The sequence below is a fragment of the Zingiber officinale genome, chromosome 2B (assembly GCF_018446385.1).
Source record: "Zingiber officinale cultivar Zhangliang chromosome 2B, Zo_v1.1, whole genome shotgun sequence".
NCBI lineage: Eukaryota > Viridiplantae > Streptophyta > Magnoliopsida > Zingiberales > Zingiberaceae > Zingiber > Zingiber officinale.
The window spans coordinates 29,728,968-29,873,146 of NC_055989.1; positions in this window are offsets into that span (position 1 = coordinate 29,728,968).

Consider the following 144,179-nt stretch of genomic DNA (forward strand, 5'->3'; position numbering starts at 1 on the left):
TCTGGTGGTGATAGGGCTCAGTTGCAAGAGAAGGTGGCCTTGCAAAATCAACAATTGGGAACCTTGAAGCAAGAATTAGAGGAATGTCAACAACTGTTGAAAGACAAAGAGCTTACTAGGAGGACATTAGAATTACAGGTGGAGAGGTTACACTCTGGTCTTCGACTAGAGATTGCTTTGAAAGAGAAAGCTCTTTCAGATGCTTCTCAAAAAAGCCTTATTTTAGAGAAATTAGAGAAGCTCCATAATGACTATCTTTATGACCAAGCTCAGGACTTAGCCTCTCATGATTTCACTCTCCTACAGGAACAAAAGCAAAGGAAAGCTCAAGAGGTTGAATTGCCATCGCTTCAAAAGGAATTGGAGCAGCTTAAATTAGAGAAGAACGCTTTGAAAGATCAGAACGCCAAGCTACAAGCTGATTTTCAAAATTACAAGGAGTAAGAGAAGAACCGGTGGGAGGAATGGAGTCAGGCTTATTTGAAGTCTTCAGCCTTTGCTCAGGAATTTGTTCGTAGAATAGTAGGTGCTCTAAACCTTTCTGTATCGGGAGTTCTTCAACAATTAAGAGAGGGTGATTATTTACCCCAAGAACCTCCCCTATCTTTCATAAATCGCCGCAGGCTTAATGAAGAGCTGCCCGCGGATTTAAAAGGCTCCTTTCCGAATGTTTAAAGAAATTGTTTATAAAAGACTTGTACTATAGGAGCTGCTAATGAAAAAACAGGTATAATTGAAGCTTGTGTAATTAAGTACTTGCAGTGTATAAGAAAATTTTGATACTTGTTTTTTCATCATGCTGATTTGAGAATATCCCTTCTGAAATATTTTTGGATTTGTTGAGTATAAGCTTTATGCAAGAATTCCTGGTTTGTCTTGTGAAGTTAAGCCCAATCCCGATGAATTCTCCTGCGAACCACATCTGGTATATTTCATAATTCCAAAAGAATGCATAATTTCAACTGATCTCTGGATAGAAAGTTGTGTAAGATTCTTGAGTTCCGAGCTGAATGTATTATTCCAGGCGAATTTTGAATAAAGATTTCTACATGGACAGGCCTCCAAATGAATAATGCCTCATATGTCTAGCATCCCTTTTGAATTCCAGCCTCATGTCCCCGTAATCTCGGTTGATTAGGTCTTGCTTACTTGTGATTTGTGATGGTTTAGAAGACCCGTTCGAGTTGCAGACAATTTTGTTAAGAGATAGCTTAGAGTCTCCGGTTCCTCTTATGAAGACCCGACCGAGTTACTTCATAGAATTTCCCGATCACCTTTTGCTCTGGAATAGTTTAGAGTCTCCGGTTCCTCCTATGAAGACCCGACCGAGTTACTTCATAGAATTTCCCGATCGACTTTTACTCTGGAATAGTTTAGAGTCTCCGGTTCCTCCTATGAAGACCCGACCGAGTTACTTCATAGAATTTCCCGATCGACTTTTGCTCTGGAATAGTTTAGAGTCTCCGGTTCCTCCTATGAAGACCCGACCGAGTTACTTCATAGAATTTCCCGATCGACTTTTTCTCTGGAACAGTTTAGAGTCTCCGGTGCCTCCTATGAAGACCCGACCGAGTTACTTCATAAAATTTCCCGATCGACCTTTTCTCTGGAACAGTTTAGAGTCTCCGGTTCCTCCTATGAAGACCCGACCGAGTTACTTCATAGAATTTCCCGATCGACTTTTGCTCTGGAATAGTTTAGAGTCTCCGGTTCCTCCTATGAAGACCCGACCGAGTTACTTCATAGAATTTCCCGATCGACTTTTGCTCTGGAATAGTTTAGAGTCTCCGGTTCCTCCTATGAAGACCCGACCGAGCTACTTCATAGAATTTCCCGATCGACTTTTGCTCTGGAATAGTTTAGAGTCTCCGGTTCCTCCTATGAAGACCCGACCGAGTTACTTCATAGAATTTCCCGATCGACTTTTGCTCTAGAATAGTTTAGAGTCTCCGGTTCCTCCTATGAAGACCCGACCGAGTTACTTCATAGAATTTCCCGATCGACTTTTGCTGGAATAGTTTAGAGTCTCCTTCCTCCTATGAAGACCCGACCGAGCTACTTCATAGAATTTCCGCTCGACTTTTGCTCTGGAATAGTTTAGAGTCTCCGGTTCCTCCTATGAAGACCCGACCGAGTTACTTCATAGAATTTCCCGATCGACTTTTGCTCTAGAATAGTTTAGAGTCTCCGGTTCCTCCTATGAAGACCCGACCGAGTTTTCATAAAATTTCCCGATCGACTTTTGCTTTGGAATAGTTTAGAGTCTCCGGTTCCTCCTATGAAGACCCAACTGGGTTACTTCATAGAATTTCCCGATCGACTTTTCCTCTGGAATAGTTTAGAGTCTCCGGTTCCTCCTATGAAGACCCGACCGAGTTACTTTATAGAATTTCTCGATCGACTTTTGCTCTGGAATAGTTTAGAGTCTCCGGTTCCTCCTATGAAGACCCGACCGAGTTACTTCATAGAATTTCCCGATCGACTTTTGCTCTGGAATAGTTTAGAGTCTCCGGTTCCTCCTATGAAGACCCGACCGAGCTACTTCATAGAATTTCCCGATCGACTTTTGCTCTGGAATAGTTTAGAGTCTCCGGTTCCTCCTATGAAGACCCGACCGAGTTACTTCATAGAATTTTCCGATCGACTTTTGCTCTGGAATAGTTTAGATTCTCTGGTTCCTCCTATGAAGACCCGACCGAGCTACTTCATAGAATTTCCCGATCGACTTTTACTCTATGTAGAAAATATGATTTTGATACTAACCTCATTACAGTTTTTCTTGACCTTGCGGGAAGCTATATAGGCCGGTTAGGATTTCCTCCTATGGATTGCCCAAAATAGAAAATGAAAATTCTCTTAATATTTGTCAATCTGTATGAACCATACTTATTTCCAATGATGATATCCGTCTTGCCTGGTTTTTATTAAAAGAAATAGGGTACATAAACTATAGGTATATTTGTCCTCGGTTTCCCAAGGACCTCAAATAATTGTGAACATTTTCTTAAATAGGGTGATCTGGTCAGGTTCGATAAGGCTGTAAATGATTAGCACTCCAAGGGCGTTCCAAAATTCTCCCTTCAACATCTTGAAGATAATATAAACCTGATGCGAGCTTTTCTACCACCTTGTAAGGTCCTCCCCATTGTGGTGCCAGCTTACTGACATCCCCCACAGGTTTAATTCGTTTCCATACCAAATCCCCTACTTGGAAAAATCTGGGTATCACTCTCTTGTTATAGTTTTGCCTCATCCGCTGTCAATATGACACAAGACGGGTAGCAGCTTTATCTCTTATTTCCTCTATCAAATCTAACTCCATAAGTCGTCGACCTTCGTTGTCCTCATCATATAATCACCGTCTATCAGACTCTACCCCCACTTCAATGGGAATTATTGCTTCTCCTCCATAAACTAATTGAAAAGGCGTGATTCCTGTAGCTTCCCGAGGTGTAGTGCGGTAAGCCTAAAGAACACTGGGTAATTCGTCTACCCAGCTACCTCCCACATGATCCAATTTGGTTTTTAGACCTCTAATAATCTCCCTATTAGTTACTTCTGCTTGGCCATTACTTTGTGGGTAAGCTATAGAGGTGAAGGCTTGAATAATGCCGTAACTGTTGCACCAGTCTAAAATCCTATCCCCTTGGAATTGTCTTCCATTATCAGAGACCAATTTATGAGGAATGACAAACCTGCAGATTATATTTTTCCATAAAAATTTAATAACTACATCTTCAGTAATTCGAGCAAGTGGTTCTGCCTCTACCCATTTAGAAAAATAATCCACTGCTACCAATAAGAATTTTCTCTGTGCGGCTGGCATAGGAAACGATCCTACTATGTCCATGCCCCACTGATCAAAGGGACATGCAACTATAGAAGTTCTCAATAACTGTGTAGGATGATGTGAGATATTTTGATGCTTTTGACAAGAAACACAAGTTCTCACCAGCTTGTTAGCATCTTCATGTAAAGTGGGCCAAAAATATCCACCATAATATTTTACGAGCCAAAGATCTTCCCCCTATATGACTACCACACGAACCTTGATGAACTTCTCGTAAAATAAACTGTATATCTTCTGTGCCAATACATTTGAGCAAAGGTCTGGAAAAAGCCCTTTTATATAATTGTTCTCCCACCATAGTATATTGAGCGACCCTCTTCTTAAATACTCTCGCCTGTTCTACGTCACTAGGAAGAATACCTTGCTGCAAATATAATATGATCTGAGCCCTCCAATCGCTTTGAATCTCTGCTTCAGCATGTCTTTCAATGCAGGATACTAACAAAGTTTGTTCCACGGGTCTGTCTAGACTCCATGGTACTACAGCAGAAGCCAATTTAGCCAATTCATCTGCTACTTGATTTTCAGATCTGGGAACCTTTTGTATATTGACTTCAACTTATCAAACGCTTCAGCATATAACTTAAGCCTATCATTATTGATTTCAAAATTACCTGATAGTTGTTGAGCTGCTAATTGAGAATCGGAGTAAATAAGGACTCGAGCTGCCCCTATATGCCGAGCAGCTTGCAAACCGGCTATTAAGGCTTCATATTCTGCCTCGTTGTTGGTAACTCTATAGTTCAACCTGATAGAGAGTTGCAATCTGTCTTCCCTTGGTGATATAAGAAGAACACCAATTCTGCTACCTTGTCTAGTTGAAGAACCATCTACATAAATCTTCCAGGTGTTTTCTTCCTCGGGGCCTTGCACTTCTATGATGAAGTCTGCCAGAGCTTGTGCCTTGATGGCCGAGCGAGGTTGATACTGGATGTCATATTCCCCAAGTTCAGTTGTCCACTTAATTAGCCGTCCCGATGCCTCTGGGTTGAGTAATACTCGCCCAAGAGTGCTGTTAGTTAATACAATAATCTCATGTGCTAAGAAATATGGGCGCAACCTCCGAGCAGTCAGTGCTAGGGCATAAGCCAATTTTTCTAGTGTAGTATATCTACACTCAGCTCCTTTTAATAAATGGCTAGAAAAATATACAGGTTGTTGCTCCTTTCCCTCTTGTCTAACTAGTACAGAGCCTACAGCGTTCTCATTAGCCGACAGGTATACCCACAGAGTTTCTCCTACTATAGGTTTAGCCAACACAGGGAGAGTAGCCAAATAATCTTTCAATTCTTGGAAAGCCTTATCACACTCCTCATTCCATTAAAACTTATTAGCCTTTCTGAGTATTTTAAAGAAGTGAAAACTATGATCAGCCGATCTAGAAATAAATCTAGACAAAGTTGTGATTCGGCCTGTCAATCTTTGAGCTTCCCTCATGTTGCGCGGTGGCTCCATGTTCTGCAATGCCTTGACCTTGCTTGGGTTGGCCTCTATCCCCCGTTCGGACACCATATATCCCAGGAATTTTCCTCCCTTCGCACCGAATAAACATTTGCTGGGATTCAACTTGAGCCCATATTGTCTTAGAGTCTTGCAAGTTTCCTCTATATCCCTGCATAGATCAGTAGCTTGAAGAGATTTAATTAAGATGTCATCAACATATACTTCCATATTTCTACCAATCTGCTTCTGGAAAACCTTATTCATAAGCCTTTGATAAGTTGCTCCTGCATTTTTTAGTCCAAAGGGCATAACATTATAGCAATAAGTACCTTCAGATGTTATAAAACTGACCTTTTCTTGATCATCTTTGGCCAAACGAACTTGATGATAACCTTGATAAACATCCAACATAGAGATATATTCGCATCCGGCGGTGGAGTCAACGAGCTGATCAATCCGGGGTAATGGATAATAATCCTTCGGGCAAGCTTTGTTGAGATCCCGGAAGTCAATGCAGACTCGCCATTTATTTCCTGGTTTAGAGACTAACACCACATTAGCTAACCAACTTGGGAACTGTACTTCTCTAATGTATCCTGCCTCCATAAGTTTGGTGATCTCTTCTTTGATGATTTGATTTTGTTCTGCACTAAAACTTCTTTTTCTTTGCATGACCGGGCGGGCATCTGGGAAGACATGCAAGGAATGTTCCATGACGGTAGGAGAAACGCCCGAGACTTCTTTAGGAGTCCATGCAAAGACATCATTATTTTCTTTCAAACATTGTACTAATACAGCCTTTAAAGTAGGCTCAAGATCGGTCGCGACATATGTAGTAGCTTCAGGTCGACCGGCCTGGATTTGAATTTCTTCCTTTTCTTCATAAACCAGGGCGGGCTGCTTTTCTCTAATGGCGTTAACTTCCATTCTTTGTATCTTTCGGGCGGTGTTAGCTTCAGCTCGAATTATCTCTACATAACATTTTCGGGCTGTCTTCTGGTCACCCCATACTTCTCCAACTTGATCATCCATCGGAAATTTGATCTTTTGACAAAAAGTAGAAGCGACTGCCCTAAACTCGTTTAGGGCAGGTCGACCCAATATCACATTGTAAGAGGATGGAGCGTCTACCACCATAAAATAAGCTCTTCTGGTTCTCATCAGAGGTTCTTCTCCCAGTGAAATGGCCAATTTTATTTGACCTAAAGGTTGTACCTCATTGCCTGTGAATCCATACAGAGGAGTAACAATTTGTTGAAGCTCACTTGGATCAATTTGTAGCTGATCAAAAGCCTTCTTGAATATAATATTGACGGAGCTACCCGTGTCTATGAAAGTACGAGCAATGGCGTAATTGGCTATCACAGCTTTGATGATCAGAGCATCATCATGAGGTATTTCTACCCCCTCAAGATCTCTGGGCCCGAAACTTATCTCCGGGCCAGCCGCTCGTTCCATGCTGCATCCTACTGCATGAATCTCCAATCTTCGGGCATGCGCTTTTCTGGCTCTATTAGAATCCCCATCAGTGGGTCCGCCCGCAATCATATTGATATTGCCTCGAGCAGCATTATTTATGTTTTCCTCCTGTCGAGTCATCACAATTTCAGAAGGCGCTTTTTCTGATACTTGACTAGTACCAGCCGGGACTGGTATTGCCTCCTACCAAGTCTCGACCGGACGATATTCCAATTTAGGTGGACTTTGCTGTCTGGGGTATTGTTGCCGATAGTAGTTCTGCCTCTGATATCGCTCTCTATTGACCCGTCTATTTCTTAAAACAAAACAGTCTTCGGCATGATGACTGCTAGTTTTATGATAAGTGCACCACCTCCTGGGTGCCTCTGGCTGTATCTCCACATGTTGTACAGCTTGTGGACGATACTCGGGTTGTCGATGGGGTGGATGAGTTATTCTAGGACCTCTTGGTGGAGGCACAGGAGCTGGAGCTTTCTCTTTAACTTGGGTAGGAGAAGAGGTGACACTCTCCTTTCTACGAGCAGCTTGAGCTTCTTCTACATTAATAAACTCGGTGGCCCGCTCAATCAAGGAATCAAAATTAACAGGGGGATTTCTTACCAAATCTTTAAAGAAATCATTATCATTCAGACCTTGAGAGAAAGCACTTACTAATATCTCAGTAGTAGCATTAGGCACATCAATAGCTACCTGATTGAACCTTTTGATGTATGCTCGGATAGATTCTTTAGACGACTGTTTGATTGAAAACAAGCTCCAAGGAGTCTTATGATACCTCTTGTTGCTAGAGAAATGGTGCAGAAAGACTTTCTTGAAGTCCTTGAATTTCCGAATAGATTTTTCTAGTAATCTCTTGAACCAACGCTGTGCTTCTCCTCCGAGGGTAGTAAGAAACATCCGACACTTCACTCCATCAGAGAATTTTTGTAATAATGCTACGTTTTCAAATTTCAGCAGATGATCTTCTGGATCTGTTGTTCCGATATATTCCCCGATTTGTAGATTTTGGTACCGCTTGGGAAGCGGATCATTTAATACACTTTGAGAAAATGGGGAGATGACCTTCTCAGGTGAGCTATCACTAGTTATCATTTTGATCTTACGCTTTTCTTTATCGGGTGCTTCGCCAGAGGATTCTTGGAACACAGGTCTTCTACCCCCCTGCTCCATAGGAGTACGAAGGAAGGCTCGGGGACACCTCGTTGGAGAAATAGCAATTGGAGGAAAATATGCATGTTCCTCTTCTTCTAGTTCCTTTCCTTTCCTCTGCTCAGTAGTTGATACTGCCGGATTATGAGCTGTCGGTAGAGTAGCTCCAGTATGAGCTTGAAGTTGTTGTTGTTGTTGCTGTAAGGCTTTCTGGACATGGGAGTTAATGAGAAAATCCAAATCCTCCCGACTGATAGTAAGTAGGTTTGATTTCCCGGTCTCTTCCATCATGTAGTCTCAGATCCAGTTGAGATTTCCCACTGACGGCGTCAAATTTGATCCTGTCTGAGAAGCTGAACACGACGGAGATCCGGAAGAAAGAAAACCCACCGCGATGATGAAGAATGATGCCAGCAGAATACCGATCCGAGAAATCCAAAGCGGATCGGGAAAGATGGAGTTACCGAGAGTCCTCCTCGCATGAAGACCCGATGACGAAGAAGAAATCCCAATCTGAAGAGGAAAAACCCAGATCCGAAGCTTCCAAGACTTCCTGCGCACAAGGGATCAACCAACACTATCGTCAGTGACCTAAGACCGGGGTGGGAATCCCTGGCTAGGACCTCCGACGCTCAAGTCAGTGATCTCCCTTGGTGTGGAAGAAAGAGGAAGATGATGAACAGTAGCCGGAAATCAAGATTATGAATGTGTGCAATGATGTGAGCTTGTGAACTTACCTCGGCCAACGGAGAGGATTCCCCCTTTTATACCACTTCATATAACCTCCGTAGTCATGAAGTGGACCCCGGTTTGTTAGAGTTCGTTATGAGATGACGTCAGCTGCGTACTTGTGGTAGATAATTTTTAAGGAATCTTTTTCGTACCCCAGATGTACCTTCTTTGTCATTTAGTACCTGCAACATAATATGAAAACATATTTCCCGCCAAAATAATATATATTTTCTGTCAGATAGTTACACACTGTGGGTATCTTACCCCTCTTGCTATAATTAATTCAATACACCAACATTCCTTATATCGATCGGAGTCATTATATTCTACCACTACAACAAAAACTGCAAACGACAACAGATATTATCCGTTGTCGTAGGGTTAAAAAATCGTTGTAACTGAGGGTGTTGTAGAATGTATTACCCTACGACAACGGTTTTGAATCCGTTGTCTTTGTAGACATTTGACAACGGTTTTTATCCGTTGTTGTTTATATGCCCAAAATTTGGCTACGAAGGATACGACAACGTTTTAAAACCGTTGTGGTAGATAATTTTAACAACAGAAATAAACCGTTGTGGTAGACATTTTTTACAACAGATATAAACTGTTGTGGTAGATAATATTTGACACATTTATTTTTTTTACAACAGTTTTAATATATTTTACAATGGATAAAACTGTTGTCTTTTATCACTTTTTACAAAAAAATTTTGTTGTGGTTTACCTAGTTTTTACAACATTTTAAACTGTTGTCTTTAATGTTCATTAATACCAAACAACCAATCTTATTTTACTATAAGCAAACCACCAATGCAAAACTAAATATTTACTGCATTAAATCCAAAATAAACATCCGTATATAATTCATCTTGTAGCCACATATACAAAAATATACAAAATGAGTTGTTACTCATCAAAATACACATGTTTTCCATTACTCTCCATATACATTAAATCACATGTTTTCCATTTGCTGTTCTCCATATGACTTTTAATTTACAAATTAGCAAGGCAAGCTACATCCTAACAAAGCTCACTTCTTGCATCAAAAAAACTCAAGCCTCACGAATTGCCCGACCTGCAAGAGAAAATTTAACAAAACTTATCAAATTCCATAATTCCAAAAGGAGAATGTAATTAACCAATCTGTAGTGCATAGAAGGCAAAAAAAAACCAAATGAAGGAAACAAAAAGAGGTGTTTATTAGAGAATAACAGTACATGGAATCTACTAGGAGCAGTGATACCAAGCTTAGCATAGTTTATTAAATAATTAGCACTACATGCAGCTAACATTATTTAAGTGAACTATCATCCAAGATCAATAGAATCCATGCAAAGCACATTACATCCATTAACATCTTGAAACAAAATATTCATACAATTTTCTGTGCCATTTTCCAGACTGCATTACCTTTGAGACCTGGTAGGCATAATATGCTTTTCCATTTTGCAAGTAACAAGTTGCCAGGAGCTACAAATTAACATAAGGAAAGTACAAACAAGAAAGAATAATAAATTATAGGAGGAAAAACAAGATTAAGTCATGACATATAGACGAAAATCATAAGGAGAGTACAAACAAGAAATTTGTAGAACAACTCATAAGATACAAAAAGGTCATCATCTAACAATTCACAAGGAGATAACTTCCACATTGTCAGTCCTTGCATAATTCGAAAAAACTAAATAAGCTACTCACACAACCCAGCCATTATTAATTTTGGACCACAAAGAGAGGCAATAAATAAGGGAAATGTTAGCTAATTCTGCTCATGGTAGAAATGCAAGAATGAAGTATTGAGCAAAGGAGATAGCTAGCTGTGAACAAACAAATTATTAGCACTAAGGAATCAAAATCAATAAGTCATGGAGTCACAAACAAAGTGTTCAACCATCTTTTGAAGTCTAGTAATTTATACCTAGTAATGAATATAGTCTAGTACGCAATCCGCCCATTCGGATCGCACTTTGTCAATTTCTTCGTTGGAATAAATTGTTTTCATGAACTGTTAACAAACCCAGATTATATTAGTAAAAAAAATCAGTAATGAAGAAGCAAAGTCAAATAAAAGAAATTATTTGAGAAAATTGAGAATATGTCAAATATTACCATTGACAACTACTCACATTAAAATCCAAATTCAAAAGAAAAAAAACTACATCAAAGAAAAAAGGGAGAAAAAAACAAACGAAATTGTCCCTTCTTATTCCCCTTCACTCCGAATCCGAGTTCATACTCTCCATTCCCTTCAACCCTCTTCGCCTCTTCTTCTTCTGTTCAAAACCAATAAATAGATACTAAATAAATGTTTCTCAATAGAAAATATAATACCGATGTAATTGCTAGAATAGATATAGATATTTCAAGGTGATCAAGAGGGGAAAAATGAACAATAATTAGAGAGCGAGCCACTGCACCAATGGAACATAACATACATGGACCCGCTCGAAAGGGCCAACAAAGACATGCTGCATTAAAGACATGCAACAATGAAGGAAAACCAAGGAATATTGTCAAAATTAATAATAGAAGAAAATGATCGAATACTATCATGCAGCACAGCAGCAGTGAAAGCAATCAAAAAAGGTAGAAAATGTTAAAAATTAAGATGAAACAAATATCAGAGCATGAGATTTAGAAGAATGGAAGCAAGTGGACGGAAATGGATACCTTCCTCGTGCATGTCTTCTCCCTCACTTCATACCTTGCCCTTGTCAAATATGTTAGCCACATACCTAGATAACAGTACTGGGATCCAAATTCACAAAAATTAGGAAAATAAAGTTTGAATTTTGAGAAGAAAATGAGCAACAAGTTGTGATTTTGCTGAATCCAAAGAATGGAAGAATGTGGAAGTAGTGTGACCAACACTTACCTGATAGTCCAAAGAAGAGGGCAACATCACCATCTTTGCCCATATTGTTGCTAGAGTGCAGGGAGAGAATGTTTCTTTTAGGCATTAGATAGTGCATCACACCAAACAAACCTTCTTCATCTCCCCGGCATACTGTGTGTCAAGGATGACCATTTCTTTCCTATCAAGATTAAGATCAATGCTGGTGGAGGTAGTCATGTAGTGTGTGTATCGATTACATGGAAACTAGCCAGCATTATAAATTGTGAAGCAAAAGAGATCCATTTCAGCCCAAGGCAATAGTGCATTACGTATTCTAGTTGTAAATCGGACCAGAATTTCAATAACAACAGTAACAACAACAATGGCAAGTCTTGTATAACCAGTAAACCTCTTTGGGTGGATCAAAACTTCATCAAGAAAAAAAAAAGAGGAAAGGAAAGATATTTAGAAATTTAGTAGAAGGAAAAAATGATTTCTTAGAGAAAAAACATTCCAATGTAATGACATCATTTGGCTCAAATATACCAACATGATCTGCATATAGAAAGTTTCCAAACTGATGTAGATCCAATTACTGATAATTTCAACAACTGATATATAAAAATTAGCATGGAAGAAAGAAATGCAATCATTAGCAAATCTTGCAGAAAAGCATAGAAACAGGGATGATGCTTATGCCACTATCTAGCAAGTAGCACCTAAATTCGGAAAAAAACGAATAATGGACAAGTTCAGTTGCATGTCGCATTCGGTCAAATGCGATGTTTCCACTTTATTGACAATTCTACGAAAACTAAAATAGAATGGAGCTCGATAACACTATACATATAAATATAAAGATCAAAGTTTCTGAATGGATAAGTGTGAGAGGGTGAAGTGTAACGAAATTTCAAGATTTTGCAGGCAAATCTTGCTGATATGCTAGAGAAATGAATTTACCTTGTTGGAAGATGAGCTTTACATGAAAATGTAGTTCTAGCATCTCTAAGCAATTTCCACCACCTTCGAAGAAGACAGTGGAATAAGGTAGTGTATCTCTGTTTTAAATCCCATGCTCAAAATGCATAGTTTGAAATGCTATAGATGCCTCAATGAAACACTCCATATGACTAGGAACTCGGTGATTGAAAGGTTTCAATTGGTAATCTTCACAAATAAAAATAATTTGGGTTTTTCTTCCAATTCTTCAGGCGTAGGACGGATGCACCTGCGATCCTTCCAATTATTTCTTGCAAAAGAGAGTTTTTCTTCTTCTAATTTACATGTTTTCCCTTGGCATTAAGGAGAGAAAGAGGAGCAAGTTATCTCACTAACACTAATATATGCATATGTATGATCCAGCCTGCTACTAACACAACTATGATTCACTACTAGAGATCAACAGAACCAACGCAAAGATGACTTATCTGGATAACTGTCGAACTGTAGAATTGAAGAGCATCTTTAGCATTCTTATTATTAGTATTTTTCACTTACATGTTGTGCATGAACAGGGAATGATAGGCCCTTGCAGAGATAATTTGAACTTTGATTCGATGCTCGGGATCCCAGTTGAGGAATTGGTCATTCACAAATACCTTGTATCATTCAGATGGCATATTAGGATCTATGAGGAATTACATCAAACACTTGATGTGCATATGTACCTTATTAGGATCTATGAGGAATTACATCAAACACTTGATGTGCATATGTACCTTATCCAAAGAGTTGAGGTAATCGACAGCCCTCTCCCTGTGCACTAGGAAGGTGTGCTCATCCATCTCTATGTTCGGTGAGCCTCTGCATGAATAGTGAACATACATTTTGAGAAGGAACCATCAATGGAAGGATCATGAATTAGTTGTGTGGACTTACTTTCCCCACCAAAGCTCATTGGCAGTGGTTTCATCCTTGACAACGCGCTTGTCCCTCGGCGAACGGCCAGTCTTCGCGCCGGACAAGGTAGCCAAGGCTCCGGTCGATGTTATGAATGATCCATATTCATGTTTTATGGCTTGCTCGTAGAGTTCTACAAGGAATTCGTGATTCTTTCAATGAGAATGAAATATGATGATTTGAGTGATGAAGAGGAGATGAGAGCAGATATCGACCGGGGAGAGGTTGTAGAGGACATGGGTAAACTTGAGGGCGCTGTCGCTGATGCTGATGGTCGGCGTCAAGTAGTGGTGGTGCTCGGCGCCGACCTCTTCTTCTGCAGGGAGTGCAGTTCGTCGATGGTCTTCGCCTTCACCGGTGGCGCGCTGTCGTCATGGCAGATCCCGTTCTCTGGTATCTCCCTCCCGTGCGTCTGGATCTTCGGCAGCCCATTGGAGAACACCTCCGCTCACCAGGAAACGAGAAGGAGCACAACGTCGTATGAGGAGAGGGAAAGATAAATGGCTTAGGTTTGGGAACGCGAAAACATGGCGCCGAAAAGAAAACAGCGAGGGAAAGGAAAAAATCGAAGGGGGGAAATGACCAAATTCAATTACAACGGTTTTTTCAAAACTGTTGTCGTAGCCGCTAAAATTGCGGATAAAGACAACGGTTTATAAAACCGTTGTAAAAAGTGTTGTCGTTTTAAAAAAAAATCGCTCAGTGACAACAGTTTTGCCAAAACCGTTGTCTTTTATATTTAATGGGGAGTTCAAAGACAACGGTTTTGGCAAAAACCGTTGTCTTTGAGCAAATACGCAACGCTTTCTCTTAAAACCGTTGTCGTAGGGGTGTTGTCGTTTGCAGTTTTTGTTGTAGTGTACCCAAGGTATTTCCCCATCATAGGTCAATCGACCGGTCTTGTCTCCTCTTAGGAGGCATGTCCCAGCAGATATTAGCTTGACTCTTCCTTAACAATATGCACCGGTCGATATTATACCTAACTTTGCCCGGGAGATATGTCCCGGTCGATATTAACCTTGCTTTGCTTAGGAGGTATGTTTCGGCCGATATTAGATTATTTCCTTCCTGAAGGTATGTCCCGGCCGATATTACCCTACCTTCATCATGGAGGCACGTCCCGACCGATATTAGCCTAGCTTTGCTTAGGAGGTATGTTTCGGCCGATATTAGATTATTTCCTTCCTGAAGGTATGTCCCGACCGATATTACCCTACCTTCATCATGGAGGCACGTCCCGACCGATATTAGCCTAGCTTTGCTTAGGAGGTATGTTTCGGCCGATATTAGATTATTTCCTTCCTGAAGGTATGTCCCGACCGATATTACCCTACCTTCATCATGGAGGCACGTCCCGACCGATATTAGCCTAGCTTTGCTTAGGAGGTATGTTTCGGTCGATATTAGATTATTTCCTTCCTGAAGGTATGTCTCGGCCGATATTACCCTACCTTCATCATGGAGGCACGTCCCGATCGATATTAGCCTAGCTTTGCTTAGGAGGTATGTTTCGGCCGATATTAGATTCTTTTCTTCCTGAAGGTATGTCCCGGCCGATATTACCCTACCTTCATCATGGAGGCACGTCCCGACCGATATTAACCTAGCTTTTTTATTCGTTTTGTTTCCTCGTCGGGAGACTCATAAAACCTAACCCATATCAGTATACATATGAACTCTTTTCTTGATCAACCTGGCCTCTTCTAGATCAGCAGGTAAGACGTCCTGTTGAAGATAAATGATCATCGGGGCCCTCCAGTCGATCGGTTCCTCAATATTGTTCTGTAGGTCTATCTGAGCTATTAGGAAGGTTTGGGCTATCGACTTGTCCAACACCCAAGTGGTCAAAGAGCTGGCCATTTTAGCTAATTCATCAGCTCTCTGAATATCTACTCGGGAATTTTAGCACTGTGACCTCTTTGAAACCTTCTTTCATCCTCTCATATGCCTCCCGGTATACCTGCAGCTTATCACTATTAACTTCGAAGTTGTCTGTTACTTGCTGAGCTACAAGCTGAGAGTCTGAATAAACAACCACCTGGGCGGCTCCGACATGTCGAGTGGCTTGCAACCCTACCCATAGTACTTCATATTCTGTCTCATTATTCGTGGTTCTGAAATTTAACCTGACAACCAATTGCAAGACGTCTTCCTGAGGGGATATCAGGAGGATCCCAACTCTGCTTCCTTGCTAAGTAGATGATCTATCTATATAGATCTTCCAAGTTTCTTCGAAGTCAGGTTGATGTACCTCCGTCAGGAAATATGCCAGAGCCTGTGCTTTAATTGCGGTTCAGGGCTGGTACTATATGTCATATTCTCCCAACTCAGTAGCCCATTTGATGAGGCGTCCTGCTACTTCCACATTAGTGAGGGCCTTCCCCATGGTGCTGTTAGTCAAAATCGTGATGAGGTGTGCCAAGAAATAGGGTCTTAAGCGGCGGGCCATGAGTACGAATCCGTAAACCAATTTTTCTAGGGTCGTGTATCAGGACTCGACCCCTTTTAAAAAGAAGCTGAAGAAGTACACTAGCCGTTGTACATCATCCTGCTCTTTTACCAACACCGCCCCCACAACCTCAGGAGTGGATGATAGATATGCCCAGAGTGGCTTTCCAGCAATAGACTTGAATAGTGAGGGTAAGGTCTCCAGGTGCTTTTTTAATTCCTCGAAGGCCTGGCTGCACTCTTCATCCCATTGAAATTTGGCTGCTCTCCTGTGTACTTTGAAGAAGGGCTCGATCTGCAGATTGGATTATGAACCGGGACAATGTAGTTATTCCGCCCACCAACTTCTAAGCTTCCTTTAGATTCTGAGGTGCCTTCATATCTCGAAGTGCCCGAACCTTTTTTATATTAGCTTCAATCTCTTGCTTAGTAACGAGGTATCCCAAGAACTTTCCGCCTCGAGCTCTAAACAAGCATTTCAAGGGATTCAACTTCAACCCATACCGCCGTAGTGTTTCCCAGGTTTCTTCTATGTCGGCAATCAAATTTATGGCTAAAGTGGATTTGATGAGGATGTCATCCACATATACCTCCACATTCCGCCTTATTTTCTCCTGAAAGATCTTGTTCATCATCTTTTGGGAAGTAGTTTCGGTATTTCTCAATCCAAAAGGCATGACAGTATAACAGAAGGTACCATCTGCCGTGATGAAGCTAACCTTCTCCTGATCTTCCTGAACTAGAGGAATCTGGTGGTATCCTTGATAAGCATCCAACATGCAAATCCTTTCTCATCCTGAAGTCGAGTCCACCATCTGATCAATCCTGGGCAGCTGTTGACAATTCTTGGGGCTGACACAGTTGAGATCTTGGAAGTCGATGCAGACTCTCCACTTATTGTTGGGTTTAGCTACCAGGACCACATTAGAGAGCCAGGATGGGAATTGTACCTCTCTAATGTGACCTACCTTCCTGAGCTGATCCACCTCAGCTCGGATGATCTTATTTTGCTCGACCGAGAAGTTTCTCTTCTTTTGCTTGACTAGTCGGGAATCAGGTAGAAGGTGTAACCTGTGCTCAGCCACCTTGGGCTTAACCCCAGGTAGCTCTTCAGGGGACCAAGCAAAGACACCCCTATTGAAGGTCAAGCATTGGACTAGGTTCATCTTGACTTTGATTGAAAGATCGCTTGATATGCGGGTTAGGCTCTCTGGATGATCATGATAGAGTTGGACTTCCTCCCAAGGGATGGACTCCTCTACTATAGGCAAAGGCTCCTCTTGAATGACGTGGATCCCCCCATCCTGAGTTCGTTGAGCCTTGCGAGCCTCCACCTCCACCATGTCAATGTAAAACCTGTGGGAGACCAATTGCTCACCTCTAACTTCCCTGACCTGGTCTCCCACGGAGAATTTGATCTTCTAGTGAAAAGTGGAGACTACTGCCCGGAACTCGTGCAGTGTCGGTCTCCCTAAGATGACATTGTATGAGAACGGTGAATCCACCACTGTAAAGGTGCTCCCCCATGTCCTCACCAAGGGCTCGCTACCCAAAGATATGTCTAGCTTGATTTGGCCCATGGGTCGTACTTCATTTCCGGTAAAATCATACAATGAAGTAGCTACGGGTTGTACTTCACTGGCGTTAATTTGCATGCTCTCGAACGCACTCTTAAGAAACACGTTGACAGAGCTTTCGGTATCCATGAAAACTTTGGCCACGTGACTATTGGCGATGACAACCTTGATTATTAGGGCAACATTATGAGGGAGCTCCAGCCCTTCTAGGTCTTGTGGCCCAAAGCTGATGACGGGCCCTGCAGCTTGCTTCTTGCTGCACCCGACAGCGTGTATCTCCAAGCGTCGCTCATGAGACTTCCAAGCGCTAGCAGAGTCTCTATTTGTGGGCCCTCCCGATATCATACTGATCTAATGGAAGGTCGTGTTTCTCTATTCTCCTCTTCCTGAGCTTCCCCTGGCTCCTAGTTGCGACCAGGCTGCTGATTTCATTGTCCTGCATTATCGGGCAAGGTTCTACTAGACTGACCTACCCGGGTTATTGGTTGGCTAGCATCCTCTGCTGCGTCCTGGGCACGATCTCCGGTGGAGGCAGGCCTAGCTTAGCTATGCGTCGAGAATGTCAAGTGAACTGGAAGCAACCACTTGTGGCATGGGTGTGGGACCGGTGGTAAGTGCAGTAACGCGGTCCCCACAGTCCAGGCCTTGGGGCTTGAACTACTGCCACACGTTGGGTCGGTCTGGGATCTTGACCGGGAGGGAAGGGAAACCGAGCATCCCGGACGCATGGAAGAGGCTGAGCTGGTGGTTGGGGCGACCTCTTCTCTAGCTTGTTGGTGGGAATGGGCGCCTTATCTGCTTTGCGTCGAGCAGCCTGGGCCTCCTTCACATTGATATAGCTAGCTTCCTTCCCGAGCATCTCGTCGAAGTTCTTCATGGGCTCTCGGATGAGATATCGGAAGACCCCCCCCCCCCCTTTACTAGTCCATGAGAAAAGACGCTCATCAGTATTTCTGAGGTAGCGGATGAGACGTCCTGAGCCACCTGGTTGAAGCGCTTGATATAACTTCACAAGGGCTCGGCCGACCCTTGCTTAAGAGCAAAGAGACAGTGGTCTGTCTTCTAGTACGCCCTGCTGTTGACGAAGTGGCATAGGAAGACAGTTTTGAAATCGTGGAAGCAGGTGATGGATCCGTTTGACAATCCATAGAATCATTTTGGTGCCGAGCCAGATAGAGTAATCGAGAACACTCAACACTTAATAGTGTCTCTGTATTGATGCAACAACGCAGTGTTCTAGAACTTGCGAAGATGATCCTCCGAATCCTTGCTGCCATCGTACTCTCCAATGGTCGAGGGCTTGTACCCCTTCGGTAACTTCTCATCTAGTACCCTTAAAGAGAAAGGCACTTGCTCATCGAGTTCCCCTCGGGGCTCCTCCCTGAGGACTATAGCTTTCCCCTTCTTTGAGTTCTTGGACAGGGAGCTTTCCGCCATAGAGGCTTGCAGTTGGTCTTTCTTATTATAACAGTCTGGGCCCTTTTGATAGTAATTCGGGATTGGTTTCCGATAGAAGGTCAGGGGGAACTCCTCTAGCTGCTTCCTCTTAGACCCTCGATTCGAAACATGAGTCGGGTCCTTGGAAACAGTAGACATTTTGTATGGTCGCGAAGCAGTGGTCTATTTCTCGAAAGCCGCTCATCTCTTAGCTTCCTTGAACAGTTGGTACTCCCTTGCCATCATGGTCACATTGATTCGCCCGATGTCCTCCATCTTCACGCTCCAGAATAGGTGAAAAAATTTCCCACAGACGACACCAAATTGATCCTGTCCGGAATCTGAGTCAGATAAAGGCAGGGTGCGCTGTTGCTGACGTTGACGAAGGGGTGACTGCAACACCTTTCTCATATGCGCTTCCAAAAATGGACTCCCACGTGGTGTCGATGACTGACAATGACTGAGCCGGCAGTACCTGAGCTCTACACACACTCAGAAAAACACACGGGCATTAAAGGCCAGAAACCAGGGAAAAAGTCCCTAGAGCAGGCCCTCCGACGCTCAAGTCAGGTACTTTTCCTCTAGAAGAATAGTGTACGAAGGAGAAAGAAAGTAGAAGACAAGTGCGAATGTGCGAGAGAGCGCCCCTGCGAAAGGGAGAGGACCTCCCCTTTTATATAACAGTGTGTACCTTTTAGAGCCTAACTGATATCAGAAAATGTCGGATGTCAGGGCTTGTTGGGTGATGGAGGACACGTGGCATCCTCCTGTAGACTGAAGGAAGCTTCCATTCTAGGTGACTATCGATCGTTGGAATATTCCTTGATATTTCGTAGTTATTCCCAGACAGGAAATTACGATTCCCTGACCTTGTTATCACGTAGCGCCTTTTATCACGACCGAGTGTGAATAAGGTAGCTCGGGATGATCAGTCGGGTATACCACCTGGCCTAAATCGTGGGGGGCCGGGAACTGTAAAGAGATCGTCCAAGAGTCGATCGGGAGTTGGCCGCTTGGGAGTTTAGCTTACTGAGAGCACTAGGCCTAGGTACAAGCCCGGCCAGTTAGATCCAGGTCATGTATCACCCCGGCTGCCTATCAGGTCTTAAACCAAGGCGACTCAGATTTGGGTTTTTGGTCTGTGAGCACCCGACCGGGAATCCTGTTGCTGACGTTGTCATCCGGTTCTATCTCCTCTTTCTATATCTATTGACTGTCACATCCTATTAACTTCTGACTACTCAACTTTATCGGACCCTGTCATTATGTACTATATCATTCACTGTCCAGGAGGGGGCAGTAGGTCTGCGGGCATCCCATGCCACCAACAACACCTTTGACCAGAGGGGAGGATGCTAGCACAACCGGCAGTGCTCAAGGACAACAACTATTTTGTTGTCCGATGGCAAGGGTCTACATTCCAGTGGCTGCAAGGCCCATGACAGGATGCAAACAGCCAGAGAAGACCATCAGCAGGAGTTACTCGAGCTTGAAGGGGAGGTTGGCGCAAAGAGAATAGCAAGGTCCTTCCTTCCGACGGTTGGCCGAGTTGCTGGTCGGAAGCAGGTCCGGCCGGGCCTCACTTGGACGGTGGCAGCAAAAGAAGAAGCGGTGGCTCTAATGCTTGGGCGGCGGAAGAAAAAGGAGAAGGGCACCTTTCTCTTCATGGGCTTGCGGCGAAAAGAAAAAGTGAGAGGGGTTAATCAAAAACCTTTTTTTTCTTTTCATTCTTCTCTAGTTTTTTTTTTCCAAAACAGGGGAAGAGAATAAAAGGAGGAGATATATTAAGATCTTTAAATTTGATTCAAAACTAAATTGCTTAGTTCAAAACTAAACTTTTTTTAATTTAAAAATTAAATCAATTTAGTTTATTAATTAAACTAAAGAGTACCTAACACCTCTTTAAAAGACGTGATCTATTCGTGCTTTCATTACGCTAAACTTTTTCCGTATTAGCTCTTTGTCTGGTTCAACCAAACTTAATCTCTTTCGATATGAGAATCCAATTCTCAGATTCATTTTAAGTCTTTTAGACAAACTTATAGTATGTGTGACCTTACAAGTTCCGATTATGTTGACTGTTCATAATTAACTGTTAATTATGGATCGATTATGAGTGACACCTAGTAGTACATTATGATCTTCAATTAATCGAAAAATCAAATGGTTGATTTCAGAATCACTTCTGAACTTTTCAGAAACTATAGTTAGTCGTACCTCATTCCTTTCACTCATCTTATACTCACTTGGTTTAGGGTATGGTCTATGTGTTAGTCTCCACTAGGCTGACTGCGTCACACCTAGCCCAAGTAATACTTATTGAGAATCTTTGGATTGGTTAGAGTGGGGTTGAATAGTTAATCATTCCAAATTGTTCACTTCCTACATATTTGTTATACATCGGAATACTAACCAAATACAAATACGAAAGCTAAATTAAAAACCAAAGACAAGAAATGTAAACCACAATGACACGCCGATTTACGTGGTTCGAAGATAAAATTCCTACTCCACGGCTATCCATAACTTGGATGATCCCTATCCATTGGTGGATTATTCCCTGAAAACTCTGGCTCACATAATCATCCTTGTTGATGGAGAAACCTCACCACAACTCAATCAAGACCTCAGATTACACTGAGAACTTGAAGACTCTAATTAGGGGTTAACCACATCTAATTTCATCACCAAAGTCAGTCACCCTAAGCTCCATTATATAGAGCTTGGGGAAATCAGCAAGTTGATTTTACCGTTATCAATCGACTAATCCTTGCACCAATTGACTGGTGTTGATCAACGACACTCCATAGAATCTGTAATTCTGTCAATGACTATTTACCAGTCGACTGGTGTCTTAACCGTCGAGCATAGAAACATTCTGTGTCCTACCCCATTCAACTATTCTAGTTGCAAGTCGACTGGTAAAACCCTAGACTTAGAATTTTCCTTCCCAAGTACATTTCTTTCACATTCGGACTCTAATGACTCACTTGAATCTTCCTCGCAGCTTAAAGCTTTTACCTTCAAGCTTCCTTCCTTTGACTCTCATCCCCCGGATGTATTTCAGCCTGCGACTTGTCCCAATGTCATCCTTTGCGTATTCCTCAAAGTGTGTTTCCATCAACTTGTCCTTGATGTCTTGTCCATGACCCCTCGGATGCTCCATTCTTCACTGGACCCAAAGCCATTAAGCTAAGTCATATGTGTATCCTACAAACCTGTACAACTCAAATACACATATCAAATACAAGGATAAACCTAACTTAAACCTTTGCTCAAACATCAAAAATCATGGTCACACTGGATCCTCAAGATTGCTTCCAACAATCTTCCTCTTTTTGATGTTTAACAATACGTTTAAGTTAGGGAAAACATAATAGTAATCAACCATGCTAATGAAATATGCAATATGTATTGAAACATGTTTACAAGGCCCCCCTATACCTAAACTCCCCATTGAGCTAGGCCACAAAGGTATTTAGGGTGCGTTTGGTTCAAGCTATCATGTATACTCTTAGTTATGTAATTACCTAGTAATCACATAATCAAGATTATAGGAAATAAAACATAACCAAATGTTATTTGGTTCAACCCAGGTAATGCAACAAAAACTTGTTTGTTTAAAGGTTTTAATAAATAACGTAGTTTAATATTTTACTGTATTACCCTAAGTTACAAAATCAACTATTATTATTATTATTTTATTATTATTATTATTACTATTATTATTATTATTAAACTCTACATTTTTTATGTTTTTTAATTTTTTTTCTTTTTCATGTTTTTCTTTATTTTATGTATTATTTTTATTTTTATTTTCTTATTATTTTATGTTTTTTATTATTTTTTTACATTTTTAAATTTTTTATGTTTTTTATTTTTTTAAATTTTTTTACGTTTTTAATTTTTTTTTATGTTTTTATTTTTAAATATTTTTATTTTTTATGTTTTTTTTATTTTTTAAATTTATTTATATTTATATTTTTTCCATTTTTAATTTTTTTACTCTTTTTTATTTTTTTTACATTTTTTATTTTTAAAAATTTTTATATTATTTTACTTTTTTTTCTATTTTTTAAAATTATTTTTATGTTTTTTACGTCTTTTTTCTTTTTTTATTTAATTTTATTTTATTATATTTTTCATTTTTTCTTTATATTTTTCTTTTTGTCATATTTTTCTCTTATCAAAGGGTATTTTTAGTAAAAAAAAAAATCGTTAACCTCAGAATCAAGAAAAATCTCAGTTTTCTCAGATTTTTCGATTGCAGGATGCATGCCCCTTTTGCTGACGTGTCTGCCATGGAACATTACTCGGAAATCATCGATTGTCTAAACTAAACAGGATTTTCATTGATAACCTTAGATGAATAACCAAAATTATCAAGGATAACCCCTAACTAAACGCATCCTTAAGGTTTCCCACTTAAACAGTACTTCTCCCCTTTTATCTAATATCAAAAAGCTTCCAATAATATCCCAATTGTCGAAACTTGATCATCATAACTGACCCTAAACTCATGTATTTATCCCCCAAGAAACTTATACACCTATATGAGTTGTCTTGGTCAAACCCAATGCTGAGAAACAGTTTCAGATTGTATCAGTCGACTGTCCTCATTGAATCAACTCCACAACAATATTCTGTGTTCAATGAGCACTGCCACTAGTCGACTGATATCTGAGCCAGTTGACTTGCATATATTTTCAGCCTAAACTATATTCTGAATTCAATTTTAGAAATATACCAGAAATTTTACAGACCTCAAAAAATTTCTAAATTTTATAGAGAGGTATGTTTTACCCATGTTTACTTGGAAAAAATATATTTAAAAATATATATATCTTGGATCCTAAGATTGATACAAAACTCAAAACTATCCAAATGGTTCAATTGAATCTTGACCTAAAGTCTTAGTTTTGACTTCCTCTTGATGTATTACCCATACTAAACCATAATGCATCCTTAGCATTAGTTTATATGACATATATACATTTAAAACTAATTATCATAGAATATGAATCCCAATTCATATTTTTATGCATGAAGAACATTTCCTATGTGCCAATTCCCTAGGTTAGAGACTCAAGTCTATCTCTAAACCCTTTGGCGTATTCTATGACTCATCTAGAATCCCAAGTAAGGTCCACTTGAGATTCATTGACTATGGATCCCAACTTGACTATTTGAACTCCCCTAGAGCTCTTAATCTTGGACATCTCATCCTTGCCATAATCATATGCAACCCTTGCATATTCCTTCTCATTGGCCTTGGATGACTCTCCCTTGCCAGTATCATGTGTCACCCTAGCATATATCTCTTTTTAGCCTTGGAGGGACTAGATCGATATTCCAAACCCGATCTATCTTTGTTGAATCTTTGACTATCCAACACCATATCTAATCCCTTATATTCAACATTGAATCTCTCTAGGATTTTCTTCAAACTATCAAGCTTTACCTTCAAAGCTTAATTTTCCTTTTTTAGTCTCCTAATTTTAGACTCTTGTTGTCCACCATGGACATTCCTAGACCTACTCATCTTTCTAGGCATGTGCCTCCCCTTGGGATTTTTGCCTAAGTTCTCAATTACCTTTTTCTCCTTAGATAACGAGAATCTAACTGTATAGGTTTATCATACATAAGTACTTGAGGGTTAATTCTAAAATTTACCCTACTTCTATCACGATACTTAAAGCCAAAATTCTTCATTGCTATATGATGATAATTATTATCAATCCTAGCATGCATGGGAAAATAATAATTTGAATAACAATTCAAATTAGGGTATACCTCCCTTACCCTTGAAGTTCCCCCTCGACTTGAAATTTTCTTCTTCTTCCATTTTTGCAAATGCGCTAGCTTCTTGATTTCCCTCTTCTTAGGGCACTTGGTGTGGTAGTGACCTTTCTCTGCACACGTGAAGCATACAATGCACATTCTCCTCCTTTCAGATTCTTCATTCCTACAACCGATATTAGTATATAAAATAACTTGAGTGGATTTAGGATCTACCTTCTTCTTACCCACTGGGCACCTACTAGTATAGTGCCCCTTCTAATTGCACCTGAAGAAAATGATATGGTCCTTTGACTTGACTTCGATGGAGATTCTTAAAAGGTTAACTTCTAAGATTTCCTCTTCACTTATCTTGGATTCTTCTTCAAACCCTTGAAGATGTGAACGACACTTCTTCTAGTTGCTCCTTCTTCACTTGAGCCACTATGCCCCTTTCCTTGGACTTTTCTTTTTCATGTATAGGCTTAGGTTCTTCACCTAAAACCATCTTTACCTAGGAACAACACACATAGAATATGGTATAAACATATCATAGTACAAGAAAATGTCCAAATACATAGTTCATATATCACCATTATATCACAACTACATCTTAGATCCTAGATCTGGAAATCTACTTCATTGCAAAGATTTACAAATAAGAGAGAAGAAATTAACCATCCTACAATCTAAAACATGAGATAGAGAAGAGAGGAATGCTTATCTATGTGTCGGCGGTCTTCTTGCTTGCAATCCTTACTCCGGATGTGGATAGATAGGCGAAGATGGAAGCTCTAAGCCTTCCCTAAGGGGTTTTCCAAGGAATGGATTGGAGTTCCAAGCTAAAGATGAGTGAAAGAATGAGTTTCTTGACCATTTTATACTTCCTCCAAACTGTCCAAATCTACTAGATTTATAAGGCTCCACCAAAATATGTTTTTCACCCCTTAAACCTAGTTTTCTCATATTTCACCCTGAACCAAAGTTGTATACCTTGAAATTATTTACATTTTTATATTTAGATTGAGTTGTATCTCCAATTGAGCTGAAAGTTATGGTGGTTCAAAGTTTAGTCTACAATCTGGGCGGAGGGTGTGACGTGACTACGGATAGGAGGCACAACCATGCCTTTTATCATGTCTGGACTATGTTTTCTCTCTATTGAACCTAAAGCAAATTATAGATATTGAAGTTAGCTATAATTTGGTATATGGAAAAGCTCGTAACTCCACCGAGCACAAAGTTATGATCATTTCAATATTAGTTTGTAATCTGCCCAGATTCAACACAACCCTATTGTCGCGTGACACATCCCCGATTCTACACCATAGGCTTGGAGAGGCATAGCCCCTCAGTTTGCTTCAAGAGAGGGAACACGATTGTGCCTCTTGGAATGACCCCTATTGATGATCTTCACAAGTTGATTCAATGTGTGCCTTTACTCCATTTCGCTCCAATTTGCATCCTGTCAATAAAAATAAGCAAAGAACAGATCTCCGAACAAATGGAATAAAAGTATGACATAATAATTGAATATGTTGTAATAAGCATAAATTATATTCATGAAATACAAGTAGATGTGTGTTAAATAATATCTAAAAATATATATAATCTACTCATATCACTTGGAAGCATTATAATTTGCAATGCACACTACAACAAATTTGACTGTCCGCGGTGCTCAATTATGCTATTCGTAGTGCACATCGTATGCTATACAATTGCAAGCTATTGAAAGATATAAGACATCAACAATGTGCACCATGCATAACAGTTAAGAGCATTCGTAGCATGCACTGTACATTGCTATTAAGAGCATTCACAGCGCGCACCACACACTACGATTAAGAACATTCGTAGCACACAACGTGCGCTGTGATTAATAGCATTCGCAGCGCATGATGCACACTGTAGTTAAAATATTATATAATTATCACCAATATTTATTTAAAATATATAATCCAAATTTAAAATTTAGACATTATCACAATTCATCCATCACTTAAAATAAAAAAATACAATCAAAATATGAATATATAATTTTTATTCATCTAATAATCATTTTACAAAGCTCACAAATTTTCCTATATCAACTACAAAAATCATGAATCACTAACAATCAAATATTTGATTATCAACGGTATTCTAATACTATTTTAATCTAATATGCATCCAACATTGTTCCACTGGTGGCCATGTCATTCTCAAGACTTTCATCTTTGCCTTCATCTCTAGCTTTATATTTATGATATGATATCGAGAAACTATGACCAACCTCAATGTCATCATCTTCACCTCCAGCTTTGCTACACCATCTCCATCATGAACCACACTATCCTTTTTCTCCCGAGTGTTATCTTTTGAACTATTTATATTTTCACGTTCCTCCATCCTTTCTAGTTATTCTATCCTTTCCATAATTTGAGCATATTCTTCATCTTCATCAAGATTTTGCAGATTTTTGGTCTTGTAGGAATTTGAAACAGCACTGTAGTAATGTTTATTTTTCTTAGTAATGTTTAAAAAAAGGATAACTGTGAAGCATTGTAGTAATAAGTGTAATTTTATGGTTATGTTTACAAAAATACATTGGTTTAGTTGATGGAACATATATTTTATTTTTGATATAACAATCATAGAAATAAACTAGCATGTTAAACATATGACCACGTGTATTAAAACATAAATAGAAAAAGGAGGTAGCACATATAACTTCATAGTGGATGACATTGTCCGGATGTCCCAAAGTTTTGTAGTCTAATCTTTACCTTTTAATATTAGGTAATGACCATTCCCACAGGCCACAGCTATCAATAAATGTAATGCCTTCTAGATGACCTTCAAGGACACTTGCTATTTTTTCTATTGCTGCAAAACATCTTCTGTCCCAAACCTGAAGGATGTTTAACACATTTGATTTAATTATCCATCAAGTAAAAGAAAAGCAAAACTATTCTAAATGATCATAGTAATACCACAAGGAAATATTTAATCTACTACAAGTACTTGACCAAGAAAGTGCACTAGTGGAAAATTAGTAAAATTATAAGTCTGATTTCAAATAATAGATGTGTAGCTTACATATTCATCATAGTGAGATGGAGCAATCTCACCAGAAAAACAAAGTGAAGTAACATTTTAGAGGTGGATAGAAAAATCAACAAAAGCATTTAATGTGGATGAGTGTCATTCTTGCAGGAAAGCATGCATAAAGCTCACCTTGGATAGATTATCATCACTACCAGAGAACATGATCTGGCCTATCTTATCAACAAATGAGACTATATTCGCATCATCCTAGAGAAGAACCAAAAAACATTTCATAAGAAACATAAATGAACAAATACTTCACAAGAAAACTAAACTTGAGAGGATAATTTGTTCCAACTGACGACATTATACCATCTATTAGGGAAGAGCATGATAAAAAATAAGAAAGAAATTATGGGGGCATAGACTCAATGATAATATTTATATAGTAAAAGCATTTTGTCCTATTGAATGAGCTCAAAGGTGCAATGCTAACTTATTTGCTTCCGGATCATATACATATATTGAGTTGGTGCCACTTATAGCAACAAGTTCTCGATCATCAGTTGAAAATTTTATTGAATATGTATTGAAGATTTCTCCATCACCACCAGAAAAGTCCAAAGCTTCATGAATCTCCTGTATTTAGAGAGTACTTTGATTATGAAATACTCTAGTTGAGAATACTGTAGCTATATAAAAAAGAGGAGCTATCACTACTGTAATAACAAGCAATCTAGCATAGGTTGGAAGCGCTTTACATACTATGAAATGTTTTAGAGGAAAGATTATAATCAGTGATAATAAAACAAGTTTACTTTTTCATCCAAATGCAACGGATCTTCCAAAAGAGGTTTTTTTTTTAAAGTAAAGAGATAAACCCTCACCCAAGTTGGGAAGGAAGACTACTAATCCAATACTTTGGCGGCAACTTCCGAGTCCCTTATCAATAGCCAGTAAGCATCCTCTTTCCTTGAGGATTTAGTGATTAACCTCTAAAAATACAATATGGATATGCAAAAAAGAAGAAGAAGGCTAGCAACCTTGCAATAACTGTGCATCATTTATAAACTCATTAATTAGTTCGTCTCAATCGAAGCAAGATCTAGATCTTAAAATAAAGTCCAGATGATCTAACAAAAATGAAGATACAATAGTAAAAATTACCAACTCCATCAAGTAATTCTAAGATAAAACAAAGAAGAAACTCAATTACCAACCATAAAGTTTTAAAGCAAAAGGATATGAGATCAGGAAAATCGTCGAGTACATGCTCCTTGATTTATCAAAAACATGCTCCTTGATTTATCAGAAGACATGAATAGAATCAACCTAAAGACAAAAAAAAAATTGCAAAACTTGATTATTTGTTTCCCAACAACATGGATGGTCTCGGAAAGAGAAAAATCTTACTTCTCTTGCTCGCTAATGGCGCCGCTAGGTGTGAGCATGCTGGAGATGTGGAGTGAATAGGGCACAGGGAATGGGGAGGGAGAATAGACCATGTATCATCCAGAATTCATCATCCAACGAGATCGGCTATAGTTTGGAGAGCTGATGTATATAATCCCCAAGTGCACGATTGTTGTCAAGTAATAAAAATATTGATAGCACTAATTCACTTGGCATGATGAGTTATCTAGACAATCAATGAATGGTTCACAAATGATTAAAAGAGGGAAATTGAGAGAAGAGAGAGAAAATCGAGAGGGAAAGAGTGTGAGTGCAAGTAAATAAAGAGAGAGAGTTGGTTGGGGGAAAGATTTTAGGAGTTCGATTTTACTATGATGCTAGTTAATATTTCTATGCATTGTTCATCTCCTTATCTCCATCATTATGCACATGAAGGAAGTCTAACTAAATACTGACACTACCACTACCCCACGACAGTCATGTCGGAGTACTATTTGTTGGTCCCTTTGGAGGCCGGCAAGAGGAGAGGGGTGAATTGCCCTACAAAATAAAACTCGAACATTTCTCGGATTTCAACTATATAATGAACACTTGTAATAAATAAATAAAAGAGACTAAGTAAAGAAAAACAGACACCAGAGTTTTACTTGGTTTGCAATCAGGGGATTGCTAATCCAAGGAATGTAAGCGCACTATCTGATTCTCCTTTGGGCGGAGTAGCCTCTTTACAACGTTGACAACACAAATGAAAAGAACAGAATTGAAAGCACAGAAGGAATTGATTACAAGTGAGTTAAATGATCTGTGCAAACCAGTGCTATATTTATAGCACTGGTCGGGGCGCCCCGAAGGGGTTCCCGGCGCCCTGGGGGGATAAAACTTTATCCCCCAACGTTCAGATCGAGTTTGACTCGATCTGGTCAAAAACTTCGGTCCGGGCACCTTGGAGGGTTCCGGGCGCCCTGGAGGGGTACGGGCGCCTCGGAGTGTTCCGGGCGCCCCGGACCCCAAAAGTCAACTCTGGTTGACTTTTTCCGTCCGGTCGCTCCGCTTCGGTTCAGCTTGTCTCGATCCGGGTCTTCTGTTCCGGCTCCATTAACTTGGGTGATCTCGGCCATCCGGAATAGGGCTCACCCGAACCCATGTTCCGGCCTTCTCCTCGAGCAGCCTTCCTTCCCGGTTTCTCATCCCTCGAGCACCGCGCACGCTCTTCTCGTCCACCGGTGTACTCTTCCGCGGACACCTCGTCCCTCAGACGCACCGAGCCCGTCGGCTGTCTCCTGTGCCATCCTTCTCGCTAGCCGCGTCTTCCGCTCGACTTCCTGTGTTCCTAAGCTCCTGCACGCTTAGACACAAGGGTTAAACAAACGCAGGACCTAACTTAGCTTGTTTGATCACATCAAAACACCTTGGGGTTCCAACAATCTCCCCCTTTTTGATGTGAACAACCCAAGTTAAGTTAGGGTAACCATATGCAATAAAAATAATTTATATTCAAATAAGTCCAAATATTTTTCAATTGAAAAATTATAGTACCTCCCCCTAGACTTAACATACTTCTCCCCCTTTGATCACATAAAAATTGGGGTTATAAACAAGTCTAAGGTAAATTCAAACAAGAACTGTAAGTGTAAAATATGTAATAATGTCTAAGTAAAGACACCCTTCAGAATTTTTTGTTCGGGAAAAAAAATAGTCATAAGTGTTAAACAAAACACCTTGGGGTTCCAACAATCTCCCCCTTTTTGATGTGAACAACCCAAGTTAAGTTAGGGTAACCATATGCAATAAAAATAATTTATATTCAAATAAGTCCAAATATTTTTCAATTGAAAAATTATAGTACCTCCCCCTAGACTTAACATACTTCTCCCCCTTTGATCACATAAAAATTGGGGTTATAAACAAGTCTAAGGTAAATTCAAACAAGAACTGTAAGTGTAAAATATGTAATAATGTCTAAGTAAAGACACCCTTCAGAATTTTTTGTTCGGGAAAAAAAATAGTCATAAGTGTTAAAAAAAATTTAAGTTTGAAACTTATCTCAGCATTCCAAAAAAAAATTTTCTAATTAAAAAAATTCTAAGTTAATATTCATAAGAAACAATTCTAAGTCAATTTTAAGAAAAATGATAAGGTAATATTAAAATAAATTCTAAGTTAATTTTCATAAAAATTTCAAAAAAAATTTCTAAGTCAAGTTAAAATTTTTAAATATTTTCTAACACAAATTGAATAACTCTTTTAAAGTATTAAATTAATACTTTTTCAATTAGTCAATTAAACTTTCATATCGATACTTGGCTTCCAGGTCGTGGCGAGGCACTAGGCCTTCTTGGTTATTGGAGCAACAACCACTTCCTTAGACAAAGCCTCATAAAGAAATTAGTTGTTTAATTTCCTTGCTGAAAATGCTAAGTCTGACATTAATTTTAAGTTAAACAGGTTTTTGGAACCCAGTAGAGGTTCCTACCTACAGGATTAACCAAGTATTTCCTAGGTATATAGATTTTTGATATATTTCTAATTTGACTTTGATGAAATCTATAATACCAATTTAAACCTCTATAATTTCTAAAAGTAGGAATATTTGAACCATTAGATTTTTTCAATCTTTCTATTTCTTCTTTTAGTTTTTCATTTTCAATTTTTAATTTTTAATTTTTCAAAATCCTCTATAAGACATGATTTTGCCAAAATTCTCTTTGTTTCTAAAATTTCATTTTCTAATTTGGCATTTTTATTTTCTAATTTATACATGGATTTAGTCATAGCTTTGATACCAAAGTAAAGTTCATCAGGGGGTAAGAGGCATACCTCACTTACCATATCAGACTTGAAGCCTGAATCTCCCCCTGCTTCGCTACTTCCATCTGAGGTCGCTCCCCCTTCATCAATGCTGGGTTCTAATGTACTTTGTCCTTCGTAGCTTGCCATCAGTGCTATCCCGACATATTCTTGAGCTTCTGATTCGGATGAAGAAGTGTCGTCCCAAGTTGCTTTTAGGTTGTGTTTCTTAGGTGCCTTCATTTTGACCTTCTTGAGTTCTGGGCAGTCTTCCCTTAGGTGTCCCTCCTTCTGACACTGGTAGCACCGTACCTTTATTCTACCTTTTTGATTCTTTTTATTCTGCATTTTAAATTTATTAGATCTAAAAAACTTTTTAAAGTTTCTTACCATGTACGTTTCTTGATCGTCTTCGGAGTCTGACTTGGGTTCATCCTTGTTGGTTGCGTTCAGCGCCATAGTCTGGGTTGTGTCGTTTGATGTCTCTGCATATCTAGTTTTGTGTAATTCAAGGGTAGAAAACAACTCTTCTAAAGTACTTACCTCCAGGTCTTTTGAGATGTAGTAAGCATCGACGATTGATGTCCACTCCGGAGTTCTTGGAAACGCGTTGAGCGCGTAGCGTATAGTGTCCCGGTTTGTTACCGTTTCACCAAGGTTTTCGAGACCAGTAACTAGTTCTTTTACCTTGGCATGTAGACCGACTACTTTCTCACCTTTCTCTAGATGGATGTTCATCAGTTTGTTGCGGAGGATGTCCCTTCTAGCGAGCTTCGCTTCGGACGTGCCTTCGTGGAGTTCCAAGAACTTCTCCCAAAGTTCTTTAGAAGATAAATAGTTTCCGATATGGTTGACCTCTTGAGGTGGTAACACGCTCAGCAGGTGATGTTCCGCACGACTGTTTGCTACCGACTCATTCTGCTCCTTCTTTGTCCAATCGCTCTCTTCTTTTTCTTTTCCATCTTTATCTATTGGAGCTACAAAATCATATTTCATAATAAACCGAATTTCAAAATCTGTTTTTAGGAATACCTCCATATGACGCTTCCAGTCTACGAAGTTCCCCTCGAATTTTGGCGGAACAATGCTTGGTCCGCCCATCTTTGTTGCTTCGATCGGCGGTTAGTCCTCCTGAAGCGCCTTGCTCTGATACCACTTGTTGGTCCCTTTGGAGGCCGGCAAGAGGGGAGGGGTGAATTGCCCTACAAAATAAAACTCGAACCTTTCTCGGATTTCAACTATATAATGAACACTTGTAATAAATAAATAAAAGAGACTGAGTAAAGAAAAGCAGACACCAGAGTTTTACTTGGTTTGCAATCAGGGGATTGCTAATCTAAGGAATGTAAGCACACTATCTAATTCTCCTTTGGGCGGAGTAGCCTCTTTACAACGTTGACAGCACAAATGAAAAGAACAGAATTGAAAGCACAGAAGGAATTGATTACAAGTGAGTTAAATGATCTGTGCAAACCAGTGCTATATTTATAGCACTGGTCGGGGCGCCCCGAAGGGGTTCCGGGCACCCTGGGTTGATAAAACTTTATCCCCCAACGTTCAGATCGAGTTTGACTCGATCTGGTCAAAAACTTCGGTCCGGGCGCCCCGGACCCCAAAAGTCAACTCTGGTTGACTTTTTCCGTCCGGTCGCTCCGCTTCGGTTCAGCTCGTCTCGGTCCGGGTCTTCTGTTCCGGCTCCACTAGCTTGGGTGATCTCGGCCATCCGGAATAGGGCTCACCCGAACCTATGTTCCGGCCTTTTCCTCGAGCAGCCTTCCTTCCCGGTTTCTCGTCCCTCGAGCGCCGCGCACGCTCTTCTCGTCCATCGGTGTACTCTTCCGCGGACACCTCGTCCCTCAGACGCACCGAGCCCGTCGGCTCTCTCCCGTGCCATCCTTCTCGCTAGCCGCGTCTTCCGCTCGACTTCCTGTGTTCCTAAGCTCCTGCACGCTTAAACACAAGGGTTAAACAAATGCAGGACCTAACTTAGCTTGTTTGATCACATCAAAACACCTTGGGGTTCCAACACTATCCTTATTGGTATCCGATGCCACTAAGTACAAGAGGTAACCAAGCAAGTCTGGTTAAAGGGATACCCTTGTCACTAGGACCACCCGATCATACAATCGCTAAATTACACAGGACACTTATTAACATAGGATTAGAGGTAACCCATTAAGCCTAATTAGATGTTTCCTTGAGGAGAATTGCCCTCCCTTTCAAGGTGATACTCTAGATGTATGGTTAAAGGGATACCCTTGTCACTAGGGCCCTCGGTCATACAATCTAGAGTATCCCCTCTACGAGGTGAACAATCAATACACATCTACATGTTTCACTATTCACACATTTCATTAAATACATAGAAGGCACAACACACATAGAACATGGCATAAATACTTCATTGAATAAGAAGATGTCCAAATATATAGTTCATACATCATATCATATTATAGTTACTTCCTATATCCTAGATCTAGAGATTTACTCTATTGCAAAGGATTTACAAATAAGAGATGAGATTTTAAGCATCCTACAATCCAAAACACAATATAGAGAAGAGAGGAATGCCTATCTATGCGTTATCGGTCTTTTTGCTTGCAATCCTTGTTCTGGAGGTGGATGGATCGGTGAAGATAGAAGATCTAAGGCTCCCCCCAAAACCTTCCCCAAAGAATAGGGGCGGAGCCCTAAGCCAAAGATTAGTGAAAAGGGGAGAAAATCTCCTTTTATAACACTAGGCATGGCCCTAGGCACGACCCGTGTCACGTAAATACCTTTTGGTATAGCCAAAGCATGAATGGGCTTTGTTGAAATGGCATGGTCATGCCAATTGGCACGACCTAAGTGTGAAGCCGCTTTGCTGAAATGACATAGTGGTGCCAATTGGCACGGCTATACCCTAGATTGCCTTTGAAAATTTGGCACGGTCGTGTGATTTCACACGACCTCCCTTTGAATAGGCTCTAGATGGGAGGTACGACAATGTCTCTTGGCTCTGTGAAAAAACTTTACCCTGACATAACCCTAGCATACCCCCTGACATGACTGTGTCTCATGGAAATATCTTTTTGACCATCTATACGTGGTTTTCTTATATTAAAGTAAGCAAAGTTGTAGATCTTGATGTTATCTATATTTTGGTATCTGAAACAGTCTGTAATTCTAACCGAGCAAAATGTTATGGCCTTTTTAACTTTTAGTCCATTGTATAGAAAAATCCACATGGCCTTGACTTTTTTCAAACACGGTCGTGCCAGATGCACGACCAGAGCTTGGGAAAAATTAGATTTTCACACGGTCATGCCTCATAGGCACAACCTAGACATTTTGGAGGCTTTAGACTCCGTTTTGGCTCCATTTTCCATCAAATTACTTCCGTAGGAACATGCACGTGTCAAGGAACATAGCTAGAGCATATTCCTTGATTAAATCTCCAATTTAAAAGTCTTTTGAAAGCTTTTTTCTTCATATATATTTTGTGTGAGCATGCTCCTTCCTTCGACTTCGTGTTTTAAGGTTTTTTACTCTATTTCTTCTCCGAAATGTGTCCTATCAATAAAAATATGCAAAGAGCAGATCTATAAATAAATAGAATGAAAGTATGACATAATAATAAAATAGGGTGCAATAAACATAGATTATATGCATAAAATATAAGTAGATGTACGTTAAACAATGCCTAAAAACATATATAATCTACACATATCATATCCCTACACTTAAACCTTTACTTGTTCTCAAGCAAAAACCGCATCTAAACTCATGTGGTTAAATAGTACATCATAATCTCTAGCTAGTCGACTAATCCTATCAAATAATTTCATTGATGAGTAAGATACAAAAGTTGTTTGAGTACGACCTAATAAATAGTTCTCTGTGCTTAGTATAATAAGTGAACTAAAATTTTCAAGTTTCAATCCCTAAGCCTAGTCAAGTCATCATAAGACCGTGTTCCTTATGCTTCTAGCGATATGTACTTACCTGCCACTCGCATGGTTCTTCCTTCTTAATCTACCCAGGGTCTCAAAGACATACTCAATATTAAGAGAAATATAGCAGTTATTTTCCTAGTAACCTAACTCAGTCTCAAAGGGGTAACTCGCTAGTTTCCACTCATGACAACTATTTTTTTTATATCCCTTATTCATTTTTTTCATTTTTTTTTTCTCTAAGTGATGGTAAGGTGCAATACTTGAATACAAATGTACATGAATGCAATTGTAGGGATATTTTGATTTTTCCAAGTAAACTTACATGATTCAAGCTTCACCGAGTAACCAAAATATAGTTTAAGAAATCACCATGGGAACACTAGTAGTAATCCAATTCTATAAATCATGATTATTTTCAGAGTTATCTACTATCAAAACTAGGCATAGTGCAAAGAGATTCTAAAACAAGGCAAACACTTAAACTTCTACGATAAAACCATTGGTCACTTCATAGAAACATAGATAGGAAAAGATAGATCACTAAACAAACTAGCACCATAAGTAACCAATAAACCACATAAAATCTAGAACAAGCATACTAGTATTTTGTATTAAGGAACAAACAATCATGATATGATGTTTGATGCAACTATGAAAATTTTATTATGTAAAAAGAAATATGACAAAAACTAAACTAATACATCCCCTCAGACTTAAACCTTTATTTGTCCCAATGAAAACTAGAAATATAATATGGAGGAGGTTTGAAGTAAGAGAAGTTACCAAATGATGCATGCAAATGCCCAAGTCATTAACTTCTCTATCAGGTAGCCACGCTCCTCCTAATATTTAAATCCTATACAAAAAAGATAGAAAAGAAAAATTAAATAGAGGATTTGGGTTATTAATAAGAAACTAAAAAAGAAACTAAAATCTAAAATAAAAAAATAAAAAAAAACTTGGATTGCCTCCGAAAAAGTGCTTGTTTAAGATCATTAGCTTGACCCCTTATTGGGATTTTTGAAATCATGCTCTGGCTGGAGTTAGAAACTTACAGACTTTTCATCCAATAGCCCATATTATTATGAAGAGAGCTATCATCATAAGACCAATGTAGTGTATCATCGCTCTCTTTATCTTTGTCTCCTTAAAAGTCCTTTCCAACTGTTGGAGACGATTTACTGTGAGCTTCCAATTCATGGCCTCATGAAAATCTATATACCCAAAAGAAAAGCACACCTCCCATAAGCATGTAATATAAGAAAGAACTAGAACCATATTAAATATGATAAAGCATGAATTAAAAATTGAATCACATCCAACAAAATCTATTAAGGTACCTCTATGAAATTTTCTAAAAGATCACTAGAAATACTAACCTTACATTGCTAAGAGGTACTTGAAAGTTCTAAACAAGTGGATGTGACTACTTCTGGAACTTGTAGTCGCTCTAGCTCTAGTTCAAGTGGTAGTGCAACTAAAAGTGGTGATTCTTGGGGCTTTATTATCTCTAAACAAGTCCCTACACTTATTTCCACAACTTGTTTAATTCTTTCAACTCTCATAGCAGCAAGTGGTTGTGGGATCAAAGGAAGTGATTCTTGAGATACTTCTTCCACAACACAGCTCTCTACACTTCCTTCCATAACATGAACATTATCATATACAGTGAAAAATATGTTGGAGCAATCAAGGTGCCCTAGGTTTGATGTTTGGTTAAAGGTTTAAGTTAAGTTTATTGTTGTATTTGATATGCATTATGGGTGTGCAGGATACAGATACAACAAGGAAAGTCCAAGTGTGATCTTGGCAAAGGAGGAAAGTCCAAGGATGAGTCTGTAGGGATCTAGTACACTAAACACGCTTAAGCGCAGCAGAAAATTAACTAGATCCTCTCCAGAAGATCCATGCAAAGGAGAAAACAATCATATACTAAGTTTTATATGAGAGGTATACCTTTGTTGTGTGCCCTTCGCAATCCCGACATCAAATTTTTCTTTGGATGCATATCTCAGCGTGATCAAGCGTTCGCGCCTCTATGGTATCCACATGAACACATCCTTCGTTCATCACATGAATGAAGCCTTCGGAGAAGAACCACCTTCATGGTGCTAGCCACTCATGGAGGTTCGACCAAGAGAAAAAATCGCCCAAGGAGGAAGAAGAGGGAAGATTAAGAGTCACACTTTTCATCTCACTTTCATCTATTGAAAAATTCATTCCAAAAACCTATTTATATTCATCCCATGAATACCAAGGGTTTTTGTCTCTTTGTATTCCTTTTAATGGGTTGGATTATTATATTGGATTAACCATTAATCCAATAACCCAATAAGTCTAACCTATTGAGTCTAACCCATTAATCCAATGTATCTAATTCGAATTGGACTCAATCCAATGAGTGGGTTCATTTGAGTCTAACTCAATGAGTAACCCAAAAAGCCTAATCATTTCATAATTAGCTCTTAGGGCTAATTAGTAACAATCTCCCTCTAGCACTAGTGTCAATCACCATTAAGATGACACCAACACTTTGGATTTACTTATTATTCTTAATATCCTTAGTATTTTAGTCAAACTAAAATACCCATCTCCAAACTAATATGTTCTTTGTGTGTGATCCAATAGGCTCTCGTAACGTTAGCAATGTATCCAAATCAACATTTGTGATACATAAGCAATGAGTGACATCTAACAATGCATCATTGCTACCCAAGTGATGAGAAAGTCGAGATCTGACCTATCCTTTCTATGGTTTTATCTTGTAAGACTCAATCCTTCTATCCTTGATATCTAGATTGATCAATGAGGCATAGACCGTGTCATCCTCTTATCAATCTTTGTGTTTCTTGATCTTTAAGTAGACACACTAAACAAATAAGCTCAATATCTCATATTGACTCATCTAAGTATGACCATACATTCTTGTGTCCTACTAATCAAGGGGCCCACAGATATCGTTTTCGTCATATAGAAGGTATAAATCCTATCTACATCACTCACATCCCTCCGCATAATTTATTGTATACCTAGTGATCGATTTTATACTGCATCCTATTACATGTGATGTTTGACAATACCAAAGTACACAACTCCTTATGTAGGGAACTGTAGTGACTTCAGGTCTAAGGACTATTCATACCAATAGTCATATGAGAATATTTGTGACACTCATATAATGATCCATGAAACATCTCATGGTGGGTCAATTCAGCACATATTCTCTAATATATACCCATGTATCATCTTGATATCTCATATCCATAACTTATGAGATTAAGTCATCCATTGACCTACATGCTAGTCTTAACACATTAATATTGTCCTTGTATATTAATGCTTGACTAGAAATAATTTAGAGTAGCGTTCTCTACAATATCTCACTATCAATTCAACCAATTGATATATTGTAAATTATAACCTTCTACTTTAGGACATTATTATACTTATTCATTCGACACTGAACTGAAGTAAATATAATAAACATAACCTTGGCCTTCTAATGAAATAATGAAATATGATACAAAATGTCCCAAGTCAATCAACTCTTGATTGCCTCTTAGGGCTTACACTAACAATCTCCTTATGTCACTAGTGTCAATCACTGAAATATCTAATATCCATTAACCTAGTGTGACCATCATGCTTCCTCAGTGCCAAAGCCTGGTCAAAGGATCCATAATGTTAGCATTGTTTGGTTCTCTGCATATCCTCATATCTCATATATCGATGATCCCTCGAATGAGATGGAATCGTTGTAGTATCCAATACCCAAGACCACCATTTATGTAAAATACATGCCCTAACTATGATCTAGAATTGTCCTTTCAATTTGGAAGCTTGCACAACTGTAACCCTTTACAGCAACAGCTGTAACCCTTTACAGCAAGCTCTCCATCACCTCCAAAGATCAAGAAATAATCTTGAGTTCTTCTCAAGTACTTAAGAATATTCTTGACTATTGTCCAATGACCTTCACCTGGATCTGACTGGTATCTTCTCGTCATACTTAACACATATGAGGTATCTGGATGAGTACAAAACATGGCGTACATGATAGACCCTATATTAGATGCATAAGAAATCTGATCCATATGGTTCCATTCTCCCTTAGAAGAAGGTCATTGAGTCTTCGAAAGACTCACACCATGTGACATCGGGAGGAATCCCTTCTCGGAATTCTGCATGGTAAAATGTTTAAGCACCTTGTCAATGTATGCACTCTGGCTTATGCCAAGCAATCTTTTAGATATATCTCTATAGATCTTAAGACCTAAAATATAGGCTACTTCACCTAAGTCTTTCATTGAAAAATAATTCCCAAGCCAAGTCTTCACTGACTGAAGAGTAGGGATATTATTTCCAATGAGAAATATGTCATCTACATGCAATATGAGGAAGATGATTGTGCTCCCACTAACCTTCTTGTAGACACAAGGTTCATCTTCATTCTTAATGAAACCAAACATTTTGATCGCATCATCGAATTGAAGATTCTAGCTTCTAGAAGCTTGCTTTAATCCATATATGGATCTTTGTAGCTTACAAACCTTTTCAGCATTCTTTGGATTTACAAAACCCTCAGGTTGTGTCATGTATACATCCTCGAGTAGATTTTTGTTAAGAAATGTGATTTTGACATCCATCTACCAGATCTCATAATCATAGTAAGAAGTAATAACAAGCATGATCTGAATGGATTTGAGCATCGCAACTAGTGAAAAGGTTTCATCATAGTCTATACTATGAATCTGCTTGAATCCTTTAGCCACCAATATATCTTTATAGGTATGCATATGACCATCCATGTCAGTCTTCACCTTGAAGACCCACTTACACCCAATGGGTTTGATCCCTTCAGGTGGATCAACTAAAATCCATACTTGTTTAGTGTACATGGATTCCATTTTGGATCTCATGGCCTCTAGCTATTTCTCAGAATTTGGGCCCTGTACAGCTTCCTGATAAGATGTAGGCTCGTTGAGACCAACTAGCACTACATCACCGTTGTTAGACAAGAGAAAAGAATATATCTCAGGTTGACGATGGGTCCTATCAGATATGCATAGAGCTTGTGCTACTTGAATAAGTTATTGTTCCACAACTTCTTGTGGTGTGACAAAATTCTGATCCACAACATCTTGTGGTACCTGTTCAATTTCCATCAAGGCGTCGGTGCTAGTTTATGTATCTTGAATTTCTTCAAAATTGACTTCACTCCCACTAATTTTTCTAGAAATAAATTCCCTTTCTAGAAATACATCAGTTATGGCAATAAACACCTTGCCTTGTGTGGGATTGTAGAAGTAATATCCCTTTGTTTCTTAGGATATTGATAACCATGATTTTACTACATTATTTTGATTCATAATGCATATCTTTAATGGTCTTTTCATAGCCTAATCTCACATTTTACATTATATTTCATAATTTCATGTGATCTTGGACTTAATTGCAAATTAGCCTATTTTCATGGTATTTGATACTAATATTTGTTTATTATTTTATAGGCATCAAAAGGGTCATGGACCCAATCAGATCAGGCCACATTTGGGCTCAAATCTATGGCTAAATGAGGCGATCAAGCTTTGGATCGATTTGGACCATCCATTGAAGATTGGAGAGATCTGAGCCATCTGTCAAGCATCTGGTCCATCCGACTTAATGAGGAGCAGATCTGGACCATAGATGAAGATCGGTACTATTGGATCAGATTTTAGGCTATTTTCCACCATTGATCAAGCTTCGAGAATTCTCAGTCGTCCGATTAGATTTGGGAGAGTTTAAATGCCTCGAGAAGCTACAGTGTACAGTGAGCTCGGTTCACGATTTTGTGCTACATTGCTTTCGTCTTCTCTGCGCAATGCCGATGCTCCCCTTCCACAATTCCAGATTTGTGAGCAGAGATTCTTCGTCGCCGGCGATCTCCTAGCTTCTGGCGTTCATCATCCGAGGTCAGATTGCGGGCGAGGGTGTTTCCCAGTCCATGAACTCGACTCTGGTTCACCGTTCGCGATCTAGGTAGAGGGTGGTTCCCATGTTCTGCGATCTTCCCCAGCCACCGGAGCTCGAAGGGCGGTTCCCAGAAGCATCCGAATTTCAATCCGACTTCACTTCATCTACTGAATTCGCACCGATCTGATCAATCAGCCGAGTGATGCAAATTTTGAGAGTTGAGTTACTGGTCTTCGTGTGATGTGAGTGCTAACCGATCTGTGAGCCCGAAGGGTGTTTCCCAGAGGCAGTGATAGGAAGGTTGCATTAGCTGAGAGCTTGGTTTGTCGCTTGTGGTCACCCGAAGGGTGTTTCCCAGAGGTTACTCTATTTCTGGCAGAATGAAGAAGTGTTGATCTGGGCTTGGGTTTGTGGAATGTTAGGGTTCAATTTTCTATTCATTTCCTTGCTCAGATCTAAAGATCTGATAGTTAGTTTTGCCCTTTCATTGTTGATTTCTATCTTTGCAATCCAATTTCTTAAAGTTCATGAAATCCAATTTCCATTTCTGAATTTCCTACTACAATTCTGATATCCTTTAGATTTCTTGCAATCTGAATCTTGTGATTAGTTTGTTAATTCAGTTAATGCAAATTTGTGTTTAGTCTTAAGTCTTTAATTCAGAAAACCTTTATTCTAGTCTTGGATTTGTTGTGACAGTGATTCGTTTATGTTTTTAAGTCATGTTCTATGCTAGTTAAATGTTGATTGGATTTGAATTTGAATGAATCCCTGGACCTTCACCTTGTTTACCTCTGTTAATATTTTTGTTTATGAATGAGAATTGAGGACTTTATATTTGAATGTAATTGTTACTGTGGTTGTGAATGGTGGAGATAGAAATTGATTCATATAATCAAATGTTGCATTAGATCTCGAATTTAATTGAGGCTCATTTGGTTAGAAGGGAGTGAATCATGTTTATATAAGAGATTCTTTCTTTGATGCTATTCCTGTCCTAGTTGAAATTAGTTTTTGATTGGAACCAATTCTAGAATTCACACACACTTACAAGTTAACCTTGGAAAAGTACGACTTGAGACTCGTTACTACAACACTTGTCTTAATTTTAATGAGTTTCAATATTTATTAATTTGGAGCACCTTGTGACATGCAAAAAGGCCAACACCAAATTTTGGTGCCGTTGCCGAGGAATAATTAGTAGTGTGTGTTTATTTTGGATTTAATTGATTTTATTTTGTTAGCATATTACTTGATTTGATTGCTTATTTCTTGTATTTTTATGTTGGCTTATTTCTGAATTTGTAAGTGTTTTACTGTTCATACTTTCATGTGTTTGAAACTTTATGCTCTTGAGTCTTCTAATTTTGATTGCTAGTGTTGTAGTGAAGAATAGGATATTTCTTTAGCATGGATCCATATTTTCTAAATTTTTGAGGTGGAATGGAAAATGAGTATTTTTAGCCTGAGTATCAATTTTACCCAAACATGGATCAACAAAATAGGTATGAGTCATTTTCAAATGGTTTTAACTCTAATTGGGTGGATAATTCATGTTTCAGGTATGAAAGTGCACAAGGACCATTTATTGAGCCATATCCAACCTACCAAAATTCATATGGGTTCCAAGAGGTTTCAACATCTTTTGTGCCAAATTCTTTTCAACAAAACGATCCTCAGATGGATGAGTCAACATGGAAGCTCAAAGAGATTATGCACCAAATGAGTGAGCATCAAGAGCAATAATTTTCAAGGATATAGAAGATGCAGATTCAGTTAGATCAAATTGCATCATCCATCAATCAGCTGCAAGCACAAAACTCCAGTGGAAAGATGGAAAGTAGTGATTCTGTCAGGCCTGACCCTACTCCCATTACTTCACATGATTTTTCTAGTATTTTTTGTGATAATGATGTAATTATACAAATTTCTGATCCTACTGATATTGTTGTTGAAGATGTTGATAGTGATTTAGGTTCTGAACATGTTTTTGAAGATGATTTAAGTGTAGGGGAATGCTTACTGGAAGCATTACCTCAAGAATCACCAAGAATTGAAGATGTAAGTGTAGGAACTTGTGCTATGGAGCCAAACACCCAAGAATCACTACATGAGGGTGAACATTCACCAGAACCAGAGCTTGAGCCATATCTTGATGAAGAGTAGGTAACAATCACCACTCCAGGTACCTATCAATATGATAAGGTGAGTATTTTTTGTGATTCATCAGAAAATTCAATAGAGGTACAATTTGTTGATTTTATTAGTTGTGATTCATTTCTTGACATACTTTCTATCAAAACTAATATTCTCCTATTTTCTTTTTACCCCACATGTGTGTGGGAGGTGTTTTCCTTTATTGATGTTGTAGGAGAATACAAGCTTCCGGAGTGGATGCTTGAACTGAACCGCCTCCGCCCTCCAGAAAGAATTTGCAATGGAAAAATGATGAATAAAAAGAAGTTAATCGCAACCAAGGATACTCCACTTCCGGCGTGGCTTCTTTTGCTTAATCTTCTTCAACTGCCAGGAGTTAAGGGGAGTTTGTTCCATGCTTTTGTTTCTTTTTGCTTTATACATTCCTTTAGTTTCATTTTCCTATATTTGCATTTTACTTCCACACTTTATTTCCATACTTTGCATTTTGTTTAGTATATAGCATGTTAGTTGAATAAAATTCTCCATGGGAATTTTCTAAGTAATATTTTTAAGATGGTAAAAGCTTCTTAAATTTGATCATCAATTTTAGGTCATGTGACATGTTTGGATCTTTTCTTACATGATATTGGTTAATTTGATGGTGGATTCCATTTTGATTAATTAAGCTAGATTGCATGAATATTACCTAGAGAGGACCACTTCAAGCCTATATTCTATTATTTTCTCTTGTGTGGCATGCACTTACAACAATTGAAACTCTAGAACTTGCTTTGCTTCTTTTCAAAGTCACAATAACATTTGTATGCATGGAAATGAAGGGTATTTGTCATTCTTGTTCCCTCATAATTTTCAAATTCTTTCCTCACAATTTTCTTTAAGAATTCTCATCTAGCATTCTAATTTTTTATCACCTTTGCTTGTCATTTTTATTTCATTGAGAGTTTTGGAAGAATACTTGATGAGTTAGATTGCCTTGGATGGATGAGAAGTTTTAAGTGTGGGGGAGGATTGTTTATCATTAAAGTCATGGAGGTTTCCTAATACAAGTTGACTGGAAATTTGGAATTGTCAAATCATTTATAGTATGATTTTATGAAACTGTCCAGTTTCATTGCAGTACAAGGAAGTAGTAAGATGAGTAAAGGAGCTATCAACTCTATTTTGGATTGAATTCCTGATAGTCTGACTTTGTGTTGTCAATTGGTATTTCTTCTTTTTGTAAGACTTGCTATTCAATTGCCTTAAATGTTGAAAATTCTGGAATTCTGCATTGCACAGATTTGGACAGTGTTATCATCTAAAAACATGGAAGCATAGAATCTAAGTTCTGGAATCAGAAGTTGCTGCTATAACTGTTGATTTGTGATAACAAGAAATTAGTAAATGGGCAGGAGCTGGAAAAAAATCAGAGTTTGAATCAGTATCTGAATAAATATATGAAAGTTGAAAGTTGAGCTTGTTAGGCTGATTTATTGAATTCTGTTGCTGAACTCCATACTTGACAGGACTTTAAATCATTCATATCTGAATTGAAATGTTGGAGAGGTAGCAGTTGGAAAACAAGATTCAACCTTAGGGATGTATCAAGTTGTATCAACCTTTTATGACCAGCTCTCAAAATACATGGTGAAATTATCAAATTGCTGAAAATGGGAATTAGAAAAAGCTTAAAAGGAAATGGTGATAACTAAATCTTTTTTATCCATGAGTCCACTGAAGAATTGGAGGCTAGCTGTTTGGTAACTGAATTGACACAAGCTGAAAACTTGAAGTTGAAAGCAGGATACTGAATCTGCCCATTCTGCAGATTGGTTAGATTTCTGAATATGTAAATGGTGTTATTATTATGTAGAAGTGATGAGTTTAATTGAATGATAACAAAGTGTAGAATTGCTTGAACTGTACAGAATGCAGAAATGGAAGGGAATGAGCAGAGTGCAGAAATTCTGAAAATGCAAAATTCTGAAAAATAAGAAATGTTGCATTGTTGTGCCAAGTTAGGAAATGAATTATAACTAGCTAGAGTTGTTTAAATCTGAAAGCCTTTGAGAATGCATTGATAAGGTTCTTAAGTAGCAAGATGAAGAAGTAGTGAGATCTTTGGTGGTTAAACAATGCAAAGTTGATACAAAGGCAGGATTCTGTATAAGAATCCAGATTTGAATTTAGCTGTGCTACATGGTTTTAGACTCATGCCATTGAATGGAAATGTGATTAAGCCTTGCTTTAGATCAAATATCAATTGAACTAATTTCCAAGGTTTACTTGCTGAAGAATTTTGCTGAAATATCATGGTGGAAAGATCTGGAAAATTAAAGGACGGATTCATGTTTTCACTTTACAGAATATGAAAAGTGGTCAGTGATGAGCTGTTATCTATCAAACTAAAACTTTAATAGTGAGTTAGATGTGAGAATTAGAAGAAAGGAAATAGGATTGGGATTGTAATTGAAGAAGTACAAGTGCATTCAAAGAGTATCAAAATGTATTCTAAGCTTTGGAAGACAGTGATGAAGATAAAGGTGATCATTTGTAGAAGTAGTATCAAAGAAAAGGAGAAGATATGATGTAGTGAGCTTTAAGAACTGGAATGGTAGCTGCATTTTAATGTCGAAATCTGAGAGTTTGGTTGATTTGTAAAGCTGGAAGCTGATCAAGAACCAGCCCATTAAATATGAAACCTGTAGATTTCTGATAAGATAAAATCAGAGGACATGAAGAGAGGAATTAGATTGTATCAAAGGCTTTGAAAATGAAGTGGCACGTTGCAACAATAAGCTGATATTTACTGAGCAGGGACTGATGTAGGAGACCAAATCTGGAACTAAGATGCTGATTATGCAATGCAAAGGAGGAAGAGAATATTTTTGATCTAAGTGGAACTAAAATTCTCCCAGCAACAGAGTATCAAGTTAATTCTGTTCAGTGCAAAAATTAATTGTAGATTCTAAGTAGAAGCAACTAATTTCTGGAATTGTTCAAGTGCACTACACTATTTAGTGCCAAGCTTATTTTGAAGAGCAGGAATTTTTGCATCTTAGAGGCTGAGGGGAGCAAGAAATTTTTTCTCCCTGTTGATGCAGTGTTGAATGATGTTGGTGTTTATGCTTAGTTTTTCATGATTCCGGGCTAGATTTTTCTTGAAAACCAGATTCTGAACTAAGGTTCAGTAATCCAGAATTCAAAAAGGACACCACAGAAAAAAATTTTCTGAGCTATGACAAGAGAAATTTTTTTTTGTGCCAACTGAAGTTCACCTTCTAAATGAAGTTGTAATGCATTAGACTGAAGTTACAGTAGAATTCCATTTCTGAAATTAAAAACTAGAGTTACAGATTTCAGAACTGGCTTCATTTGGTTTTAAACTTGTATTTGCAGAAATTTGTAGAAGTTGAGTTATGAGGTTCTGAGATGATGGTTGCTGGAAATTAATTTCAGAATCTACTTTAGAACTTAGTAGATGTTGCTACAATTCCATAAGTGGATTCTGAAACTTCCAGGTTCAATCTCTGCAACTTCCAGCATGACTAAGTTTGGACCTTCACTGATCAATAGCTTGATACAAACACTTTAGCATTCAGTTTTTGCAGCAACAACAATTTCAGAAACCATTTCTGTGCTGTTGTCACTGCCCCAGGATTCAGAAGTTAGTCAACCTTTCAACCATTTGTTGATCAGGACCAAGGAGAAATGAAAGAAGCAGAATGTTGCTGAACTGTACTCTACTTCTGGATTGTTGCAAACATGTGAGAGCTGGGATAAGATAGAAACTTTTCTTCTAATGAAGGATACTTTATAAGCAAAGTACAATCAGCTATATTTCTGAGTTGCTGATATTTGAGCTGAAATTCTGCTATTAACAGAACAGCAGTTTCTACTCTGCTATTACTAGTGTATAAAGTTTGAATTGGTACTTCATGGATTATGTGGCAATGTGTGTCTCAAAAGCTGCTTTGATACATTACCTTGACAGTAACAATACTGCACAGATTTGAGTTTCAGAAAAGCTGATAGATGTGCAAAATGGTTCTTTGGAAGTTTCAGCTGATAGCTGTAAAACATTGAGAAGGAATTGGATGATGGCTGTGGAATTCTAGATAGGATATTGATATAGAAATTGGCTGCTTTTGGAGTCAACAAACTTTGTTTTGAAGTTGCAGATTAAAGCATCAATTCATAGATACTAGCACCAATTCTAAGAAAATTTGAACTATTGTTGATGTTGCAGTAAAAAAAAATCTGTTGCAAAATTCAGTTGTTGTTTTTACCCAAAATTTTAAAAAAATTGCAACAAGTGTTTTGTGGGAAATTAGATAAAGAAAAAGGAAGTTTACGCAAGATTTGTGGCAAGCTCCAGTCATTGTTTTTCAGTATGTTAGTACTTGATTCTTTAGAGTCTTGCAATTACACTCCACCAAATGATCTCTATTTACAATGAATTTAAATCTGACAAATTATAGACAGAGAATGGAAGAAAAATAAATTCTGCAGAAAGGGAAACAGTGACTAGAAGAAAATAAAGCATTTTGATTCCATGAGGTGTTGCATTGTATGAGACGGCCAAGATTTTAAGTGTGGGGGAGGGAACTCTTCTCCATAAGGTAATTTAAGATTGTTTTAGCTTCCAAGTGATAGAATTTAAGTGGAAAAATAGTGAAACAGAAAAAAAAAATGGCACATCAAGAGAATATCAAGTGTGGAGATAGAGTATCAAAAATCTTGGATTTCCATCAAATTGAAGGAGAGGTTAGCTTGATATGTTGAATTGGTAATTACAAATGGTATTCATTTCTTTTTACATCTAAATGGTCAACTCATCAAGTATATTCCTCCAATACTCTCATCTTCTCATTTTCTTCATTAATGCTTTTTCTTTTGCTACTACATTCATTTCAATTGCTCTTCTTGCTTCCATTTCAATTCTTCATGATAAAATCCTTTTGATTCATGTATGCTATGTTTATAGTGGTGGAGAATTAGAAAATAAGCAAGCTTATGGTAGTGAAATGTTGTGAGTGACATTAAGTGAGCTCCACTAATATATGTTTTGAGTGTGAGAGCTAGAATAGGTAAACTCTTTGTGAGATTGCATCTTGCTTAATTTTTCATTTGGATTGAAACCACCATACCTACTGATTATTGTTTGAATTGTATTCATGATTGTTTGTGATCTTTAAGATGACCTTAGTTAATTACCTTTTACCATCTTCTAGGTATTGCTAGGGGATTATTGTGGAGATGATTTTTAGTTTTCTTAACTTGAACGGGACGCCCAAGGCTAAGTGTGGGGGATTTGATAACCATAATTTTTCTACATTATTTTGATTCATAATGCATATCTTTAATGGTCTTTTCATAGTCTAATCTCACATTTTACATTGTATTTCATAATTGCATGTGATCTTGGACATAATTACAAATTAACCTATTTTCATGGTATTTGATCTTAATATTTGTTTATTATTTTGTAGGCATCAAAAGGGTCATGGACCCGATTAGATCAGGCCACATTTGAGCTCAAATCTAGGGCTAAATGAGGCGATCAAGCTTTAGATCGATTTGGACCGTCCATTGAAGATTGGAGAGATTTGAGCCATCTGTCAAGCATCTAGTCCATCTGACTTAATGAGGAGTAGATCTGGACCGTAGATGAAGATCAGTACTGTTGGATCAGATTTTAGGCTATTTCCACCGTTGATCAAGCTTCAAGAATTCTCAACCGTCCGATCAGATTTGGGAGAGTTTAAATGCCTTGAAAAAGCTATAGTGTACAGTGAGCTCGGTTCGCAATTTTGTGCTATAGTGCCTTCGTCTTCTCCGCGCGACGTCGACGCTCCCCTTCCACAATTCCAGATCTGTGAGCAGAGATTCTTCGTTGCCGGCGATCTCCTAGCTTCTAGCATTCATCATCCGAGGTCAGATTACGGGTGAGGGTGTTTCCCAGTCCGTGAGCTTGACTTTGGTTCACCGTTCGCGATCCAGGCAGAGGGTGGTTCCCATGTTCTGCGATCTTCATCAGCCACCGGAGCTCGAAGGGTAGTTCCCAGAAGCATCCGAATTTCAATCCGACTTCACTTCATCTGCTGAATTCGCACCGATCTGATCAATCGGCCGAGTGATGAAAATTTCTAGAGTTGAGCTGCTGTTCTTCGTGTGATGTGAGTGCTAACCGATCTGTGAGCCCGAAGGGTGTTTCCCAAAGGCAGTGATAGGAAGGTTGCATTAGCTGAGAGCTTGGTTTGCCGCCGGTGGTCACCCGAAGGGTGTTTCCCAGAGGTTACTCTGTTTTTGGCAGAATGAAGAAGTGTTGATCCGGGATTGGGTTTGTGGAATGTTAGGGTTTAGTTTTCTATTCATTTCCTTGCTCAGATCTAAAGATCTGATAGTTAGTTTTGCCCTTTCATTGTTGATTTCTATCTTTGCAATCCAATTTCTTAGAGTTCATGTAATCCAATTTCCATTTCTGAATTTCCTATTGTAATTCTGATATCCTTTAGATTTCTTGCAATCTGAATCTTGTGATTAGTTTGTTAATTCAGTTAATGCAAATTTATGTTTAGTCTTAAGTCTTTAATTCAGAAAACCTTTATTCTAGTCTTAGATTTGTTGTGATGGTGATTCGTTTAAGTCTTTAAGTCATGTTCTATGCTAGTTAAATGTTTATTGGATTTGAATTTGAATGAATCTCTGGACCTTCACCTTGTTTACCTCTGTTAACATTGTTGTTTATGAATGAGAATTGAGGACTTTGTATTTGAATGTAATTGTTACTGTGGTTGTGAATGGTGGAGATAGAAATTGATTCATATAATCAAATGTTGCATTAGATCTTGAATTTAATTGATGCTCATTTGGTTAGAAGGGAGTGAATCATGTTTATATGAGAGATTCTTTCTTTGATGCTATTCTTGTCCTAGTTGAAATTAGATTTTGATTGGAACCAATTCTAGAATTCACACACACCTACAAGTTAACCTTGGAAAAATACGACTTGGGACTTGTTACTACAACACTTGTCTTAATTTTAATGAGTTTCAATCTTTATTAATTTGGAGCACCTCGTGACATGCAAAAAGGCCAACACTAGATATCCAACAAAATAACACTTGTTTGATTTGGGTCCTAGTTTATCTAAGACTTGTCGTCGAACGTAAGCCTCACAATCCCAAATCTTCATAAAAGACATCTTGAGACTCTTCCTTGTCCATATTGTCTATAGTGTCATTATGACGGTCTTGGATGGAACTCGGTTAAGTGTGAAAACGGTCGTCTCTAGAGCATGTCCCTAGATGGAAGTAGGAAGATCTGTATGACTCATCATCGATCGTACCATATCTAATAAAATATAATTTCTCCTTTCTGATACACCATTCCATTGTGGTGTTTCAGGTGGAGTGAGTTGAGATATGATCCCACACTCAACGAGATGGTCATGAAACTTTTGGCTAAGGTATTCCCCACCTCAATCTGATCGAAGCATCTTAATACTCTTACCAAGTTGGTTTTGTACTTCATTATTGAATTCTTTGAACTTTTCAAAGGATTTTGACTTGTATCTCATCAGATACACATAGCTGTATCTACTAAAATCATCAGTGAAGGTAATGAAGTAATAATAGCCTCCTCTAGTTACTATTATGAAAGGGACACATACATCAGTATATATGAGTCTTAATAGATCATTAGCCCTTTCGCCGTGTCCACTAAATAGAGTCTTTGTCATCTTGCCTTGAAGATAAGATTCGCATGCCTCATATGATTCAAAATCAAATGAGTCCAAAAGTCCATCCTTATGGAGTTGGGATATGCAACTCTCATTTATGTGACCCAAGTGACAATATTAGAGATATGTTTGGTTCAAATCATTAGATTTGAACCGTTTGATATTTATGTTATAGATTGAGTTTTCTAAGTCTAGAACATAGAAGCCTTTCATAAGCGGTGCACTACAATAGAACATATCATTGAAATAAATAGAACAACATTTGTCCTTTATTACAAATGAAAGCCCCTTCTTGTCTAAACAAGAAACAAAGATAATGTTCTTGGTCAAGGTAGGCACATAATAACACTCTTCAAGTTCTAAAACAAGCGTAGTGGGAAAAGACAAGGAATATGTTCCTACATCTATAGCAGCAACCCTTGCATCATTGCCTACTCGTAGGTCCACTTCTCCCTTTGTCAATATTCTACTATTTCTCTGCCACTACACATTTGCACAAATGTGAGATGGACACTCGGTATCTAATACCCGTGAAGAAGAAATAGATAAATTAACTTCTATAACATATATACTTGAGGCAGAAGTCTCACTTCTCTTCCTTTTCAGTTCCTCTAGGTATAACTTGCAGTTCCTCTTCCAGTGTTCGGTCTCACCACAATGGAAGTAGGTTCCTTCCTTAGCAACCCCACCTTTGGGTTTCAGTGCATGAGTCTTGCCCTTTTCCTTGGCTTGGGTCTTACCCTTACCTTTAGGCTTCCACTTGCCTTTGTCCTTATACACCATCAAAATGGTACTAAACTTTACCTTCTTAAGGTTGAGTTCAGCAGTTCTCAACATGCTCAACATCTCAGGCAGCGGTTTGTCAATTTCATTCATGTTATAGTTCATAACAAATTGACTATAGCTATTATGCAATGACTGCAAGATAAGATCAGTGTCCAATTCTTGGCCTAGTGGAAATCTCAATCGCTATAGGTTTTCTACATACCCAATCATTTTGAGTACATATGGCCCTACGATGCTTCCTTCTTGCATTCTGTATTGAAACAGTGCTTTAGAGATCTCAAATCTCTCATGCATTGCTTGTCCTTGATATAGTTGTCTAAGATGTTCAACCATATCATAAGCATTCATGTTCTCATGTTTCTTCTGAAGCTCAGAGTTCATGGTGGCAAGCATAAAGCATGATACATCTAATGCATCATCTTGATGCTTCTTGTAAGCATCCCTATTAGCTCTAGTGGTAGTAGCAGGGGGTACTTCAGGAATAGGCTGCACTAGGATGTACAGTTTTCTTTCTTTCTTTCTTGAGAACTATTCTCATGTTTCTATACCAATCTAGGAAATTAGCTCCATTGAGCTTGTCCTTATCAAGGACAGATCACAGAGATAGTGTCTTCTACGTACTAGACGACATGGTGATCTACAACAATAAAATGTAGAAATAGGTATCATATTAAGATCACTTAATTAGGCCTTTAATTAAATGATTCTCCCACTGAATTCTAAAACTTGGTAGGAGAAAGTCACTACTAGCTCTAAACCCAAAAGCAAAGACATTCAAGTGGAACAAGATCCACATTATACCTCATCTTGAGTTTGCTTTGGCTAATCACCCAAGACTTGTATACATTAGGTAGGCAATGTGTACCAATTCGACAAGATCCATATTATACCTTATCTCGAGTTAGCTTTGGCTAATCGCCCAAGACTTAGTATAACTTAGGTAGACAACGTTTACCAATTACATCCTTTGTAACTCTTGTATCTTTAGGTGAACAAGACTATTTGTTCGTTTGCCCATCTTATGAAATCTACATTATAACTCATCTTGAGGTAGCTTTGGCTAATCGCCCAAGACTAGTATAATTTGAATTTCATCATATGGGATATGCCTCTAAGTTCTCAACTTAGTTAAGTCACACCCAAAGTCCAATAGTTGGACATCACAATTGTCCTGTCGCACTCTACCAAGATAAAACGAGTCACTTTACTTTGGCAAACCTGACTACAAATGATCAAGGTAGTAGTGAGTATCAAACTTTGTTAGGCATATGAAAAAGGACCTAATTACGATAGCTACACATGCATCACATACATCCATGGCATATCATGGCATACATCAATATATATATGCTAATTTAAATGTGACATGGTTACGATCTTCTCAAGCCAATGAGAAGATCGAAAGGTCAACCTAGGTCCAAGCATCTTCTCCAAGTGCTTCCTTGGTCATCGTGTGTTGTTGTCCTTCTCCCTTTTTCACCGTCGTCTAGTTGACTAATTTCTCTCTAATTTGTACATTAAAAAATCTAAAGAAACCTTGAGTTACATTCGAGGGTAGTCTAAATTTACAACAAGAATGAAAAAGAAGAGGCACGACACGCAAACTGTATTATGAATTACAACATACACACACATCCAATCACATTGGGGTTAAAGGCCATAACCATGCACCATGTCATATAACATTCATAATATTTTATGACATAAAATTTACTATAATTTCAACAACTAATGATGAGCCGCAACGCCATGGCGGTCAACGGGGCAGCACCCCTTGTGGGGGTTTCAGTGGCAGCGCCCCCGAAGCAAAATTATTTTGCATACTCATTTTATGAGTTGCTGTCATACCTGCGACCCTACTACCCACAAAACCTTTCTGTTCACAATAGTATTTTGGCCAAGACCAGTTTGGCCAAAACCTAGTTTGGTCGAAACCTTGTATGGTCGAGACCTAGTTTGTTCACAACAACTTCGTTTTGATCCCAACAAAACAAAGGACTCATAATCTTGTAAACCATAGTAAATATCTCATGCAATTTTTATATCACATATAAAATCTAACAACTTAGTATATGCCTTCGCAAGTGGCTCTGATACCACTGTAGGGATCTAGCACGCTAAACACGCTTAAGCGCAACGGAAAATTAACTAGATCCTCTACAGAAGATCCATGCGAAAGAGAAAATAATCATATACTAAGTTTTACATAATAGGTATACCTTTGTTGCGTTCCCTTCGCAATCCCAACAACTTTTTCTTTGGATGCAGATCTCAACGAGATCAAGTGTCCGGGCCTCTACGGTATCCACACGAACACATCCTTCATTCGTCACATGAATGAAGCCTTCGGAGAATAACCACCTTCATGATGCTATCCATTCATGGAGGTTCGTCCAAGAGCAACAATCGCCCAAGGAGGAAGAAGGAGGAAGAAGAGGGAAGATTAAGAGTCACACTTTTCATCTCACTTTCATCTAATGAAAAATTCATTCCAAAAACCTATTTATATTCATCCTATGAATACCAAGGGGTTTTGTCTCTTTGTATTCCTCTTAATAGGTTAGATTATTATATTGGATTAACCATTAATCTAATAACCCAATAAGTCTAACCCATTGAGTTTAACCCATTAATCCAATGTATCTAATTCGGATTGGACTCAATCCAATGAGTGGGTTCATTTGAGTCTAACTCAATGAGTAACCCAAAAAACCTAATCATCTCATAATTGACTCTTAGGGCTAATTACTAACAGAGTCTTAGCAGTGTAAGTCCAAGCATATAGTCTTGGCAACGTAAGTCCAAGTGTGACTTGGTAATGGATGAAGTCCCGGAGGCACAACCTCTTGGCAAAGGAAGACTCGACAATAATGGCAAGGCCGATAAAAGCTCCAGAAGGTAAGACATGAAGGATAGGAAGGCATCCGAGGGACGCAAGGTTAATGGAGGAGTCTAGAAGATTAGGTCTAGGTTGGTCAGGCAAGGACGAGTGATGAGTGAATGTACTCGGGGGTTAAATCCTAGGATTAGGGGTTTACTGTAGCGTTACTATAGCAGTACTGTAGTGTTACTATAGCAGTCGACTGTTGTTTTCACTAGTCAACTAGTAACCAACCGTTATCTTATAATGGTCGAATTTAACTTAGGACCAGTCGACTGGTGGTTGTACCGATCGACTGGTGGTGGGGAAAACAATAGGCATTTTCCTCCCGAGCTCTATTTAATAGAGCTCAGGGTGCTTGGCCAAGGTTGACGAAATTAGTGGTAGCTAACCCTAATTAGAGTCTCCAAGTGCCCAAGTGATCTAGTGTGCTTGTACGAGGTTGTGGTTAGATTTCTCCACCCACAAGGAGCTACGTGAGCTAGCCGGAAGTTCTCCGATGAGTCATCCACCGATGGATTAGGATCGTCCACCTTACGGACAGCTGTGGAGTAGAAGCTTTATCTCCGAACCACGTTAAATCAACGTGTTAGGTTTACTTTCTATTGGTAGTATTTGTTTTTGTATTCTTCTATGCGTACTAACTATTGTAGGAAGTGACGTTTTGGGTGAGACACTATTCACCCCCCCTCTACTGGACATCAAGGTCCCAACAAGTGGTATCAGAGCGATGTTAGCTCTTGTTGGACTAATCGCCAAGAGAGCGACTAGAGGAAGAAGATGGAGTCAGAGGGACCTCTCGGATGGGACATCCGAATCTCACCTCCATACGAGCGCGAGGACTTCGACTATTGGAGGAAACGCATGGAGATGTGGTTCCAAATGAATTGAACCCAATGGATTGCGTTAGAGGAACCATTTAAAGCTCCAACCGATAAAAAGGGAAAGCATCTCCGACCTCGATATTGGACTGAGGAGCAAAGGGAGTAATCAGAGACAGACAAGGAGGTAACTATAATTTTAATTAATTTATCACCTCCTAATGCGGTATTGAATGTAGGTGAATACGAGAACGCAAGTGACCTTTGGAAAAAGGTAATTGTGCTTCATGAGAGTCCTACACAAATCCAAGAAGAGGAGGAGCTCAAAGAGAAAGGCTCATTGGTCCAAGAAGAGAAGAACCAATCGGATGTTGACACGGGTTCAACATTCGAGGAGGAGAAGGAGATGAGGAAGTATCATCAACATCTTCAAGGGAGGAAAAAGTGGAATCATCCACATCTTCAAGTGAAGAAGAAGAAGAGCAATCCAAGGAAGAGGAGATCTTGGAGGCTCAACCCTCCACCTCAAATACCATGAAGAGTGTAAAGGATCACATCAAATGCTTTGAGTGTGGTAAGATGGGTCACTGCAAGAGTAGGTGTCCTTCGCTCAAGAAGGTAAAGGAGGTAATCCCAAAATCTAGTAAAGTTGCTTTAAGAACTAATATGAGTTGTAGGGATGGAGTCAAGGAGAAGAAGTATATTCGATGCTTCACATGTAGTAAGTGGGGTCACTACCACACAAAGTTCCCAAGAAGAGGAGAGCTCAAGAAATTGGTGCACTTAAAGAAGTGGGAGAAGAAGATAGCTTCAAGGGTAAGGGAGGTAAACCCTAACTTGAATTCAAGTTCAAATTCAAATTCCTCCATGCATGTTAGAAATAATATGAATTATTCGTCCATGCATATTTATGGTTTTAGATATAATGATAGGAATAGGGTTAATGTAGGTGATAACCCTAGGAAATCATTTTCAAATGATAGACCTAAAAGGAAACAACATATCTTGCCTAAGGAGATGAAGGTGGTTGAAAACCTAGTCATTAATCCCAAGAAGGGGAGACACATGCCTAGGAAGGGTAGGTCTAGGAATGTCCATAATGGACATGTTGATTCTAGGGTTAGAACCCTATAATTGGAAAATCAAGCCTTGAAGGGAAAGCTTGAGGAAATGGAGAAAGTCCTAGAGAGTTTCATTATTGGACCTAAAGGATTTGACATGTATTTGGGTGGTCAAAGATCCAAAAATATCAAATTGGGTCCCTCCAAGACCAAAAGGAGGTCAAGTGCTAAGGTTGCACATGACATTGGTAAGGGAGGCGTGACCAAAGAAAAGGGAGAGTCATCCAAAGCCAATAAGAAGGAATATGTTAGGGTGACATATAATTATGGCAAGAATGAGGTGTCTAAGGTTAATAAAAAGAAGAAACTAACCAAATACAAGGTATCTAAGGTTAAGAAGGTGAGTTTTGTATGCCAAGTGTCACCCAAGGTGCACCAAAGTGGCCTAGCCATAGTAAATGAGTCACTTAGGGAGGTGGCTAAAACTAATAGCTCTAGGGGGAGCTCAAAGAGTCTTTGGGATATATGGTAAATTAATCTCAAGTGGGCCATGCTTGGGACTCAAAACGGGTCATCAAATGTGCCAAAGTGGTTTAGAGACAGACTTGAGTCTCAAATCTAAGAAATTGACACAATTGGGTTAAGTATCATGCATGAAAATATGAAAAAGGTTTCATATTACATGAAAATTAGTTTTGGATGTATATATGCCATATAAACCAATGCTAGGGATGTATTGTGGTTTAATATGGGCAAATATATCAAGAGGAAGCCAAAACTAGGACTTTAGGTCAAAGTTCAATTGAACCATTTAGATTATTTTGAAGTTTGTGTCAATCTTGGGATCTGTAATAAATATATTTTTATATATATTTTTCCCAAGTAGATATGGATAAAATATACATCTCCACAAAATTTAAGATTTTTTGAAGGTCTGTGAATTTTCTGGTGCATTTCTGAAGTTGGGTCAGAAAGGTTGATTTTTATAGAAATAGAGTACCAGTCGACTGGTACAATTACCAGTCAAATGGTAACAGTATTTTGGAGTACAGAATTTCTCTGTGAGCTTATTTTAACGAGGGTAGTCGACTGGTAATGATGTTCATGTACACAGAATGTCTCTATAAGCTTGTTTTGATGATGTCAGTCGACTAGGACTTATGTCAGTCGACTGATACAATCTGAAAATATTTTTCAACATTAGAAAATGACCAAAAGAGTAGTGAACATGTATGCAATCTTATGGGAGATTGATACATGATGTTTATGGTCATTAGAGGTTAAAGAATCCAATAATTGGGATATTGTTGGAGCTTTTTTTTATGTATAGAAAAGGGGGAGAAGTTTAGGTTTAAGTGGGAAAATTACACACCTTTGCAATAAATCTCAGCTCAAGAGGGAGATTAGGTGAAGGGGGAGTGATTTCTCATTTATTGGCAGTGGGGAGAAGTTTACTTTTGTAGGAAATCCTAGCTCATGGGAAGCTTAGGTGAAAGGGGAGCCTAGGGTTAGGTTCCATAACTTATGCATGTGTAGATTGTATGTTTATTTGCATATGTATTGCTATATTATTTCTCTAACTTAAACAGGTTGCCAAACATCAAAAAGGGGGAGATTGTTGGAGCAATCTAGGTGCCCTAAGTTTTGATGTTTGAGTAAAGGTTTAAGTTAGGTTTATTATTGTATTTTATATGCATTGTGAGTGTCCAAGATACAAGTACAACTAGAAAAGTCCAAGTTTGATCTTGGCAAAAGAGGAAAGTCCAAGGATGAGTCTTGGCGGTGTAAGTCCAAACATGTAATCTTGGCAACGTAAGTCTAAGTGTGACTTGGCAATGGATGAAGTCCCGGAGGTACAACCTCTTGGCAAAGGAAGACCTGACAATAATGACAAGGTCGATGAAAGCTCCAGAAGGCAAGACGTAAAGGATGGGAAGGTATCCGAGGGACATAAGGCTAATGGAGGAGGCTAGAATGCTAGGTCTAGGTTGGTCGGGTGAGGACGAGTGAATGTACTTGGGAGTTAAATCCTAGGATTAGGGTTTTACTGCAGCGTTACTGTAGCAGTATTGTAGTATTATTGTAGCAGTCGACTGGTATTTTCACTAGTCGACTGGTAGCCAACCGTTGGCTTGTAACGGTTGAATTTCACTTAGGACCAGTCGACTGGTGGTTGTACCAGTCGACTGGTGGCAGGGAAAACAGTAGGCGTTTTCCTCCCGAGCTCTATTTAATAGAGCTCGGGGTGCTTTGCCAAGGTTGACAAAATTAGTGGTGGTTAGCCCTAATTAGAGTTTCCAAGTGCCCAAGTGATCTAACATGCTTGTACGAGGTTATGGCAAGGTTTCTCCACCCACAAGGAGCTACGCGAGCTAGCCAGAAGTTCTCCGGGGAGTCATCCACCAATGGATCAGGATTGTCCACCTTACGGATAGCCTGGAGTAGGAGATTTATCTCTGAACCATATTAAATCAATGTGTTAGGTTTGCTTTCTATTGTTAGTATTTGTTTTTGTATTTTGCTGTGCGTATGTTACGAACCGCAAGTGTACGATTACGCCGTCAGTAATAATAAAAGATATCGTATACACAGGGACTATTGATTAAGCACTAGTCAACTTCGCACAACGAATTATCTAGACAAACCTAAGATTGGTGAGAAAAGAGAGTAAGAGAAAGAGAAGAGAAAAGAGAGAGAATGGATCTTAAGAGGGATTAAGCTTAGAGGATGGTGGATGATGGATTCTAGGATTTCAGTTTCCTTGTAATGCTAGATGATGTTACATAGATTGCTTAGTTCCTATCCTCTATGTTCATGCTCTTGTAGGAAGTTAGATTCATTACCGACTCTCCCCTACAGTGGATAAGCCGGCATGATCTCCTACTCCATGTCCTATGCTACTAAATGGGAATGATTCCTATGTTGTCCTTACACGGGCTTGCTTATCACGTGCGTCCCTTGGATAATCAACATAGAAACACACTAACACTCAATAACATAGAAATAGAAATAGTGATTATGCCCGATCCTCTACTTCCTTGTGGAGATTTGCTTCTCCTTTCAAGGTGATACCCTAAATCGTCCTTACACGGGCATGTCTGTCACATACGTCCCTTGGATAATCAATCTAGGGTATCCCCCCTATTGGATTAACAATTCTACACAACCATATGATAAATCATGCAAAAGATATAAACAAGATTCACACACACATTACATTAAACATGAACAAGGCATCAACAAATCATTGAATAGAAAACACGGAAAATCTACATAGTTTTATATCACCATCACATTACAAATACTTCCTATATCCTAGATCTAGAGATCTAATCCATTGCTAAGGAAGAATAGCCCTAAAAAATAAAGAAAAACATACTTACAACCCTAGATTTGAGAAGAAGGGGAAGAAGAGATGCTTGCCGATGATTCCGATGTCTTGGGGATGCCTCCTTGCTCCGGAGATGGATGGATCGCCAAGGGATGGAGGAGAATGAAGCTCTAGGGTTTCCCCTGTTGGTTGCTACTCAGAAAACCTAGAGGTTCCACTGTACAAAATTTTTGTACAAAGGTCTGAACCTTTTCCTAGCTACCATGTGTTCTTTTAAATTAAATTTTGGATCGCCTGCGTAACTTAACACGTTTGATCAAAAACTTAATCTATTTGTTCTTTTAGGTTTTGACTTGGATCTCCTGCGGAAATTAACACGTTCGACCCAAGTCACCTTAAGTTATTAATTCCATTAAATATTAATTTCCATAATTGATTCCCAGTACTGACGTGGCGAGGCACATGACCTTCTTGGATATGGGAGCAACCACCACCAACTAGACAAAACCTCTTATGGAAAGCTAATATTTAATTTCCTAAAATAACTTTAGGTTAACCGAAAAGAACAATCAAATCACTAGGAAAATAAAACAAAAGAACACAACATCGAAAACCATATTCGAAATACTAGAATCGTAAGCCTCTTGTATTTGGTATTATTTCCATAAATAACTAGTATGATGCGGAAAGAAAAATTACTAGTTTTACCTTTTAGAAAGACCTCTTGATCTTCTACCGTATTCCTCTTCTAACCTCGGACGTTGTGTGGGCAACGATCTTCCGAGATGAGAAATCACCAACCACCTTCTTCTCCTCCTAGCTAGGTTCGGCCAACAATAAGGAAGCTTCACCAAGGAAGAAGATCAAAACACCAACCAAGCTCCAAGAGATGCTAGCTTTCTCTCCTTCTTCTTCTTCTTCTCCAAGTTGTATCCGGCCACCACAAGAACTCCAAGAGGGATGAAGTATTTGACCACCACAAGAGGAAGAGAGGGAGAGGATGATGGCCGGCCACAACACCAAGGAAAAGAGGGAGAGAAAATAATAGAGGTTGTTTCTCATGAAGACACCCTCACCCCTTCTTTTATATTCCTTGGCCTAGGCAAATTAGGAAATTTAATTACAATAAAATTTCCTTAATTTCCTTGACATGATTTAATTGAGAAAAATTAAATAAAATTTCCCCAATTAAATTCTAATGGCCGGCCACATCATGAAATCAAATTAGACAAGTTTCAATCAACAATTAAAACTTCCTAATTTGTTTCCGGAAATTTTAAAATTAAAATTTCTCTTCAAAATCTCTTCATGGTTGATAAAAAGAAATTTCCATAATTTTAATTTTACAACATGTGAATAATTTTTAAAGAGAAAATAAAATATCTCACCAATCTACAAATAAGGAAAAAGATCTAATCTCTTTCTTTAATCTTTTGTAGATCTTTTACAAGAGAGATAATTTAATTTTAATTCTCTTTAATAAATTATATCTTCCACATAATAAAAATTAAAATTAAAATAAAAATTCTTTTAATTTAATTTGGCCGGCCCCTCTAGCTTGGATTCAAGCTAGGGTCGGCCACCCCAATTTATACCTAGGTCGGCCCTAGCTTGGTTCCCAAGCTAGCTTGGCCGGCCCCCTTTGGGTGGGTATAGAAGGTGGGTATAGGTGGGTATAGTACTCTATAAATAAGAGGCTACGATAGGGACCGAGAGGAGGAATTGGTTTTGGTTTTCCGATAAAATTAAGCATCCCGTGTTCGCCCGAACACACAACTTAATTTTATCAATAATAATTCATTCCACTAGAGAACTATTATTGAACTACCGCACCAATCCCAAATTACATTTTTGGGCTCCTTATTATGAGTGTGTTAGTCTCCCTGTGTTTAAGATATCGAATGTCCACTAATTAAGTGAGTTACTGACAACTCATTTAATTAATATCTTAGTCCAAGAGTAGTACCACTCAACCTTATCGTCATGTCGGACTAAGTCCACCTGCAGGGTTTAACATGACAATCCTTATGAGCACCTCTTGAGGACATTATCAACCTAGTATCTCTAGGACACAGTTTCCTTCTATAATCAACAACACACACTATAAGTGATACTATTTCCCAATTTATTGGGCTTATTGATTCATCGAACTAAATCTCACCCATTGATAAATTAAAGAAATAAATATCAAATATATGTGCTTGTTATTATATTAGGATTAAGAGCACACACTTCCATAATAACTGAGGTCTTTGTTCCTTTATAAAGTCAGTATAAAAGAAACGACCTCAAATGGTTCTACTCAATACACTCTAAGTATACTAGTGTAATTATACAGTCAAGATAAACTGATACCTAATTACACTACGACCTTCTAATGATTTGTTCCTTTCCATTTTGGTCGTGAGCTACTGTTTATAATTTATAAGGTACTGATAACATTATGTTCTGCATGTGACACCACATGCTATGTTATCTACAATATAAATTAATTGAACAACTACAAACAAATGTAGATAATTTGACCAAATGTGATTCTTTATTCAAAACAAATGTTTACAAAAGCTTAGGCTTTCAGTATACGCTCCAACAATCTCCCACTTATACTAATGACTAAGCTGCCATATCTTCTACCATACATTTGATTCCCATTCCCTCCACATGCCGATCGACAGCTTTCGCCGGAAGGGCCTTAGTGAAAGGGTCTGCCAGGTTATCCGCTAATGCAATCTTGGCGATGACAACTTCTCCTCGCTTCACGATATCTCGTATCAGGTGGTACTTGCGCTCTATATGTTTACTTGCCTTATGAGCTCGTGGTTCCTTCGAGTTTGCACAGCTATTATCACAATAAATTGTGATGATTTTGGGCAAACCAGGAATCACATCTAAGTCCATTAGAAAGTTCCTGAGTCATACTGCTTCTTTAGCTGCCTCAGAGGCTGCTACATACTCAGCTTCCATGGTTGAGTCCGAAACGCATTTCTGCTTAACACTCCTCCATGAAATGGCTCCACCTCCTAAAGTAAACACATAGCCTGATGTAGACTTACTGTTGTCCCTATCTGATTGGAAATCTGAATCCGTGTAACCCACAGGGAGCAAATCATCTGCTTGATAAACTAGCATATAATCTCTAGTCCTTCTCAGGTACTTTAATATATACTTTACCGCAGTCCAATGTCCTTGTCCAGGGTTACTCTGATATATGCTAACCATGCCCACGACAAAACAGATATCAGGTCTCGTACATAGCATTGCATACATTAGGCTTCCTATAGCCGAAGCATAAGGAACTACTTTCATGTCCTCTATCTCTTTTGATGTCTTCGGAGACATCTCTTTAGATAGAGCTATTCCATGCCTAAAAGGTAAGAAACCTTTCTTGGAATCCTGCATGCTAAAACGAGCAAGGATTGTATCTATATATGAAGCTTGGGACAGACACAACATTCTTTTGTTACGATCCCTTATAACTTTGATCCTAAGAATGTGTGCACAATCTCCTAAGTCCTTCATATCAAATTGTTTGGACAACCATACCCTTACGTCTGATAATACCTTTACATTGTTGCCAATTAACAAAATATCATCTATGTATAGTACAAGAAATACCACCACGTTTCTGTTATACTTCTTGTATACACAAGACTCATCCGGACACTGAATAAATCCATATGACTGGATTACTTCATTAAACCAGATGTTCCAAGACCTTGAAGCTTGCTTCAGTCCATAAATGGACCGATTGAGCTTGCATACTAGATGCTCTTTGCCTTTTTCAACGAACCCTTCTGGTTGCTTCATATGGATGTTCTCTTCAAGACTTCCATTAATGAAAGCTGTCTTGACATCCATTTGCAAAATCTCATAATCTATATGAGCAGCAATGGATAAGAGTATCCGGATAGACTTAAGCATGGCTACCGGTGAAAAGGTTTCCTCATAATCGATTCCCTCTTTCTGAGTGTACCCTTTCACAACAAGCCTAGCTTTGAAGGTTTCTACCTTCCCGTCTGTCCCTCTTTTCCTTTTGTAGATTCATTTGCATCCAATGGCTTTTACACCATCAGGTGGTTCTACAAGCTCCCAGATCTTATTAGAGTACATAGACTCTATTTCAGAATTCATCGCCTTTTGCCAAGATGCTGCATCTATATCTTGGAGTGCTTCGTCATATGTCCGGGGATCAGGTTCATGTTTACCCGGGATCAAGTCCGAAGACTCTCCCAAAAACATGAATCTTTCAGGCTGCCTTACAACCCTCCCACTACTACGAGGCACTGTCTGTGGTTGTGTATCATGTGTGACACGTGTTGCAGTCTCTTGTGGTACTTCATCTTGTAATGTTGGTACTGAAGTAGACGTGTCCTCTCTAAGTTCTTCTAAAATAACTTTGCTACTGGGCTTGTGATCCATTATATAGTCTTCTTCTAAAAACTGGGCATTGGTGCTAACAATGACCTTCTGGTCTTTAGGACTATAAAATAAACCACCTTTCATTCCTTTGGGATATCCTATAAACACGTGAACTTCTGTACGGGATTCTAACTTATCAGCATCTGGTTTCAGCACATGTGCTGGACTACCCCAAATCTGAATATGTCTTAGACTGAGTTTTCGCCCATTCCACAATTCTATGGGAGTAGAAGAAACAGATTTAGAAGGTACTAAGTTCAGAACGTATACTGTTGTTTCCAGAGCATATCCCCAAAACGAATTTGGTAATTCTGAATAACTCATCATTGATCTGACCATCTCCATAAGAGTCCTATTCCTTCGTTCTGCTACACTATTCTGTTGGGGTGTTCCAGGTGCAGACAATTGGGATTGAATCCCGACCTCTGATAAGTAATTCCTAAACTCTCCTAAGAGGTATTCGCCACCACGATCAGACCGTAATGTCTTGATACTTTTACCTAGTCGTTTCTCCACATCAGCCTTGTATTCTTTGAACTTATCAAAGGACTCGGACTTACGGCGCATTAGGTAAATGTATCCGTATCTTGAATAATCGTCTATAAAAGAGATAAAATATTCAAAACCACCTCTTGCCTGGACAGACATAGGACCACACAAATCAGAATGAACCAATTCTAACGCTTCTTTGGCTCTATACCCCTTGGCCTTGAACGGTCTCTTGGTCATTTTACCTTCTAAGCAAGATTCACAAGTTGAAAAATTTTCCAACTCTAATGAACTCAAAAGTCCATCGGCTATAAGCCTCTGAATCCTACTTAAGTTAATATGACCAAGCCTTAGATGCCAAAGGTATGCTTGGTTCATTTCCGAAGGTTCTTTTCTCTTATTAGAGTTAGAAGATGAGTTATAAATTTCCATGTTTTGCTTTGTGGAAGAAATTGGATTTAAAGTATACAAATTGCCAACTAATGCACCAGAATAGATAATCACTTTATTTCTTTTAATAACTACATCGTTACTGAAAGAAACTGAATATCCATCTAAGAACAGTTTAGAAACTGAAATTAAATTCTTTCTAAAACTGGGTACATAAAGATAATTTCTTAAAACCAAATTTCTATTTCTACTAAAAGATAAGTAGACGTCTCCCACTGCAACAGCCGCCACCTTAGTAGCATTGCCCATGTAGACGGTAATCTCTCCTTCAGTTAGTCGTCGGGTTTCCTGGAACCCCTACAGGGAATTGCAGACATGATCAGTGGCTCCCGTATCTACACACCAGGTGCTGGTAGATAACACCGCTAAACATGTTTCAACAACTAGAGTATGAGATATACCTTTGTTGTTCTAATTCCTACGAGGACAGTCCACCTTCCAATGCCCTGACTGCTTGCAGATGAAGCACTTGCCCTTCGGCTTCTTTACTCTAGCTTTAAATCCTGTACTCTGAGATTTATTCACTTTCTTTGCTGAGCCAGCTTGTTTCTTCTTCTTCTTTCCTCTCGGTTTAGAAGTAGAACCATTTTCAGCATAGTGAATTTGAGAATTGTGACGAAATAATCCTTCTGCAGCTTGAAGTTCTGTCAGTAGACCGTCTACATGGGCAATGCTTGCCTTTCTTGTTGACTGGAGTGATGAAGCAGCAGCTTCACACCAGCAGCAGCTGACGAGAATCCAGTCGAGAAGCTCACGCGAAGCTTCAGCTGCGAGGAGCTCAGCAAAGCTCTGATAGCAGGTAAGAGCAGAAGCTCTAGAGCACAAGAACAGAAGTTCTAAGGAGGAAGCAGTAGTAGCAACGAAGCCCTGTAGCTTCTTTTATACCCGCGAAGAAAAACAAGAAGGAATATAGCCGTTGCGTCGCAACGGCTAGTGCCCTGATCGATCCACAGACCGATCAGGAGTGTGCCTGATCGGTCCACAGATCGATCTCCTCTAGCTACTGATCGTGCTCTGATCGGTCGTGGGGACCAATCAGGGTATGGCCTGATCGGTCTGCTGACCGATCAGGGCTTATTGAGTGCGGTTCCTCGCACTCCTCAAGATCGTCACCTGATCGGTCGGCAGACCGATCAGGATATCGCCTGATCGGTCTTGCAGACCGATCAGGCTCCATGCTGATCGGTCCCCAGACCGATCAGTAAGCTCACAGAATCGATGCGTGCCTTCTGTTTGTTATCTGATCGGTCAGCAGACCGATCAAATACACAAGCGTATCACTGGATCGGTCTGGTGACCGATCCAGAGCTTGGTTTTTGCCCAAACCAAGTCCCAAGTCTCCCAAACCAACATCCGGTCAACCTTGACCTGTTGGTACATTATGCTTAGCATCCGGTCACTCCCTTGACCTGCTAAGACTCCCTACCAAGTGTCCGGTCAATCCCTTTGACCCACTTGGACTTTCCTCTTTGTGTCAAGTATCCGGTCACTCCCTTGACCTACTTGACCTTCTCAACACCAGATGTCCGATCACCCTTGATCCATCTGGATTTTCCCTTGCCCGGCTTCACTCACCAGGACTTTCACCTAGTTTCACTCACTAGGGTTTTCCCCTGCCTGGCTTCACTCACCAGGACTTTCTCCAACTGCCTGTCTTCACTCACCAGGACTTCCACATCCGGTCCAGAGAACGAGCTACCGAGCCCTTTCTGACCACAGTCCGGAGAACAAGCTACCGAGCCCTCTCCGACTTCCATCCGGTCCAGAGAACGAGCTACCGAGCCCTCTCTAACCTAGTCCGGAGAACGAGCTACCGAGCCTTCTCCGACTTCCACTTGCCAAGTTCCTATACTTGGACTTCTCCGTGCCAAGTCTCCATACTTGGACTTTTCCCGTGCCAAGCTCCCTGCTTGGACTTTTCCGTGCCAAGTCTCCATACTTGGACTTTTCCCGTGCCAAGCTCCCTGCTTGGACTTTTCACCATGCCAAACTCCCTTCAACATACAACTCTTTTGTTCTTGTCAAACATCAAAATACAACTCGAGTCAGGTCAACTCGAGTCGGGTCAACCAGGTCAACCTTGACCTAAGGTTGCACCAACAATCTCCCCCTTTTTGATGTTTGACAATACCTTTAAGTTAGGCTAATCCAATAGCCTCAACTTTTCTCATGCCACTAGGTAATGAAACATAAGTTACAACCTTACATTCTCCTTCTAAGAAGGCAACCTCCTTCTTAGATAATGAAGGCCTAACTTAAACCCTTCATTCTCCCCCTATTGGCACACATCAACAAACTCTCCCCCTGAAGAGTAAGTTATCGTTGTTCACAACTTCACTCGTCGTGATCAACAAACTCTCCCACTAACTCCAATGTTCTTCCTTTAACATTCTCTAGACATTCTTCCTCTTTTTGACACACATCAAAAGGAGTGAATCAAGGTCAAGAGTTTCTTCCTAATGAAAGTCCCATACCTTTCATTGAAACTCTTAATTTCCCCCTTGAAACTAAATTCAACAATCAACTTAGTGATAATCCCACATCACTCAAGTCTTTAGGAGTAAAAACTCCCCCTAAAAGTCAACTCCCCCTTAACTAATAGATAAAACTCCCCCTAAAGGTCAACTCCCCCTTGACTATTGTACCAACAATGTCTTGGAGAGTTTCAAACCTTTAGAAAACCCGAAACTCAACTCCCACAGCTGAAATTTCAGACCACAGTCGAAATTTAGCAAATTCAGCACGCCTGATCGGTCACCGGACCGATCAGAACCCCTGGATCGGTCCCCGGACCGATCAGGCCCTCTGGATCGGTCCAGTGACCGATCCAGCCTTGGACAGACTCGAGTTCTGATTTCCTTCTCCCGAAATTCAGAAACTCACAACAAATTCCAGAAAATTCCAAAAATTATAAAATTTTGAGAATATATTCCTCATAACATATACTATCAAGGAAAAATAGTTTTCTATGAAAATAACTTCCATTTTCAAATCTTGATACAAAGTTCGAAAAGTTTTGAAATAGCTCAAAGTTTCAAAAACTTTGTATCACTTTGTTCAATGATGAATGCTATCACTAGAAAAGCTTCACCAAGGTTTTTCAAATCAATTTTGAAATGATTTTAAACCCTTTAATTTAGGACCACAATCTTAGGGCTAAATGTACATGACTTGTACATAAGCTTTCCCTATGATCCCCAATTAGAATTAGGCTCATCTAGGTACAAGAACTATGCACCTTGTTCCTAACTCATCATCCTAATATCTCACACACATCTAAGGTGTATCAAACACATCCAAGTCAATTTTGATGTGAGATATGAGTTTAGGTTATCTTAGGCTAAGGTCTCATGCATTTTCTAAACATCAATTTGATCTCCATATCAGATTGTGTTTTTAACCTTAAATCAATTTCATTGAAAAAAAAATGCAAGAAATGATGACATGGCATAAAATTATATCATACATAATAACATGTGCCAATGTCATGATGTCATGGCATAAAGTATGAGACTTAAATAAAACATGACATATAAATAACCTAAGCATTATCATGACATTTTAAATGATCATAAAATAAATATGATGTCATGACATGGCATATGGCAAACAATATATGGCAAATAGCACATAAAGGTATAGAAAATACCTAATTCTAGCCTTAGTTGCCATTTTTGATAATTTTGACCATTTTGCCATAATTTCTATATTCCTAAGTGTAATAGACCTAAAATCATATCCTCAAGACTTTTAGATCACTATGTGCCAACTAGATTGATTCTATAAAATTCCTCAAATGTGGTTGGCACATTCTAATCACCTTAGGAATAATATTCACATTCATTTTCAAGGCTTGATTGCACCTTGAAAATTCCTAAAGTGCCACCTTTTGCCATGATTAGGTTAACTACCTATTCAAGTAAGGTTGGCACACCCTAACTCATCTAGCGTGATGAAATCACGCTCTTAGGAACCCAATACCTATTGGAGCTCATTGGGTTCACTAAGTATTCACTAGGGATGACTTCCCTAGCAACCCTCCTAATGACCCTCCTAGGCTTTGAAGCCTTGGTCATTTGGGACTCATCAAGATCAACTCTAGGGGTGACTCCCCTTGTGACCTTGGTGATGGTCTTCCTAGCCCTAGATTTTGTTCCATAATCGAATGGAACATTATGATAAGTGGGCTTGACCACTTGGGACTTAGGTTTGTGACCCAAACCTTTCTTGTCCTTGGACATTGGTTTTTGACCCTTAAACCCTAGAGTCAAATCCTTAAGAGCCTTTTCTAGAGAGTCAAGTCTTGACCTCAAGACTTGATTTTCTTTCTCTAATACCTCAAACTTTAATTTATCATTCTTCTTTGAGGTATTCCTAGGCATATGTCTAGATGATTTGGGGTTTCTACCTAGGTTCTCCTTAGCCTTAGATGAGTTAATCCTAGGGTTGGCCTTCCTAGTATTGTTCTTATCTAAGCTAAGATGTTTAGCACCTAAGCACACATGTTGATTTCTATGATTATCATGCTTATCATTCTTGACAATTGCAATAAGACTACTAGCATGTATCTTATTAGAAGTGCAAGAATGAACCTTAGAGGATACCTTAGGGTTTGCCTTCGCTCCCCCTTTACACGTGCTTGGTCTTTTGTCCTTGTGAGATTGCCTCCCCCTTGGACATTGACTCCTATAGTGTCCCCATTGCTTGCATTGGAAGCACACCACGTGCTCCTTGCCCTTGCGTTTTGGGACTCCGACTTCCTTGATCTTTGGCACCGGTGGAGTCTTCTTAGTCTTCTTTGGACATTTACTCTTGTAATGTCCAAATTCCCTACACTCAAAACACATTATATGCAATTTACATGAACTTAAAGTGTTTGAGTTACTTAGGGTTGAGGATGGATGTATGCTCTCTTCTTCATCCCTCCCGGAGGTAGAAGCTTCTTCTTCGTGCTCCGATCTTGAAGAAGAACTCACCTCCTCTTCTTCTTTAGATGTTGAGTAGCCCTCAACTTCTAATTCCTCACCTCCACGATGTGAGCTAGTTGGCTCACTAGGCTCCTCTTCATGGCTTGAAGTGGGGCTCTCCTCATGGAGTTTGGCCAAGTTGTTCCACAACTCCTTGGCATTATTGTATCCTCCTATCTTACACAAAATATCATTAGGTAAAGAAAATTCAATGATTTTCGTTACCTCATCATTGATGGTTGATTGGTGGATTTGCTCCTTGGTCCACTCCTTCTTCTCTAGGGTTTCTCCTTTCTTGTCCATCGGAGGCTTGAAACCTAATTGAACACAACTCCAATTTTCAAGGTTAGTCATAAGAAAATACCTCATTCTTACCTTCCAATACGCGAAGTCGCAGCACTCGTAGAAGGGTGGAAACGTGATGTCTTCTCCGAGTCGATCCATTCTCTAGCTTGTGCTCCTCCGGGTGTTAATCCGACGAAGAACAACCTTGCTCTGATACCACTTGTCAGGATCCTTCGTACGGAGGCTAGAGAGTGGGTGTGAATAGCCGACCCCAAATCGTCGTTTCTTTCTACAAAACATGTTAGCGCAGCGGAAATAAAACAGTAGAAAGGAAACGATGAGAAGATCAAACCTCAAACTCGATAGATGTAACGAGGTTCGGAGATGAACTCCTACTCCTCGGCGTGTCCGTAAGGTGGACGAAGCCTACCAATCCGTCGGTGGATGAGTCCCCGGAGAACCGGCTAATACAATATACTCCTTCTGGGTGGAGAAACCTCGCCACAATGTTTCTTGCACAAGCAAGATAGGAGTACAACAGATACAAGAAAGCAAAAGACAATATGAAACACTTGCTTGCCTTTCTTGTTGACTGGAGTGATGAAGCAGCAGCTGACTAGAATCCATCGAGAAGCTCACGCGAAGCTTCAGCGAGCTCAGCAAAGCTCGATAGCGGTAAGAGCGAAGCTCTAGAGCACAAGAACGAAGTTCTAAGGAGGAAGCAGTGGTAGCAACGAAGCCCTGTAGCTTCTTTTATACCTGCGAAAAAAACAAGAAGGAATATAGCCGTTGCGTCTAGTGCCCTGATCGATCCACAGACCGATCAGGAGTGTGCCTGATCGATCCACAGATCGATCAGCGCTTTCTCCCAAACTTCGCTAGCTACTGATCGTGCTCTGATCGGTCGTGGGGACCAATCAGGGTATGGCCTGATCGGTCTGCTGACCGATCAGGGCTTATTGAGTGCGGTTCCTCGCACTCCTCAAGATCGTCACCTGATCGGTCGGCAGACCGATCAGGATATCGCCTGATCGGTCTTGCAGACCGATCAGGCTCCATGCTGATCGGTCCCCAGACCGATCAGTAAGCTCACAGAATCGATGCGGTGACCGATCCAGAGCTTGGTTTTTGCCCAAACCAAGTCCCAAGTCTCCCAAACCAACATCCGGTCAACCTTGACCTGTTGGTACATTATGCTTAGCATCCGGTCACTCCCTTGACCTGCTAAGACTCCCTACCAAGTGTCCGGTCAATCCCTTTGACCCACTTGGACTTTCCTCTTTGTGTCAAGTATCCGGTCACTCCCTTGACCTACTTGACCTTCTCAACACCAGATGTCCGATCACCCTTGATCCATCTGGATTTTCGCTTGCCCGGCTTCACTCACCAGGACTTTCACCTAGCTTCACTCACTAGGGTTTTCCCCTGCCTGGCTTCACTCACCAGGACTTTCTCCAACTGCCTGGCTTCACTCACCAGGACTTCCACATCCGGTCCAGAGAACGAGCTACCGAGCCCTTTCTGACCACAGTCCGGAGAACAAGCTACCGAGCCCTCTTCGACTTCTATCCGGTCCAGAGAACGAGCTACTGAGCCCTCTCTGACCTAGTCCGGAGAACGAGCTACCGAGCCTTCTCCGACTTCCACTTGCCAAGTTCCTATACTTGGACTTCTCCGTGCCAAGTCTCCATACTTGGACTTTTCCCGTGCCAAGCTCCCTGCTTGGACTTTTCCGTGCCAAGTCTCCATACTTGGACTTTTCCCGTGCCAAGCTCCCTGCTTGGACTTTTCACCATGCCAAACTCCCTTCAACATACAACTCTTTTGTTCTTGTCAAACATCAAAATACAACTCGAGTCAGGTCAACTCGAGTCGGGTCAACCAGGTCAACCTTGACCTAAGGTTGCACCAACACCAAGCTGCTGCCATATTTGGCCACCGCTACCGAGTCTAGCTGTCGCATCCATCTTGCTCCTAGTTCCGCTGCGCCTCTGGTTCTTAGAAGGTTCCACGCTTTGCAAGATTCGATCCTCGACATAAATAGAATTTTACATTTTTGATCCTATATTCCATAAAAGGAATGTACATGTATCTAGATCAAAAATAAAATCCTAATAAAACTAAATACAGCTCCTGCTGTATTTGAATACAATCATGCACACACAGATAAATGCCCTTGACTTGTCCAAGGGTCCAATCACACACATAATAACTAAAAGCCATAATAGTTGGATCCTGCATTCACAAAGTTAGCACATCCTACTATTAACCTGCCTAAATTATGTATGACATGTGCATAATTAAGCTAATACCAAATACACAGAGGCAAAACCCTAGCTCTGATACCAATTGTTGGTTGCTACTCGGAAAACCTAGAGGTTCCACTGTACAAAATTTTTGTACAAAGGTCTGAACCTTTTCCTAGCTACCATGTGTTCTTTTAAATTAAATTTTGGATCGCCTGCGGAACTTAACACGTTTGATCCAAAACTTAATCTATTTGTTCTTTTAGGTTTTGACTTGGATCTCCTGCGGAACTTAACACGTTCGACCCAAGTCACCTTATGTTATTAATTCCATTAAATATTAATTTCCATAATTGGTTCCCAGTACTGACGTGGCGAGGCACATGACCTTCTTGGATATGGGAGCAACCACCACCAACTAGACAAACCTCTTATGGAAAGCTAATATTTAATTTCCTAAAATAACTTTAGGTTAACCGAAAAGAACAATCAAATCACTAGGAAAATAAAACAAAAGAACACAACATCGAAAACCATATTCGAAATACTAGAATCGTAAGCCTCTTGTATTTGGTATTATTTCCATAAATAGCTAGTATGATGCGGAAAGAAAAATTACTAGTTATACCTTTTAGAAAGACATCTTGATCTTCTACCGTATTCCTCTTCTAACCTCGGACGTTGTGTGGGCAACGCTCTTCCGAGATGAGAAATCACCAACCACCTTCTTCTCCTCCTAGCTAGGTTCGGCCAACAATAAGGAAGCTTCACCAAGGAAGAAGATCAAAACACCAACCAAGCTCCAAGAGATGCTAGCTTTCTCTCCTTCTTCTTCTTCTTCTCCAAGTAGTATCCGGCCACCACAAGAACTCCAAGAGGGATGAAGTATTCAGCCGCCACAAGAGGAAGAGAGGGAGAGGATGATGGCCGGCCACAACACCAAGGAAAAGAGGGAGAGAAAATAATAGAGGTTGTTTCTCATGAAGGCACCCTCACCCCTTCTTTTATATTCCTTGGCCTAGGCAAATTAGGAAATTTAATTACAATAAAATTTCCTTAATTTCCTTGACATGATTTAATTGAGAAAAATTAAATAAAATTTCCCCAATTAAATTCTAATGGCCGGCCACATCATGAAATCAAATTAGACAAGTTTCAATCAACAATTAAAACTTCCTAATTTGTTTCCGAAAATTTTAAAATTAAAATTTCTCTTCAAAATCTCTTCATGGTTGATAAAAAAAAATTTCCATAATTTTAATTTTACAACATGTGAATAATTTTTAAAGAGAAAATAAAATATCTCACCAATCTACAAATAAGGAAAGAGATCTAATCTCTTTCTTTAATCTTTTGTAGATCTTTTATAAGAGAGATAATTTAATTTTAATTCTCTTTAATAAATTATATCTTCCACATAATAAAAATTAAAATTAAAATTATTTTAATTTAATTTGCCCAGCCCCTCTAGCTTGGATTCAAGCTAGGGCCGGCCACCCCAATTTATACCTAGGTCGGCCCTAGCTTGGTTCCCAAGCTAGCTTGGCCGGCCCCCTTTGGGTGGATATAGAAGGTGGGTATAGTACGCTATAAATAAGAGGCTACGATAGGGACCGAGAGGAGGAATTGGTTTTGGTCTCCCGATAAAATTAAACGTCTCGTGTTCACCCCGAACACACAACTTAATTTTATCAATAATAATTCATTCCACTAGAGAACTATTATTGAACTACCGCACCAATCCCAAATTACATTTTTGGGCTCCTTCTTATTATGAGTGTGTTAGTCTCCCTGTGTTTATGATATCGAATGTCCACTAATTAAGTGAGTTACTGACAACTCATTTAATTAATATCTTAGTCCAAGAGTAGTACCACTCAACCTTATCGTCATGTCGGACTAAGTCCACCTGCGGGGTTTAACATGACAATCCTTATGAGCTCCTCTTGAGGACATTATCAACCTAGTATCTCTAGGACACAGTTTCCTTCTATAATCAACAACACATACTATAAGTGATACCATTTCTCAATTTATCGGGCTTATTGATTCATCGAACTAAATCTCACCCATTGATAAATTAAAGAAATAAATATCAAATATATGTGCTTGTTATTATATTAGGATTAAGAGCACACACTTCCATAATAACTGAGGTCTTTGTTCCTTTATAAAGTCAGTATAAAAGAAATGACCTCAAATGGTCCTACTCAATACACTCTAAGTGTACTAGTGTAATTATACAGTCAAGATAAACTGATACCTAATTACACTACGACCTTCTAATGATTTGTTCCTTTTCATTTTGGTCGTGAGCTACTGTTTATAATTTATAAGGTACTGATAACATTATCTTCTGCATGTGACACCACATGCTATGTTATCTACAATATAAATTAATTGAACAACTACAAACAAATGTAGATAATTTGACCAAATGTGATTCTTTATTCAAAACAAATGTTTACAAAAGCTTAGGCTTTCAGTATACACTCCAACATCCCCCTATGGGGAGAACCCTTCCCCCAAGGAGAGGGACGAAGTCCCAGATCCAAGATCCAAAGAATGGGGATCTTGCCCCTTTTATACTCCTCCAAGTTGCCCAGGAAAACTAGGAAAACAGGGGTCCGGTAAACCGGGTTTTTCACCCACTAAACCAGATTTTCTCATGATTTACCCTGAACCAAAGTTGTATCTCTAGAAATTATCTTCAATCTGATACTTAGATCAAGCCCTGGCTCCAACCGAGCTGAAGGTTATGGTGGTTCAAAGTTTGGTCTGCAGTCTGGGCGGAGGTCCAATTGAACCCGCGGCTGGGAGGCACGGCTGAGACATTTAGCACAGGAAAACAAGTCTCTCTCTCTATTGGACCTGAAGTAAAGTTGTAGATCTTGAAGTCTTCTATGTTTCGGTATAAAGATCATCCAAAAAATCCAACCGAACGTAAAGTTATGGTCATTTTACGATCAGTCTGCAATCTGCCCAGAATTCAGTACAGCTCTATTTTGGCGTGGCACGACCCGTGTGGAATCCACATGGCCTCACATGGCTCACTCTCTGGTTGAGTCACACGACCATGTGGGTCACACGGTCATGGCCCTTTTCTTCTTTGCCGAGGCCACACGGCCATGGCCTTCCAGGTCACTGGAATGTTGGCACGGCCGTGTGGGTCACATGGTTGTGGCTTGCTTTGGCTCTGGTGGAGGAGCACGGTCATGCCATTTGGCACGGCCAAGGCATGTAATGGCTACACGACCGTGTGGCATACACGACCCATGCTGTATTTCTTCCGAAGTTGCTCCCGTGTGCATTTTTGCTCCATTTTCGCTCCAAATAGCGTCCTGTCAATCAAAACAAGCAAAGAGAAGATCTCTGAACAAAATATAATGGAAGTATGACATTACAATGAAACAGGGTGCAATAAACATAGATTATGCTAATGAAATACAAGTAGATGTGCGTCAAGACATGCATAAAAGTGTATATAACCTACGCACATCAGCGTACTAACCATTGTAGGAAGTGACGTTTTGGATGAGACACTATTCACCCCCCAGTAGACATCAAGGTCCCAACAACATATACCAACATCAATATCATCTATAGGGGAATCAACAACTTCACTTGCAGTCTTAAATTGATCTACCTCATCACATTCATCATTTGAAAATTCTATTTCACTATAATGCCCTGTAACCCTAGGAGGTAGTTCTAAAAATTTGTTATCCACTGCATTATCATTACAATCCTCATTTGAATAATCTTCATATTTATAAATATCAAAAAATCTGCACTCAACTATATTATTACCACAAAATTTGTCAAAATTTTTACCATCATTGGCCCCCCTAGCCTTTGTGGAAAAGGAATCCTTAGTAGAGGTTTTGGAGAAAATTGGTCAGTCTTTTCCCAAATTTACTTTAAGCATGTGGCGGGGGTTCAAATTGTTTATCCAGTGTAATCAACCATTGAGGGAAAGGTATCTGTGGCCTATGGACACTCTCTAGAGTGTTGGAACTAAGGTTTTGTTGTTCTCTTTTGTTCTTCTCATCATTCCTATACAGATCTTTCTCTAGAAGTTTTTCAAGATTCTTACCACTTCTCAACTCGATAACATTATATTCTGCATTGGACTTCTTTGAACTTATTGACCCCTTATTCTATGATACGATGAAATTTCTGTGAGTTGATGAAGTTTTCTCTTTGTGCATGGGTAGTTGTAACAACTCTTGTGTAACGGTTGCAATCTTGGCTTGCTCTTTAAAAATTATCAAGGAAGATTTCCATCCAACTTTTATTTGACCATTCTTGAAGGTTCAATATCACGTGATCAATTAATGTATATGCTGTTGGTGCGGGAAGCATCCAACGATCGACCGTTGTTTTGATAATGGCAAAGGAATTCAAAGTTAAGTTGTTTTGTGATCTAATATACTTAATTGAGTGTTTCAGGAAAGTCCTAGTTGCGGTTAGGCAGGTAAAAAAAACCTAGGGGGTGGTAACCCTAGGTCATAGGGGATGGTAACCCTATGCGGAAAGTCTTGGCGGGTCGAGAGCTTCAGGCAAAAGTCCTAGGGGGGTAACCCTAGGTGAAAAGTCTTGGTGTCGCGAACCAAGTGAAAGACTAGACCAGCCAGGAAGCGGAAGTCCAGCAGAAAGTCCAGAAGCTTCGAACGCTGAGCAAAAGTCCAGTCGATCTGGAGGATCGCAGAGGATCGCACTGGCAACAGGTAAATCTCCTGAGTGGAGCAGGTGAGGACGCGTTCCCCGTAGAGGGAACAGTAGGCGTCGGGTCGACCTAGGGTTTCCGGTAGGAAATCCGAAGTCAGACCCGGATAGTCCGATGACTGTCAATATATCATATTGTTTCTGTGCTAACTTTGTTTTGCAGGGTTTGTATTTGGGACTAATACAGTTTGTAGGAACAAAGAAGAAACTTAGACCTCGGATGAACAGTGTCTGAGGCGCCTCCATGGGGCTTGGAGGCACCTCGGGTGCTAGCCGAAGCCAGTTGTCCAGAGACGCTGGAGGCGCCTTGGAGGTCACTGGAGGCGCCTTGGAGCAGCTTGGAGGTGCCTTCAGTGGGATAAGGCGCGACCAGATCAGAGCTGATCCACGCGTGCGACTCGGTGGCCTGGAGGTGCCTCGGACAGGCTTGGAGGCGCCTCCAGCACTGTTTATAAGGAGGGTTTGAGCAATAGCTCTAAAACAACAATTCTGAAGCAACCTTTCTTCTGTGTGCTGCTAACAAGACGACCCAGATGTGCTACGACGAGTTACCGACGACCCGGAGCTGCGATTCTTCAATCTGTTGTTGTCAGTATTATATTTCAGTTTATTTTTGTCATAATCCTTATTGTACTTCAGTTGTAATATTTTTCGAACTTATAGTTGTTGCCCACCGGAATCGATCAACGATCGCGGGCCTTGGAGTAGGAGTCGCCACAGGCTCCGAACCAAGTAACTCCTCGTGTCCTTGTGTATTGTTTTTGTTCCCTTTTCTTTATTCCGCTACTTAAACTCGTACGGTTTACGAATTCGAAAAGAGTGAAAGCCACGAGCGCTATTCACCCCCCCCTCTAGCACTTTCGATCCAACAATTGGTATCAGAGCGGGGTCACGTTGATCTGGTGCAACCACCAATCACGCAACTTTTTCGTGGTATTTTCAGTTTTACGGAGTCAATTAGGATTAGCTTAATAGCTATATTCTAATTATTTTTTTTTAATCGGTTTTTGCTCGAGGTTGGTGCAACACCACTCGAGTTCGTTAATTCTTAACCTTATTTCCCGCACTGCTAATCCAAGACATAGTCTTGGGATATTTCTGCTATTTTTATTTTACATATTTAACAAATGGCCCAACAAGAGGGTTTCAACACTATTCGTGCCCCACTATTCTCCGGAGAAGACTTCGGGTACTGGAAGGGACGAATGGAAACTTACATGAAGATCCAGTTTGATACCTGGATGATTATCAAGACTGGAATACAACTGCCAACCGATGAAGACGGCAGGCCGACACCCTGCGAAAAATGGGAACCGACCCTAATCAAGAAGGTGGAAGCTGATGCTAGAGCGACCTGCACCCTCCAGTGCAGACTGACCAAGGAGGAGCTCAACAGAGTTGGACCGTTCTCTAGCGCAAAAGAGCTTTGGGAGAAGCTGATCGAACTCCATGAGGGCACCTCTGACACCAAGGTTAGTAAAAGAGATCTTCTATTTAATAAACTATATAATCTAAAAATGCAGGAAGGAGAGACGACAAGCCAACTCCATGTGCGCAGACAAGACGTTCTCAACGCCCTCCATGCAATCGGGCAGAAAGTCGAGAATCGAGACATCATAAGGTACGCACTAAACTTGTTTCCAAGGAGTACATTGTGGGCATCAATGGTAGATGCCTACAAAGTCTCCAAGGATCTATCTTCTATAAAATTAGATGAGTTATTTTGTGAGTTTGAATTGTATGAACAGACTAATACATAGCCAACTGAGAATGGGGTTGCTTTGGTTGCAGGTACCAGTCGAACACGTGAACCAAAATCACGACGAAGAACTGAACTAGAATCGGAAGTCGAACCTGACTCAGACGACGAAGACGATGAATTGACAATCGAACTAGTAAATCTTGTAAAGAAACTCTACAAGAAGAAGAAGGGCTTCAACAAGAGAGACCTAAAGAAAGTAGTACAATCCAAGGAAGGCCAACCCAGCTCAAGAGTCAAGTTCGAGGTGATCTGCTATGGGTGCAACTAGAAAGGGAATATCAAGGCCAACTCCCCAAACCAAAAGGAAGCAAAGTAGTAGAAGAAAAGGAAGGTACTGAAGGCAACTTGGGAAGAATCCTCAGAAGAAGACACCGACGATGAAATCGATCAGACGAGTTTACTTACGCTTATGGCTCGATCAGGACCAGATTGAGTTGTCCGAGAGCGAGAGCGAGAGCGAGTCAGAAGCCGAGTCCGAGTGAAGCCGCGGATTCGTATCCATTTCTGAAGGGCCTGACCCCGCTGTAAGTGTTCCTCGACTTAACAATTTAGTTAATTACTTACTACGTAAATTAGCTAAGTCAAACCTAAAGGTCAAGTCACTTCTAAAGGAAGTAGCAGTCCTTAAAGAAGTGACTAACCCAAAAACCTCACCTGACCCAATTCAGACTGAAAATTCAACTCAAGCTCAAAAACTTGAGAATGAAAACTCCAGTCTGAAAACTCAGGTTGAGGATTTAAAAAATACACTAGAACAATTCTCTTTGGGCTCCAAGAAGCTTGACCTAATTCTTGGGACACAAAGAGATGTTTACAATAAAACTGGGCTAGGTTATAAAACTAAAAGAAAATATAGATCTTACCTGTCCTTAGTAAATAGACAAAATCATAAATCAGTCCAAGCATGGGTACCCAACTCCCACCTGATCAATCAAGTTGGATTTGGTCAATATTGGGTTCCCAAGGATCAAATACATTACCTCAATAGACCATATTGAGGCTATGATCCAGGGGGAGCCAGAAGAAAAACTATACTAACAAATTAAATTAAAAAATTAAAAATTAAAATTCAAAATTAAAATAAAAATTAAATTAAACATTAAAAATTAAAATTCAAAATTAAAATAAAAACTAAATTAAATCAAAATTCAATCTGAGATTCAAAAATCAAATTAAAAATAAAATTAAATTAAAATCCAAATTAAATTAAAATCTAAATTAAATCAAATTTAAATTCGAATTAAATTCAAATTAAGATCAAATCAAATCTTAAAAATCCAAGGAAGGCTCAAGAATAGTTGGCACCTCCGAATTTAATCCACCCCACAAGGGTAACCAAGAGTAGACTACCCAGTAGGGTAATTAAGGTTAGATTAAACTGGGCTAGGTTTAACTAGACTCACGGTACTGGTGAAGTATTGGATGATAGTACGTTGGAGAAGCTTAGTCATCACATGTCTACGAAGATATGGCTTCAACCTGTTGCATTTGGCTAAGTGGAACTAACCGAAGCTACCCTCTATAAGTCCTAACCAGTTAGACCAAGGTTTAGTACTAAGTTCAATTGGTAGGACCATTTGGAAAACCTCGAAGGCATGGTTACTTTAATGATGCCCTTGTGACTCACCATAGCCCAGAAGTTTATCCAACGAATGCCTACTTGTTGAACCCTAAGCTAAACCTGAATCTAACATAAAGTTAAACAAAACCCTAAAATTGAACCTAATTCATCTCACAAAAATTATAGGATTACCTGATTGAAAATTTAGATCGGGTGAGATGACTAAGGAATAAAAATTAATAGAAAATCAAATTTGAAATTTAAATAAAACTCGAAATTCGAGTTAAAATTCGAAATTCGTAATTATTTCTAATTCAAGATTCAAATTCGAAATTTGAATTAAAATTCAAAATTCAAAATTGAAATTCGTAATTAAAATTAATTATCCTTCAAAGTTAATTAACTGAATTATCTTTCAAATTAATTTAAAATTTTAATTAAAATATTTTTCAAAATTAAATTAATTAACTTAAAATATTTTTCAAAATTAATTAACTTAAAATATTTTTCAAAATTAAATTAATTAACTTAAAATATTTTATTAACTTAAAATATTTTTAAAAATTAATTAACTTAAAATAATTTTCAAAATTAATTAACTTAAAATATTTTTCAAAATTAAATTAATTAACTTAAAATATTTTATTAACATAAAATATTTTTCAAAATTAATTAACTTAAATATTTTAAAAATTAAATTAATAACTTAAAATATTTTATTAAGTTAAAATATTTTATTAACGTAAAATAATTTTCAAACTTAAATTAACTTAAAATTATTTTTCAAAATTAATTAACTTAGAATAATTTTTGAAAATTTAACTAACTTAAAATTAGTTTTCAAAAATTAATTAACTTAAATTTTTTTTCAAAAATTTAATTAACTTAAATTATTTTTCAAAAATTTAATTAACTTAAAATTATTTTTCAAAATTTAATTAACTTAAAATTATTTTTGAAAATTTAATTAACTTAAAATTATTTTTTTAAAATTTAATTAACTTAAATTATTTTTCAAAAATTAATTTACTTAAATTATTTTTCGAAAATTTAATTAACTTAAAATTATTTTTCAAAATTTAATTAAATTAAAATTATTTTTTAAAAATTTAATTAACTTAAAATTATTTTTCTAAATTAATTAACTTAAAATATTTTTTGAAAATTTAATTAACTTAAAATTATTTTTCTAAATTAATTAACTTAAAATATTTTTTGAAAATTTAATTAACTTAAAATTATTTTTCAAAATTAATTAACTTAAAATTAATTAACTTGTTTTTTTTCTTTCTTAATTAAACCTAACTTTTAAAACAAATTAACTTAAAAGAAAAAGGACATGTAGGCGCCCAGCGGAGGCACCTCCCACACGAGGGAGGCACCCTTAATTACGACGCGAAATTTCCCGCCGCCTTAACTAAAAGCGCCTCGGATGATCTCCGAGGCACCTCTTACTTCCTCCTGGAGGCGCCTTAAGCACTATATAAGGCGCCTCCAACCCTATATTTCAGAAACGAACAGAAGCTTTTCTGTTCGTTCTTTCTCTCCGCGACTTCATCCTCAAAGGCACCTTCGACCCACCTTTTTCTCCTCTACTCCTAGAAATGCCTCCTAGGTACATCTCAAACCTCCCTATTATCCTTATTTGTAGTTATTCTGCATCTTTTTATATATATTGTCAAAAATAGGAAACGTCGCATTGTTGATCCTACACTGGCTAGGGCCCCTTCTACGGACCCTAGATTCCCCTCGGAGTAGCTTAGGATAGATTTTGCTAGGTTTACCTTTGAGTCCATTAAACCTAGATATGTAGGTAGGGCATTTTTTGCCCAATTTTGTCTCCCCGCAGTCCAGATGATAGATTACTATCACCTAATAAAACTGGTTGATTGCAACACCACAGTAAATCAAGACCTGTGTGCCCAGTTCTATCACAACCTTGAAAAGGTTGATGATAGCACCTATTCCACCAGAGTTGGTGGAACTGACATTCAGTTCACTCCCTCTCTGCTTCGCACTAGCTTAGTGTTGGAAATGGGGATAGTGGGGAACGTGGCCCATGTTCCCCACTACACATAATGGAAAAGTCCATTATGCCCCTAGTGTATTTCCCTATATAAAGGGGATCCGTCCAAGGCTCAGGGTGCGTTGGAGACGAGAGTAAGAGGAGAACATCCAAGGCGGCGGGATTTGGTTTGTGGAATTGCGGAGGGCTTTCCGATCTTGTGATCGCTCTTCCGACAGCGAGTTTTCGCCACTACCGACTGCGGATCTGCGGGAGATCGCTGTAAGTTTTTATCGCATTTAATTAATTCGTCTATCATGCATTTAGAACATATTTTCTACATTGGTATCAGAGCACGTAGTTCGTTCTAAATGCATGATAAATCCTAAAACCTTACCTCTTTATTGAATCAAAATTATGGCTTGGTTCTGTTCGTTTTTGCTGGGTGAAATCATGACTGAATCGTGATCAGCAATTATTATCGCTGCCCTGAATGGAGTTTGTCTCCGTCTAGTTTTGCCGTAGCCGAGTGAAATTGTGACGCCGTATGCCTCGAGGAACATTCACGGAGTTTGTCTCCGATGGTGGATGGCCGGCGGAGTGCTCATGGACACCTCTGTAATTCGTGTTCGTCGCGGGTAAGGTGGCGTGCACAGTGTGCATGATGTGCGCAGCGTATGTCCAGAAGATCGAGGTGGCATCTTGCAGTTTCTGCCCAGTGTTTGTCGTTGTGAGGCTGGCTACAGCGGCGTGGTCGGCGTGCAATCTGCAGCATGCAGCGTGAAACGTGGAAAAAACGGAAAGATCCTGTTTTTGACTTTTTCAAATTAAAAAATGAACTGTGATATATTCACAGAATAAGGTGAAAGGAAATAGGATTAAATTGCATTAAATAATTTAAAATTTCACACCAATTTAGGTATGATTTAAATGTGTACATGCATGTTCAGTTAATTTTATTTAATGCAATTAAATCTGTTTGCATGCGTTAATTAATTGAAATTAAGTTCAATTAATTTGTCATTTATGATAAATGATCAAGTGTAATTTTGGTCCACTTAGATCCGGTTCAGGTTTAAATCATTAGTTGGTTTAACCGAACCAATTTGATCCAAACCCAAAATCAATTTGGGTTAATTAATTGGAGTTGGACCAAATATGATCAAATGACCAGATTTGTTCTATTAGGTCAGATTTGATCAAAACAATTAGATTTGTTCTAATTGGTCAGATTTAAACCAATGGACATTGGTTTGATCAAACGGACCTGAGTTTGATCAATAAGTCTGAAATTGGTAGAAATGGACCTAGAGAAAATGTAACAGAACATAGGCACAAAAATCTCTGTCCAATTAGATTAGTTCTAATTAAGGACAATGGACTGAGCTTAGGATCTGGATCCCTAATCAACTGATCCAATGGGTTTGACTAATTAGATTAGTTCTAATTGTTGACTTAAACTCCTGAAAATCGAGAAGATTTATTTTTCTTGATTTATTATGTTGGTACTATGCCTGTATAAATTGAAATAAGCCGGTTTTGTACTGGTTAGTCGGTTTTGTACTGACTTATTTATTTTCAATTTTTCAGATGGCTAGTCGTGATTTACGACAACATGAGCTTTGGGAGGAGATTAAGGAGCTTGATTTCGACCCTGTTCAAGGACTCGGATGACTTATTGGTCGGCTCGATCGGTTGTTCTGGAAAATCGAGCGAGAAGAATTTCCACTCGAAGACACACAAAGAAGATTCGCTCTAGTCTATTCACTGCCAGAAAACCTTAGGCAGATAGCATTCCAACTTTGGGATGATTATGATGGACACATCTCATACTCAGAGATGTGCAGACAGTTGCTTCATCTCTATTGGGGTCCTGAAGACCCAGAGGAGGATCCAGATGAATCTGAAGAGGATTCAGAAGATCCTGAAGATCCTCCAGAGGAGGATCCAGAAGAATCTGAAGAGCATTCAGAAGAGCCTGAAGATCCAGATGAATCTGAAGAGGATCTGGGAGAGTGTGTGTGGGATCCAATTGAAAATCTTGAAGCTATCTTGCCTGGGATTACCCCAAATGAGTCCAGGCTGAGAGGGATTATTTTGGCCACTGCACTAGTGTCTGTCCTAGTGGGAGTGGTAGTTGCCTATCTAGTTTATTATAGTTCTGTTATTTTTATTGTCGTTTTGTATGAACAATAGTTAGTCCATTTCATTCATGTCAGTTAGTTATATGTTAACAATTTGCAGCATAATTTTATATTAATGATATGTTCATTTAGTTATGTTGTTTGCTTGACATGATGCATGATTAGTTCATGATGTATTAAATGATTAGTTTATTTAATTATAAAAAAACATGATATATTAAATGATTAATTCATTTAATTAATGAATTCATGATATTATAAATGATTAGTTCATTTGTTGGGATGTATGTAATAGAATTGATTAATATTAATTTGATTGGTCATACGGATGATGAGTGAAAACATAGTTGTCACTTTATTTTGTAAACCAACTCAAAGTAATATTAAGTCAATCATAAATTGCATACATATGATATACACTGAATACTAAATAATTTATTTATTTATGATAAATTATGGCAACCAAAAACATAATAGCTGAACTCAACAAAGGTGAAAAACTTAATGGGGATAATTACAAGATCTGGCACCTTAGGATACAATATGTACTTGAGGAACAAGAAGTTCTAGAGGCTGTAAATCAGGTTATGGAAGTACCTGTAGATGGTCCCACTGCACAACACAGACGAGATCTTGATGCCTATAAGGCATGGAAGAAAAAGGACTCCACTGCAAAGGGTATATTGATTAGTTCAATGGTAGACGACCTAGCTTTTGAGTATGAGTCATATCTTATGGCTCATGAAGTCTGGGTTGCCCTTAAAGAAAAATATAGTGGAGTAAGTCTGAGCAAGCTTCGCCAGCTGACAATTAAATTTGACAGTTACAAAAAGCGTCCGAATGTGTCAATGGTTCAACACCTCAGGGAGATGTCGAACATAATTCGGGAGCTTAAAACTGCTGGTCATGAGTTGACTGATGAACAACAGGTTCAAGCAGTTATACGTTCACTTCCAGATTCTTGGGAGACCATGAAGCAGACCTTAACTCACAGTGAGAGTATCAAGACTTTCACTGACGTCTCACGCCATGTAGAATTGGAGGCGGAGAGAGTTGAATCCGCGAGGATTTCTGGACAAGCTTTTGTGCCTGTAGGTTCTGCTGGATCATATGGATCCAAGAAAAAGAAATGGTTCAAGAAAGGGAAGGGAAAGAAGAGGGAAGCTGCTGTTGTGGGACAAGGCCTAATCAAGAAGATAGTCAATAAGACTGGAAAGAAACCTAAAAACAAGTTGACTTGTTTTAACTGTAGCAAAAAGGGCCACTTTGCTCGGGAGTGCACTGAGCAGAAAAAGGTAAATCCAAGTGTGTCTTCTTTTCAAGAGTATTTTGTTGCTAGTTCAGTGTTGTTAGCTGATTCTTATCCTTTGTGGATTATAAATTCGAGAGCAACCAACCATGTAGCTCGGGAACGAGTTACATTTGTTGAGTACCGTCGGGTACCAGCTGGCAACAAGTGGATCTATGTGGGAAATAATGCAAGAGTTGAAGTCAAAGGAGTCGGCACTTGCAAACTCAACCTACATGGTGGTAGAGTTTTATTTCTACATGATGTCCTGTATGCTCCTGAAATTCGACGGAATCTTGTTTCTGTTACGTGTCTTCTTGATTTAGGGTATTGTATTAATTTTTACAGTCGGTCTGTTGAACTTAAGATTGACTCAGTGTCAATCAGATATGGTTTTTTAACAAATGGTTTTATGGTTCTTGATGTAGAACCAGATGTCAATTATGTTATTGATGGTTGTTTTTCAAACATTGCTTTAACTAGTGATGCAGATATAACTGATGAGGTTTGGCATGCTAGATTAGGACACATAGGACAAGAATGTATGAATCGGTTAGCTAGAGAGGGTCTATTGGGCACTCGAGCTAAGATTCAATTGTCTATATGTGAGCATTGTCTTGTTGGAAAAGAAACTAGAAAACCATTTGGTAAGGCTATTAGATCTGAATCAACATTGCAGTTAATTCATTCGGACATTTGTGGTCCAATGAATGTGAAGGCTAGACATGGAGCTTCCTATTTCATTACATTTATTGATGTTTTCTCTAGGTTCGGTCATGTGTATTTGATTTCTCACAAATCCGAAGCATTAGATTGCTTTATTCGTTATATGAACAAAGTTGAAAATCAAACGGAACGTAAAGTTAAGACTTTACGCACTGACCGTGGAGGGGAGTATTTGTCTGATATGTTCAAGATAATATGTAATGATAGAGGGATTATTAGACAGTTAACAATTCCTGGAACTCCATAGCAAAATGGGGTAGCTGAAAGAAGAAATTGGACTCTTCTTGAAATGGTTAGGTCTATGATGGCGCAAGCTAATTTTCTAATCTCCTATTGGGGAGATGCATTATTAACTGCAGCCTATATACTTAACAAAGTGCCTTCAAAGTCAGTTCCATCTACCCCATATGAACGTTGGACAGACAGAAAACCAGATTTGAGTAATCTGAGACCCTGGGGGTCAGCTGCTTACGTTCATGATAGTTCTCACAAGTATGGAAAACTAGGGTCTAGAGGTAAGAAATGTATCTTTATAAGATATCATGAGACCTCCAAAGGTTATGTTTTCATAGGTGAGCAACTAGATGGAACCATCTCCGAAATAGACTCGAGAGATGCGACTTTTCTCGAAACAAAGTTCCCAATCAGAGGTGATGTTGATAAAAATGTTCCTCTATTTGAGGAGGATTAGATATTATCAACAAGAGAGGTGTCAAAAGGGATACCTGAGTCTAGTCAACCGAGTGGGAGTGATATGCCGAGTCATGAGTTGACTTCTCAACAGTCCAACTTACAGAGAAGTGTTCGTAAGATCAAACCTAAGAAGAGGTTTGATATTGAGAATGAGGCATTGGTTACACTTCCAATTGACGACGACGAGCCTCAATCCATTGAGGAAGCATTGGGATGTAGAGTTAGAGAAAAATGGAAAGATGCAATGGTTGAAGAGATGGAGTCCATGATTCAAAATCATGTTTGGGACTTAGTCGATCTTCCTCCGGGCCGAAGGGCTATTGGGAATAAATGAATTCTCAAAATAAAGAGGAAAGCAGATGGATCGATTAACAGATACAAAGCTCGTTTAATTGCAAAAGGATATACCCAAATGGAGGGTATTGACTTTGAAGAGACATTTTCTCCCGTAGTGAAATTTGTATCAATAAGAGTTATTTTGGCCTTTGTGGCACATTATGACTTAGAATTACATCAAATGGATGTAAAAATCGCTTTCCTTAATGGTGATCTTGATGAAGAAATCTATATGGTTCAACCAGAAGGTTTCATTGTTGAAGGCCAAGAGCAAAAAGTATGTAGACTTAGAAAGTCTATATATGGGCTAAAGCAAGCGTCAAGACAATGGAACATAAGATTTAACGAAGGTGTTTTATCTTATGGTTTTGAAATGATCAATGAGGATCATTGTGTTTTCCTGAAACAGGAAAAAGGAAAGTATGTCATTTTATCATTATATGTTGATGATATGCTGATAGCTGGAAATGACATAGGATATGTGAATGAAGTCAAGAAGTGGCTGTCATCATAATTTGATACAACAGATATGGGAGAAGCTGAATACATATTAGGGGTGAAGATCATAAGAGATCGTTCTAAAAGACTTTTGGGTCTGTCACAAGAGTCTTATATAAATAAGATGTTACATCATTTCAGCATGTCTAATTACAACATAGAACATACACCTATTGTGAAAGGTACTGTGTTGAGCAAGAGTATGTGTCCTAAAACTCCAGAGGAAATAGCTGAGATGAATAAAAAACCATATGCCAGTGCTATTGGTAGTTTGATGTACACTATGTTGTGTACACGCCCCGATATCAGCTATGTTGTAGGCTTGGTCAGTCGCTTCCAGTCAAACCCAGGACCGAGACACTGGAAGGCAGTAAAAAGGATATTCAGATATCTGAAGGCGACAACAGATTATTGTCTCTGTTTTCAAGGATCAGATATGAGTCTGAAGGGTTATTCAGATGTAGATTGGGCTGGAGACCTGGATGATAGAAAATCCACATCAGGCTATGCATTCTTGCTGAATGGTGGCGCCATCTCCTGGAACAGCAAGAAACAAGCTTGTGTAGCTTTGTCGACTATGAAAGCTGAATATGTGGCATGTTCAGCAACTGTGGAAGAAGCAGTCTGGTTGGGAAGGTTTTTGAAGCATCTGAAAATTGCTGAGGATAGTGGGAGTCCAGTAACTGTCTACTGTGACAGTCAAGCTGCAATAGCTTTTTCCAAGGATCCCAAATATCATAGCAAAGGCAAGCATAAAGAAATTAAATATAATTATGTAAGGGATATTGTGGCTAAAAGAAAATTCATTCTTGAGTATGTCCCTACACATGTTATGCTTGCAGATCCTTTTACTAAGCCAATGACTAAAGAGTCATTTAAAGAACATGTAAAGTCTTTGGGACTTCGTAGAATGTAATAATATTGAAATAACAATCAAACTTTGTGTTATGATTGTGTAATTTGCCATAATTTTTTCAGTGTATATGTTGTATTGTTACATTCATGTAAGATCTCGGTGAGCATGTTGGCAGGTGGAGATTGGTCCACTCACATGGACAATCATCTCTGTTTGTTAAGTACAAATAGGGGTAAGACCGTTACTTATGAAACAACTTACGTAGCTGAAATTATGAAATTAGAGACAGATTCATAAGTTGAGGTCGCCTTGATAATTATGTCAAGATGAGATCATTTATGTGTAAATAATGATCGAAGTAAATGAACCCACCATTTACTGAACCTGTTGAAAGCCGGATTAGAATTCATATGTTGAATTCAGGATTAGACGTTAGGTATGTCTAGATCAAAATCTGTACGATGTTAAATTTGAAGACAACATGCACTCTTTTTAGTAAAGAGAATAACATCGTAGCATGTGATTCATACCGCATGTGCTATTGCGACAATAAAGGTAGTAGGAGAATGAATCCTCGTTTCTCTACTATGTGAGACCTTTGAGATTATATGTTAATCTCAATTTTTTTCCTTAGTGACTATTTAGCTGTCTACTTGAAGTTTTAATCAGTGTCTGCTACTTTAGCGTGTATCCTATGGCTATGGATGATTCGGTCTATGGAGCATAACTAGGAAAGTGACTGATTAAAATGCATTGATTCTAGCTAAAAAGGAAGATTAAATATATTTACATCTTTTGTTGTTATTCACTGGTCGACCCATTTCTGTTATGTACGGAAATGAATGTGAATATTGGATATGGAACATGCTCATGACATAATGGTCATTATAAGGGATTAGAGATGTTCATATCGATGTAAATGAAAATTATTTAATCTGGGTAAATAGCAAGACATGGATATCTTCAAGATAATGGCTGTGTGTCACTTGAAGATTGGATGGATTCTGGATAAAGGCTATGTGCCACCAGGAAAGTGGCTAAGTGCCATAAAGAGTGTGTCTCTAATTTATTTGAGTAGCTAAGTAAAGTGTAACAACTTTATTAGCATTGATTGCTCAAAGAGCGGCTAAGTCAAGGTGTAACAATCTTCTTAGCAACTATCGCTCAGTGTGCTTGCTGTCGCACGAACCATTTTCTCTAAGTATGGATTGGATGTTCTCATACGGTCTATGTGACCAAACTCTCTAATAGTCTATGTGACTTGTTAAGTCTTTGTGACTTACCTGAATGAACTAGTCTTAGTGACTTACCTTGGACGAGTGGGAGATGTTGGAAATGGGGATAGTGGGGAACGTGGCCCATGTTCCCCACTACACATAATGGAAAAGTCCATTATGCCCCTAGTGTATTTCCCTATATAAAGGGGATCCGTCCAAGGCTCAGGGTGCGTTGGAGACGAGAGTAAGAGGAGAACATCCAAGGCGGCGGGATTTGGTTTGTGGAATTGCGGAGGGCTTTCCGATCTTGTGATCGCTCTTCCGACAGCGAGTTTTCGTCACTGCCGACTGCGGATCTGCGGGAGATCGCTGTAAGTTTTTATCGCATTTAATTAATTCGTCTATCATGTATTTAGAACATATTTTCTACACTTAGAGCTTAAGGAGTCTCCGTGTACATTCTTATGTTACCCGAGTAGGGATCTACCATTCGGTGATCCCTATTCCCATATTACCTTAGATGACATCTATATGCACTTTTTTGGGGAGGAGAGACCTTTTGGCCTGATTGAGTTCAAGTCTACCCTTCTTAGAGTTCAGGACTATGTTATGTACAGAGTCCTGACAGCATGCATCCTGCCCATCACATCTCGAGACGTCTCAAAGATGCAATCATCCCACTCATTCTTTTTGTATGCTCTTAGTCAGCGCCTAGATATATACATAGCACTGTATATGTTTCATAACATCATTCATGCATCTAGTATAGTTACGTCAGGAGTGATCCATATGCCTTACTGTCATATCCTGACCCAGATATTCTCCACCTCTAGGATAGACACTACCAGAGGGCCACTCATCCCACTTACCATATATGATGAGTTAGGTCAGCGTAGTATTAGATTAGCGGGTGTAGAGGTCACTGCCAAGGGGATTCTGACCTGGAAGGGTCGGTCGCCGCCAGTCGCTGCTCATATCACTCCAGAGGCCGAGGATGACCAAGCGAGGGAGAGGAGTGACCCGACTTCTTAGCAGATGAGTTTTTCGCAGATCCTTCCACCTCTACCGGGCCCTCCACATCAGCCGGGCCTTTGACTTCGGCATCACTCTCCGTCGAGGACTGACTTGCCCATCTTGAGGTTCAGTCCATTGAGACTCGACGCGCTATTCGAGAGAGCCATCGCTTCCTCCGATCTCTATGATCCGAGATAGCTGCAGGGTTCACCTCTCTCCGAGGTGAGATACGTCACCAGGGGCAACCTCAGCCTGCACCCGATCATGCCCTTGCACCACCTCCAGCTGAGGACCCTCCAGCTGATGATCCTGCTTTTGATGACCCTCAGCTGAGGACCCTCCGGGACTATCATTTGATGTATCTTGGATAGAGACCTATATTATCTAGTTTGATTGTACTGATGCTTAGCTGAACTCCACTTATTTATGCTTACTAGTTTTCCTTGGTTAAATTCTACTCTTAGAAGACAAATAGGAATGTGTTGGGTAGAATAGTGTTTGATTTTCAAATCAGTTTCGTACATTTTTACTTGCTTTCAAAATAATATTTCTAAATTCTAGGCAAAATTTTGTTTTCAAAATCCCAATTTTACTAATTTTTCAAATTTGGACTTAGCGTAGGCTCTACCTTAGAAATCATGTGCCCCTAGAATTCAGCCAGAGCATCTCACAAACACCTAGGTATACCTTGATTGTGCTTGCAAAACATAGAATGGTGTGAGATGCATATGGCACAACTTAGACTCAAGAATGCTTATATATGTGCATCAATATGAGTCTGGGCGTTAAACACCCAATTAAACAATAATCAAGTCAAGTCATCCAGCCCTAGTCAAATCTAACTGGATCTATTGACTTAACTTGACTAACCAAGTGAAATATGTTGCCCTCTAGGTAATCAGCGAGTAGCTAAATGGTTTGACATGTGACCGCGAACCTAAGTGCTTGACTTCTAATTTTTTTTCACTTAGGCTTAAACATTAAGGCTCTGATACCTTCCTTAAAGTAATCTGCTATTTTACAATTAATCTAACTCAACTCATGCTTGGACATTAAGGATTTAAGCTCCTCCCTTGCCCTCAAAAGTTTTAAATTGAGTATTCGTCTAAAAGAAAAATCCTTTCAAATTTAGCTAAGTTTTCAAAACTTTAACTTTCAAAAGTTATTTTTGTACTTTTTAAACTAAGCTTTCAAAATTCTGGCCAAGTAAAAAGCAAAATCTTTTCAAAAATTACTTTGGCCTTAGCCATTCTTAAAAGTCTTTTTGAAATAATTGTTAACAAAGCTTTTCAAATTTATCTAAGTCCTTCAATTCTCTTCAAAACACACTTTCCCCTTAACTAAGTATTTTGAAAATTTAGCTAAGTATTTTCTAATAGATTCACAAAATTTAGCTAAAACTTTCAAAAACATGTTTTCAAAGAATTCAACTAGGTTTCAAAATTGGCTAAAGCTATATTTTAAAGTCAACTTTTTATTAGCCTTTTGAACTCATTTGAAAGAAAAATTGCTCTTTAGACCTTGATTTCACTTAGCTAAGAATATTAACTATAAAAAGCTAAGTGTTACCAAAATATTTTTTTTTCTCTTTCAAAGCCTAAGGTTTCAAAATTTTGTTGTTTAAAACTAAAAGTTGCTTTTGCTATGCTACAAAAGAAATATCTTTCTCTAGCAAAATTAATTGATAAAGTTTTAGAAAACTAACTTCGAGCTCAAACTATTTTACTTAGCGATTTGATTTACAAGAAATATCGCTTTTTTAAAAAAAGTGTCTTAAAGATTCTTTACTTAGTCTTTTTTCTCTTACCTTTGTCCTAAAAGCTTTGTGAAAAGTTAAGAGTTTTTCAAAGGTGTTCATTCTTTTTGATAAATGGCAAAGGGAGAGAGTAGTTCAAAATTCAAAAGAAAAAATTTATAAAGAATGCATTTATTAAGGGGGAGCCTGACAAAGTTTAAGATTTAGCTTAACCATGCGTGCATTCAAAATATATTAAGCTTGCTTACTTAAACTTTATGCATCTATGTTACTTAGCGTTGAATTTCAGTTGTCATAATCAAAAAGGGGGAGATTGTTGGTGCGGAAAGCATCCGACGATCGACCATTGTTTTGATAATGGAAAAGGAATTCAAAGCTAAGTTATTTTGTGATCTAATGTACTTAATTGAGTGTTTCAGGAAAGTCCTAGCTGCGGTTAGGCAGGTAAAAAAACCCTAGGGGGTAGTAACCCTAGGTCATAGGGGGTGGTAACCTTATGCGGAAAGTCTTGGCGGGTCGAGAGCTTCAGGCAAAAGTCCTAGGGGGTAACCCTAGGTGGAAAGTCCTGGTGTCACAAACCAAGTGAAAGACCGGACCAGCCAGGAAGCGGAAGTCTAGCAGAAAGTCCGGAATCTTCGAACGCTGAGCAAAAGTCCAGTCGATCTGGAGGATCGCACTGGCAACAAGTAAATCTCCTGAGTGGAGTAGGTGAGGGCGCGTTCTCCGTAGAGGGAACAGTAGGCGTCGGGTCGACCTAGGGTTTCCGGTAGGAAATCCGAAGTCAGACCCGGACAGTCCGATGACTGTCAATATATCATATTGTTTCTGTGCTAACTTTGTTTTGCAGGGTTTGTATTTGAGACTAATACATTTTGCAAGAACAAAGAAGCAACTTAGACCTCGGATGAACAGTGTCCGAGGCGCCTCCATGGGGCTTGGAGGCGCCTCGGGTGCTAGCCGAAGCGAGTTGTCCAGAGACGCTGGAGGCTCCTCGGAGGTCACTGGAGGCGCCTTGGAGCATCTTGGAGGCGCCTTAAGTGAGATAAGGCGCGATTAGATCAGAGCTGATCCACGCGTGCGACTCGGCGGCCTGGAGGCACCTCGGACAGGCTTGGAGGCGCCTCTAGCACTGTTTATAAGGAGGGTTCGAGCATCAGCTCTAAAACAACAATTCTGAAGCGACCTTTCTCCTATGTACTGCTAACAAGACGACCCAGAAGTGCTACAACGAGTTACCGACGACCCGGAGATGCGATTCTTCAATCTGTTGTTGTCAGTATTATATTTCAGTTTATTTTTATCATAATCCTTATTGTACTTCAGTTGTAATATTTTTTGAGCTTATAGTTGTTGCCCACCGGAAGTGATCAACGATCGCGGGCCTTGGAGTAGGAGTCGCCACAGGCTCCGAACCAAGTAACTCCTCGTGTCCTTGTGTATTGGTTTTGTTCCCTTTTCTTTATTCTGCTGCTTAAACTCGTACGATTTATGAATTCAAAATGAGTGAAAGCCACGAGCGCTATTCCCCCCCCCCCCCCCTCTAGCGCTTTCGATCCAACATATGCTTCATCCAAACTTTTGTTCATCAAAGAACCTCTAAAAATTGAATCCAAAATTCTCTTATTCGAAAAATAAATTCCCCTGTATAATATCTACAGAGTCAACTATTTTTCTAAATCATGATGAGGATAATATCGCAATAAACTCTTAAATTTGTCTTATGCTTCAAATATTGGTTCCCCATCCATTTGAATAAAGCTTTGGATGTAATTCTTCATGTACACTATTCTACTTGGAGGGAAAAAATAATTCAGAAATCACTACTCTAATTGTTCCCAACTTATTTGCTTTGAGGATGTAGTGAATAAAACTAAGTCCTTGATTTATCCTTGATACTAAAAGGAAATACCATCAACTGAACTACATTCGCTGACACTCCTTCATAGTTTACCATGTTATTATTGGTGTAGGGAGCACCAGATGATTGAACCTAAGTTTTGATTATGGCAAACGGTCCAACGTTAAGGTTACTTGTTTTCTAACAAGGTTGAATGGCCACGAGCGCTATTCACTCCCCTCTAGCACGACGATCCTACAGTTACAAAGTTCTAGGAATGTCTCAAGGTGTAGATATGGGTTTTATGATACTTCTCCTTCAAATTTATGACCTTGTATCATGGTAACTAATTTTGGATCTAGTTGGAAATTATTTGTTTCGATATGAGATTGCACAATGGGAGACATAAATTTTACAGAAATGGGTGTAAAAAATTCTCTCAAAGGCCTGTTCTGACATGTCAATGCTCATGGATAAACAAAAATATAAAGATTAAACAAAAGAGAATAAAAATGCAAAATTAAAATTAAGAAAGAAAATGTAGAATTTAAGGAAAGGAAAAATTGAACTATAAACTAATGATAAAAAAAATACAAAAATAAAAGTAAACAAGAAAATAAAGAATATATTAACAAGTCTAGAGTAACTCATATGCTAATAAACTAATGTTAATGCAAACAGTTCCCAGTAACGACGCCCAAAACTTGATGCGAACAATCTGCAAGTACACGATTGCCACCAAGTAAAAAAAATATCAATCCCATATGTTGATTAAGCAGTAGTTAACTTCGCACAGTAAGTTATCTAGACAATCGAAGGGTGGCTCACAAGAGCTTAAAAGAGGGAGATTTACAGAAGAGAGAGAGAGAAGTGAGAGGGAAAGAGTGTGAGTGCAAGTGATCAAAGAGAAAGTTGGTTGGGGGAAAGATTCTAAGAGTTTGTCTTCACTATGATGCTAGTTAATGTCTCTATGCATTGTTCATCTCCTTATCTCTATCTTTATGCACATGTAGGAAGTCTAACTAAATACCGACATTACCCCGCTACCGTCATTTCGGAGTGATACCCCTATTGATATTCGATACCACTAAGTGCAAGAGGTAACCTAGCAAGTCTGGTTAAAGGGATACCCTTGTCACTAGGACCTCCCGATCATACAATCGCTAGATTACACAGGACACTTATTAACATAAGATTAGAGGTAACCCATTAAGCTTAATTAGATGTTTCCTTGAGGAGAGTTGTCCTCCCTTTCAAGGTGATACTCTAGATGTCTGGTTAAACGGATACCCTTGTCACTAGGGCCCTCGGTCATACAATCTAGAGTATCCCCTCTACGGGGTGAACAATCAATACACATCTACATGTTTACACCATTCACACATTTCATTAAATACATAGAAGGCACAACACACATTGAACATGACATAAATACTTCATTGAATAAAAGATGTCCAAATATATAGTTCATACATCATATCACATTATAGTTACTTCATATATCCTAGATCTAGAGATTTACTCTATTGCAAAGGATTTACAAATAAGAGATGAGATTTTAAGCATCCTACAATCCAAAACACAATATAGAGAAGAGAGGAATGCTTATCTATGCGTTATCGGTCTTCTTGCTTGCAATCTTTGCTCTGGAGGTGGATGGATAGGTGAAGATAGAAGATCTAGGGCTCCCCCAAGGAGGGAACCCTTCTCCAAGGAATGGGGGTGGAACCCTAAGCTAAAGATTAGTGAAAAGGGAAGAAAACCCCCTTTTATAACACTAGGTATGACCCTGGGCATGACCTGTGTCATGACCGTGCCTTTTGACATGGCCAAAGCATGAATGGGCTCTATTGAAATGACACAATTGTGCCAATTAGCATGGCCAAAGCGTAAAGCCACTCTGCTAAAATGGCACGGCCATACCCAGGACTGGCTCTAGGAATTTATCACGGCTGTGTCATTTCACACGACCTCCCTTTGAATAGGCTCTAGATGAGTGACATGACCATATGATTTCACACGGCTGTGCCTCTTGGCCCTGTGAAAAAAACTTGATCCTAGCATAGCCCTAGTAGAGTCGTGTCTCATGGAAATGTCTTTTAGACCATCTCGACATGATTTTCTCAAGTTGAAGTCTTATAAAAGTTGTAGATCTTAATGTTGTCTATATTTTGGTATCTAAAATAGCACAACTCCAATCGAGCAAAATGTTATAGCCTTTTTACTTTCAACCCGCAATGTAGAAAAATCCACATGGCCATGACTTTTTTCAGACACGACTATGACTTTTTTTAGACATGGCCGAGCCTAAGAGGCATGACCAGAGCTTGGGAAAACTAAATTTTCACATGGCCGTGCCTCATAGGCACAACCCGGATATTTTGGAGGCTTTAGACTCCATTTTAGCTCCATTTTTCGTCAAATTTCTTCCATAGGAACATGCACGCGTCAAAAAACATGGCTAGAGTGTATTCCTTGATTAAATCTCCCATTTAAAGGTCTTTTTAAAGCCTTTTCCTTTATATATGTTTCGTGTAAGCATGCTCCTTCCTCCAATTTCACGTTTTAAGGTTTTTTACTCTATTTTTTCTTTGAAATGTATCCTATCAATAAAAATATACAAAGAGCATATTTTTGAACAAATAGAATGGAAGTATGACATAATATGAAATAGGGTATAATAAATATAGATTATATGCATAAAATATAAGTAGATGTGTGTTAAATAATATCTAACAACATATATAATCTATTCATATCAGGAGCAGAGAACCACTTCAGGTATTCAACAACAATATAATATAAGAAAAGATAAAAGCAAATAAAAGAAGAACCAACCTGAGAAAGACAAGAATTGTGAAAGCACCAAATCTAACAAAGCTCTTCAATTCAATGGAGGGCTTCGACAGAGACGGATTTGGCGAAAAGGACTTTGTCAGAGAGGGCTTTGACGAAGCGAGGATGGGTAGCAATGTTAGGCGGAGAAGTTTAGGGTTGGCGGCAGAGAAGTTTCGACGGAGAGAGTTCATGTGAGGAGGTAGCGATTTTAGGTTTCTACGTGAGAGATGCTCATGTGAGGGTTTTCATGTGTGAGGAGTTTGGTTCTCGGGAGTGAGGAGCTTTAGCAGAAAAATAATTGTGGGAGAGTTTTCGTGTGAAAAGTTTTGGTGAAAATAATTAGGGAGACGAGATGTTTCGGCAGAAAGCATTAGAAAAGTTTGAAGACTATTAATAACGCATATTACACACTATTAAAATTTTATAATATTTATTGGTAGTGTGCATTTTTTCATGCCGTCATTTATATATTTATAATAATTATTAACAGCGCGCTCTACATGCCATTAATGTTAAGTTTTAACAACGCACTTTGCACGTCATTTCTGCACGTCGTCATTTGTATAAATATTATACTATCCACAACACACATAATTGGGCGTTCTATAAAAACTTTTATTAATAGCGCGTTTTAACTCCATGTCGTTGATAATGTGCAGCGGAAAGTCACTTTTGTTGAAGTGTCACTTCTCTTTTCTTTTCGACCCCTCATTCTGTGATTTGATGAAGTTTCCTCTCTATGCATGAGTGATTGTATAAATTCTTGTGTGATAGTTTCTTGCACTTCAGGAATTATTAGTGGAGATTCCATCCAACTTTTGTCTGACTATTCTTGGAGGTTCAATGTCACTAAATCAATTAATGTATATGTTTTGTCTAAAATATTGTTCATTAAAGAACCTCCAGCAGATGAATCTAATAATGACTTATCTGAGAATAAAATCCCCTTATAGAATATATAGATCCAGGTTAGATTTGATATGATCAATTGAGTTAAGTTAGGTCCTGTGTTATTTTGATGCCTTGTGTCAAAGTGTGCAAGAGCTTAGGAGCACAAGAAGTCAAGCGGAAGACGTAGTGGATCAGAAGGATGGCATGTGAAATGAGTTGATGGGCTCGATGTATCTGAGAGATAAGAAGCTACAAAAGAGTACACCGGTGGATAAGAAGGATGTGTGTAGAGCATTCGAGGGATGAGAAGCCGAGAAAGAAACCTGCTTGAGGAGAAGATCGGAGTTGAGTTTGGGTGTCAACTCTGGAGGACTGGAGATCACCCAAGCAAGATGGAAACTTGTTGCCTCCATGGAGGGTGTCCTAATGCCTCCATGGGGGGCACCCTGGCCTCCATAGAGGGTGCCCTAGCCTCCGTAGAGGGTGCCTTGGCCTCTATAGAGGGTGCCCTCGTGCCTCCATGGAAGGATCCCTTTGATAACCATGATTTTGTTACGACATTTGGATCCGTTTAGGCATGCTTTTGTGATCTTTTCATGTGTTAAAGTCATGTTTACATCATGTTTCATGAGTTAGAGTCATTTTAGACTTAATTATAAATTATTTCATAATTATAATATTTGATATTTGATGCTAATATTCGAATATGATCTTTGTAGGATTAAAAGGGCCAAGGACTTGATCAGATCAGACCAAATTTGGGCTCAAATTGAAGCTTAAATGAAGAGATCAAGCTCTGGAGTAATTTGGACCATCCAATCAAGATCTAAGGAGATCTAGTCATTCATCATGATCTGGTCCATCCAAGCCAAAGATAAAGTAGATCATCACCGTTGATCTAGATCTGAGCCTTTAGATTAGATTTAGATCAAATCTCACTATTGGATCATATGCGGAAGAATCACAGCCATCCGTTCAGATCTGGGATCAAGTTTAAAAGGATGAGAAGCTACAGTGTCTTGGATCGTCAATTTGTTATAGTATTCGCACCAAAATAGAGGAGCAGGTGCTATCTTGCTTCGACGATCGCCGATCTCCTAACTCTTTCCACCGTTGGTGAGCAAGTGAGGTCAAGGGTGCTTCCCTTCCTCCGATCATCATCTTCTCTACCGCCGGCGATGCCACTTCATCACTCTGATCTAGATTCGACTGCCAACTCTACCGTGACTTCATGCCAAAAAGAAGAAGTGGAGAAGCAAGCGGATTCGATCTGGTTTCTTCATCTTTCAGCCAAAGATCTTCTTCCTTGAAGCTCTGCACCCATCTGAATGGGATGGAGTGTTTGCTCTACCTCCCCTCTGATTCCTTATCCATGATTAGCCATATTCGCCAAATCCAAAGCTTATCTGATTGGATCAGTTCTTTATCATCTGCAAGGTTCAGACATCTTCGTCTAATCCAATGAGTGCTTTGGGATTTCCCAGCTCACCTTGGTTCATCATTTTCCTCCTCTAATTTCTGGAATATTATTTTCTTTCAATTTCCAGCTAAGTTTCTATTTTCTTTACTATTCAGTTTTAGAGGGTTGAATTTTTTAGGTTTAGATGAAGTTTAGATCTGTTTCCCTTGTCTTTAATTCATCTGAATGTTTGATAACTCCTTAAGTGGAGATTTGATATATTCTTGAGTTCATGTTTAGTTCATAAGTGGTTGAATCTAAATTTGTTTCTGTTTTGGTACAATCCGGTTGCAAAGATCTGGATTGCTAGGGTAGATGGAGTTGTAGATCTGTTTCTTATCTTCTTATTTGCACAGATTTGAGTCTACCATCTAACAAATGGTTAGTTTGATCCATTGAGCATCCAATCCTTTGAGTTGGGTTTGTTATTGTTTTTCTCTTGTTTAGTTCCAATCTGTTTGGGTCTATTAATAATGTAATCTATAGCATAGAGTGACAGTATGTTGTGGATTCATTGTTGATGATTAGTTAGGGTTTCCTTCTATTGCATTAGGTTTACTTGTATTCTTGTATTGTCTTCATTTGTTAGATTTGGAATTGAAAATCCAAAATCCCAATTCTAATAAATTGATCCTAAGATTCAATCATTGTTTACATTCCTTGAGAGAGACTATCCGGGTCATTCCCTATGCTTCATTAGCTTAAAGGGGTTCAGTATTTTATTTGTACCCATTTTACAACAAAATTTGAATTTATCAAAATTGGCATCATTGCTGGGGAATGTAGTAGTATTTGATAATCTTAGAATTGTTCTCTATTTTGAAAACTAAAAAAAATTGTTTAAGTGCTTTCATGTTTATATATTCATGTGTTTAATTTAATATGTTTCCTATGTTTTCTGATCTCATTTGCTAGTTTTTAGTGTAAGAACAGGAAATTTCTTTGACCATGGATCCATATTATCAGCATTTTAGAGGTAGGATGGAGATTTCGTAATATCAACCTAATCAACCTCAATACTATCATCCTAAGCCTCAGTATTATCAGTCTGAACATCAGTACTACCCACCTATGGAGCAGCAGAATAGGTACGAGTCATTTTCAAATTTCTATAATTCTGATTGGGTGGATCATTCATATTTTAGGTATGAAAATTTACAAGGGAAATTCACTAAGTCATATCCAGCATATCAGAGTTTATATGGATTTCAGGATGATTCAGTGTCTACTTGATCACACCTAGTCCAGCAAAGTAATCTAGCTCCCTGGGGAACATTTCAAGATGAAGTTCCTTCCCCTAGTTTAACACAGGACCTTCGAGAGATTATCCAGCTAACGATAGAGCATCAAAAGCAATAATTTGCAGAGATACAAAATTTACAGATACAAGTAGAACAATTTGCATCATCCATTAGCCAACAATAATCACTATGTTTTAGTGAGAAGAGGGATTATAGTGTTTTTGACAAACCTGATCTCGTTTCCATTACTCCACCAGACCCCTCTAGTATTTCTTGTTGTGATGCTATAGTTGTAAGGATTTCTGACTCTACTGATACTATTGTTGTAGATGTTATTGATGATGCAGGTATTGATGTTGATGATGAGGAGAGTGTAGGGGATTGCATAGTAGAAACAATACCCCAAGAATCACCTCTTCTAGTTATATAATCACCTGAGCTAAATGTTGATGATGTAAGTGTAGGGGATTGTATATTAGAAGCAATACCCCAAGAATCACCTGAACCAGAGTTTGAGCTATTATTTGAGGATGAGGAGGTCACAGTCACCAATCTAGAACCTCCAGGTACCTTTCAGCATGATGAGGTCAGTATTTCTCCTAATTTTTTAGAAAATTTCATAGAGGTATTATTTATTGATTTTTGTTGGATATGATGCATTTCTTGACACATGCTTTATAGAGGATAATATTTTTAATTTTTTTTCTTACCTTATATGTGTGCGAGGGATGTCTACCTTCGATCTTTGTAGACTCCTAGAGTGGATGCTTAAATTGAATCGTCTTCAACCTCCGGGACGAACTTTCAAAAAGAATAGGGAGAAGGGAGTGATCATTACTTCAAGTGCAATCATTTCACTCCCAACTTGGACTTTGCTTCTTAATCGACTCAACCACCGGGAAGGACCATTCCATTATCGGCATGGATTCTATTTTAAATCATTTGTAACCATCGGGAATAAAGGGGAGTCCGTTCTTTGCTTTTCTTTTTTTGCTTTACACTATTCTTTACTTTTATACTTTTCATACATAGTTTACTTCCATACTTTACATTTTGTTTAGTCTACATAGCATCTCATTTTGAATAAAATTCTCCATGGAATTATTCTGGTAATACTTTTAAGATGGTAAAAGTTCTTTAAATTTGACCGTCAATTTTTAGGTCATTTTATATGATTGAATACTTTACTTGCATGCTATTGGTTAGTGTGGTGGTGGATTCTATTTTAATTAATTGAGTTTGGTTGCCAATATTACCTAGAGAGGACTACCTAAAACCTATACTCTATTATTCTTTTTGTATGATATGCACTCATGACAATTGAACTCTAGAACTTGCTTTGCTTCTTTTCAAAATCACAATAGCATATGTATGCATGGAAATGAAGGATATTTTTCATTATTGTTCCCTCATAATTTTCATTTTCTTTCCCTATAATTTTCTTAAAACATTTTCATCTAGCATTTTAACCTTTGATCATCTTTGCTTGTCATTCTTTTATTGAGAGTGTGGATAATATTCTTGATGAGTTAGATTACCAAGGTGGACAAAGGGTTAAGTGTGGGGGAATTGCATATGCTTGAGGTTCATGGAGGTTTCTACTTGATATTTGATGCAGTGTTGAAATAAAAAAATTGTGAGTAGATTCCAACCGATTTGTGAGCACAACTGATCTCTTGTGCCAAATTTTTCATGTTGATTCTGATAAGCATTATTTGAAGTTTGGATTCAAATAGATTTTATGCCAAATGAGAACCTTTGTACTTGAGATACATCTTGAGTTTAGGAGGTCATGGAAGTATAGTTGTTATCAGTGAGCTATTGTGGAGACAAAGAAGAAATATGGAGCACAAACAGAAAACTGAAATTGACTGAAATTCAGTAAATTCTGCAACTTGGTATCTAAAATGTGTTCGGGGCAAATCTTCATGTTACTTTTGACCAGAACATGAACCTTAATTGAGCTATGAATTCATGAGTTGCAGAGATCGAATCCATATAGAGACCTCTTAATTGATGATGGTAGCATTGCTGGAATTCTAGAGCAACAGGACAGTGATACAAAGAATATGTATCAAGACAAAACTGAGCTATTGAATTCTGTTCTTTTCCTTGTGGTTGATGCTGTTGAGGAAGCTTTGAAATGGAAGTTGAATCCCTGACATCTGTGATAGGATAGAAACTTTTCTTCCAATGGAGGATACTTAATAAGCAAGGAAACTATCAACTATATTTTTGGAATTATAATTCAGAAACTATATTGAAAAAAATATGCAAACTTGTAGTGTGCCAAGACCACTGTAGATTTCTTATAAGTTAAAAGTTCAAGAGAAGTTCCTATTCTCTCATTGTTACTCGTTGTTTATTTCTCTCCTAGCCCTTATGAGACTGTATACCTTAATTATAGTGCATAATGGAGTATGTTTACTATTTTCCACATAAGTTTGAGTGTTGAAACATTTGAAATATACATTAGAATTTAAAGGGATTTTGAAATGTAGATGTTCTAATTGAAGCTTCTGTGGAATCTATTATGTTCAAAATTTGACAGGGCCTATAAGTTTCTAGAATTTTAGTCAAACAAATCCTGATTGAGAAGTTAACTGAGCTAGGAAGATAACTCACACGAAGGAAGTGCAGCTGTAGATGGGAATGAATTAAAAGTATATAAGACTTGACATCCTTTTGAGTAGGAATGAGGATTTATTCTCAAATGAATCTATCAAGAATCTGCAAGAGCTATTGTCACACCCCGAGAGTAAGATTGTCCAACGAAAATCGGACAGCACCTCCCCTATAGAAGTGACAAATGAAACTAGTATGCATTGCCCAAGGCTACTCACAATCCAACAACTGCCCACACAGCTGGATATAAAATATAACCACGCAATTATATACACAGCCCACATGGCTAGAACAAAAAGAACATAACCACGTAGTTGTATAGTAAGCAACAACAGTATAAACAATTATAAGAACAAAAGTGTATGCACGGATGGTCACCCCACCTGTTGGTTGCTACTCGGAAAACCTAGAGGTTCCACTGTACAAAAATTTTGTACAAAGGTCTGAACCTTTTCCTAGCTACCATGTGTTCTTTTAAATTAAATTTTGGATCGCCTGCGGAACTTAACACGTTTGATCCAAAACTTAATCTATTTGTTCTTTTAGGTTTTGACTTGGATCTCCTGCGGAACTTAACACGTTCGACCCAAGTCACCTTAAGTTATTAATTCCATTAAATATTAATTTTCATAATTGGTTCCCAGTACTGACGTGGCGAGGCACATGGCCTTCTTGGATATGGGAGCAACCACCACCGACTAGACAAAACCTCTTATGGAAAGCTAATATTTAATTTCCTAAAATAACTTTAGGTTAACCGAAAAGAACAATCAAATCACAAGGAAAAATAAAACAAAAGAACACAACATCGAAAAACATATTCGAAATACTAGAATCGTAAGCCTCTTGTATTTGGTATTATTTCCAAAAATAACTAGTATGATGCGGATAGAAAAATTACTAGTTATACCTTTTAGAAAGACCTCATGATCTTCTACCGTATTCCTCTTCTAACCTCGGACGTTGTGAGGGCAACGATCTTCCGAGATGAGAAACCACCAACCACCTTCTTCTCCGCCTAGCTAGGTTCGGCCACAAAAAGCTTAACCAAGGATGAAGAACAAAACACCAACCAAGCTCCAAGAGATGCTAGCTTTCTCTCCTTCTTCTTCTTCTTCTTCTCCAAGCAGTATCCGACCGCCACAAGAGCTCCAAGCCTTTGAGAGTTTCGGCCACCACAAAGAGGGAGAGAGGAAGAGGATGGCCGGCCACTCCAAGGAATAAAAGAGGGAGAGAAATAATAGAGGTTGTATCTCATGAAGGCACCCTCACCCCTTCTTTTATATTCCTTGGCCTAGGCAAATTAGGAAATTTAATTACAATAAAATTTCCTTAATTCCCTTGACATGATTTAATTGAGAAAAATAAAATAAAATTTCCCAAATTAATCTCTAATGGCCGGCCACATCAAAAGAGATAAATTAGACAAGTTTTAATCAACAATTAAAACTTCCTAATTTGTTTCCGGAAATTTTAAAATTAAAATTTCTCTTTAAAAATCTCTTCATGGTTGATAAAAAGAAATTTCTATAATTTTAATTTTATCAACATGTGGATAATTTTAAAGAGAAAATAAAATATCTCACCAATCTATAAATAAGGAAAGAAATTTAATCTCTTTCTTTAATCTTTTGTAGATCTTTTACAAGAGAGATATTTTAATTTTAATTCTCTTTAATAAATTATTTTTTCCACATAATAAAAAATTAAAATTAAAATTCTTTTTTAATTTAATTTGGCCGGCCCCCACTTGCTTGGGTTCAAGCTTGGGCCGGCCACCCCAATTTATACCTAGGTCGGCCCTAGCTTGGTTCCCAAGCTAGCTTGGCCGGCCCCCTATTGGTGGGTATAGAAGGTGGGTATAGGTGGGTATAGTACTCTATAAATAAGAGGCTACGATAGGGACCGAGAGGAGTAATTGGTTTTGGTCTCCCGATCAGCTTTCGAACACACAACTTAATTTATCAATAATAATTCCACTAGAAACTATTATTGAACTACCGCACCCATTTTGGGCTCCTTTTCATTATGAGTGTGTTAGTCTCCTGTTTAAGATATTGAATGTCCACCAATTAATCGACAACTCATTTAATTAATATCTGTCCAAGAGTAGTACCACTCAACCGTCATGTCGGTATACCTGCAGGGTTTAACATGACATCCTTATGAGCCCTCTTGAGGCATTATCAACCTAGTATCTCTAGGACACGCTTCTATAATCAACACACACTATAAGTGATATCATTTCCCAACTTATCGGGTTTATTGATTCATCGAACTAAATCTCACCCATTGATAAATTAAAGAAATAAATATCAAATATATGTGCTTGTTATTATATTAGGATTAAGAGCACACACTTCCATAATAATTGAGGTCTTTGTTCCTTTATAAAGTCAGTATAAAAGAAACGACCTCAAATGGTCCTACTCAATACACTCTGAGTGTACTAGTGTAATTATATAGTCAAGATAAACTAATACCTAATTACACTACGACCTTCTAATGGTTTGTTCTTTTCCATTTTGGTCGTGAGCTACTGTTTATAATTTATAAGGTACTGATAACATTATCTTCTGCATGTGACACCACATACTATGTTATCTACAATATAAATTAATTGAACAACTACAACTAAATGTAGACAATTTGACCAAATGTGATTCTTTATTCATAATGAATGTTTACAAAGCTTAGACTTTCAGTATACACTCCAACAATCTCCCACTTATACTAATTACTAAGCTGTCATATCTTCTACCATACATCTGATTCCCATTCCCTCTGTTAGAGTGTATACTAAAAGCCTAGCTTTTGGTATAAACATTTATCTAGAAATAAGAATCACATTGGTCAAATGTCTACATTTATGATAAATGTAGTTGCTCAATTAATTTATATTGTAGATAACATGGTGTCTGGTGTTGTCACACACAGAAGATCATGTTATCGGTTCCTTATAAATTATAAACAGTGGCTCACGACCATGATGGAAAGGAACAAACCATTGGAAGGTCGTAGTGTAATTAGGTGTTAGTTTATCTTAACTATATAATTACACTAGTACACTTAGAGTGTATTGAGTAGGACCATTTGAGGTCGTTTCTTTTATACTGACTTTATAAAGAAACAAAGACTTCGGTTATTATGGAAGTGTGTGCTCTTAATCCTAATATAATAACAAGCACATATATTTGATATTTATTTCTTTAATTTATCAATGGGTGAGATTTAGTTCGATGAATCAATAAGCTCGATAAGTTGGGAAATGATATCACTTATAGTGTGTGTTGTTGATTATAGAAGGAAACTGTGTCCTAGTAATCTAGGTTGAGAATGTCCCCAAGAGGAGCTCATAAGGATTGTCATGTTAAACCCTGCAGGTGGACTTAGTCCGACATGACGATGAAGTTGAGTGGTACTACTCTTGGAGCTAGATATTAATTAAGTGAGTTGTCAGTAACTTACTTAATTAGTGGACATTTGTTATCTTAAATACAGGGAGACTAACACACTCATAATAAGAAGGAGCCCAAAATGTAATTTGGGATTGGTGCGGTAGTTCAATAATAGTTCTCTAGTGGAATGAATTATTATTGATAAAATTAAGTTGTGTGTTCGCGAGCACGGGATGCTTAATTTTATCGGGAGACCAAAACCAATTCCTCCTCTCGGTCCCTATCGTAGCCTCTTAATTATAGAGTACTATACCCACCTATACCCACCTTCTTACCCATCCTATAGGGGCCGGCCAAGCTAGCTTGGAGACCAAGCTAGGGCCGGCCATGGGTATGTTCATGGGTGAATTCATGTGGTCGTCCCTATTAAAATAAAAAGGAATTTTAATTTTAAAATTTTTCTTATGTGGATAATATAATTTAAAAGAGAGTTTAAAAATTTAAATCCTTCCTTTTATAAGATTCTACAAAAGATTAAGAGAAGAGTTAAAATCTCTTTCCTTATGTGTAGATTAAAAGGTTGATTTTAATTTTAGTAAAAACTTTCCTTTTAATTATATTCATGATTTAAAAGAAAGTTTAAAAATTAAAAATTCTCTTTTATTAGTTTCTACAAAAGATTAAGAAAAGATTTAATATCTTTCCTTATTTGTAGATTGAAAGGAGATTTTAATTTTTAGAGATAACTTTCCTTTTTGGAAATTATCCACATGTTTAAAAGAAAGATTTTAATTTATAAAATTCTTTTTATTAACCAATCATGAAGGGATTAAAATTATTGGAGAAATTTTTATAAATTTCTAGAAACAAATTAGGAAGTTTTATTTTTTGTTTTAATTAAAACTCTCCTTGTTTTGGGGAGAAGAGTGGCCGACCATTATAATTTGAAAAGAGAAAATTATTTTAATTAAATAAAATTTTCTTTTCAATGGCAAAAGAATTAAGGAAGTTTTTATTAAATTTTCCTTATTTGCCAAGACCAAGGATTATAAAAGAGAGGGTAGAGGAGGCTTCAAGGCTAACGACTCTATTCTATTTTTCCTCTCTTTTCTCCTTGGGTGTGGCCAGCCCTTTCTTTCCTCTCCTCTCCTTTGTGTGGCCGAAACCTTCTCATGGTGGAGATAGCTTTGGTGGCCGGATCTAAGAAGGAGAAGAAGGAGAGAAAAGAAGCCTCTTTTCTAGCATCCCTTGGAGCATGGTGGTGGTGGCCGAACCTCTTCATCCTAGGAGAAGTTTTGATGGCCGAAACTTGTAAGGAAGAAGAAGGTGCTTGGTGGTTCTCATCTCGGAAGATCGTTGCCCACACAACGTCCGAGGTTAGAAGAGGAATACGGTAGAAGATCAAGAGGTCTTTCTAAAAGGTATAACTAGTAATTTTTGTTTCCGCATCATACTAGTTATTTTTGGAAATAATACTAAATACAAGAGGCATACAATTCTAGAGTTTTGAATTTGTTTTCGATATAGTGTTCTTTTGTTTTTCTTTCCCTTGTGATTTGATTGTTCTTTTCGGTTAACCTAAAGTTATTTTAGGAAATTAAATATTAGCTTTCCATAAAAGGTTTTGTCTAGTCGGTGGTGGTTGCTCCCATATCCAAGAAGGCCATGTGCCTCGCCACGTCAGTACTGGGAACCAATTATGGAAATTAATATTTAATGGAATTAATAACTTAAGGTGATTTGGGTCGAACGTGTTAAGTTCCGCAGGAGACCCAAGTCAAAACCTAAAAGAACGAATAGATTAAGTTTTGGATCAAACGTGTTAAGTTCCGCAGGCGATCCAAAATTTAATTTAAAAGAACACATGGTAGCTAGGAAAAGGTTCAAACCTTTGTACGAAATTTTTGTACAGTGGAACCTCTAGGTTTTCCGAGTAGCAACCAACAATTGGTATCAGAGCTAGGGTTTTGCCTCTGTGTATTTGGTATTAGTTTAATTATGCACATGTCATACATAATTTAGGCAGGTTAATAGTAGGATGTGCTAACTTTGTGGATGCAGGATCCAACTATTATGGCTTATAGTTATTATGTGTGTGATTGGACCCTTGGACATGTCAAGGGCATTTTATTGTGTGTGCATGATTGTATTATAAAATACAGCAGGAGCTGTATTTAGTTTTATTAGGATTTTATTTTTGATCTAGTTACATGTACATTCCTTTTATGGAATATAGGATCGATGGATGTAAATTTTATTTTATGTTCGATCTAGTTTACATGTACATTCCTTCGAGGAATATAGGAACAAAATGTAAAATTCTATTTATGTCGCGGATCGAATCTTGCAAAGCGTGGAACTTTCTAAGGACCAGAGGCGCAGCGGAACTAGGAGCAAGATGGATGCGACAGCTAGACTCGGTGGCAGTGACCAAATATGGCAGCAGCTTGGGATGACAACACACGGAGGACAACAAGAGATAAAAGCCATAATAGTTGAAAATTAGATTTTCTATTTATTGCTTTTATATTGTGCTGTGTGTGCATGTTAGTTTACATATTTAGTAGGCTAGCATAGTTAAAATTCCTCATTTATAAATAACTAAGTGGGAGAGGGATTTTTAAGTAAATCCCATGGTCTCCATTACTGGTTTGTAAGTGATGCAAACAAGTTTGCGCGTTGGCTCTGAGTGCCTTCCTCCATAATGGATGAGTTTGTTTGTGGATCACTAGAACAGACTTCCATTTTTGGATGACTATAGGAAGTTAATTAAGAGCGTGTGATCTTCCCCAACGGAAGGGGCATAATCTTATTAATGGACTTAGTGTCAAGTAATGGTATACACTTAGACACATCTAATAGTATCCTCCCCATCGGAGTCACTGCTATTGTTTGTGTGACCAAATGATACCAACTATTAATTTTATTTGTCAAAAAGTTAGGTTGACAAGATAATAAAATTAATGGGTTAAACCCCTCCTTTTACAAATGTTGAATTTGTATACGTCCACACTAACGTGGCATGCAAAATTCACGGTGTTTGAGGTGTTGGTGAATTTAAATAATATTGTTTGAGGAATCAATATTTTTTAAAATTCAAAAGTTTTTGACCAAATATTTGATCAAAGACAGATCAACTATTAATTTTATTCGTCATAAAGTAAAGTTGACGAGATAATAAAATTAATGAATAAAATCTCCTCTTCGATTTTGTATACGTCCACACTATCGTGGCATACAAAATTCATGGGGATTTTTAAGGAGTTGATCTTGACCAAGTATTTTTGTGATTCTTAGGATTTAAAATGTTTGTCAATCCCCTAGTAGTCATACTATAAGAAAGACTTAGTAATCCCAATTGTAATGATTGGAAATAGGACTTGGACATTAAGGTAGACTGTCTTCTTAGAACTAAGAACAATATATGTGTATTTAATTCATTAGTTGAAACATGTTTAGTGGTGTTATCTACCAGAACCTGGAGTGTAGATACAGATGCCATTAATCATGTCCGTAATTCATTGCAGGGTTCCAGGAAACCCAGCAACTAAATGAAAATTAAAACACCGTCCACATGGGCACTATTGTAAAAATGGTAGCTGTTGCAGTGGGAGATGTTTATCTTTTGATAAGAACAAAACATGGATTTTTGAGTAATTGTCTTTACGCACCAAGTTTAGAAAGAACTAATTTTCAGTTTCTAAACTATTCAAAGAACTTGATATTCTGCCTCTTTTAATAACAAAGTTGTTATTAAGAAAAAGAGGGAAGTTATCTGTTCTGGTACGTTGGTTGGCAATTTATAAATCCAATAACTCTCACTATGCAACAAATGGAAATTAGTAACACATCTTCTAACTTTAAGAGAAAGTAACCTTCGAAAATGAACCAATTATATCTTTATCTTCTAAGGCTAGGTTATATTAACTTGAGTAGGATTCATTGGTAGCTGATGAACTTTTGGGTTCATTAGTAGTGGAAATCTTTCCAACCTACGAGTCTTACTTGGAAGGAAAAATAACCAAGAAGCTTTTAAGTCTAAGGGGTATGGAGTCAAAGATATATTGGAATTAGTTCATTCTGATTTGTGTGATCCTATGAGCATCCAGGCAAGAGGTTGTTTCAAATATTTCATCTATTTTATAGACAACTATTTGAGATACGGATATATTTACTTGATGTGCCACAAGTCTAAGTGCTTTGATTAGTTCAAAGAGTACGAGGCTGATGTGGAGAAACGACAAAGTAAAAGTCACTATGGTAAGAACATAGTGGCAAGTACCTCTTGGGAGAATTTAGGAGTCACTTATCAGAAGTAGGGATTCAATCCCAACTAACTGCACCTGGTACACCCCAACAGAATGGTGAAGAAAAAAGAAGGTATAGGACTCTTATGGAAATAAGTAGATTGATGAGTTATTTAGAAAATTACCAAAATCATTTTTAGGATATACTCTGGAAACGGAAGTGAATATAGTACCTTCCAAAGTCAGAACTCTCTACTCATATAGAATTGCTGAATAGGCGTAAGCCTATTTCGAAGCATATTCGGATTCGGGTAATCCAGCACATATGCAGAAGAGAGACAATGATAAGTTGGACAGGAATTCACTTGTTTGTGGGTTATCCTAGTGAAATGAAAGTAGGTTTATAGTCTTAAAAATCAGAAGGTCATTGTTAGCATCAATGACCGATTTTTAGAAAAGGACTATGTAATAAACCATGTGCCCATAAGAAAATTTGTTCTTAAAGAAATATTAAAAGGCATGTCTAATCTAGTACCAACTGTACAAGATGAGATATCACAAGGAAACTGCAACACGTATCACAAATGATACACAATTGCAGAAAGTGCCTTGTCGTAGTGGGAGGGTTGTTAAGCAACCTAAAAAGATTCATGTTTTGGGAGAGTTTTTGGACTCGATCCCTGGAGGACATGAACCTGATCTCCGGACATATGACGAAACACTCCAAGATAAAGATGCAATATCTTGGCAAAGAGTAATGAATAACAGAATTAGAATATATGTATTCTAATAAAATCTGGAAGCTTGTAGAACCACGAAATGGTGTAAAAGCCTTTGGGTATAAAAAGGTCTATAATAGGAAAAGAGGGATAGACAGGAAGGTAGAAACTTTCAAAGCAAGGCTAGATGAAAAAGGAAACTTTTTCACTGGTAGCCATGCTTAAGTCTATCCGGATTCTTTTATCTATTTGGTAAGTGGATGTCAAGACAGCATTCCTTAATGGAAGTCTTGAAGAAAGCATCCATATAAAGCAACCAGAAGGGTTCATTGCAAAGGGCTAAGAGCATCTTGTGTGCAAGATCAATCAGTCTATGGATTGATACAAAGCTTCAAGGTCTTGGAACATCCAGTTTATCAAAGTAATCCAGACCTTTGGATTCATTTAGTAACTGGATAAGTCTTGTGTATACAAAAGGTGTGATGGAAGCGTGGTGGTATTTCTTGTACTATACGTAGATAACATTTTTGGTAGTTGGAAACAATATCAAAATGTTGTCAGACGTAAGGGTATGGTTGTCCAAACAATTCGATATAAAGGACTTGGAAGAATGTATATATTCTTGAGATCAAAGTAATAAGGGATCGCAAGAAAAGAATATTTTACTTATTCCAAGCTTCATACAACAGAAAAATCCTTGCTCGTTTTAAGCATGCAAAACTCCAAGAAAGGTTTCTTACTTTTTAGGATGAAGTAACTTTATCTAAAGATATGTCTCTGTAGACATCAAAGGAGATAAAGGAAATAAAGGCAGTTCTTTATGCTTCGGCTATCGGAAGCCTAATGTATGCTATGCACGAGATCAGAAATCTGTTTTACCAAGGGCATAGTTAGCAGATATCAAAGTAACCCTAGACAAGGACATTGGACTGTAGTAAAGCATATATTAAAGTACCTTAGAGGCGCTAGAGATTATATGCTAGCTTACAAGGCAGTTAATTTGGTCCCTGTGGGTTACACGGATTTTGACTTCTAATCAGATAGGGACAATAATAAGTCGACCTCAGGGTTTTGTGTTTACTTTAGGAGGAAAAGTCATAACTATGGAAGAGTGATAAGCATAGGTGTTTTTTCTGAATTCCACCATAGAAGCTGAGTATATGGCAAGCCTCTGAGGTAGCATAAAAGCTGAATGACTTAATTACCTCAAGATAGACTTAGATATGATTTCTAGTTTGTCCAAAGATTATTACAATTTATTGTAATAATAATGGTGCAGTAACAAACTCGAAGAAACCATGAGTCTATAAGGCAAGAAAACACAATAGAGCGCAAGTACTACCCAATACAAGAAATTGTATAACGAGAAGAAGTTGTTCCCGCCTAGATTGCATCAGATGATAACCTAAGGTCCTTAAGGCAAGAGCTTTTTGAAAGGCTTGGGAATCAGATGTATGGCAGCAGATATGACAGCTTAGTCTTTTAGTATAAGTGGGAGATTGTTAGAGTGTATACTAAAAGCCTAGCTTTTGGTATAAACATTTATCTAGAAATAAGAATCACATTGGTCAAATGTCTACATTTATAATAAATGTAGTTGCTCAATTAATTTATATTGTAGATAACATGGTGTGTGGTGTCACACACAGAAGATCATGTTATCGGTTCCTTATAAATTATAAACAGTGGCTCACGACCATGATGGAAAGGAACAAACCATTGGAAGGTCGTAGTGTAATTAGGTGTTAGTTTATCTTAATTATATAATTACACTAGTACACTTAGAGTGTATTGAGTAGGACCATTTGAGGTCGTTTCTTTTATACTGACTTTATAAAGAAACAAAGACCTCGGTTATTATGGAAGTGTGTGCCCTTAATCCTAATATAATAACAAGCACATATATTTGATATTTATTTCTTTAATTTATCAATGGGTGAGATTTAGTTCGATGAATCAATAAGCTCGATAAGTTGGGAAATGATATCACTTATAGTGTGTGTTGTTGATTATAAAAGGAAACTGTGTCCTAGTAATCTAGGTTGAGAATGTCCCCAAGAGGAGCTCATAAGGATTGTCATGTTAAACCCTGCAGGTGGACTTAGTCCGACATGACGACGAAGTTGAGTGGTACTACTCTTGGAGCTAGATATTAATTAAGTGAGTTGTCAGTAACTTACTTAATTAGTGGACATTTGTTATCTTAAATACAGGGAGACTAACACACTCATAATAAGAAGGAGCCCAAAATGTAATTTGGGATTGGTGCGGTAGTTCAATAATAGTTCTCTAGTGGAATGAATTATTATTGATAAAATTAAGTTGTGTGTTCGGGGCGAACACGGGATGCTTAATTTTATCGGGAGACCAAAATCAATTCCTCCTCTCGGTCCCTATCGTAGCCTCTTAATTATAGAGTACTATACCCACCTATACCCACCTTCTTACCCATCCTATAGGGGTCGGCCAAGCTAGCTTGGAGACCAAGCTAGGGCCGGCCATGGGGTATGTTCATGGGTGAATTCATGTGGTCGTCCCTATTAAAATAAAAAAGAATTTTAATTTTAAAATTTTTCTTATGTGGATAATATAATTTAAAAGAGAGTTTAAAAATTTAAATCTTTCCTTTTATAAGATTCTACAAAAGATTAAGAGAAGAGTTAAAATCTCTTTCCTTATTTGTAGATTAAAAGGTTGATTTTAATTTTGGTAAAAACTTTCCTTTTAATTATATTCATGATTTAAAAGAAAGTTTAAAAATTAAAAATTCTCTTTTATTAGTTTCTACAAAAGATTAAGAAAAGATTTAATATCTTTCCTTATTTGTAGATTGAAAGGAGATTTTAATTTTTAGAGATAACTTTCCTTTTTGGAAATTATCCACATGTTTAAAAGAAAGATTTTAATTTATAAAATTCTTTTTATTAACCAATCATGAAGGGATTAAAATTATTGGAGAAATTTTTATAAATTTCTAGAAACAAATTAGGAAGTTTTATTTTTTGTTTTAATTAAAACTCTCCTTGTTTTGGGGAGAAGAGTGGCCGGCCATTATAATTTGAAAAGAGAAAATTATTTTAATTAAATAATTTTTTCTTTTCAATGGCAAAAGAATTAAGGAAGTTTTTATTAAATTTTCCTTATTTGCCAAGACCAAGGATTATAAAAGAGAGGGTAGAGGAGGCTTCAAGGCTAACGACTCTATTCTATTTTTCCTCTCTTTTCTCCTTGGGTGTGGCCGGCCCTTTCTTTCCTCTCCTCTCCTTTGTGTGGCCGAAACCTTCTCATGGTGGAGATAGCTTTGGTGGCCGGATCTAAGAAGGAGAAGAAGGAGAGAAAAGAAGCCTCTTTTCTAGCATCCCTTGGAGCATGGTGGTGGTGGCCGAACCTCTTCATCCTAGGAGAAGTTTTGATGGCCGAAACTTGTAAGGAAGAAGAAGGTGCTTGGTGGTTTCTCATCTCGGAAGATCGTTGCCCACACAACGTCCGAGGTTAGAAGAGGAATACGGTAGAAGATCAAGAGGTCTTTCTAAAAGGTATAACTAGTAATTTTTGTTTCCGCATCATACTAGTTATTTTTGGAAATAATACTAAATACAAGAGGCATACAATTCTAGAGTTTCGAATTTGTTTTCGATATAGTGTTCTTTTGTTTTTCTTTCCCTTGTGATTTGATTGTTCTTTTCGGTTAACCTAAAGTTATTTTAGGAAATTAAATATTAGCTTTCCATAAAAGGTTTTGTCTAGTCGGTGGTGGTTGCTCCCATATCCAAGAAGGCCATGTGCCTCGCCACGTCAGTACTGGGAACCAATTATGGAAATTAATATTTAATGGAATTAATAACTTAAGGTGATTTGGGTCGAACGTGTTAAGTTCCGCAGGAGACCCAAGTCAAAACCTAAAAGAACGAATAGATTAAGTTTTGGATCAAACGTGTTAAGTTCCGCAGGCGATCCAAAATTTAATTTAAAAGAACACATGGTAGCTAGGAAAAGGTTCAAACCTTTGTACGAAATTTTTGTACAGTGGAACCTCTAGGTTTTCCGAGTAGCAACCAACACCCTCCACATGCCGATCAAAAGCTTTCGCCGGAAGGGCCTTAGTGAAAGAATCTGCCAGGTTATCCGTTGATGCAATCTTGGCGATGACAACTTCTCCTCGCTTCACGATATCTCGTATCAGGTGGTACTTGCGCTCTATATGTTTACTTGCCTTATGAGCTCGTGGTTCCTTCGAGTTTGCAACTGCACCGCTATTATCACAATAAATTGTGATAAATTTGGGCAAACCAGGAATCACATTTAAGTCCATTAGAAAGTTCCTGAGCCATACTGCTTCTTTAGCTGCCTCAGAGGCTGCTACATACTCAGCTTCCATGGTTGAGTCTGGTACGCATTTCTGCTTAACACTCCTCCATGAAATGGCTTCACCTCCTAAAGTAAACACATAGCCTGATGTAGACTTACTATTGTCCCTATCTGATTGGAAATCTGAATCCGTGTAACCCACAGGGAGCAAATCGTCTGCTTGGTAAATTAGCATATAATCTCTAGTCCTTCTCAGGTACTTTAATATATGCTTTACCGCAATCCAATGTCCTTGTCCAGGGTTACTCTGATATCTGCTGACCATGCCCACGGCAAAATAAATATCAGGTCTCGTACATAGCATTGCATACATAAGGCTTCCTACAGCCGAAGCATAAGGAACTGCTTTCATGTCTTCTATCTCCTTTGATGTCTTCGGAGACATCTCTTTAGATAGAGCTATTCCATGCCTAAAAGGTAAGAAACCTTTCTTGGAATCCTGCATACTAAAACGAGCAAGAAATGTATCTATATATGAAGCTTGGGACAGACACAACATTCTTTTCTTGTGATCCCTTATCACTTTGATCCCAAGAATGTGTGCACACTCTCCTAAGTCCTTCATATCAAATTTTTTGGACAACCATACCCTTACGTCTGATAATACCTTGACATTGTTGCCAATTAACAAAATATCATCTACGTATAGTACAAGAAATACCACCACGTTTCCGTTACACTTCTTGTATACACAAGACTCATCCGGACACTGAATAAATCCATACGTGTAATGCCCGAAAATTCTCAAAACTATTTTAGGAATATTCTATAATTTTTATGGAATTATTAGATATTTTTCCGGAATTTTCCGAGTAGCGGAAGTAGCAAAAATTATTAGAAAAATAAAATGGCTTAAGCGGGAATCGAACCCGGGACCTCTCGGGTCCGCTAAACCTTTAGTTAGCCTTAGTAACCGGTGAACCCAGCAGGGTCGTGCTGAAAGAAAGAGGAATCAATTATATTTATATTAGAGTTGAGTTCAATTATCCACTTAATATAAATAGAAGAGTTAGGTTGGGTTTGGTTTATTTTAGAGTTTGGTTCGGCAACTTTCTTCTCCTCACCCTAACTCACACTGACCCCCTCTTCTCCTCTCCTTCTCTCGGCGCCACAACAAGGGAAGAACTCGGTTCCATCCCTAGGGTCCCAAGGTCACTTTCCAGCGACGATTTCAGCACAAGGACGTTCCCCTCCGCGAGTAGAGCACGTGGACGCGAGCGAATCGTCGAGAAGTCGTCTCCACCGGAATTTCTAGCGATTAGATTTGTAAGAAATCTAGCACACAAGGTAAGAAACCCCTCACCTGCAGTATAAGTAGCTCTCGCGTGTTTTCTTTTATGCAGTAGATTAGTTTATTGAATTTTGTCAGCATATAGGGTGTATTTTAACTCTTCTCACAGATTTAGGGATTAGTGAGCATCTCTAGATGGGCCGAGCACGTGTATCCTCTGTAGATAGGGGTTTAGACGCTGCTGGGTGCCTAGAGGTGGTCTCCCTGATCGAGAGGAGAGTTAGAGAGCGCCAAATGCTCGATAAAATGCCTAGCACAGCCTTATGATTCAGTGGGCATTTAGTTAAATGCCATAGAACATGTTAGTTAGCATGATCAGTTTTTATTTCAGCTTTTACGAGACTAGATGTCCAAATGGGTGGGCTCCCATAGTCGCATCTAGGTTCAGACAACATAGTTCTAGGTTCAGATAACCTAGATTCAGCAAAATAGTATTAGCTATTTCAGTATTTTACTTTTCAGTGGCACTGTACTGGATTAGATATCCATTGGGTTGGGCTCTCATAGTCATCCCTAGATTTAGCTAACATAGTAAACCCTACAAGATTCGGAACTTGCAATCCCGGGTCTAGTTAGGGATGCACGCACAGCAAGTACAGTTGTCAGGGCCCATCAGCAGCATGTTTAGTATTTTCACTTACTATATGTATATGGTTTTCAACCTTTCACAAATTAGTTCGTGAATTCAATACAGTCCTAGCAGTAGCTCAGTTTTTAGTATCAGCTTAGTTCTTCATTGATACCATGTGATTGATATCATGTTCAGTTTTAGATATGCCATGATTGTATGCTTATATGCCATGTCATGTTTAATTTATTCAGTATACTTAGCATATCCTTTCAAACAGCATGATTTAAATTCATATTTGCATCGTATGCATATTTTAGTGAGGTAGATGGTTTCTTACTAAGCTTTTTAGATTACAGATACTATTTTCCTTATACTGCAGATACAGGTAAAAGTAAAATGGACTAGCAGTGGAGGCTGGAGGTCAATGCAGATCAAGATGTGTGTGGAAGGAACTGGAATAAAGATCCTAGGGATCTAGTTTTATTTTATTATGCATTAGAACGTGTTCAGTATGCATTAGTACTTATAGCAAGTGTTACCTTATGTTTCTGTTAGTTAGCAAGAAAACAGTTTAAAACCTTGTTAGTTTTGGTTTCCATATGTTTACATGCCATGAATTAGTATTCTATGCCTTAATCATGTTTAGTATGTTAGCCATTACTGTAACGCCCGCCCTCCCTGCTACCCTAAGGGACGGGGCTACGATACTCTACGTATAAATTTTTCTTTTTAAAACAGCGGAAGACTTAAAATAATTTTCATAGTTTTAATAAAACTTTTCTTTTAAATTTCTTTTGAACTATACTATCACATGGCATCAAAATCATAACATTAAATCCAGTGGAACCATAATGTCAAGCCACACATGTTTAGGCATCACAAATCATAAAATACCAATGCATAGTTCTTTAAAGAAACTTTAAGCAGGTTCTTATTTATTTGGTTGCCTAGCCACTGCCACACACATCTTCGTTGCCCCTCCTGCTGCTCCTCTAACTCATCCAGCTTTTTCCTTTATCTGTGGTACAAGGAAAGTAAGCTATGAGTACTCATGGCTCAGTAAGTTCCTTTCCTACTCACTAAAACCAACAATCAGCACATAATCAAGAATGCATCAACAAGTCATAATCTCAACTAATCATGGCATAACATAGCATTCTATTCAAGCATATCATGCATTATAATATAATCACAACTAGTCATAGCATATCAAGCATCACCATGGCCGAAACATATACATAGTGCATTGCATAAAACATAGCTAGACATGGCATAACAAACAAGTATTATGGTATATCAAAGCATGGCCGAAACATGTATATCAAAGCATCATACTATGGCCGAAAGATGTACATCAAGGCATCATCATATCTATGGCCGAAATCTATATATCAAGCATCAACAATTCCATGGCCGAAACATGTCTATAAGGTATAGCATGAACATAACATAATCATACCTTATCATGGCATATCATAATCAAGAGCATAACATGAAACATAGCATAATCATAAGGTGTATGCAATATGATTTTGGAAAACATGTATCCGAAAACATGTGTATGTCTCATGATCTTTAAAACCATTTTCTTTTACATATATACTTGAAAGTACTCTCAACATAAGGGGGATCCCGGCTATGTACCACTTACATATTGCGCGCAACCTTGTAGGTCCAAGGTAGCAAGTCTTGAACCCTACGAGGCAAACATACTAGGCCCTTAGTCCTAGGGGCACTTAGGAGCCCATCCCTAACGAGGTCCTTAGTCCCCGGGGCGCTTATGGAGCCCACCCTTGGTACAAGCCACTCACATATAAAGTAAAGTACATGTCATACATATCATGTATCATAAAAGCATGCATCACTTAGGCACACATCATATCGTAAAAGTATGCATCACTTAGGCATACATCATGTCATAAAAGTATGCATCACTTAGGCATACATCATATCATAAAGGTATGCATCACTTAGGCATACATCATGTCATAAAGGTATGCATCACTTAGGCATACATCTCATCATAAAGGCATGCATCACTTAGGCATACATCATGTCATAACAATATGCATCACTTAGGCATAGATCATAAAAACATGCATATCTTAAGCATAAAGCATATCATCAAGCATGCATGATTTAACCACATAGCATATCATGAAAGCATGCATATTTTAAGCACTAAACATGGCATCAAAGCATGCATAATTCAACCACATATCATAACATAAGCATGCATATTTTAAGCACAAAGCATATCATATCATAAAAGCATGCATATCATATCATAAGTCATAAATCACAAGCATACATTTTAAGCATAAGGGTGTATCTTGTGATTATCCTATCATACGAAACATGGTATCATATTTATCTTAGTTTTAAGCTTCCTAAACCCTTGTGGCCGAAACCCTTTAGAGCTCAATTTAGGTTAAACACAACATCCAAGCATGTGGCACCTAAATTATCATCATAACATTTTCATAGGAAGCATTATAAACATGATTAACTTAGTTTCTAAGTTCCTCAAGTCCCTAATTTCATATGGCCGAAACCTTAAGGTGTGAAACAAGGTTCCATATGACATAAAAGTATGGACAACTTTAAATCATATTTATAACATTTTTACCAAGGAACAAGGTAAACACATTTGACACATTTGAATTAGTTCCTAAGTTCTTTAAGCCCTTAACATATGTCATGGCCGAAATTTAACAAGTTCTCATTAGGGCTACAAACAAGCATACAAGCATGTGAACTTGGACTAACATTATGTATAAATTCATACAAGGCATCATACAATAGTTATGGCCGAAACATACCCTAGCATCATTTTAGGTCATAAAACAACATATAGCAATTGAACCTTGGCTTTCTACTTATCATATTTCATGTAGAGTGGCATGAGCATATTTAATTTAAGTCCTAGGGTTTCTAGGGCATATATTCCTTCATGACTGAAACATTCAAGGGTTCATTTAGGTCATGGAAAAAATTATACAAGCATGTGAAACAATCAACACATTATCCTATTTTCATAAGAAGTACTTTTAACACATTTGGTTTCATTTCTAAGGCCTCTAGGTCTTTTAAACCCTACTTGGCCGAAACTCATAGAATATAAACTTGCTTCAAATAGCCTAAAAGCATGAGAATTTATACAAGTTTCATAGCATGTATAAGGACAAGCATAATGAGTATACATATGAATTGTGTCTTAGGCTTTCTAGGTTTCTTTTTCTCTTTTTCTTTATTTTTTTATCATGGCCGAAACCTACCATTCCTTAGCTAGGTTTTTAAGTGGCCTAAAGCATGAAAAACCTATGTAAGTTTCATGGCAAAAGTTACTAAGAAACATATATACAAATTGGTTCATGAATAAGCTAGGACCCCTTGTGGTCATACATATTATATGTCATGCAACTAATTTTTCTACACCCTAATTAAGCATGAGGGCATTAAACAACTTTCATATCTAAATAGCACAGAGGTCTTGAGCATATTAAAAAAAATTTTAAGATTTTCTAAGCTATCCATCTCATCATGGCCGAAAAAAACCCTAAGAAGGAGTTCATGAAATTCTAGCAATATTCAAGCATACAAATCCTTTAAGATCTTTGTATTCTATCACATGAGCATGGTTATTTAAATTTAAAGGTCTTCCTAACCCTAAACCCTTTCTTGACCGAATCATATGAGTGGGTTTTCTTTTAGTTTCAAATATCTTCTAAGGAAGAAAAACTAATACATGATCCTTAATATTTCATAGGGAGAACCTTGTACTAGTTGGGTAAAACAATAAATTTCCCTAGCCTCTTAAGAATATTTTTGGCCGAAATTCTAGGGTTCAGTACTCCTCTGATCAAGCATCATATAGGTATAAAAGCATGAAGAAGAACCCCTTTACATAGCATAGAAAAATCTATCATGTAGTGAAGACTAGTTTAAACACCATTAGATTTTGAAAGCTCTTCTTGGCCGAATTTTCTCAAACTCGTTTCTAGGTTTTAAAATCTACATAAAATCCGAAAAGCACATAAAAGCCTTGTACCACAGGTGAGGGGAAGCTTACATCCTTTTTCGCTTGTGGATCTAAGGTATGAAGAAGAAGAAGTAGCCTCTTCTTCTAGTTCCTTTCCCTTGATTCCTTTGCTAAGTCCTCCTTGTATCTTAGGCTTTCTTAGGGAAAAATTTGTCTTTGGGGCTGAAGATGGAGGAGAGGGGACTGTGGTGTTCTCGGTGAGGGAGAGGATGAATGAGGGAAAATGAGAGAAAAATGGTTTTCTCTTTTCTTGCTCCCTTTTATGTTAAGGGGGAAGAGGTAGCAAACTTAGTTTTTGCTTTCCTTCTCCCTTAGCCCTTTTTTTCTATTTTATTTTTATTTTTATTTGTTTATTTATCCTCATCATTCATGGTGAAATAAGGGGGAATGAATCCCCTTAATCCCTCTTTAAGTTTTCGGCAAAACCAAAGAGGAAGAAAGAGAGAAAGGGAGGAAGGCAAATTGCCTTTCTCTTGCTCTTTACATGTTTCCTTTTGGCTAGCTTTTACTCTTACCTTTATCATGAGTTTCCCTCCTTTGCTATCAACATATTATTCCTATCCCAACTGGTTATTACCCATTAATTCTATGAAATATAATATAAGAGGTTCAAGGTTCAATCCTTGACCTTCACTTCTTTTTATTTCATTTTATTTATTTTTGCTTCAACTCACTTCCTATTATTTTTCTAAGGCAAAATCTCACATTCATATATTTATCTTATAAGCTTAGTGGGTATTACAATTACCTAGTAGAATGTTTCTCTTAGCTTTTATAGTGTTGTGTAATGACTTTGGCACGCATCAGTGCTGATATCAGGGGCCTGATACGAAATCAGAAACCCCTGATCGGTCAGCAGACCGATCAGGGAGTCTCTGATCGGTTGGTAGACTGATCAGGGACCTGGTTTCTGCGAACAAAACTTTCTGTTCGTTCCCTGATCGATCCGTGGATCGATCAGGAGCTGGGTCACGAAAAAAAAAGTAGCTCACTGATCGGTCAGCAGAGCGATCAGTAAGCCACTGATCGGTCTCATTGATCGATCAGGGACCAACTGGATCGGTCGACAGACCGATCCAGCAGCGTACAAGATTGCGGTGTAGTTTATGGATCGGTCGGTTGAACGATCCGGAGTTTCCTACCGTGCCAGTATCAGTAGATCGGTCTGTGGATCGATCCGAAGTTTATTACCAGTTGTAAACACCTCCCCTAGCATGTGTACAACTCCTAGGTACACCCAGAACACTAAGTTAAACTTTACAGCATTTAGTTCAGTAAAATTTTAAATTAGCCAGTTTTCATTCCGCATTAATAGTCCAGCACAGCATAACTGTAGTGACCGGCCTCGCAGCCTAGTCAGTAGGAGGCGGGTCGTTACAGAGTGGTATCAGAGCAGTGTTCCATACTTCCTACACACACATCAGGATTGAACCTACAGCTTCCAAGTAAGAATACCTCTACTTTATTTATGCTTTCTGTTTCCTTGTTATAGATCATGTTTCTAGATAAACTGCTGCATGATAGTATGTGATAGTATATAACATGATAACGATAGTTATACAATTATGATTGTAATAGTTATTCATGTTCTGTCCTCTATGTCTTTAGCAATGGCACGAGGGCGCCCACTAGAAGGGCACTAGCCACGAGCCCAAAGAAGAGGCGGGTGCCTCCCTAGACCTTACATTAATGGCTCGATTCTGACAGGCTGAACAATGACGAAATAGCCGCCTTAAAGGCTAATCAGCAGAGTACCCCCCGGAACCGAACCTGACGACTCCGAAGTCTTAGAGGTTCCACCAACCCAGCCTACAGAGTCCCAGCAGCTGAGCCAAGGAAGGAAGCCTATCGATCCAGTGGCGGCGAGTCAAGCCAGAGAACTTCTCGGGCACTAGTGAACCATGGGATGCACAAGCCTGGTTCAAAACGGAGAGCACGATGGAGCTTCGGGCTGGCCGTAACACGAGAAGGTGAAGTGTGCCTCCTTCTGACAGGAGACGCAAGCATGTGGTGGGAAAGAATCGAAATGAAGCGCCCGGTGAACCGTATGTCATGGGCCGACTTGAGAAGGAATTCTTGAGGAGTTCTTTCACATCGTTACAAACCGCCACTACGACGAGTTCATGGAGTTTCGTCAGGGCAACCTTTCGATTGAGGAAGCCGTGAAGAAATTCAACAGGGTTGGCTCGTCTATGCCCGAGCTAGTCAGCAGAAGGAATCGGTTGATGCTCAAGATGCCGAGGCCGAGATAGCGGTGAACGTGGCCGGTGGCATACATAGGCCACAAACCACGGAGGAGTTAGTGAGCGGTGCCTTGACCACAGAGCATTACCAACAACAAAAGCAAGTCTCCTCGAGTCCAAAGGCCAAGGAAACTCTCACACTCAAAACAGCAAGGCCACAGCTCTAACTGGAAAGGGAACTCCAACAGCAAGCGCAAATGGGAGTGACCCAAAAGGAGGACCATCTAGCAAGCGACCCGGTTATCCAAAGTGTGCTACTTGTGGGAAATTCCACCAGGGGTTTGTCGCAAGGGCACACGAGGATGCTGAATGTGGACAAGAAGGGCACATGGCGAAGTGCCGAACAAGACCGATCTTCCTCAGCCACAGCAGATGCAGGGCAGCCAGCTCGGTTATATCAGATGCAGCCGCTCTAGAAGGTCCACTTATCAGCCAAAGAAGCCCCTCAGCCACGACGAATGCGAGGATCTAGTCACTCACGAGAGGACGAGCCAATGCCTGACAAATTGTCACAGTCGATTAGCATTTTGATAGTGCTACTTCTATTCTTGGGGCAACCCATTCATATATAGCCGGATGTTCTCCGAAAAATTAGAAATACCCTCGGAGGTACTCGGTGGTCGGTTTTGCGACACTACCTTCGGGAGAGATCATGACATCCACGCACTGGCTCAGAGCATAATAGACAGAGAGCTCTTTTGTGATCCGATAGTGCTAGAGATGACCGACTATGACGTTATCTTTGGAATGGACTTTACGATCGATACGGTGCTACCATAGAGTGCCGTAAGCAGAAAGCTGAAGCGGCAGTGCAATTTGAATACAGTGGGAACCAAAGAGAAAGGCCAAGAAGTTTCTCTCGCTATGAAAGCACGAAGCTTGGATTCAGGATGTCTGAGATTCCTAGCACGTAGTCAATGCCGGCCAGGACAAGAACCGGAGCGAGAGGTTCGAGTCGATGTGACTACTGTGATCTTTCTGAAGAGTTATCGGACTTAGCACAGACGAGGAGATTGACTTTGAGATAGAGCTTATTCCGGTACAAACCCTATCTCCAAAGCGCCTTATCGCATGGCTCGAGCATAACTGAAGGAACTTGGAGCAACTATAGGAGTTGCTTGACAAGGGTTTCATACGCCCGAGTCATTCACCATGGGGAGCGCCCGTATTGTTCGTGAAGAAGAAGGATGGAAGCATGCGATTGTGCATAGACTACAGATCACCGAACCAAGTCACGATCAAGAATAGGTATCCCTTCCCGGAATCGATGACTGTTCGACCAGGAGCGAGTGTTCTCTAAGATAGATCTCGGATCGGTTATCATCGGTGAAGGTTAAAGAGGGATATACCCAATACAGAGATTCGGATACTGGACACTACGAGTTCGTAGTCAAGCCCTTTGGCGTGACCAATGCTCCAGCTACATTCATGGATCTCATGAGCAGTATTCAGGAGTATTTAGATAAGTTTGTTATTGTGTTTATCGATGACAATCTTATCTACTCAGAACTCGGGAAGAACACTCGAGCACCTGAAACTAGCAGACCCTTCAGCAGAACCAGCTATACGCCAAGTTCACGAAATGTGAATTTTGGCTAGATCTGTGTCCTTCACGGGTCACATCATCTCAAAGGATGGTATTATGGTAGATCCCAACAAGATAGAGTAAATAACTGGAAGAGACCTAAGAACGCTAGCAAAATCGGGAGCTTTCGGGATTAGCAGGATATTACAGAAAGTTTGTAGAGGACTTCTCCAGGATAGCCTCCCCAGGCTCTTACGAGAAAGAACAGGAAATTTCAATGGGCAGAGGACAAGCGAGCTAAAAAGGAGATTGACCGGTGCTCCCATTTTGGCTATACCAATGACACCAGCAGCTTTGACATCTATAGTGATGCCTCTAAGTTGGGACTAGGAGCGATACTGGCAAAGCGGCAAGGTGATCGCCTATGCCTCCGACAACTCAAGGATTATGAGAAGAATTACCCTACTCATGACCTTGAGCTTGCAGATAGTGTTCGCTCTCAAAATTTGGAGACATTACTTATATGGAGCTCAGTGCAGAGTGTATACAGATCATCAGAGTCTGAAGTACTTCTTCACTCAGAAGGATCTGAACATGCGACAGCGCAGATGGCTTGAGCTAGGCAAAGACTACGATATAGACATCCTCTACCATCCAGGGAAAGCCAATAAGGTAGCCGACGCACTTAGCAGAAAATCCAGTGCTACCTTATTATCTCTTACAGCCATGTCACCACCCCTACAGAAGGAGATCATAGATTTCGGTCTCGAACTCATCGTTGGACAACTCTCTACTATGACCTTAGAGTCTACCTTGCTTGGTGATATTCAGTCAGCTCAGGAGCAGGACCCTGAAATTCAGAAAATCAAGCAAGGGCTAGCAGAATCAGAAAGTAGAGAATTCAGAGTGTCCGATAGCGGGGTGTTGTATTTTGGTGACAGACTTTGTGTTCCAGATCAGGAGGAGCTACGGAGACAGATTTTAGATGAGGCTCACAAGACTCCCTATGCGATGCATCCAGGTTCCACCAAAATGTATCAAGACCTGAAGAACCAGTTTTGGTGGCCCGGGATGAAGCGAGACATCGCCAGATATGTTAGCATCTGCCTCACCTGTCAAAGGGTCAAGGCAGAACATCAGCGACCAGGAGGAGTTCTGCAGCCTATACAGATTCCAGAATGGAAGTGGGAGGATATCTCTATGGATTTCATAGTGGAGCCCAGAACCACGAATGGTTTTGACACCATCGGGTAATAGTCGACAGTTGACTAAATCACCCACTTCTTAGCTATCAAGATATCCTACTCCATGGAGAAGCTAGATCAGTTGTATCTCCGGAGATCGTCGACTACATGGAGTCCCACGAACCATCATTTCAGACGGAGACATGATTCACATCTTACGGGAGTGTGTACAGTCAGCGTTGAGCACTAAGTTAAAGTTCAGATGCATTCCATCCTCAGACGGATGGTCAAACGGAGCGAGTATCGGTGCTCGAAGATATGCTCCGAGCGTGTAGACTTCGAGGAAGTTGGTGCAAATATCTGAGCTTAGCAGAATTTGCATACAACAACAGCTATCAGGCCACTATCGGCATGGCACCTTACGAGGCTCTCTATGGGCGGAGATGTAGATCCCCAATCTGCTGGTATGAAAGTGGTGAACAGAAAGAGCTAGAACTTCAGACAGATCTAGTGGCAGATACCACAGCAGCTATACAGCAGATCCGCCAGAGGATAGAGACAGCTCAGAGCCGCCAGAAAAGCTATGCTGATACACGGCGCAGACCCTTAGAGTTTTCAGTCGGGGATACAGTGTTCCTCAGAGTAGCTCCCATGAAGGGAGTGATGCGTTTTGGGAAGAAGGGCAAACTTAGTCCCAGATATGTGGGACCATACCTTATCAGCAGAAGAGTGGGCAAGGTAGCATATGAGCTAGAGCTACCCCAGGAAATGTCAGCTGTCCACAACGTATTTCATGTCTCTATGCTGAAGAAGCATACCCCAGATGCCACCCAGGTGATTGAGCCCCAGTCGGTACACGCTAGAAGACCATCTACTCATATAACCATGCATTTAAGAGACCAAGCTTAAAAGTGCGGAAGAAAACAACCAAACATGCATTTGAGTATAGTTCACGCTAAAACCCAGCTTTGGAAATATGCACAGGAGATGTATATTTAAGTTTATAGTTCAAACAAACTTTATATGGTAGATTGTAACGCCCGAAAATTCTCAAAACTATTTTAGGAATATTCTATAATTTTTCTGGAATTATTAGATATTTTTCCGAAATTTTTAGAGTAGCGGAAGTAGCAAAAATTATTAGAAAAGTAAAATGGCTTAAGCGGGAATTGAACCCGGGACCTCTCGGGTCTGCTAAACCTTTAGTTAGCCTTAGTAACCGGTGAACCCAGCAGGGCCGTGCTGAAAGAAAGAGGAATCAATTATATTTATATTAGAGTTGGGTTCAATTATCCACTTAATATAAATAGAAGAGTTAGGTTGGGTTTGGTTTATTTTAGAGTTTGGTTCGGCAACTTTCTTCTCCTCACCCTAACTCACGCCGACCCCCTCTTCTCCTCTCCTTCTCTCGGCGCCACAACAAGGGAAGAACTAGGTTCTATCCCTAGGGTCCCAAGGTCACTTTCCGGCGACGATTTCAGCACAAGGACGTTCCCCTCCGCGAGTAGAGCACGTGGACGCGAGCGAATCGTCGAGAAGTCGTCTCCACCGGAATTTCTAGCGATTAGATTTGTAAGAAATCTAGCACACAAGGTAAGAAACCCATCACCTGCAGTATAAGTAGCTCTCGCGTGTTTTCTTTTATGCAGTAGATTAGTTTATTGAATTTTGTCAGCATATAGGGTGTATTTTAACTCTTCTCACAGATATAGGGATTAGTGAGCATCTCTAGATGGGCCGAGCATGTGTATCCTCTGTAGATAGGGGTTTAGACGCTGCTGGGTGCCTAGAGGTGGTCTCCCTGATCGAGAGGAGAGTTAGAGAGCGCTAAATGCTCGACAAAATGCCTAGCACAGCCTTATGATACAGTGGGCATTTAGTTAAATGCCATAGAACATGTTAGTTAGCATGATCAGTTTTTATTTCAGCTTTTACGAGACTAGATGTCCAAATGGGTGGGCTCCCATAGTCGCCTCTAGGTTCAGACAACCTAGTTCTAGGTTCAGATAACCTAGATTCAGCAAAATAGTATTAGCTATTTCAGTATTTTACTTTTCAGTTGCACTGTACTGGATTAGATATCCATTGGGTTGGGCTCCCATAGTCGTCCCTAGGTTTAGCTAACCTAGTAAACCCTACTAGATTCGGAACTTACAATCCCGGGTCTAGTTAGGGATACGCGCACAGCAAGTACAGTTGTCAGGGCCCATCAGCAGCATGTTTAGTATTTTCACTTACTATATGTATATGATTTTCAACCTTTCACAAATTAGTTCGTGAATTCAATACAGTCCTAGTAGTAGCTCAGTTTTTAGTATCAGCTTAGTTCTTCATTGATACCATGTGATTGATATCATGTTCAGTTTTAGATATGTCATGATTGTATGCTTATATGCCATGCCATGTTTAGTTTATTCAGTATACTTAGCATATCCTTTCAAACAGCATGATTTAAATTCATATTTGCATCGTATGCATGTTTTAGTGAGGTAGATGGTTTCTTACTAAGCTTTTTAGCTTACAGATACTATTTTCCTTATACTGCAGATACAGGTAAAAGGAAAATGGACTAGCAGTGGAGGCTGGAGGTCAATGCAGATCAAGATGTGTGTGGAAGGAACTGGAATAAAGATCCTAGGGATCTAGTTTTATTTTATTATGCATTAGAACGTGTTTAGTATGCATTAGTACTTATAGCAAGCGTTACCTTATGTTTCTGTTAATTAGCAAGAAAACAGTTTAAAACCTTGTTAGTTTTGGTTTCCATATGTTTACATGCCATGAATTAGTATTCTATGCCTTAATCATGTTTAGTATGTTAGCCATTACCTAGTAGAATGTTTCTCTTAGCTTTTATAGTGTTGTGTAATGACTTTGGCACGCATCAGTGCTGATATCGGGGGTCTGATACGCCAGGAAGGCTTTAGGGTTTAGGGCTCGGAAGCTCTAGACCTACCTATATAGGCATTGGATCGGTCTGTTGATATCTGATCGGTCTGTGGACCGATCCAGTGATACGATGGTTAGCTGATCGGTCGCCAGATCGATCAGTAACCAATCAGTAACTGATCGGTCGACAGACCGATCCAGCAGCGTACAGGATTGCGGTGTAGTTTATGGATCGGTCGGTTGAACGATCCGGAGTTTCCTACCGTGCCAGTATCAGTAGATCAGTCTGTGGATCGATCCAAAGTTTATTACCAGTTGTAAACACCTCCCCTAGCATGTGTACAACTTCTAGGTACACCCAGAACACTAAGTTAAACTTTACAGCATTTAGATCAGTAAAATTTTAAATTAGCCAGTTTTCATTCCGCATTAATAGTCTAGCACAGCATAACTGTAGCGACCGGCCTCGCAGCCTAGTCAGTAGGAGGCGGGTCGTTACAATACGACTGGATTACTTCATTAAACCGGATGTTCCAAGACCTTGAAGCTTGCTTCAGTCCATAAATGGACCGATTGAGCTTGCACACTAGATGCTCTTTGCCTTTTTCAATGAACCCTTCTGGTTGCTTCATATGGATGTTATCTTCAAGACTTCCATTAAGGAAAGCTGTCTTGACATCCATTTGCCAAATCTCATAATCCATATGAGCAGCAATGGATAAGAGTATCCGGATAGATTTAAGCATGGCTACCGGTGAAAAGGTTTCCTCATAATCGATTCCCTCTTTCTGAGTGTACCCTTTCGCAACAAGCCTAGCTTTGAAGGTTTCTACCTTCCCGTCTGTCCCTCTTTTCCTTTTGTAGATCTACTTGCATCCAATGGCTTTTACACCATCAGGTGGTTCTACAAGCTCCCAGACCTTATTAGAGTACATAGACTCTATTTCAGAATTCATTGCCTTTTGCCAAGATGCTGCATCTATATCTTGGAGTGCTTCGTCATATGTTCGTGGATCAGGTTCATGTTTACCCGGGATCAAGTCGAAGACTCTCCCAAAACATGAATCTTTCAGTTGCCTTACAACCCTCCCACTATGACGGCATCCGTGGTTGTGTATCATGTGTCACACGTGTTGCGTCTCTTGTGGTACTTCATCTTATTGTTGGTGCTGAAGTAGACGTGTCCTCTCTAAGTTCTTCTAAAACAACTTTACATCGGGCTTGTGATCCATTATATAGTCTTCTTCTAAAAGCGGGCATTGGTGCTAACAATGACCTTCTGGTCTTTAGGACTATAAAATAAACCACCTTTCGTTCCTTTGGGATATCCTACAAACACGCGAACTTCTGTACGGGATTCTAACTTATCAGCATCTGGTTTCAGCACATGTGCTGGACCACCCCAAATCCGAATATGTCTTAGACTGGGTTTTCGCCCATTCCATAATTCTATGGGAGTAGAAGAAACTGATTTAGAAGGTACTAAGTTCAGAACGTATACTGCTGTTTCCAGAGCATATCCCCAAAACGAATTTGGTAATTCTGAATAACTCATCATCGATCTAACCATCTCCATAAGAGTCCTGTTCCTTCGTTCTGCTACACTATTCTGTTGGGGTGTTCCAGGTGCAGACAATTGGGATTGAATCTCGGCCTCTGATAAGTAATTCCTAAACTCTCCTAAGAGGTATTCGCCACCACGATCAGATCGTAGTGTCTTGATACTTTTACCTAGTCGTTTCTCCACATCAGCCTTGTATTCTTTGAACTTATCAAAGCACTCGGACTTGCGGCGCATTAGGTAAATATATCCGTATCTTGAATAATCATCTATGAAAGAGACAAAATATTCAAAACCTCCTCTTGCCTGGACAGACATAGGACCACACAAATCAGAATGAACCAATTCTAACACTTCTTTGGCTCTATACCCCTTGGCCTTGAACGGCCTCTTGGTCATTTTACCTTCCAAGCAAGATTCACAAGTTGGAAAATTTTCCAACTCTAACGAACTCAAAAGTCCATCAGCTATAAGCCTCTGAATCCTACTTAAGTTAATATGACCAAGCCTTAGATGCCAAAGATATGCTTGGTTCATTTCCGAAGGTTCTTTTCTTTTATTAGAGTTAGAAGATGAGTTATAAATTTCCATGTTTTGCCTTGTGGAAGAAATTGGATTTAAAGTATACAAATTACCAACTAATGCACCAGAACAGATAATCACTTTATTTTTTTTAATAACTACATCATTACTGAAAGAAACTGAATATCCATCTAAAAATAGTTTAGAAACTGAAATTAAATTCTTTCTAAAACTGGGTACATAAAGACAATTTCTTAAAACCAAATTTCTATTTCTACTAAAAGATAAGTAGACGTCTTCCACTGCAACAGCTGCCACCTTAGTAGCATTGCCCATGTAGACGGTAATCTCTCCTTCAGATAGTCGTCGGGTTTCCTGGAACCCTTGTAAGGAATTGCAGACATGATCAGTGGCTCCCGTATCTACACACCAGGTGCTGGTAGATAACACCGCTAAACAAGTTTCAATAACTAGAGCATGAGATATACCTTTGTTTTGGTTCCTACGAGGACAGTCCGCCTTCCTGTCTGCTTCGAGATGAAGCACTTGCCCTTCGATTTCTTCCAGCTTTAAATCCCGTACACTGAGATTTATTCACTTTCTTTCCTGAGATTGTTTCTTCTTCTTCTTTCCTCTCGGTTTAGAAGTAGAACCATTTTCAAGCATAGTGAATTTGAGCATTGTGACGAAATAATCATTCTGCTGCTTGAGTCAATAGTTCCGCTAATGAATAAATCCTCTTATTCATATTATAGTTCGGGCGGAATGCTCAAAAATTCTAGGTAGCGTTTGGAGGATCATATCGATCCGGGTTTCCCATCAATTTCTCCTCCTAGGATCGTATTTCGTTCGGATAAGCCATCATCTTTAGGATATGATCCTCACGAGTACCCTCTTGCATGGTGGCTGTCATTATCTTTCTCATGGCTTCTTGCCTAGAAGCCCTATCCTGATGACCAAAGAGTTCCTTGAGATTGTTCATAATATCATAGGCTGTTGGTAAATCTTGATGCTGATGTTGCAATACATTTGACATTGAAGCCAAAATGAAACACCGGGTCATCTCATCTGCTTTTACCCATTTCCTATGATATTCAATCTCCTCTTGGGTAGATTCACCAGTAAGTGCTTCAGGACAAGGCTTAGTCAGTACAAATTTATAGCTTTCAGCAGTAAGGACAATGTCCAGGTTCCTTTTCCAATCTATGTAATTAGGTCCAGTAAGTCTATTCTATTGAAGTATGATGGACAGTGGGTTGAAAGTCATCCTAAGAATCACAAATAACTTTTGGTCAGAACTCTAAATTTAGAATAATATTGATTCCTCAAACAATACTATTTTAAATTAACCAACACCTCAAAACACCGTGAATTTTGTATGCCACGTTAGTGTGGACGTATACAAATTCAACATTTGTAAAAGGAGGGTTTTAACCCATTAATTTTATTATCTTGTCAACCTAACTTTTTGACAAATAAAATTAATAGTTGGTATCATTTGGTCACACAAATAATAGCAGTGACTCCGATGGGGAGGATACTATTAGACGTGCCTAAGTGTATACCACTACTTGACACTAAGTCCATTAATAAGATTGTGCCCCTTCCGAAGGGGAAGATCACACGCTCTTAATTAACTTCCTATAGTCATCCAAAAATGGAAGTCTGTTCTAGTGATCCGCAAACAAGCTCATCCGTTATGGAGGAAGGCACTCAGAGCCAACGCGCAAGCTTGTTTGCATCACTTACAAACCAGTAATGGAGACCATGGGATTTATTTAAAAATCCCTCACCCACTTAGTTATTTATAAATGAGGAATTTTAACTATGCTAGCCTACTAAACTTGTAAACTAACATGCACACACAGCACAATATAAAAGCAATAAATAGAAAATCTAATTTTCAACTATTATGGCTTTTGTCTCTAGTTGTCCTCCGTGTGTTGTTATCCCAAGCTGCTGCCATATTTGGCCAACGCCACCGGGTCCAGCTGTCGCATCCATCTTGCTCCTAGTTCCGCTGCGCCTCTGGTCCTTAGAAGTTCCCACGCTTTGCAAGATTCGATCCGCGACATAAATAGAATTTTATATTTCTGATCCTATATTCCATAAAAGCAATGTACATGTATCTAGATCAAAAATAAAATCCTAATAAAACTAAATACAGCTCCTACTGTATTTTAATACAATCATACACACACAGATAAATGCCCTTGACATGTCCAAGGGTCCAATCACACACATAATAACTAAAAGCCATAATAGTTGGATCCTGCATCCACAAAGTTAGCACATCTTACTATTAACCTGCCTAAATTATGTATGACATGTGCATAATTAAACTAATACCAAATACACAGAGGCAAAACCCTAGCTCTGATACCAATTGTTGGTTGGTACTCGGAAAACCTAGAGGTTCCACTGTACAAAAATTTTGTACAAAGGTCTGAACCTTTTCCTAGCTACCATGTGTTCTTTTAAATTAAATTTTGGATCGCCTGCGGAATTTAACACGTTTGATCCAAAACTTAATCTATTTGTTCTTTTAGGTTTTGACTTGGATCTCCTGCGGAACTTAACACGTCGACCCAAGTCACCTTAAGTTATTAATTCCATTAAATATTAATTTCCATAATTGGTTCCCAGTACTGACATGGCGAGGCACATGGCCTTCTTGGATACGGGAGCAACCACCACCGACTAGACAAAACCTCTTATGGAAAGCTAATATTTAATTTCCTAAAATAACTTTAGGTTAACCGAAAAAATAATCAAATCACAAGGAAAAATAAAACAAAAGAACACAACATCGAAAAATATATTCGAAATACTAGAATCGTAAGCCTCTTGTATTTGGTATTATTTCCAAAAATAACTAGTATGATGCGGAAAGAAAAATTACTAGTTATACCTTTTAGAAAGACCTCTTGATCTTCTACCATATTCCTCTTCTAACCTCAGACATTGTGTGGGCAACGATCTTCCGAGATGAGAAACCACCAACCACCTTCTTCTCCTCCTAGCTAGGTTCGGCCAAAAAAAGCTTAACCAAGGATGAAGAACAAAACACCAACCAAGCTCCAAGAGATGCTAGCTTTCTCTCCTTCTTCTTCTTCTTCTTCTCCAAGTAGTATCCGGCCGCCACAAGAGCTCCAAGCCTTTGAGAGTTTCGGCCACCACAAAGAGGGAGAGAGGAAGAGGATGGCCGGCCACTCCAAGGAATAAAAGAGGGAGAGAAATAATAGAGGTTGTATCTCATGAAGGCACCCTCACCCCTTCTTTTATATTCCTTGGCCTAGGCAAATTAGGAAATTTAATTACAATAAAATTTCCTTAATTCCCTTGACATGATTTAATTGAGAAAAATAAAATAAAATTTCCCAAATTAATCTCTAATGGCCGGCCACATCAAAAGAGATAAATTAGACAAGTTTTAATCAACAATTAAAACTTCCTAATTTGTTTCCGAAAATTTTAAAATTAAAATTTCTCTTTAAAAATCTCTTCATGGTTGATAAAAAGAAATTTCTATAATTTTAATTTTATCAACATGTGGATAATTTTAAAGAGAAAATAAAATATCTCACCAATCTACAAATAAGGAAAGAGATCTAATCTCTTTCTTTAATCTTTTGTAGATCTTTTACAAGAGAGATATTTTAATTTTAATTCTCTTTAATAAATTATTTCTTCCACATAATAAAAATTAAAATTAAAATTCCTTTTTAATTTAATTTGGCCGGCCCCCACTAGCTTGGGTTCAAGCTAGGGCCGGCCACCCCAATTTATACCTAGGTCGGCCCTAGCTTGGTTCCCAAGCTAGCTTGGCCGGCCCCCTATTGGTGGGTATAGAAGGTGGGTATAGGTGGGTATAGTACTCTATAAATAAGAGGCTACGATAGGGACCGAGAGGAGGAATTGGTTTTGGTCTCCCGAAAAAATTAAGCATCCCGTGTTCGCCCCGAATACACAACTTAATTTTATCAATAATAATTCATTCCACTAAGGAATTATTATTGAACTACCGCACCAATCCCAAATTACATTTTGGGCTCCTTCTTATTATGACTGTATTAATCTCCCTGTGTTTAAGATGTCGAATGTCCACTAATTAAGTGAGTTACTGACAACTCATTTAATTAATATCTTAGTCCAAGAGTAGTACCACTCAACCTTATCATCATGTCGGACTAAATCCACCTGCAGGGTTTAACATGACAATCCTTATGAGCTTCTCTTGAGGACATTATCAACCTAGTATCTCTAGGACACAGTTTTCTTCTATAATCAACAACACACACTATAAGTGATATCATTTCCCAACTTATCGGGTTTATTGATTCATCGAACTAAATCTCACCCATTGATAAATTAAAGAAATAAATATCAAATATATGTGCTTGTTATTATATTAGGATTAAGAGCACACACTTCCATAATAACTGAGGTCTTTGTTCCTTTATAAAGTCAGTATAAAAGAAACGACCTCAAATAGTCCTACTCAATACACTCTGAGTGTACTAGTATAATTATATAGTCAAGATAAACTAATACCTAATTACACTACGACCTTCTAATGGTTTGTTCCTTTCCATTTTGGTCGTGAGCTACTGTTTATAATTTATAACATTATCTTCTGCATGTGACACCACATACTATGTTATCTACAATATAAATTAATTGAACAACTACAACTAAATGTAGACAATTTGACCAAATGTGATTCTTTATTCATAATGAATGTTTACAAAGCTTAGGCTTTCAGAATACACTCCAACAATCTCCCACTTATACTAATGACTAAGCTGTCATATCTTCTACCATACATCTGATTCTTATTCCCTCCACATGCCGATCAAAATCTTTCTAGGAAGGGCCTTAGTGAAAGGATCCGCCGGTTATCCGCTAATGCAATCTTGGCGATGACAACTTCTCCTCGCTCCACGATATCTCGTATCACGTGGTACTTGCGCTCTATATGTTTACTTGCCTTATGAGCTCGTGGTTCCTTCGAGTTTAGAATCAGGACCGCTATTATCACAATAAATTGTGATAATTTTGGGCAAACCAGGAATCACATTTAAGTCTATTAGAAAGTTCTTGAGCCATACTGCTTCTTTAGCTGCCTCAGAGGCTGCTACATACTCAGCTTCCATGGTTGAGTCTGATACGCATTTCTGCTTAACACTCCTCCATGAAATGGCTTCACCTCCTAAAGTAAACACATAGCCTGATGTAGACTTACTATTGTCCCTATCTGATTGGAAATCTTAATCCGTGTAACCCACAGGGAGCAAATCGTCTGCTTGGTAAATTAGCATATAATCTCTAGTCCTTCTCAAGTACTTTAATATATGCTTTACCGCAATCCAATGTCCTTGTCCAGGGTTACTCTGATATCTGCTGACCATGCCCACGGTAAAATAAATATCAAGTCTCGTACATAGCATTGCATACATAAGGCTTCCTACAGCCGAAGCATAAGGAACTGCTTTCATGTCTTCTATCTCCTTTGATGTCTTCGGAGACATCTCTTTAGATAGAGTTATTCCATGCCTAAAAGGTAAGAAACCTTTCTTGGAATCCTGCATACTAAAACGAGCAAGGATTGTATCTATATATGAAGCTTGGGACAGACACAACATTCTTTTCTTGTGATCCCTATCACTTTGATCCCAAGAATGTGTGCACACTCTCCTAAGTCCTTCATATCAAATTGTTTGGACAACCATACCCTTACGTCTGATAATACCTTGACATTGTTGCCAATTAACAAAATATCATCTACGTATAGTACAAGAAATACCACCCCGTTTCCGTTACACTTCTTGTATACACAAGACTCATCCGGATACTGAATAAATCCATACGACTGGATTACTTCATTAAACCGGATGTTCCAAGACCTTGAAGCTTGCTTCAGTCCATAAATGGACTGATTGAGCTTGCACACTAGATGCTCTTTGCCTTTTTCAATGAACCCTTCTGGTTGCTTCATATGGATGTTCTCTTCAAGACTTCCATTAAGGAAAGCTGTCTTGACATCCATTTGCCAAATCTCATAATCCATATGAGCAGCAATGGATAAGAGTATCCGGATAGACTTAAGCATGGCTACCGGTGAAAAAGTCTCCTCATAATCGATTCCCTCTTTCTGAGTATACCCTTTCGCAACAAGCCTAGCTTTGAAGGTTTCTACCTTCCCGTCTGTCCCTCTTTTCCTTTTGTAGATCCACTTGCATCCAACGGCTTTTACACCATCAGGTGGTTCTACAAGCTCCCAGACCTTATTAGAGTACATAGACTCTATTTCAGAATTCATTGCCTTTTGCCAAGATGCTGCATCTATATCTTGGAGTGCTTCGTCATATGTTCGTGGATCAGGTTCATGTTTACCCGGGATCAAGTCCGAAGACTCTCCCAAAAACATGAATCTTTCAGGCTGCCTTACAACCTTCCACTACGACGAGGCACTGTCTGTGGTTGTGTATCATGTGTGACACATGTTGTAGTCTCTTGTGGTACTTCATCTTGAACTAAGGCAGACGTGTCCTCTCTAAGTTCTTCTAAAACAACTTTGCTCTTGGGCTTGTGATCCATTATATAGTCTTCTTCTAAAAGCGGGCATTGGTGCTAACAATGACCTTCCGGTCTTTAGGACTATAAAATAAACCACCTTCGTTCCTTTGGGATATCCTACAAACACGCGAACTTCTGTACGGGATTCTAACTTAGACTCGGTTTCAGCACATTCGGACTACCCAAATCCGAATATGTCTTAGACCGGGTTTTCGCCCATTCCACAATTCTATGGGAGTAGAAGACGATTTAGAATGTACTAAGTTCGGAACGTGCTTCTGTTTCTAGAGCATATCCCCAAAACGAATTTGGTAATTCTGAATAACTCATCATCGATCTAACCATCTCCATAAGAGTCCTGTTCCTTCGTTCTGCTACACCATTCTGTTGGGGTGTTCCAGGTGCAGACAATTGGGATTGAATCTCGGCCTCTGATAAGTAATTCCTAAACTCTCCTAAGAGGTATTCGCCACCACGATCAGATCGTAGTGTCTTGATACTTTTACCTAGTCGTTTCTCCACATCAGCCTTGTATTCTTTGAACTTATCAAAGCACTCGGACTTGCGGCGCATTAGGTAAATATATCCGTATCTTGAATAATCATCTATGAAAGAGATAAAATATTCAAAACCTCCTCTTGCCTGGACAGACATAGGACCACACAAATCAGAATGAACCAATTCTAACACTTCTTTGGCTCTATACCCCTTGGCCTTGAACGGCCTCTTGGTCATTTTACCTTTCAAGCAAGATTCACAAGTTGGAAAATTTTCCAACTCTAACGAACTCAAAAGTCCATCAGCTATAAGCCTCTGAATCCTACTTAAGTTAATATGACCAAGCCTTAGATGCCAAAGATATGCTTGGTTCATTTCCGAAGGTTCTTTTCTTTTATTAGAGTTAGAAGATGAGTTATAAATTTCCATGTTTTGCCTTGTGGAAGAAATTGGATTTAAAGTATACAAATTGCCAACTAATGCACTAGAACAGATAATCACTTTATTTCTTTTAATAACTACATCATTATCGAAAGAAACCGAATATCCATCTAAAAACAGTTTTAGAAACCGAAATTAAATTCTTTCTAAAGGGTACATAAAGACAATTTCTTAAACCAAATTTCTATTTCTACTAAAAGATAAGTAGACGCCTCCCACGCAATAACCGCCACCTTAGTAGCATTGCCCGTAGAGCGGTAATCTCTCCTTCGAGATAGTCGTCGGGTTTTCGAACCCCGCAGGAATTGCAGACATGATCGATGGCTCCGTGATCTACACACGGTCCGGTAGATAACACCGCTAAACATGTTTCAACAACTAGAGCATGAGATATACCTTTGTTTTGGTTCCTACGAGGACAATCCGCCTTCCTGACTCTTATAGATGAAGCACTTGCCCTTCTTCTTCACTCCGACTTTAAATCCCGTACTCTGAGATTTATTCACTTTTTCGAACCAACTTGTTTATTCTTCTTCTTTCCTCTCGGTTTAGAAGTAGAACCATTTTCAACATAGTGAATTTGAGCATTGTGATGAAATAATCCTTCATCGCTTGAAGTTCACAAGAGTTCCGCTAATGAATAAATCCTCTTATTCATATTATAGTTCAGTGAACTTTCAAAACTTCTAGGTAGCATTTGGAGGATCATATCGATCTGGGTTTCCCATCAATTTCTCCTCCTAAGATCGTATTTCGTTCGGATAAGTCATCATCTTTAGGATATGATCCTCACAGGAGTACCCTCTTGCACGGTGGCTGCCATTATCTTTCTCATGACTTCTAGCTTAGCATGACGACTAAAGAGTTCCTTGAGATTGTTCATAATATCATAGTCGTTGGTAAATCTTGATGCCGATGTTGCAATACATTTGACATTGAAGCGAAAATGTAACATCGCCATATCATCCGCTTACCCATTTCCTATGATATTCAATCTCCTCTTGGGTAGATTCACCAGTAAGTGCTTCAGGGCATTAGTCAATCTAAATTTATAGCTTTCAGCAGTAAGGACAATGTCCAGGTTCCTTTTCCAATCTATGTAATTAGGTCCAGTAAGTCTATTCTGTTGAAGTATGATGGACAGTGGGTTGAAAGTCATCCTAAGAATCACAAATAACTTTTGGTCAGAACTCTAAATTTAGAATAATATTGATTCCTCAAACAATACTATTTTAAATTAACCAACACCTCAAAACACCGTGAATTTTGTATGCCACGTTAGTGTGGACGTATACAAATTCAACATTTGTAAAAGGAGGGTTTTAACCCATTAATTTTATTATCTTGTCAACCTAACTTTTTGACAAATAAAATTAATAGTTGGTATCATTTGGTCACACAAATAATAGCAGTGACTCCGATGGGGAGGATACTATTAGATGTGTCTAAGTGTATACCACTACTTGACACTAAGTCCATTAATAAGATTATGCCCCTTCCGTTGGGGAAGATCACACGCTCTTAATTAACTTCCTATAGTCATCCAAAATGGAAGTCTGTTCTAGTGATCCGCAAACAAGCTCATCCGTTATGGAGGAAGAGCCAACGCGGAAGCTTGTTTGCATCACTTACAAACCAAGAATGGAGACCATAGGATTTATTTAAAATCTCTCTCCACTTAGTTATTTATAAATGAGGAATTTTAACTACGCTAGCCTACTAAACTTGTAAACTAACATGCACACACAAGACAATATAAAAGCAATAAATAGAAAATCTAATTTTCAACTATTATGGCTTTTGTCTCTAGTTGTCCTCCGTGTATTGTCATCCCAAGTTGCAGCCATATTTGGCCGCCACCGGGTCTGCTGTCGATCCATCTTGCTCCTAGTTCCGCTCTGGTCCTTAGAAGGTTTCACGCTTTGAAGATCATGACATAAATAGAATTTTACATTTTGATCCTATATTCCATAAAAGGAATTTACATATATCTAGATCAAAATAAAATTTAATAAAACTAAATACTGCTTATATTTTAATACAATCATGCACACACAGATAAATGCCCTTGACATGTCCAAGGGTCCAATCACACACATAATAACTAAAAGCCATAATAGTTGGATCCTGCATCCACAAAGTTAGCACATCTTACTATTAACTTGTCTAAATTATGTATGACATGTGCATAATTAAACTAATACCAAATACACAGAGGCAAAACCCTAGCTCTGATACCATTTGTTGGTTGCTACTCGGAAAACCTAGAGGTTCCACTGTACAAAAATTTTGTACAAAGTTCTGAACTTTTTCCTAACTACCATGTGTTCTTTTAAATTAAATTTTGGATCGCCTGCGGAACTTAACACGTTTGATCCAAAACTTAATCTATTTGTTCTTTTAGGTTTTGACTTGGATCTCCTGCGGAACTTAACACGTTCGACCCAAGTCACCTTAAGTTATTAATTCCATTAAATATTAATTTCCATAATTGGTTCCCAGTACTGACGTGGCGAGGCACATGACCTTCTTGGATATGGGAGCAACCACCACCGACTAGACAAAACCTCTTATGGAAAGCTAATATTTAATTTCCTAAAATAACTTTAGGTTAACCGAAAAGAACAATCAAATCACAAGGAAAAATAAAACAAAAGAATACAACATCGAAAAACATATTCGAAATACTAGAATCGTAAGCCTCTTGTATTTGGTATTATTTCCAAAAATAACTAGTATGATGCGGAAAGAAAAATTACTAGTTATACCTTTTAGAAAGACCTCTTGATCTTCTACCGTATTCCTCTTCTAACCTCGGACGTTGTGTGGGCAACGATCTTCCGAGATGAGAAACCACCAACCACCTTCTTCTCCTCCTAGCTAGGTTCGGCCACAAAAAGGCTAACCAAGGATGAAGAACAAAACACCAACCAAGCTCCAAGAGATGCTAGCTTTCTCTCCTTCTTCTTCTTCTTCTTCTCCAAGTAGTATCCGGCCGCCACAAGAGCTCCAAGCCTTTGAGAGTTTCGGCCACCACAAAGAGGGAGAGAGGAAGAGGATGGCCGGCCACTCCAAGGAATAAAAGAGGGAGAGAAATAATAGAGGTTGTATCTCATGAAGGCACCCTCACCCCTTCTTTTATATTCCTTGGCCTAGGCAAATTAGGAAATTTAATTACAATAAAATTTCCTTAATTCCCTTGACATGATTTAATTGAGAAAAATAAAATAAAATTTCCCAAATTAATCTCTAA